This window comes from Urtica dioica, chromosome 8 (assembly GCF_054948205.1).
Source record: "Urtica dioica subsp. dioica isolate 48M chromosome 8, U.dioica_male_clone48M_v1_H2, whole genome shotgun sequence".
In the NCBI taxonomy this organism is placed as follows: domain Eukaryota; kingdom Viridiplantae; phylum Streptophyta; class Magnoliopsida; order Rosales; family Urticaceae; genus Urtica; species Urtica dioica.
In genome coordinates this window covers 35,921,534-36,065,712 of record NC_142763.1, presented here as the reverse complement: position 1 = coordinate 36,065,712, position 144,179 = coordinate 35,921,534, and the positions used below count along the sequence as shown (strand labels likewise).

The 144,179-nt window shown below is 37.3% G+C and overlaps 9 protein-coding genes and 2 non-coding genes across 15 annotated transcripts; 5 read left to right on the top strand and 6 right to left on the bottom strand.

Moving 5' to 3' along the window:
• Positions 1-7,576: 7,576 nt before the first annotated feature.
• On the top strand, positions 7,577-10,566 carry LOC149389553 (uncharacterized). 2 transcript variants are annotated; one of them, XM_089624325.1, is made up of 5 exons: positions 7,577-7,787; positions 8,241-8,393; positions 8,561-8,668; positions 8,758-9,005; positions 9,748-10,566. In XM_089624325.1, the coding sequence occupies exons 2-5, from the start codon at positions 8,270-8,272 to the stop codon at positions 10,384-10,386; spliced, it is 1,119 nt and encodes a 372-aa protein (XP_089480451.1). In that variant the 5' UTR covers positions 7,577-7,787; positions 8,241-8,269; the 3' UTR covers positions 10,387-10,566. The 2 variants fall into 2 exon arrangements, with proteins under 2 accessions (XP_089480451.1, XP_089480452.1); XM_089624326.1 differs by having other exon boundaries at positions 7,600-7,787; positions 8,246-8,393.
• A 957-nt stretch (positions 10,567-11,523) lies between these two features.
• Positions 11,524-11,830, top strand: LOC149389552 (signal recognition particle RNA). The gene has a single exon (XR_016301099.1).
• Positions 11,831-26,921: 15,091 nt separating this feature from the next.
• LOC149389551 (uncharacterized) lies at positions 26,922-36,959 on the top strand. The gene is made up of 14 exons (XM_089623784.1): positions 26,922-27,160; positions 28,813-28,924; positions 31,215-31,327; positions 32,323-32,445; positions 33,786-33,994; positions 34,206-34,281; positions 34,639-34,725; positions 35,466-35,546; positions 35,729-35,761; positions 35,897-35,950; positions 36,033-36,074; positions 36,203-36,281; positions 36,377-36,447; positions 36,567-36,959. Exons 1-14 carry the CDS (start codon positions 26,993-26,995, stop codon positions 36,633-36,635), a joined length of 1,317 nt encoding a protein of 438 aa, XP_089479910.1. The 5' UTR covers positions 26,922-26,992; the 3' UTR covers positions 36,636-36,959.
• Positions 36,960-55,195: 18,236 nt separating this feature from the next.
• LOC149389550 (uncharacterized) lies at positions 55,196-56,699 on the bottom strand. The gene is made up of 2 exons (XM_089622660.1): positions 56,108-56,699; positions 55,196-56,016 (listed from the first exon to the last, which is right to left on the bottom strand). Exons 1-2 carry the CDS (start codon positions 56,697-56,699, stop codon positions 55,196-55,198), a joined length of 1,413 nt encoding a protein of 470 aa, XP_089478786.1.
• Positions 56,700-77,844: 21,145 nt separating this feature from the next.
• Positions 77,845-78,666, bottom strand: LOC149389549 (uncharacterized). Its single transcript, XM_089622659.1, has 2 exons — positions 78,595-78,666; positions 77,845-78,258 (listed from the first exon to the last, which is right to left on the bottom strand). The coding sequence occupies exons 1-2, from the start codon at positions 78,664-78,666 to the stop codon at positions 77,845-77,847; spliced, it is 486 nt and encodes a 161-aa protein (XP_089478785.1).
• A 3,974-nt stretch (positions 78,667-82,640) lies between these two features.
• LOC149389548 (uncharacterized) lies at positions 82,641-104,297 on the top strand. The gene is made up of 14 exons (XM_089623107.1): positions 82,641-82,928; positions 84,988-85,099; positions 97,913-98,025; positions 98,674-98,796; positions 102,038-102,246; positions 102,411-102,486; positions 102,633-102,719; positions 102,994-103,074; positions 103,173-103,205; positions 103,325-103,378; positions 103,459-103,500; positions 103,605-103,683; positions 103,779-103,849; positions 103,960-104,297. The coding sequence occupies exons 1-14, from the start codon at positions 82,761-82,763 to the stop codon at positions 104,026-104,028; spliced, it is 1,317 nt and encodes a 438-aa protein (XP_089479233.1). The 5' UTR covers positions 82,641-82,760; the 3' UTR covers positions 104,029-104,297.
• On the bottom strand, positions 104,094-105,950 carry LOC149389547 (Zim17-type zinc finger protein). Its single transcript, XM_089623108.1, has 4 exons — positions 105,741-105,950; positions 105,544-105,647; positions 104,929-105,174; positions 104,094-104,453 (listed from the first exon to the last, which is right to left on the bottom strand). The coding sequence occupies exons 1-4, from the start codon at positions 105,883-105,885 to the stop codon at positions 104,283-104,285; spliced, it is 666 nt and encodes a 221-aa protein (XP_089479234.1). The 5' UTR covers positions 105,886-105,950; the 3' UTR covers positions 104,094-104,282.
• A 9,133-nt stretch (positions 105,951-115,083) lies between these two features.
• On the bottom strand, positions 115,084-115,187 carry LOC149389546 (small nucleolar RNA R71). The gene has a single exon (XR_016301112.1). It is a non-coding gene; the product is annotated as a small nucleolar RNA R71 (small nucleolar RNA).
• A 1,128-nt stretch (positions 115,188-116,315) lies between these two features.
• Positions 116,316-118,925, bottom strand: MEF9 (mitochondrial editing factor 9). The gene has a single exon (XM_089621654.1). It carries the CDS (start codon positions 118,651-118,653, stop codon positions 116,383-116,385), a length of 2,271 nt encoding a protein of 756 aa, XP_089477780.1. The 5' UTR covers positions 118,654-118,925; the 3' UTR covers positions 116,316-116,382.
• An 18,764-nt stretch (positions 118,926-137,689) lies between these two features.
• LOC149389544 (uncharacterized) lies at positions 137,690-138,256 on the top strand. The gene has a single exon (XM_089622658.1). It carries the CDS (start codon positions 137,690-137,692, stop codon positions 138,254-138,256), a length of 567 nt encoding a protein of 188 aa, XP_089478784.1.
• Positions 138,257-139,243: 987 nt separating this feature from the next.
• Positions 139,244-143,305, bottom strand: LOC149389543 (Transducin/WD40 repeat-like superfamily protein). Of its 4 annotated transcripts, none has more exons than XM_089624059.1 (5): positions 142,976-143,288; positions 142,118-142,369; positions 141,530-141,673; positions 140,378-141,115; positions 139,244-139,679 (listed from the first exon to the last, which is right to left on the bottom strand). In XM_089624059.1, the coding sequence occupies exons 1-5, from the start codon at positions 143,081-143,083 to the stop codon at positions 139,449-139,451; spliced, it is 1,473 nt and encodes a 490-aa protein (XP_089480185.1). In that variant the 5' UTR covers positions 143,084-143,288; the 3' UTR covers positions 139,244-139,448. The 4 variants fall into 4 exon arrangements, with proteins under 4 accessions (XP_089480185.1, XP_089480186.1, XP_089480183.1 ...); XM_089624060.1 differs by having other exon boundaries at positions 140,384-141,115; XM_089624057.1 differs by having other exon boundaries at positions 139,491-139,991; positions 142,976-143,305.
• Between the last annotated feature and the right edge of the window lie 874 nt (positions 143,306-144,179).

Below are 144,179 nucleotides of genomic sequence, written 5' to 3'. Positions count from 1 at the left end.
ATGTAAAACTAGCGTTTCCAAAAAGAATCAACGCAAAATATAATTTTTTAATCAACAGTAAACGTTTTAAAGTCTGAAAATCGGAAATAGGTCAGACCAGCGAATCAGGTCTGCGCACTGATTTGAAAATAATTGGAAAATATTTTGTATTTCATAAAAATATTTTTCGATTAATGATTTAGATAGAAGACATTTAAACCTAACTTTTCCAAAAAGAATCGATTCAAAATAATGATTTTTGAAACTACACTAAGCGTTTTAAGAAACGATTTTTATTGAATCCGAACCAGATAGAAGAAATACATACCTATTTTTTTTTTTCAAATATTGAGTTGCCTAACTAGAGCTACGAATTTCCAAAGAATAAGAAGAATATGAGAGAGAGAGAACAGAGAGGAAGCGTAAAAAGAAAAGGAGTGTATGTATGAATACGATTTGATTAAACCCTAAAAGCCCAAACGTAATCCTACTCCTACTCTTAATATATTAATTATTACTTTATATATATATATATATATATATATATATATATATATATATATATATATATATATATATATATATATAAACCAAGGAATAAAATGTCGGCGATTTTCCCGGAAATTCGGCCAGAAAATCCATTTCGGTGACTCACCGGCGAGCGAAAGGCTTTTGTGTCGTTTCCATCGTTTATGTTGTTCGGTTTTCCAGGAAATGACAAGCCGTTTCTGTCGTTTTTTGCCGTCGAATGTCGTTCAACACAGGGTATAAAACCCTTGTTTTTTCCCTGAGACTCGGCGACAATCGAAGGAAAAAAAATTGTTTCGGCTGTTGAAGAAGAAGACCCTGTTGCCGGTGAATTTCCACAGTTGTCGGAGACTTTCCATAGATTTCGTCAAGGTGACGTTATAAATCAAGTTATTCTCGGCGAATTTCCACGGATTTAAGGAAATTCGAAATCGTTTTGTAACCCTAGATTTCTGAAAATTGCATCTTTAATTTCTTGAGTAATTTGAAACTATAAACTATAAACTCATATTATGGGAAAAAAAAATGGCGGAAGCAAAATGAGGAAGAAGAAGATGAGAGAGGGGAGAGGAGAGAGACGAAGTGAGAAGCCTAGTGAGAAGAGGGAGAGAGAGAGAGAGAGAGAGAGAGAGAGAGAGAGAGAGAGAGAGAGAGAGAGAGAGAGAGAGAGAGAGACCTGACCTATAGACCCACGTGACATGATTTAATTGAATTCATCTACTTTGTCATGATCAACACTTTAAAATCTTTACTGACTGTGAGCTTTTTTTAATGTTCATTTTTTTTAATATATATGTATATTAAGAGCTGATATTTAACACTACATAATAGATAACATATTATATCAATATTGTTAACCAACATTATATGTTAAAACTCATTCAGTTAAATGAAATATTTGAATTCTTTAGTTTGGTTAAATTACTCGAGCGATTAATTTAATCGGTTAAAATTCGATTAACCTCGACTAATACATTGATACTAAAAAAAATATAAGAATTTGAAAGTGTATATATATACTAGAAAAAGAAACATAAATACCATTACGTATATGTCTATATATTAGATCTATAGATATTATTATAGCTTAAAATTTAAACGTCATTTAAATTATAAAGTTAAAAATTAAAAGATGTATATATGTATTTATATATTTTATTGTATTGTGCAACATTATTTCCGTTCGGTTTTCCGTCGGCAGTTCGAATTTCCATGGAAAACGACATTTGAAAACGGCATTTCACTTACCCTTTTCCACAATTTTTCCGTTGGATTTTCCATCGGGATGACGATTTTCCGTATATCAGGAGGCTCGAAACGGCAACGAAAACGGTATTTTTTTCCTTGATATAAACACATACATACACTAAAAACCTTATATAATATATAACCTATAACTTTTATATAATTTATACATAAATAACCTATATTATATACATATTCCCAATATACCAACTCTTCATTAATTATATATTCATATGTAACTATGTAACAATTATATATACATAGAGAAATTTCATTTTGTAGACCCAAAAGTTATGAAAATATCTCAATTAGACTCACTAGTTCAAAAATATCTAAAATTAGACTTTTGTACCAATTTCGGACAAAAATACCCCCAACCCATTAAAACCTCTCTCTTTCTTATTCTCACTCTAAAAAAAAAAAAAAAAACCGCCACCCCCTCTCCTCTCAAAATCCGACGATCTCCTCTCAAAATCCGACGAGACCCAACCATCACATCCACAAATCCGACCGTCTCCGACCATCATCTTCAACCACCATCATCTTCAAGAACTCAACCACCATCATAAATGTCAAAAAAAGGTTAGTTTTTTATGTTTTTTTCAAGGTTTTAGTTGTGTAGGATGATATAATACAAGATAAGTAGTTATTTAAGTTGATTTATATGTGATTCAGAGGTAAAACTAAGTTTTAGGGTTGTCAAATTTTCTGAAAATTTTTTGTTGAACATGAATACATTAAATAAAAAAAATACCGGATTTTTTCATTTTTCTGGCAACTTGTCGGATCCGGTCGGATCCCGCCAGATCTGGTCGGATTTCTGGCAGCCTGTCGGATCCTGCCAGATCCTGTCGGATTCTGGATCTTGCCAGATCCTGCCAGATCCTGCCAGATCTTGCCGGATCCTGCCAGATCTTGCCAGATCCGGTCGGATCCTGTCGGAATTTCAGCTTGAATTTCATCGGAAATAGTACTTAAATTTCATCCTAAACTATCGGATTTGATCGGAAATAACGTTAAATTCCGGGTTCTTTGACCTAAATCAACAAACTTTTTTTGTTTCCTACACAAACTATATCAACATAACTATAAAAGATGAATGAATGAGCATACTAACCCATTTCGACGGGATTGAACGAATTGGATACTCGAAAAAGATGAAAACAAGAGGAAATGAGAGAGAACGAGAGGAAATGAGAGAGAATGAGAGATGAAAAATGGTTATACTACCTTGAAAGGGTATTTTTGTCCGAAATTGGTACAAAAGTCTAATTTTAGATATTTCTGAACTAGTGAGTCTAATTGAGATATTTTCATAACTTTTGAGTCTACAAATTGAAATTTCTCTATACATATGTACTGGATATATGACGGTCCAGAAAGCCGGATCGTCACAGTTGGTATCACAAGCACATACTATATATATGTATATATACTTATCACAAGCACATTATCTTTATATATATATATTATATATATATATACACATATATATATATATATATATATATATATATATAAAAGACATATATATTAAATCTACTAAAATACTAAAAAGCAGATTTCAACAACATTTAAAAAAAATTCTGGGGTTTCACAAGAATTTTTAATAGTGAATTAAAAATTGAGTATTTTTTATACTGAAAGAATCGACGAGGCGGAAACTTTCGAGTTGTACGTTTTTTCAAATTCGGAACGGTAGTTTATCGAATAATTTAAAGGATTATTTATATTTATGCTTGTGAATGAAGTCTATTTTATTTTTATATTTTGTGAAATATTCAAGAATAGATAATATTGACCTTAGTTTCTTCTCACTTTTTTCTAAGATTATGAATGCGGAAATAAATCTTTCTTCTTAGAAGTTTTTATGATTAAGGGAGTCGTATCGCCTCGAGAGGTTTCAAGGAGAAGTTTCTCGGGCTGATGCTCAAATGGAGAAATTTCTTGGACCGAGACTCTAATATGTTTATTAGATAGAGCGAAGTGTGGGACCTTGCAACCCCATATCTTCGTCTCTAAAGTGAGCACTGAAATATGTACGACTACCATAGGGGCACCCTGAACTAAAATTTGATATAATCAAGAAAAGAAAGATCAAGTCACCATTTAGTTTTAAAATACTAATAGCCGGTCATGCATTACATTACTCTTTTATTTTGTGAGCTTTATATTATTCTCGTTAAGCGTAAGCTCATTTCTTCTTTAAATATATATATATATATATATATATATATATATATATATATATATATGTATGTGTTGTAGGTAAACAACCTATGAAGAACTGAGCAGGGTGGACTAGCATGGTCGATAGCGAGATGGTTGAGTCAAGGTTGCCATTCACGAAATAAGTCTTCCGCTACGAGTTTTTAAGAAATAAATTTTAAGATTTTTCTTTTCATTTATTTCAAAGTTACGAAGTTTCAAAGAGTTTTCTAATTTGGTTAAGATTTATATTATGGATTATGTTTTACTATTTTTGCCGTTGTGTTTGATTTTAAATTGATACTTTATATTTTCAGTTTTGGTTAAGTACTTCTCATGAAATGTTTGAAATGCAATCTTCGTATTTTTTTTAATGCTTTTGTTTCTTTTAAAATCTTTAAAATTTTGGTTCGCCTTTGTACGATGTGTTTTTAAAAAAATAAATCCTCCAATTTTTATGAAGTTTAAAAAAGTAAGATAAGTAACACGGTCCGAAAAGTCGGGTCGTCACAATAATGACCTAGGCATTATTAGAAGCGACTAGTAGTCACTTCTAATATCACTTCAAATAAAAATGGGGAAAGTACGAGTTGATTAACTTTTTTTTTTTAAATTTAGAAGCGACTAGTCACTTCTAAAGGTGAGTCAAGAATTTATAAGTGACTAGCCAGTTCTATATTCTAAAAAATTCATTTGAAATCACATTTTGTTTATCTATAAATATCGGCTATTAATTTAAAAACGACTATATTTGCGTCATTTCTTAAAGCAAAATGTCGCTTGTAAAAGTTGTCGGCTTTCAAAATTTTTAGTTGTGTTAACTTCATGGCACAAGCAATTGTTTGCATTGTTTCCAACATAGAAAAAAATTTCATTATCAATTCTAAAACATTTGAAACGATTAAGGCTTTTAAACGATAAAACAAATCCTTCATTATATATAAATATATTGCGTACGAAATTTTAATAATAATCTGATTTATAAGATTACAATCATTTTATATGAACTCTGTGGGAGATACTATCAAATCTATCTTAAAAAAAAATAATATTGGCTTAATTATATTTGAAAATATTCGTTTGACTTTATTGGCTGAGATTAGATGTAAATTTGGCAATTAAAAATATGAGTAATTTTATTTTAATATATAAACTGTTGATGTCGGAATCGAGCCTCAACAATCATGAAAAACAAAGGTGTATGTGTTTGTCACGTTTTAGATTTAAAGAGCGTATCTCAAAAAGTCGTCGTATAGAACCAAAAATAAAGATAACAAAAAACACGATTTTATTGATGCTGCGATCTCAATTACAAGTATCGAACTCAACAATTCAAACAGTGAATAGCGAGCCTAAAGATATAATTGAGAAGAAAATAATGAACAATATTAGGAAAAAGAAGATGCATTTTTTCTCGGAAGAAATGAATTTAAACAACTACGAGATGCGTAATCTTCGGAAAAATGCGTAGATGATTTCGTCCTTCGTCTAGTCTCTCCATGCCACGTCGCACCGCTTGATCGATCGTTCCAGAGGAAATCGTCACTGAATCTGAGTCTAAAGGAAGATCAGCGCATCTCTCGTAGTCTTCGACTCATGGAGGCTTGTTCTGGAAGACATGCCAAACTTGCATTGAGAAGGTGGGTTGGGCTCGAAAATGCTACAACTTACGTAAATGAATGACAATGGTAAAATATTGTCTAGTACTTCCTCATGTCGTTGGGTTGCGACTCTTATATGGGTTATTGGACTTTTCGGTCTAATACTATCCGTTAATAAAAAAATGGGTCGAACTCTACATTCACATAAACTTTTTCAAAAAAGGCAACACTTTTTTTTACATAGTGTATTATATATATATATATAAATATATATATATATATATGTGTGTGTGTGTATTTGATTTCATCTGAGTTATTAATTTATGTATTGAGAAAAATAATCCAAAGAAATTAAACCAAACCCATCGGATTATTTTTTATTTTGTTTAGTTTCAATTTTTTTTATAATTGGGTAAGTTCGGGTTTAAAGATAAAAATAGTTGTATTGGTTGATAGGACGTAAAAAAAAAAAACCATAAATCCAATCATGAATCATGATTGCACTCATAGATAAAATAAGTGTGGATATATGTAGAAAATTAGTATTTAAATGCTAATATACAACGGGTACACAATTTAAAAGCCCCCTGTTACAAATAAACTTATTTACATTACAAAGTGTATATTTTGATTAAATATAACTACAAACATTTGACTAACTTATTCATTATAAAAAAATTTAATTGTGAACTAGTATCATAGTGATACATTTTGAGGTTGTTGTAGGTAAATTGGATTTGATACATCTTAGCTGAATTTTCTTTCGTTTGCAACAAAGAAATCCCGGTGTGCGATTCATTAAGAGCATTGACTTAATCAAAAGTAAAGAATGCACAAAACATATAAATATGTGAGGTACAAGCATTTATATATCCTATTCCTGCAAAGAAAATAACGCTCAATAATGTACAAATGTAAGATTACAAGTTTTAGCTTACAACGGCTCAAGTCCAGTTACAACCATATATTTAGCCATTGAAAACAGAATGATTAGGTTGAAACAAAACTTAAATATACACGTAACCTTGTCTCCTTGATTTTTTTCATCATTCCATCAACCCTTATAACTTATTGAATAAATAAAGTATTGAATAATGCTAATTCTATGATCGCAAATCTCAATTATAAGTTTAGCCTACGATACTTGACCATACGAAAGGTCAAAACTTTAGTCCTTATTACAAATTCTATCATTTTGTATTATTTTATTCGCTCGCATGTGAATGGTTGACACTTGACATACACGGCCACAGCTAGAGTAGAAACGTGGACGTAAATGAAATTAGTGTGCCATTATCTGCGGTCCGAAATCTATGCATAAGGCTAAGTATACAGAACACATAAATGGAAAAGAAAAAAAAAAGAGATAGCTATATTTAAATAAATTAATTAATCATTTTGTTCGGTGATATATGTCGTCCAAAATTCTTGTTATAATAAATAATTATTATGATCGCCGTTGGGTATTCATTCTTGTAATTTTTTTTAGGAAAAATGATATGAAGTAGCCAATTCAAATTATGACTTTTGCAAAATAGCCATAGTTTCATTAGGTATAGCAAAATAGCCAATTGAGAGTACTACGACTTTTAATCCTGCCTCGATTAATTTTAATCTAGCCTTCATAAAACTTACATTCTGTCTTTATAGTCCGTTGGGATTAAATTTAATCCAGCCTAGATTAATCTTACTTATGCTAGTTTGTATATAATTGACAAACTATGGTTATTTTGCAAAAACTTAAGTTCTATTTGACTATATAGCCGTTTGACCCTTTTTTTTAACTTTTTAATTAATATAATAAATATATAAAAAAGAAATAATAACATCAATAAATCGTGTTTAAGTCGTGTCCCTTTTCAAAGTCAAACAAAGCTCCCCCTTTACTCTCTGACTCGTAATTCAATCAGTCATCAATGAGATACGGTTGGGAAGATTCGTTCCTTTCATCTATGTCCTCAACTGACTTTTTTATTTCAAAATTGATCCTCTAAGTTCAGATATATATCAATATCCTTTGTCTTTTATTAAAGCTTTTCGCTTTCGATATGGGTATTTAGTTATATATAAAAAAAACAATTCAACGAAAAAGCTTCCCAGAAAAGCCGTGGTTGGTCATATATACAAAACAATCAATATAGACGGGTGTAATAAAGAGTACACCATCATTTGACAGAGAAGAGAAAATAACTCTTCCTTTAATCAACCTCACCTTCATCTCCGAAGGTATTTCATTTTTATTTTATTTATCTATTAATAATAATAAGTTAGTCGATATGCGTTCATCGTGTCGGATTCTCGCCACTCGGAACGAGTATTTTCATTAGTTTTTTTTTCTTCAAAGAATTGTTAGAATTTGGATGTGAAGGTTTAGAAAAGATTTTTAATTTATAACTTATAATTTTGTTTTAAGACTTAATAATTCGTGAGTGAAGGAGGGGTTTTTTTTTTTTTTTTTTTTTTTTTTTTTTTTTCTGTTTTTCTTACAGATATTTTACCGGATAAAATAAACAGGCTCTCTCGTTGGTTTCAAAAATTTAGTCCAAAAGTTCACTTCTTTAAATTAATATTTTTCCCTCTCTCCTGCTACATTTTTTTTTTAAATTCCCTGTGTTTAGTACAATCTCAACGAGCGTCTGGATTGAAATTTTGCATGTTTGTATTTGGTTGAAAACGTAGCGTAGGCGAGTTGAAGAAACAGAGATAAGATGGCTCTGAATGGAAAAGTAAACCCATATTGCAATTACGCTTCCAATCCTTACCATGAATGCACTGAGCCTTGCTTGAAAAGGATCGCTGAAGGAAAAGGACGCAAGGACAAAAAGAAGCCAGGTCATTTTTTAACTTGAATAATAATGAAACACTTTAAAATTTTGTATGTTGGTTTGATTGTCCATGATCAAAATTTGTTCATGAAGAAATATGAACACAGAATTTTCATTGATTATATTATAATTATAATTATTTTATTGTTTTTTTTTGTTTGTTTGTTGTTATAGTTAACGGTGTTGTGCCAAACAAAAGGTACGAAGAAAAGAAAGGGAGTAATGGAGTCTGCCACAGAGCCGGAAATCCGTACCATGAATGCAACGAAAACTGCTTTGGAGGTTAAATACACCCTCTTATCAAATCAAAAAGTTGCTGGTATTGTTATCCTTGATGATTAATATTAGTATCCTTAAAATGTGTGTTTTAGGAGCTAAGAAGATGAACGAGACTCGATCGATGCCTCCAAGAGAGGTGGGGAATGGGCGGGCCTACAACTCGAGCGCATCGATGCCGGCGGCGCCTCCGCCGGCTCGTTATCGTTCGTCGGAGAACGGAGGTTTTTCTTCCGACGCGGCTTCCGGTGAAATTCAATCGGAGGACGACTCGACTTTCTACGACAAGCAACTTCTTTTCTCTCCTCCTCTCGTTGTTCCTGCCTCGGGGGTTCTTTCCACGGTCTCTCTCTCTCTCTCTCTCTCTCAGGCTGTTACTTACAGGGCTTAGTTTTGTTTTCCGATGAATTTCTGCCAAGAATCCAAAACTCCATTGTTTTTAAGATTAGAACTAGTTTTAATCCCAAGGGATTGATCCAGTGGTAAGGGAAATTCGTAGGAACTTATCAATCTCCGGTTCAATTTCTCCTGGATACAATAATTGAAGTAGTCTTCTAGTCGATAATGCCATAGCCTTGTGGATTTTAGTCGGATTTAGTCCGGAGACCACGCTTATAATTATATTTTAGGAGAAATTATTATAGGAGCATTTTAAATCCGAAATTCCATTGTTTTTTTTTTTTTTTTAATAATAAGAACTAGATTTAATTCCAAAGGGTTGGTCTATTGATAAGGGTACTTTTAGTACCTTGTCAGTTCCTAGTTCGATTCTCCCTGGACACAACAATTGGGGCCACGGCCTCTTGGATTTTAGTCAGATCAAACCCGGAAACCACGTTTATAAAAAAAAAAATAGAAGAAGTAAGAAAAAAAAACGAGATTTTAGGAAATTATTTTTAAATTGCATTTTAAATTTCTAGAAAATTTTCGCCGGCATTTTCACCAGCCAGTCATTTTGATTCCTGGTTAGCCACATAGAATTTCTTGAGCATTCTTGGGCGGTTTAAATCTTGCTAGCTATTTTCATGCCCCTAACACAAACTCATGTTCTCGATGATGTCGTGGTGGTCTCTATATTATGGCAGCCTCCTCCGAAAGAAGAGAACAAGAGAAGCAGAGACGAAAACAACATGAGCGACGGAGTCTCGAGCTTCAGCTTCTCGGGCGTGGCGCGGTCGGAGAGCGAGGACGAGGACGCGCGGTCTGACTCGAGCGTGTCGGTCGGCAAGTACAGAGTGAAAAGTCGACTATCTCCGATCCTTGAGTCGATCCTCGACCGGTACGGGGACATCGGGGGCGGGTGCCAGCTGGAGTCGGTGGCGATGCGGTCGTACTACCTCGAGTGCGTGTGCTTCGTCGTCCAAGAGCTCCAAGTCACGAAAGTGGCCCACCTCACGGGGCCGAAGCTGAAGGAGATGCAGGCCATACTCAAAGACGTGGAGTCGTCGGGCGTGGACGTGGCCTGGCTCCGCCGCGTGCTGTCCGACAACGCGGATGCCGTCGAGCTCGTGGGACGCCACAGGGCCGCCGAGGAGGCCTTCGAGAAGTGCGCCGCCGAGATCGAGGACACGAAGGCGAGCCTCGGGGAGAAGGAGAAGGAGGTCGCCGAGGCCAGGGCTCGCCTGAGGGACCTCGAGAAGAAGTCGGCCGCACTCGTCGAGTCTGTCGCCTCCATCAGGGCCAAAGTCGACGGCGGGAAGTCGTTGCTTGACGGACTTCTGTGAGACTTTTTTTGAAGAATGGTGGGTGGTGTATAAATCAAAATATGTTACTTTGTGGTGATTTGAAGCAACTATAATGATAACAATGATCAATTTATAATAAATATTTAATTGACCTTGTTGAGTTGAATAATTGCTGCCGTTGATTATTATTATTATTATTATTTTTTTAATCTTTGTTTTGGTTGAGGTTCTGGTGATATGTATACAAAGAAGAAATAGTAGCATTGCCGTAGAGGATTCTGATTCCACGTTGGTGTGAGAGTTCGCCAACGACACTCTCCTTAAATCAAAGGCTATAAGTTCATCATCAAGGACAGACCGAACAGAAGGTTTGGTGCCTGAAAAACCAATCAAGGGTATGAGGTCTTTGAGCTTGTCGGGGAAAATGTTGGTTTCCGTTATAGAGGTCGTAATCCTCGGTTAGTTTGATCTCTTGATTGATTGAATGAATAAAAGTACTTGCTTCTGGTGCTTTTGACCCCGAGGGAGTTCGAGAGGCCAAGGCGGAAAATCGGCAACTATAATGATAACAATCATCAATCTATAATATATATCAATTGACCATGTTGAGTTGAATAATTGCTAGCGCTGATCATTATTATTTCTTTTTAATCTCTGTTTTTATTTGAGGTTCTGTTGACATGTATTACAAGAAATGTTGGGGATTCAATTCCAGGTTTGATACAAAGAAGAAGCGCCGTCCCAAGTTTCGGTTCTTCATTCATGTTATTATGATGCAAATTGAATAGACGTCATTGAAAGTCAACACAAAATACCAATAGATTGAGCTCAATGTTCATGATCAATAATTAAAAAAACAAACTTCATTTGTTTTCTTCTTTCTTCAGCCCACTTTGTATACATTCCCAGAATCATGGTTGAGAACGAAGAAGCCAAGTTTATATATAATTCGAAACGTATGATAATTCAGTCCACAAACTGTTTATATAAAAGCATCCGATTTACAAAAGTAAAACCACCAAAAAGCATAACGCGTCAAAACAGTTTTCAGTAATGACCTCAAAAAACCGTTCAAACTTTGTAAAATTTAGATGTAGTATTCCAATACTTGTCCCACATCGCTAAGAAACAACACAATTGAACACTACATATATTCGGTTTGATGGCATATGTATCGCCGGGCTCAGTAACGAGAGCTTGTAACCCGAGTGGGGGCTTTGAGGTGGTGTGGACATTGGTTTGGCCCATTGTGTCGGACCTGACCTTGGCGACTGCCTGGGCCGCCCATTCCAAGCCGAGAGTTGGGCCGTGAGACCTGAGCGAAGGCCCAAGTTTCGCGGCCTTTAGAGTGGAGGGCACAGCGTGAGGCTGGCTTCACAGAGCAGCGAAAACTTCCCGCTCTCGGCAGTGGAAGGATAACGGCCCGGTGCCACTCAGGCCCACTATGGCACAATGGGCCTCTCTTAATTGAACCACCACCTTTTTATCATTAATAGAAAAATAAATTCAACTTAATGGGCCTCTCAGATTATGATTAGTTGTTAAAAAAACGAGCAATATGAAAATCCTCGCACATTTTTCTCTCTTTAATTTTTTTTGAAAAACTATACACTTTTCTCCTTCAGCGCAGGCTCGGTTTTACTTTTAGAGGTGTCAATTAATTGCTTTAGGCTCTCATTAAATAAAGGTCTAAATCATGTAACAACAAAATCTAAATTTAATATATTTTAGGTCTAAAAAATATATATATTAAGTTCATAGTCTAAATAAATGTTTAAAAATGATTATAAAAATAAATTTGCTTTATGCCTTAAAGATCATAGAGCTGAACCTGGGAAAGTTAAATATATATATATATATATATATATATATATATATATATATATATTTCTTTCTTTAGGGGCCCAAATATCAAATCTTACGGGGGTTGTGGTCAAGAAAGTCATTTTTTCCATTGTAAAAAGCTCTAAGAAGTAGTTTTTCTTTAATTTTTCATTGAAGTTATAAGCTATAATTATTTTAAAAAATAAATTATATGCAGGATTTTTTGTTTTTTTTTTTTTTTTTTTTTTTTTTGTTTTTTTTTTTGTTTTAAGTCAGGGGGAGCTAGGATCAAGCTAGCTTCATCCTTGCTTTCAACTATCATATTAATAACAATACTCACACGACCGTATACTATCTAATCTAAGTTAGCCATATATATTATGGTAGTAAATCAATTAAGGAATATATGATCGCCAAATCAATTAAGGAATATATGATCGCCAAATCAATTTCCACATCAGAATCTACAAGATAAGCACCAAATAATTTGTTACCTTAAATTCTACAAGAACTAGAAGATATTAATATTGGGTCATTAAGGTAATATAATATCCATATCTAATGGTTCTTTGGTGAACCAGCCAACAAGCTAGTTCTCCTTTTTCGGAGGGCGAGGGAGGAATCCCGTCAGATGTATCTCGACATCTTTGGTACTGTTTGTCTCTCAGGAGTTTTAGTTTTCCTTTCGATTACTTCGTGCTCTTTATCTAAACAATATCAACTATTTGTAGGAGTTTATCTCCGCTCGAAATTCTGTATTTCTGTCTTTATCAAAATCATCAATAATACAGTTTTCGTTTTCAAAAAAATATCCATATCTATTTCCACGTCAGAATCTACAGGATAAGCACCAAAACTGTTCCCGTCAAAATGTTCAAGATAGTAAACAAATCATATTTTTATTTTAAGGAATAACCAAATCATGTTAAGCATACACTAGAAGTAATAAGTTTTAACAATCTTGATTAGTACAATCCGGGTTTCAATCGATGCGTTAAAAAGTAGAAGCAAAGTTTATATAAAGTACCCTTAATTATATATATTTTCCATAATCTTCGTTGTGATAGATAAAAAAATCACATCAATCTGACTTTAAGATCCATAGTTTTCCTCTTTAACCTCTTTCATACCCCTAATTTTACTGTTTTTTTTCCTCATCCTACGTAGACGTGAATCTATAGCTTCATCTATTGATCTAACTTCTCATATATATATAAAGGAATCCAAAAAAATTGAGCCACCAAACTAAGCTAGACTGCGTAATAATTTAAACATTTCTGTAACTTCCAAGTTTAGCTTCAACAATTTATATCATTTTCTCGTCAACATTTCCATAGAAGACAAAAGATAAAAAAAAAAACATATATAGATATAGCGTATAGGACTTCTTTTTTCCATTAAATGATATAGGATTCGTAATAATAAAGGTATTTTATCTCATCATCCTATCATAGAACTAAGCAACGTTTGCTTAAGCTCTCCATGGCTGTATTTAAACCTGGCTTACCGGTAGCGGGACGGGACGGAATCCCCGCTACCGGTATGAACAGTAACGGGACGGGACTTCCCGTTAAGGCTGACGGACGGGACTCCCGTCCCGTTACTTTGGCTAACGGGATCCGGTGATCCCGTTAGTCCCGGTATTTTTTTTTTTTTTTTAATAAGAGCCGTTTTTTTTTTACCGTTTAAAATAGAGCCGTTAAAGACTTTCGGCCGAATTTTTTTTTTTTTTTTTTTTTTACCCACTTATTTCTAAAATCTATAAATGCCCATTTCATTCATTTTCTTCACACCTTTCCTTCAAACTCTCTCAAACTCTCTCAAACTCTCTCAAATTCTCTCAATCTCAAATTCTCTCACACTCTCTCGATTTTAATCTCAAATTCTCTCTAACGCTTTCATTTTTTCATGGCCTCATCATCCCGCAACCAAGGAGGTCGAAGGGGAAGAGCTTCCCGAGGTCAACAAATGCACCGTTTTGAAGAAAATTGGTTGCACTTATCTCAAAACGCCCCCGACCCAAACACCCAATACTCCTTCGATCCAAATTATGTTGCTCCTACTTTCAACCATTCGGAATTCACCGAAATTCCAAACACCCAAGTGCCATACTACCCTCAAATGGATCCCGAGCAAGCCTATCAAGCTCAAATTCCGCCATCCGAAGTGGCTTTTCAAGAATTTCAAGTATTCGAGCAACATTATCGTGAATCCCAAAATCCAAATGAAGAAGAAGATGACGATGAAACCCAAAATCCAAATGAAGAAGAGGAAGAGGAGGAGGAAGAAGAACAAGACCTACCACCACCACCACCACCACCTCAATCTCGAACTAAAGTTCCACGACCTCGACAACGTGAACAACAAGAGGAGACCCGACAACGACGACAATGACGAGAACAACAAGAACAACAACAACAATGTGAAGCACCTCAACAACAACAACAACCACCTCAACAACAACAACCACCACGACGTCGTGCTAGGTCCGTTGTGTGGACCTTCTTTGAAGAGGTGATTGCGAATGGCGAAAAAGCCGGAAAATGTCACAGTTGTGGCAAAATATTCAGCGCTCACAACACAAGAGTGGGGACTTCGCTATTGTGGAGTCATCACAGGCACTGCCAGGGGACACCATCTGGAGCCTCGTCAAGCCAGGTAAGTCATATCGATCCCGTAAGTTTTAGACGTGATTTAGTAGAATATTTTGTTTCCACCGATCAATCTTTTAGTCATATCGAATCTCAAGGCTTCGTTAGATTCATTAGTTCTATAATTCCAAATGTTCAAATTATGTCTAGAAAAGCCTTGAGATCCGATATCCTAAAATGGTTTTTAGGAGAAAAGGAACAAATGAAAGACACTATATTATCTGGTAGATATAGCGTTGCCTTAACCTCGTATATATGGACTGGTCAATCTAAGATGGATTTCATGAGCGTTGTAGTGCACAATATAGATGACGATTGGAACCTAAACAAACGTATCATTGCCTTTAGGAGGATAGAAGGTTCTCACACTGGTGAAAACATCTTGGACATCATAGTTAGTGTTATAGGTGAGTGGGGTTTGAACAATAAGATTATATCTGTAACCTTAGATAATGCCACAAGCAACAACGCCATGCTTAGGGAGTTCAAGGAGAAACTTAACGTTGACGATACCCTTTTGCATCAACGTTGTGCTACCCATATTATAAACCTCATAGTTCAAGCCGGAGCCGCTAGTTATGACCCTTCGATCAACAAGATTAGGAATTACATTAGTTGGATAAATAGTTTAACCTCTAGAGTAGATGAGCTTCAAAGACGCCTTAGACTAAACGGTCTCCAAGAACGCACCTTTCACCTAGATAACAAAATTAGGTGGAATTCTACCTTTCTCATGTTGACCAACTTCTTATCCGAGCATTACGTCAATGTTATTGTTTCTTACATTAACAGCGAACATGGGGAAAACGCTATATCCGAATATGATATTAGGATGGCTGAATCATTTGTTTCTTTTCTCGACATTTTTTACAAAGAAACTTGTTATCTCTCTGCTGTTTACACTCCTACTTCTTTTCTCGGTCTTCATACTATGACCGCAATTGCTGTGCATCTTGATAAATATAAAAACGAAACAATTTTTCAAGATTCTATTCAAGCAATGACAGCCAAGTTTTTAAAATATTGGGGGGCTGGAAAGGTTCCATCATTATACGGTTTTGGAGCCATTCTAGACGTCCGATGTAAAATTGGTGGTTTAAAAAAATTTCTGAAGTACATTAGAAACCATTTTGTGGACCAAGATTACATTGCACTTGATCTCTCAAGGATCGTGGAAGCTTTTTTTGATCTTTTCAAGGTATACGAGGCGAAACTCCTACCGCAATACCGAGCACAACCATCTCAATCACAGACGCAGTATCCGAGAAGACACCAATACACGAATGTCTTCGTCAACGCGCCCGCGTACAGCCCATAACCTCAACAACAAGAAGCTGTGACAAGTCAGACGAGGTCGAGCGCAACCGACGCACGGTCCCATCCGGAGATCCAAGAGTACGATCGGAACGATTGGGTCAGGACGGATGATGAAGCCATCGACCTCTTGGTTTGGTGGAGACAGAATGCGAGGAGGTTCCCGGTCTTGTCATCTATGGCACAAGACATCCTCACCATCCCTGTTTCAACCGTGTCATCTGAGGCGGCTTTTAGTAGTGCGGGCCGCATCATCGACGATAGAAGATGTAGCTTGAAACCGGAGATGGTCGAAGCATTGACGTGCGGTAAAGATTGGATTCAACATAGAAATCGAGCACAAGAAACATTCATGTGCTTCGATATTCTTGACGATTTTGAAGTTGATTTCGCAAATGTAAACATAAATGGTTAGACTAACTTGTATAACTAAGGGATATCCCGGCCCTTGTCCGGGATAAATTTTCAAATAATTAACGAGGAAAGGGGTGCTCTTTTTCCTCGCCGTCGCACCTTTTTAGGGGTCGGTGAGGTTTTTTAGGAGGCCCATTTTTAATTTCACATTTTTTTTATTATTTTTTCTACCCATTTACTTCAAAATCTTTTCAATTAAGTCCTTGTATATAATTATTGAACTTCATTTAAATCTTCATTTCTACCCACTTAATTTAAATTCCTTTCACTTACATCCCTCTATTTATTTATTTAAATTCATTTAAAACCGAATTTTTTATTTTTTATTTATTTTTTTTATGCCTAACGGGGTCCCGAATTCCCGTTAGGCAAACTCCCGTCCCGTCCCATTACTTAACGGGACGGGACTCCCGTTTGACCAATTAACGGGAGTCCGGGGTTGGGCGGTAGCGGGAGACGCGGGAGATCCCGCTAGGCCAGGTTTAGCTGTATTTATATATATATATATATATATATATAATTGATAAATTACATGAATCTCACTTGGACTATTACCGTACAACAAGTAAACCAAAAATAAGTCATTTAAATTTACACTCCTTCCGTCAAATTTTAACGGCTCATGAACAAACGACCGTCAAAATTAAGGACACAATTGTAAAATTGATGGGTGAATAATAAAGTAATAAGTTTAAAAATTAAATATGAATATACAAATATTGTTACTTTTTATTTCTTGTGAAATACAATTGTTTGTATAATCTATTAACCAAAAACAATTTACCTAAATTGGAACATGTAGAAAAATAAAAAAGATAATAAAAACCGTGTGAAAGAATAGTTTGTCACTAGATCATGTTTTTCTTGACAGGTTTGTCACAAAAATCAAGTTTTTGTGACAACCTTGTCAACAAATACATAATATTTTGACAAGCAAAACGATGGTTTTTGTGACTAACCATGTCAACAAATGTGGTCATTTGTGGCAAGTTGGCTACAAAATACTGATTTTGTTGACAAGTTAGTAGATCTCAGGAGTCGAACATCAGCTGTAATGTAGTAACTAGTAGTCCATCACAATTTAGTTGTAATGTTGCTTCTAGTAGGCCTACTTTTTCATATCTGGCATTATAGATTAGGACATGCATCTGAACATGTTGTACAAGCTGTTGTTCAAAATTGTACTGAAAAATTGTTGAATAAATAAAAGAATTGTGTGTGTTCTTCTTGTTGCTTAGGAAAGTTGCACAAATTTCCTTTTTCTCCGAATCTTACCACGCAATCTAAGCCTCTAGAATTGATCTATACTGATGTCTAGGGACCCGCACCTGCATTGTCCACAAATGGGTACAAATACTATGTCCACTTCATTGATAGTCACTCCAAATACACATGAGTCTACCTACTCAAACCAAAGATCAAACACTCACCTCCTTTAAACACTTCAAGTGCCAAATTGAATTACAGTTAGGGTGTCACATCATAGTTGTTGAGAGTGATGGTAGATGAGAGTATAGAGCTTTTACTTCCTTTATAAATGAGTATGGGATCAAACACCAAATCTTGTGCCCTCATGTAGATGAACAGAATGGCCTAGTAGAAAGAAAACATAGGCAAATCACTTAAACTTCTTTAGCTCTTATGGCTCATGCTTTTTTCCCTTTTAGACTTTGGGATGATGCTGTGAGAACAATTGTTTTAATAATCAACCGTCTCCCATCCAAAGCTATAGACAACAAACTGCCAATATCTGTGTTATTCAATAAGTCATCATCTTATAATAGTCTAAAAATCATTGGTTGTCTGAGCTATCCTGATCTAAGGCCTTATACCAAGAATAAGTTCAACTTCAAGTCCATTCTTTGTACTTTCATAGGTTATAGTGTCTTCCATAAAGGATATAAGTGCTTGTAAAAAACTGCTAGGGTCCACATTGCACAAAATGTCATTTGTGATGAGACAAAATTCCATTTTTCCAAGTTTGCTGTTACTCTCTTACATAGCCAGCAAACCACAAATCAACTTGTTAATACCATTCTTCATGTCATCCCTCAGTCACAAACCAATCACACACATCCCGCACAAGAGGCTGAACGTGTACATCACCATGTTGTTGATGCTAACCCTGCTCTTGAAACTGTCTCTCGAACTGAACAGGTAAATGATATCAGTCCACATACTGATGAAACATCATTTTCACCACAAGCTCAGAATCACCAGTCATCCACATCCACACACCTCAGTGAATACTCAATAGACTTAGCGATTGTCCTATATCAACTAGCCTCTTAAGTGCTACAACCACCACCTCCAACAAAAACCATGCTCACTCGTTCCAAAAATGGAGTCTTCAAGCCTAAAGCACTTCTTGTCACTCGTGAACCATCCACAACGGCCGAAGCTCTGCAGTTTAAAGATTGGAAACAAGCGATAAATGAGTACTTAGCTCTTATAAAAAATGGACCTTGGAGGCTGGTGGATTTACTTGCAAATAGAAGTGCTATTGGCTGTAAGCAAGGTTCGCATTATCGTTACTGTACTGAGACTTCAATTTTGAGGGTAAAAACGCTTACCGGAGGTGAAAACAAGGGGTATTCAAACAAAAAAAAAGGAAATCGGTACCGGCAGAAAATCGTTTACCGTAGAGGAAAACGGCAAAAAATGTAGGAAACCGATGGGTATTCAGACAATTTTTTTTTATTGTTGGATGAATATTCAACAGCTAAGTGTTAGGAATTCTTGCCCACGAGGGATAATAAATAAATGATTACTAAATAGAATAATGGTTTTCTTTACTAGCATGATATGATTGGTGGGTTGAGGTCAGAATATCATAATCAATAGCAACTATTATCCATAGCCTCCGTATTAAACTGAGTCACGTGTTGGGCACCTGAGTTCGAGCGGTGTTGCTAAAACATGGTCGATGACTGGTACATGCCTAGACAACTGTATCTAAAGTCATATATGCGGAACACTAGTGAAGGTTGATCACGACGTGCAAGCATTCTACACTTGTGGTAAGTGTACGACCCAGACAAACTTTGGTTGTAGATGTGTTGTTTAAGTACCGTTACGACACACTAACCGAGGTCGCTATGATGGTCACAGTGAGACTTGATCTAAATCCTTAAGTGTATGGACACTGGATCATGTTATCGCGCTCTTTGACTCATTTTCTAAAAGGCTACTATCATGCTAATCACAACTTATATCTTGGGAGTTTCATAGCATCATTCGAGTGGGAAGTGGTTGACAGATACGGAATCTAGCCTTCCTGAAAGAAGATCAATGTTCACTCACCTAAGGGTTGATTCCATAACCTATAGATTGCCGGCACTTCCGAAGTTTGTACGTTCGAAAGAATTTTTCGTTTCGGAAGCAACACTGCTTAGGGTATATATGTATCAAGAAAGGTATAACAGATTAATTGATCTTTCTCGATATGGGTTGAACCTGGAGGATCTTGATCATAAACTGACTAGATCAGTGGACACTCATCACGATGAGTAAATATAATTCTAGTATAAAAGAGAGTTCATTCTTGGCGTACCTAGGTGGAATCTGACCAAGATTAGAAAAATCGATGTGGAAAGAGTAAGGACTTTTTTTGTCTTTTCATCAGATTTGTTAAGCTTCTATTACTAAGTTCATAGTCCCTGATTCGGCTTCGATAAAACGAATAAAGAACCTCTAATAATAATGTGTTTCATTATTATAATCTCACTAGCTGTAGTCGTGATTGACAACATTAATTCTAAAATATGGGTATTTGCATATTTAAATAATTGTTTATGGTAGTATTAATTATTTATTGTTTGATCAAGTAAATAAATAATTAATTGGGTTTTAAGCAATTGGGCCTTGCACATAATGAAGTGGAATATTTTTTTAGGATCCCGGTACAAGGAAATAAAGGAGATAATCCTTGGCCGTGTGCTAAAATTCGTCCATGCTAATTATTAGTAGTTACCAATATTTTCTCTTCAGTTGTTTAAATAAAGGAGAAATAAAAATATTTAAAAAGAAATAAAATATTGTCCTTTATTCTCTCTCATGAATATTAGGAGAGAATAATATTTAAAAGGAAATAAGATATTGTCCTTTATTCTCTCTCATGAATATTATGAGAGAATAATATTTAAAAGGAAATAAGATATTGTCATTTATTTTCTCTCATGAATATTTATAGAGAATAATATTTAAAAGGAAATAAGATATTGTCATTTATTCTCTGTCATAAATATTAGTAGAGAATAATATTTAAAAGGAAATCAGATATTTTCTTTGTTCTCTCATTAATAAATATTCTATATTTAAGCAGAAAATAAAATCTCATAGATATTGATCTGATGGCTAAGAGAGAAAGTAAGATTCATGAGATGAGATCTTATGACCAAGCTTTGATTCAAGAGGAGTAAGAGGATCTGAAAGCTTGAAGAAAGATATCAAGTTGTTCAAAGACAAGGATCTGAAAACTTGAAGAAGGAGATTAAGGCATTTGAAGACGGATTGTGAAAGCTTGAAGTTTCTATTCGTGAGCCCAATCCGTAAGTTCTCTATGAGCCTCGCTCTTTGATCTTATTGGTTGCTTGACATGTTTGAATGCTTTCATTATTTAATTAATAAAGTAAATCTAGATCTGAAAGCTTGAAGAAGGATATCAAGTTGTTCAAAGACAAGGATCTGAAAACTTGAAGGAGGAGATCAAGGCGTTTGAAGACGGATTGTGAAAGCTTGAAGTTTCTGTTCGTGAGCCCAATCCATAAGTTCTCTATGAGCCTTGCTCTTTGATCTTATTGGTTGCTTGACATGTTTGAATGCTTTCATTATTTAATTAATAAAGTAAATCTAAATATTGTTAGATAACCATCCTTTTAATTAGCTCTTGTTGGTGTAATTAATTTATTCCGCAACTTATATGGTTATCAAGGTAAGCACATAATCCCAACTAGTTGCATCGGAGCAATCGTTTGTGTCTGATAACCCAATCGTTTCCTTACAAGTGGTATTGGAGCGATTGTTTGTGTCCGATACCACCTCTGTAATTACAACAAGTGGTATTAGAGCGATTGTTCGTGTATGATACCAGCCCTGTATTCTCCAACAAGTGATATTAGAGCGATTGTTCATGTCTGATATCCCAAGTGTTTCACCAACAAGTGGTATCAGAGCGATTGTTTGTGTCTGATACCACTCATTCGTCACCAACACTAAGACCACCCCAACGCTCCTTTTCGCCATGCATAAATTTGCAAAAATAAACATAAATTTCATATTTTACGAAACTAAACTACTTTTATTAAAACACGTACGACAAAATATAAAACACAAAGTTTAAACCAAGATAAAACTCAACATAAAGTACCATAAAGTTCAAAGTTTCTGGTCGGTTTCCGCGGAAAGTGAAACCTTGATTACAACACGTACGACAAAATATAAAACACAAAATTCAAACCAAGATAAAATTCAACATAAAGTAGCATAAAGTTCAAAGTTTCCGGTCAATTTCCGTGGAATGTCAAACCTTGATTACAACACGTACGACAAAATATAAAACACACTAATTAATAATTAATTATACGTGAAGTTTCTTGAGTGTCTCGTCACTCGTGAATGAAGAATCGTCGACGTCTTTGGCCAACCTCTTGACCCCGGGGTGCGATATTCTTGGATCAGAGGACCCTTAAGATCAACCTGGACCTTCATCTATTTCTTCGTCAGAGTCCCCTAGATTTTTTCGAAGGTCGGCTCGCATCGACTCACCCAAACCCTCACATTGCTTCTTCTTTTGAGAGTGTACGTAGAGCAACTCTCGCATTTTCTCTTGTACTTCATGAGGAACCTTGTCGCACATCTTCACACTATTTGTCTTGTCTATGTTCGCCAAGTGATTTTTCACACGAGCGATTCCACCAGGGCCTATATGATGTACCTGCAGAATTTGCATTTGCTTGCATTCGGTCGTCCTTCGATAGGCTCGCAATACTTCCGTGCCGGGTCGGACGCTATACTTCATCATCATATTAATTTAAAATCAATATATTCATCATCATAGTCATCAATTCATCAACATATTCATAATCATAATCATCAATTCATCATATTCTTCATCTCATATAAAGATATTCATAATCATAATCATCAATTTATCATCAAATTCATTTCAAATCAACATATTCATCATCATAATAATCTAAAATCAACATATTCATCATCATACTCGTCTAAAATCAACATATTAATCATTATAACCATCCATTCATCATCATATTCATGGATTAAAGCATAAACTTAAGAAAAAAATGAAAAATCCTCCAAATCCAAGATTTCCAAGGTGATTACCTCGGAAATATGACAAAAATGGCTTGCGACGAACGAAATCCGCCGGGAAGCACGACCATGGTGAAGGAAACCGGGAAAATGGACCGGAAATTAAGCAATTGTGGTCTCGGAGAAACGAAATCCGGGCGCCTAGGGTTTCGTCAAAATGAAGATGAGGAAGATGGGTTTTCTCGAAAAATAAAGCAAATGTTGCTTTTATAATATGGGAACCAGTTCAAAGGAATCCGGTCCAGTTCGACCGGGTTACGCTTGGGTTTAAGGAAGAAAAATGGTGTATCCCCTTACCCTTCCACTCCTCTCCGGTTCGCCGGTTCCCCAAAAAATTCAATCCATTTTTAAGCTCAAGAAAAATCCAAATCGCTTTATACTGAGGCACAAAGCCATATTTGTAGCCAAGGGTTTCATCAAGTAGCTGACTTTGATTACTGTGAGACGTTTAGCCATGTTGTTAAACCAACCACTATTCGAGTCATTCTCACCATAGCCATCAACAGAATATTGGAAAGCGCACCAAGTAGATGTGAAGAATGCATTTCTCAATGGGGATCTACAAGAGGAAGTTTTCATGTCTCAGCCATTTGGGTTTGAAGATCATTCAAGACCTAAGGCTGTGTGCAGACTTATCAAATCCATTTATGGACTCAAACAAACCCCGAGAGCTTGGTTTGAAAATTTGCACACAGTCTTGGTTAACCAAGGATTTCAGTTTGCTAGTTCTGATCATTCCTTGTTTACACTTCACTCAAGTTCACTCACCATCTTTATCATTGTGTATGTAGATGATATTCTCATCACGAGGAGTGATGACATTATTGTACAAGCTCTTATTCACAGACTTCACAACATTTTTTCTCTAAAAGATCTAGGAGAGCTGAGCTACTTCTTAAGAATAGAGGTTAAGAAGACTACTGATGATATTCTCTTGTCACAAACAAAGCACATCAAGGATCTCTTGATCAAGACAAAGATGAAACATGCCAAAGCTTTTACTGCACCATTTACCACTGGCCGCAAGTTTCTAAATTATGGTAGCTCACTAGTTGAGGATGTGCAACTCTACAGGAGCACAATTGCAACCTTGCAATATGTTACAATCACTAGTCTAGAACTGACCTTTAGCGTCAATAAGGTGTGCCAATTCATGCAGCAACCTCTAGCAGATCATTGGAAGGTCGTGAAGAAAATCTTGAGATATATGAGTGGCACTCTGACTCATAGGATTCATCCGACTCACTACTCTACTTCAGTCGTGTCATTGAACTTAACTGGAACTGTGATGCAGATTGGGCATCTGACGGAGTTGATAGGCGCTCCACGTTAGGGCTTTATCCCTTTTTTTGGTGGAAATCCTATCTCCTGGAAGTCCAAGAAGCAACACACCGTCTCGAGGTCTTCCACAGAGACAGAATATAGAAGTTTAGCCACTCTTGTTATTGAAGTTATGTAGACTGAGAACTTACTCACTGAAATTCACGAGCTCGTCAGTTCTTGTTGTGTGGTGTGACAACTTTAGTACTGTTCATCCCGCGAATCCAGTTCTACATGCTAGAACCAAACATATTGAATTTGGCTTGTACTTTGTGCTCGGAAAAGTACACCAAAAGAAGATTAAAGTTCAACATGTTCCCGCGCTTGATCAAGCAGCTGACGTTTTGACTAAACTCCTCTCTAGCTCTGTGTTTCCAAGATTGAGGTCTAAGCTCAAGGTTCTCGACTATTCCACTAGGAGCTTGCCGGTGGGTGTTGAGTAGCAACTCCACATAGCTCTAGTTAGTCTTGCTTATTAGTCAACTATAGACTCAACCCTAGTTATTTGTCAGTTATTAGTTTGTTAGCTAGAGTTAGAGTTAACGTTTGTAATATGAAGACTATATGTACTTTATTCTTGAATACTGAGAATCTAATGATGAAATCATTATCAAATATACTTCATTCATGAACTCATCATTTCTCTAAGAGTTCTCACATATTTTCAAAATATTTTTGTCGCAACACAGTTGTCAACCGTAATTTGTGTTTTTTTGGGATCATGGACACAAAATCGACCATCGACATTTCAACTAACTAATAAATGTATTCATAAACATTTACTTTTATTTTAGTAAAGCACATAAAAGATGTTGATAATTATGTCCGATTCTCAAATTTCTTCAAGGAAGTAATATCAAGTTTGAGGGGAGTTGCATATTAAGTTGATTTGTAAAAATTGCAAGCTTATGGCCGTCCTCAAAGAAAAAATGGCGATCGCCGGAGGCAACGGTTGTTGAAAGAGAGAATGGAGGTGGTCGGAGGCGAGACTGGCGGTCAAGTTTTGGGGTTCGGTGGATTCTTCATTTCATGAGAAAACGGGTTTATGTTTGGTTGTTATTTTTGGGTAGGTGCAGGGGGGATTATAGGAATATTGAAATGTTGTTTCTTTAAATTGGTTATTTTTTTAAATAAACTTCTAATTATTTATTTATTTTTTTAAGAAATTGGTCTGCTTCGGCTATATACGTACCCTGCTCTTTCTTAATATATCTCTATTTTGGGTATGGAAAAATTAAACATGTATTTTTTTTTACTAATATTCAAAATAATCTACGTCGTCATTTTCATCGACTACTGCAATTTTTATCGAAATACGCAATTTTCATTAACGTGTGTTTTCTTCATATTTTCACATTTTTTTTTTGTCGCAATCACTACTAGAATAAAGGGCATTAACAACGTCCTAAAAACTTCTTCAAATATGTTTTACGACGCTGAAAGGAGCGTCGTTTATGCTTAAAACTCCGTTGTATCACACCACGCTTAAGAACACATGGAAGCGCATATACATGGACACCGGCCACCATAACTTTTGATTTTTGGGATTATGGACACAAAATCGGCCACCGACATTTCAACTATTATTGCAGCTAATTAATAAAAATTTATCGATAAACATTTTACTTTTATTTTAGTAAAAAACATAAAAGATGTTAATAATGATGTCCGATAGGGCTATAGTGTGTCTAATACCAAATTTCCCGGATGAAATAAAATCAGAGTTGCATATTAAATTGATTAGTAGAAATTACATCTGATAGCGCTATAGTGTGTCTAATCTTTTTTATTTTTTATTTTTTTTTAATTTTTTTTTATCATCAAGATTATAGTATTTTTCAAGTTGTGGTAAAAAATCATTTTTCTTGATTTTTACAGTTTTATTTTTTAAATTTTGTATACTGTTTTGGACTATATTTAAGTTTGTTTAATGTTTACTAATTCATTTATATAGAAAATAATTATATACAGATTAAAAAAACAATATTTTTGAAATGATTTAAACATCCACTATTTTAAAAATATTTTACTTTATAACACTATTCTTATAATTTTACCGATTGTTTTTGGGGGAATTGAGCATATAGCTCATATAGACCCATCCCCTACATTTAAAATTATAGTTTAATTTTAATAATTAAAAAATAGTTCAAATGAAGATAAGACGTACGTATACGCCGCACTACGAGAGACTTAGGCATGGATTGGACTATAATTTTAATATTTTAATTATTGAGTTATAAATTTAATTAAGAGTATCCTCTTAATTATGTCATATATTTTCTTCTTGATTTTGGGTATTGATGTTTGGGCTTTAGGAGTTTTTAAGTCCAAACATTGATGTAGTATCTAAATAATGGTTCTGTTTCTAGAAACTAAATCCATTGAGTTCTCTAGGTGATAAGGGTTAAAGTAGAGTTGTGGAAAAAAAAAATCCAAAGAATCATCTGTAGTCATTAATTAGATTAGAGTTGTAATGAAAAAAATCCTAACCATTCATTTTTAAATGTCATTAGTGTAAATAAATCCAGCCAATAATTAAAAGAAATCAATAATATAATAACATAATTGGCTTCCACTTTCTAAAATTTCATCACCCAAAATATAAGCCCTTCTTGATCACCTAAAGTTTCATTCATACAGTTTCGAGTTCTCTCTTCTCTTATAAGAATAGGACGTTGTACTAACAACTAAAAGAAAAAGCACAATATACTTTCCTTGAAGCCTTAATTTTCTCACTTCAGTTTGTTTTGTTGAAAACGTTGGAAAATAGAGAGAGACAGAGGAAAATGGAAGAGAACATTAAGGGTTTGATTCATCTGTATGTGACAATGTTTCTCTATTTTTTTGGAAGCTCCTTAGTCGTTTCGAGTTTAACAGATGTGACTATGTTGGCTCTTTGTCCCGGTAGAGACGAGTGTTCTTATGCCATTTATCTCTCCGGATTTCAACAAGCGGTATGTAAAACCCACCCTTTTATTTCATCCCATTTTATGTGTTTTGTATACATCTTCTTCTTCTTCTTCTTCTTCTTCTTCTTCTTCTTCGTCCACTTCTTTATTTTATAGTATTCTCATCATCGTAATGCAAAGGAGTTCTCTCTCTCTCTCTCTCTCTCTCTCTCTCTCTCTCCTCAATTAGTGAGACTAGGAGTAGAAGGGGAAGTGTTCTTACATCTATTATTAGCTATATATGTTCTTGTGGTAGATCTCCGAATTTGAGTCAACATTAAGACTATCTAACTAGGTCATTCTCTTTCTCAAGATATTAGAGGGTAATTAAAATTATCTGGTGATAATTAAAACCCAGTTTCTATCCAGGAATTATTAGAGGAAGGCTTAAAGTATTTAATTAGTGCAAAGAGTTTGGCTTGATCTAGAGCTGCATAACTGATGGGAAATGAATAATCCTTGAAAACTAAGCGGGTTCTTGAAAGGGATTAGTTTTGGTATTTAATATTGCTGTTTTTTCTTTAGTCATGACAGTTACCACTTATTATTTCGTTTATCATTTCTACAAAAAGATTTATCTCGTGTTTTAAAATATACCATTTTTTAACACGTACTTGTACTTTTGAGTTTTGCGTTAATAACTTGTCACTCTAACTAGCCATGCATTTATAGTTAAACATGAAGTAGTCATCACCTAAATTTTCGAACCACCAGGTCAGATATTCATCACCCACCCATCTTAAAATATTAATTGATTTCTACATTAAAAAAATGGAAACGTAACGCACATCTCGTTTTCCGTTAATAATATATAGCGTACTTATTAATCTTTGTACGTAAGTAGTAAAAAAAAATATGGTCCCAATTTTTTATTTTTTATTTTTTATTTTTAAAGAGAAAGCCTTGTTAAATAGATAAATTTGGATACATATAATAATATATTTTGTAGCGTTAGATTATAAACTCCATATTTTTATCTTTTAAATTTAGTATATCCTTCATTTATCCCATCTATTACTTCAGATTTTTCTGGCCTTTTGATATACACTCGGCTAAGGAACAAAACTTGAATGTGATCCAAGGGAAAGAAAACAAATGTTATGCTATACGTTATGTTTTTTTTTTATAATTTTTTTTTGAAAGACAACTACGTTATGTTATCTTATTTTTTTTTTTTTAAATTGGTTTGAAAGAAGAGCTGAAAAATACAGTATATTCAAAGAGCTCACTCAGAGAAAATAAAGTTTTAAAATTAATTCAATAAAAATTAAACAGAAAAAGAAAATAGAAGAACAAGAAGAAAGAAAAGAAAAAAAAATTGATTTGGGTAATAAGAAGAAGGAAAAAAACCGAAAGAAACATATCCTTATTTTTTTTATTGTATTAAAATAACTTGTTTCTATTTCACCATCATAGCGTATATTTTTTTCTTCTAGATATATATGACTTAAATAATTAAGGACAACAATTAATTTGATAGTAATCTGAATATTATCTGAATAAATACAAGATTATAATTACATCATCATCAGTTCTAACAGCAACAGTCGAAGCTTTAAATGTATATTATTTTTTCTCTTTTTGTTAAATGTTAAATAGATATAATACATATATATTTACATATAATTTTTCCATAATTAGAAAATGAGTATTTGCAGATCATAGGAATTGGAATGGTGGTTGTGACACCCGTGATGGGCAATCTATCAGATAAATATGGCCGAAAATCTCTACTCTCAATCCCAGTGACGCTCAACATTATTCCGCTAGGTACTTTCTTTATTACTATTATCGATGATAATTATCATGTAACACGATGGTGAAGTTTTTTTTTATTCTTATTGACAAATTTATAAACATATATAAAAAAAAACTATTTAAAAAAATTGACTATTAGTAAAATAGTCAAAGTATTTAATTTTTTTAGTAAAATAGTCAAAGTCATGTTGTCTATTTTTTAACATCATCAATAAAAATATCGACATGTGTATAAGCAATTAACAGCTGTGATTTGTTTTTACTGAGATGTGGTAAAAAAATTAATTAACATCTGGTACTTGCAATTTTTGACAAATATTAATTTTTATTACTAATTTTAGAAAAGTCTTCGCTACTTTGAAAATCTATTACTTTTAGTTAACTATTTAGCTATAACAGTTTTACTTTTAATTTCTATGCAAACAGATATAGGTAAATATATCATTACGATTCATATATTGATTTAAACACACTAAAATTGTATAATTTTATAATGAAATTTAGACTACAAAAGTATATGCTTTTAATTTTTTCAGATATTCATATGATGAAAGGTTTATTAATTAGTGATTTTATATGTTTACTAAATATGTTTTTTTATAAGTAAATCCTTTAAATCGGAGTTCTTGTGTAGTGATAGTTCTTCTTCTGTAATAGTTGAAATAGCAGGAATAGTCTTTGAGTTTTCTGAGCTATAGATTATGCTTTAAAGTAGTTAGTGTATAGAAATACTTTAAGCTAGCTTTTTTTCTTTTACTAAACAGTTCACAACTTGAAACCTTGTTTAAAACGTACATATATATACGGTATGATTACGCAATATTAATTTTTAAATTACTCAATTATGTTATATATAAGAATATTAGTTAGACACACACACACACACACACACACACACATGTACACCAAGTGGTTTGCTGAGTCGTTGGTCTGATATCAAATCACCATTCGAAATACTTTATGTGCTTACTCTTAATCTCTATCATACCTTTCTATTTGGTTGGTGATCTCATCATCCATATCAACCTGAAAGTTTTCATTTATTATTTTATAGTACGCGTGGTTAAATATCCCTTTATTTTTTTATATTTTTTTTCTTAGTGAAAGTCTTAACTGAATCTCAATGCATATACATGTCAAAAAACCAAACATGATGTACGTGATACTTCAGCATGTGTGTGTATATATATATATATATATATATATATATATATATATTACCATTATATTTCAGTGTCTCCGTTTAGTGCTAGTTTTCAACAAGATTATTAATATCCATAAAATTCAAGGTATTGTAGTATTTTCATATATTTTAATTAAAAATAAATAAAAATATTTCATATGTGTGTGTGTGTGTTTGTTTTTTTTTTTTATTAAGGAAATGATTTCATATTTGTTTTTTAAAAAAAGTAAAAGATTATAGTTTTAATTATGTTCTTAAATTTTACTATAAACCTAAGAAATTGACTTGTGCCTTTACAACTTTTTAGCCATAATTATTCTCTTGCATTAAATAATAGAAATACACACATATATATATACATATATATATATATACATATATATATATATATATATATATATATATATATATATATATATATAAGCATAATTACTTGTGCCCTAAAAAAAAAGAGTCTATTTTACCGAAAAGTTTAAGAAACTTGTACTTGGTTGACCTACAAAGGTGGAATGGGGGGTGATTAAAATTAATGATTTCGGTATCAAAATTATTAGAAGAATAGTTGACATTAATTAATAGTAACGTAATTAAAGCTATGCGGCCCAATTATATATAAGTCTACTTTTAAATATGTAATATATGTTATATTTAATGGACGTTATTCATTAACATAATTCTTTATTAATAAACTAAAAAGTTAGCGATTAAGTATCTGCCTATTCATTTGTAACAGATTTATTATATACATGGTTCAAAATCAGGGTTAATGATAGTTCTTTGTATTATAAGTCTATGATTGTAACAAACGATCATAAAAAAATAATATCTTTTGAGTAATATATTGTATTCAATTTAAGGGCACTTCTACCCATCGAACTATTTTTTTTTACTATTTAAACGTAAGATTTGTCAAAATATTTGAGGTATCAATATTGTTACTTCTAATTAGTTAAGCTTAAACAAAAAATATTTATTTCATTAATACAATCAACATATTTAAGTGTCGTTAGCTCATTTTTATATTTAAAATTTGAGTATGTATTAAAAAATTGACGAACACAATTACAATATTATATTTTTCTATTATGTGATATTGATTTATTAATTTGGTTGGGACAGCAATTCTGGCGTATAGCCGATCAACAAATTTTTACTACGCCTTTTATGTGACAAAGACTATAACCGGCATGATCAGCGATGGAAGCACTTCTTGCCTTGCCCTTGCATATGTGGTAAAATCACATAACTCCTTATAAATAGAAATTTAAGAAAATGAAACAGAATTCTGATACACAATGTTATAAACATATTTTTATTTACACTAAATAGACTTAACCTTCAATGCTTTAAATGTACTGCTTTCTTGCCTTTTTTTTTCTTCTTCTTAATATCATTCATCTCTTTCATTTTTTGTTACTTGATAATCACATTCAAAATTCGTATTATTCGTATTTGAACGAAAAGCAGAAGTTCAGTACAGTCAATTTAAGCTTGAACCAGCATTTTTTGTATGGATTTTGAAGAATTTAGTTAGTATCTATTTGATTCCAATTTTAAATTATAAAACATAAATAGTAATTTTACTAATATTTTGTAATGTTTTTAAATGGACATAAATGGTTACTCGTTAAGCTCCCCTAGTATTAATAAATAATTGAGAAAAGGAAATAATTTTTTTTGTGTGCAATTCCATCATCAGAAAACGTCAGAAAAAGTGGTATATGATTTCTATAAGATTTCAAATTAATTTTAACTGTTTTCAATGTTTTCCGATATTTTTCCTACTTCTTATCCAAATATTCTCAATAGGCATCGAATTTCATTGGAAAACAAGAAACGTGTTTATGAGCGCACTTAAACTTTACTTTTTATTCAAAAACAGAATGTGATTTTGGACTTTTAGAATGGAAAGATATACAAACTAAGATATGTGAAGAAGATTAACAGAAAAACATAATGTGAGGAAAAGAAAAAAATATGAAGTATAGAAGGTTAGGTTAGGGATATATAATATATTCATTCGAAAATAGAAAAATTTACATATAGTTTTCCAATTTTAATTTTAAATATGTATATTTGTATATACATATATATATATATATATATATATATATATATACATTTTTCTATTATCAATATAAGGTATTAGTGTGTAGAATTTTTCAACATTTGTCATTCTAAATTTACTAGGATAATAATAGAGAAATTTCTCATTGAATGTGATTAGGCGGACAATGTTCCAGTGGGAGGAAGAGCCTCAGCATTTGGAATCCTGTCTGGAGTCTTATCAGCTTGTTTTGTTTGCGGAAACTTTACGTCTCGTTTTCTCTCTACAGATCACGCGTTTCAGGTGTCTATTTCTTACCAATCAAAATTATTAATAATACTAATTTTTATCATAAATATCATACTATTAACCATGGGCGGCGGAGCCATATATAAAACATAGGGCATGTTCAAAGTTCAAACGTGAAAAATAAAATAAATTATGAATACAACCATATTGAAAAAATACATTAACTGGAAAAATTAAAGCGAAGAAGAGTTAAGATTAAATTCTAGAAAAATCAATTGAAAATTTTAATTATAAATAAATTTAGAAGGGATCAAATATAAATTCATTAGATAAATACAAAAGTAAAGCATTTAAATATATATATATATATATATATATTATATATATATATATATATATATATATATATATATATATATATATATATATACACACACACACAGAAAAGAAAGTTAATAGTAGTGTTCTCACGTAGATAATATAGTTGAAAGAAAAAAAAAATTGGTATCATGCGATTTCATTGGATTTCTCCAAATTACAACGAGGTTTGACAGTGGTAGACCGATGATAAATTTTTAAAAGAAATTAGTGAAAAGTATTTTTTTTTCTCAAAGATGTCTATAAATTCTCAATTCAAAATTAAGTCATGTGGATTTTTTTTACCAGAAAAAGTTGGAACAACATCCGTACAAATTGATTCTTTCTTATACATGAACTCAAGAACAACTTTTCATGATACTTTTTATTTTTATATTTTTTAGAGCAAAAGAATTAGTAATTAAAAGTACTTGAAATAACTACATAAAATGATGATAAAAGTACTATTTGGGTTACCCTATCTAAAATATACCTTTAGTTATTTTAAGATGAAAAAAATCCGAAAGCCATTCAATACTTTGTCATTATATTTACTTATTGATTTATAAGTTTTTGTAAAGGAATTTTGTTTTAGGTGTGACTCGAATACACTAAGGCAACCCATTGTGGACCAGCCACATTTAAAGTTAACACTTGATTATTAATTTTTTATTTTTTTACTTTTTTTTTTAATGTTATTATGTTGTATCTTCCGGCTACAGCAAAAACTAATAATGTCATTTTCTAAACGACCAAGCAAGGTACTATAAGGATCTTTTATATATAATAGTTGAATATACGCGTTTGCGCGTTGGAGAGAGAGAGAGAAAATGAAAAGAAAAAAAAAACTAAAAGCCGTCACGTGTCGCCGCCTGACGAAGTCACGTGACGGATTCCGGATGAAAAGGAACAAAAGTTCTTTTTATTATATATATATATATATATATATATATATTATTTATATATTCGATTCGTTTAAATAATATTTTACATTTATAGATTGTTTTTTTTTTTACTTTGTGGTGTGATGAGAAAAGGCGGCTGCGTTGGTATCAATGGCTGCAGCTGTGTACATGAGAATTTTCCTCAAGGAAAGCATTCATGTTGACCTTCATCACCATGGTTTGACCAAAACCTTACTAAAACCCGAACACGACATCGAAAAAATTCCCACGCCACCGCAAAAGACGAGTGCATCGAAGAAGATTCCGGCCATCAAAGATCTTATTTGCTTGGTCAAGAGTAGGTAATAAATGAACCAAAAACTAAAATTACACATTTTGATTTTTTTTTATCGATACAATTTATTAAAAAAAATAAAATAATGCTTTAGACTGTTCCATGAAATAATTTATTTTAGGTGATTGACGACTATTTACAATGAATAGCTTGTTTCCGAAATTAAGACCCTTTCTATTTCTAAGAGCTATAGAATGACATGAATTTCTATTTTGCAGCAAGACATTTTCACAAGCAGCGGTAGTGTCCTTCTTTCATAGTGTCGGTGATGCCGGGTTACAAGCTACAATGATGGTAATGTGCAGCTCGGGCAAAAAAAATCATCATCAAAATTCAATATATCATGATATACGAATCGTGTTATTATAAACTAAAATGGGTTTTTTTTTATTTATAATAATATCGAAAATGTACCGGTATAGCCAGACAAGCATGTTAGGGGCTACATAAAATTTCTTTTCTTAGAAAGACTAGTCTGAAATTTTGCGACATAAACTGAAAAAAGAAAAAAATATATATTAGTAAAAATGTTATTTGGATAATTTAAGGGGTTAAGCATAGTTTTTTTTATTTTTTTTATTGATTTAATAGTGCTGAACGTGTTATTATTTGGATGAAGTGTCTATATTGAATTTTTTAATTCCGATGCAGTATTTCTTAAAGGCTCGTTTTCAATTCGACAAGGATCAGTTTTCATATATGATGCTAATTACCGGTGTTGCAAGCTCGATTTCTCAGGTATTATTTTACATGCCATTTTTTATGGATATGTTTTTCGGGCAGAAAAAATTATAACTCGTTTTAATCAATACAAGATTAAGACCGCATAAAATATACCTCCAGTTTTCACATAATGTCACAATCATCCTCTCAGTTTCATGACCATATTAATTAGTTTTATCGCCGTATCATAAACTTGGCTTCAGTTAAACATTTTTATATAAATGTTATGTATCAACACTTTTAAAATCACTCTTTAGTCAACAAGTTTCTATTTTCAATATATATATATATATATATATATATATATATATATATACTTTTTTGTTTAAATATTTCTTAAAACTCCAAAATAATTGAAACTAGACTTATAAATAGTCAAAACTTTGTCTAAAATTGGTGAAATAGCTAAAAAAAAAAAATTATGAAACATCTTCAAGTAGGAAGAGTCAATAAATTTTTGACCCTGCCAAGAAGTTATTTTTACAATGGTAAACTTCTTTTATATGTGTCAAAAGTTTGATTATCAAGCTTCAGTTTTTTTAAAAAACGTAACATTGACTATTTTGTTAAAAGCTTACAATACCAGAAGTTTTATTAATAAATCAGTTTCAACTTGCAAGTGGCCATTCTTAATTCCTTTTTCATGCTGTTGACCGATGGATAATTTTGTAAGAAAATATACAATTGATATTTCCCCTTACAAGATATTGTATTATTTGGTATAAATATATGCTGTTCTTTTATTTTTCCTACAGCTCTTCTTCATGCCTCTTGTGGCACCAATTTTTGGAGAGGAAACATTGCTCTCTTTCGGGCTTTTCGTCGGGACTATAAATGTATGTGCCTTTTACTGTCACTATTACGTTTAATTTAATTTTATTTTTCTTTCAATCTTACACTATTACATTTATGTAATAATTCGTCGATCGACTGCATTGAACTATTTGAATTTATTTTTATATAAATCAACATTAAAAATATAAAATACTGACTATATTCTTACCGAATTTTGGCTCAGATGGTTATCTTCAGCGTATCATGGTCGGCTTGGGTAATTTATCCTCTTTAAATATAGTAAAGAAGTGTCCAGATTTTATTAATAAGAAAATTTCAATTTTCACTTGTTAAGTTGTTAACAGCTATAAGCTTAACTATACAGTTTTATTTTCTTCCCAATATCTTTCAGGTACCTTATATAATTTCAGGGTTTTCTGTTTTCTCCATGTTTTCATATCCTACAGTAAGTTTTATTCCTTAATTTATTTTGTATGATATATTTTGTGTTACATTTTACGTGAAAAATCTTTGGCCGCGCGTCACAGGTCCGTAGTATTGCATCAAAACAAGTTGGCCCTGATGAACAGGTATATATTTCAGATTAAATCTGCATAAACCATGATTTTATCATCTTGGTTATTTTATTTAACTGACAGAAAACCAAAATATATATATATATATATATATATATATATATATATATATATATATACAGGGTAAAGTTCAGGGATGTCTTTCCGGGTTAAGCTCTTTGGCCACCATTATATCTCCATTTATTTATAGTCCTTTAACAGGTTTGCTCAATTCTAGATACCTAACAATAAACTCTCTTTCAATCATAAACTACAAAGATTATGCAAATGTTAACCTTTTCATCTTCACATTTCAGCGCTATTCCTATCTGATAAAGCTCCATTTTACTTCCCCGGTTTCAGTATTTTGTGCGCTGCACTCGCTATTGTAAGAGTCTATAAACCACAAAAATAAAAATAATAATAAAAATAAAAATCTCTTACTTTATTGATATATTTAGTGGACACTAACATTATTATCATTATCTTGTTTTTTTTTGGGTGTAGGCCATTTCCTTTATCCAAAGCACTATGATAAAACCGGGTCCTTCAATAAAATCAGACCAACTGAACTAAAGATCAGATGAGTGGGGTTGAGAATCTTTAGCTACCATGTAAAACACATGTGCTTCTACAGCCAAGCTTTATACAACATCGATATATAAATTACAAAATGGAATAATGTTCTTAAACAATGTGTACCTGCAAGCAAGAAATTTATTCTTAGAAATACAATTTACATGAGAGCTTGAGCTAAAAGTATTGGAGATGTACGTTGGTATTTTACTGATTAATATGTTTTAAGATATATATTAGATTAATTAACTGTGGGCTTAATGTATTAGTTGCCTGTAATCTAATTTAGAAGCCCGAATAGACTAATTGGAATATGGTCAAATATGTAGGCATCTTATATTAGACCTTATAGGGCTTTATCAACATCTTAATTTAAGCAATATATAATTTTTTTTTTTTTACAAAGACACGAAGCATTCCATTAGAATTAGAATAAGGGTAAATTACCCACAAATATAGAATTAGAACATTTTTTTAAACACAACACAACACAAAAAGTTGGATCATCGGATCCAACACTAAGTACTGATGTTCGCCCAATATGTGCTTACTTCCAACAAAATGAAAAACAAAAAATACACACCGCTTCGAGCACATTTTGGCTCTTTCGTAGTACACAATAATGATTAATGGAAAGATCCAAATAATTCTTTAATCTGCATAGATAAAAATCTAACCGAACTCCTAAAGGGACGGTGGCAAACACTACTACAAAATACCCATTAGAAGTCGCTATATTTGCGTCGGGTACATTTTTGAGTGACGCACAAAATAAATTTTTCGAACTCAGTTGACGTGGCGCGTTGTGAGAGGTCCAGGTGGTGTAGAGTGTGTGTCGCTTTATCATAGAGCGACGCTAGATTGGGAAATTCGGAGGTAAAAACGAATTGGACGTCGCTTACTGCACAGAAGATGCGTAAAAGAAAACGCGTGAAATGGGAACCTGACACGTGGCCCCTGGCGTCGCTTTTTTTTTTTTATAGCGATGCCACGTGTCAGGGGGCATCGCTTTCTTTTTGAGCGACGCCAGGTGTCAGAGAGGAGCGTCGCTCAAAAAGAAAGCAACGCCAGGTATTTTAAAATACCTAAACAATCTCCACTACTACAAATTAACATATTGGGTGCGGAAGGGTATTAGGTGCGACATGTCGCACTTAATAGTCGCACCTAAACCAATATTAGGTGCGACATGTCGCACCGGATATTCATCCAGATGACTAAAAATTTTGCTAATGTTTAGTGGTATTAGGTGCGACATTGTTGCACCTGATATAAAAATGTCGCACCGAATACTATTAGGTGCGGCATTTGTCGCACCTAATACCTTTAGGTGCGACAAATGTCGCACCCAATGGTTTTAAAAATTAAAGTTGTCAGCAAATTCCCTCCGAATATTTTTGGATCTGGGAAATCATATTGGGTGCGACAATGTCGCACCCAATATGAAAAGGGGTTATAACTCGACTGAGCCTTCTTCTTCTCTTTCACTCGGTCAAATCTCATTATCACTCTCAGTCTTCTCTCTCTCGCCGCCCGAGTCTCCTCCCTCTCCACTGCCCTCTCTCTCACCGCCGTTGCGAAGTCGCCGTCGCCGCTCTCCTTCAAATATGCTCTCCGCCGTCCCCCTCCACTCCCCGCTCTCCCTTAACCCGCGCCGCCCAGCCCAGCCGTCCGACCAAACGCTCTCAGGTACGTCCCCCCCCCCTCTCTCTCTCTATCTCACCGTCTCTCAATCTCACTCTGTCTCTCTCTCTCTCTCTTCCAGCCTCGCCCGCTTGGCCGCCCGCTCTCCCTTAACCCGCGCCGCCCCGACCAAACGCTCTCAGGTACGTCCCCCTCTCTCTCTCTCTCACCGTCTCTCAATCTCACTCTGTCTCTCTCTCTTCCAGCCCCGCTGGCCGTGACCTGCGTTGTCCGCCCCGCCGCCCGGACCAGGCTTGCCCGCCCCGTCGACCGGACCAGTTTCCCGCCCCGAGCCGCGCGCCTCAGCTGAGCCCTCGACGAGCCCACTCCATCCTTGACAACAAGCCCACCCCGCGACCGTAGAGGTATGATTTCCTCTCGTTGATTTTTTTTTTTTTGGAACGTGATTAGTTAGGTTATAAATTTTGGATTAGTGAGATTTTGGATTGGTTAGGTTCGTTACGTTTATGTGAAATTGAATTGAAATGTTTAATTTAGTTTAGTTTTAGATTATCGTAATTATTTGAATTGAAATGTTTATGTGATTGTTACTTAGTAATTTCGTTAGTAAAGTTGAATTGAAATGTTTAATTTAGTTTAGTTTTAGATTATCGTAATTATTTGAATTGAAATTGAAATTGAAATGTTTATGTGATTGTTACTTAGTAATTTCGTTGGTGAAGTTGAACTGTAATGTTTAATTTAGTTTAGTTTTATATTATCGTGAATATTTGAATTGAAATTGAAATGTTTATGTGATTGTTACTTAGTAATTTCGTTAGTAAAGTTGAATTGAACTGTTTAATGTAGTGTAGTTTTATATTATCGTAATTATTTGAATTAAAATTTAAATGTTTATGTGATTTAATTAGTTAAGTTAATTTACTATTTTTCGACGGCTAATTAGTTTACTGGATATATGTTGAGTTGAATTGGTTGTTTAATTTGATTGTAATTTGTTGAAAATCTGATTAATTAATTAATTAGTAATATATATGAATAGGATAGTCTTGGTTGGTTATATATGTGGTTTTTTTTAAATTGCAGATTTTGGTTAGTCAATATTATATGAGAAACTCTGCCGAATTTCTGGTAGAATAAAACGTATTTGTCAGAAATATTAACTATTTCGACAATATATTTTAACGAATTAACTAATTTATCGAAATTCATAACAATTCACTCTAAAACTATTAACGATTCACTCTCAAATTCATAACAATTCACTCTAAATTTCAAATATTAACGATTCACTCTCAATTTCACCTCTCAATTTCCTAATAATTCACTCTTAGAAAATGAATTCTAAAGCTGTCGATGAAGTTCAAGTGCGGGAACTTAATGGTTTCCGGTTTGAAAATTGTGTGCCTTTCGGGATGATGAAGCCGAAAGTTTTAGACAACGACCAAAAAGGAGGATGTCTACTTCAGGTCAGGACCCATCAGGAGGAGAGCGTGACCCCCCGCAGATGCCGAGGAAGAAGCGGGGACCAACGACTGGCGTCGTTTCTGCGAGAGCTCGTGTTGGAACCCCTGGAGCGAACACAGTTCGCTACGATCAGACTGCGCAGGCATTCTACCAAGACGTCAGGGAGCAAAATCCGTTGATCGGGACGTTCCAAAACCGATTAGGAAACCTGATCAAGAGTACCATTCCAGTCGACCTCCCAGACTGGAATCATGTGCCTGCGCAGAGTGTGGCGGCTCTTCTGAACTCGATTCATAACGAGCATAACTTCGTTTATGAACATCCCGAGAGTGGCGAGCTTGTGCCTGCAGATTCTATTCGCAACGAGATTGATATGGCTATCATTCGCGATGCGAAGAGGATGCGCCGTGGCCAGAAGTCGAGGTTGTCTCAGCTCTTCTTCAAGACATTTTGCGGGAGTAAGGATCTCGCTAAAAATGAAACTCCCGAAGGCTACAACAAGGAAGCCTGGTTGAAAGCAATAGAGACGTTCGACTCGCCGGAGCATAAGGTATGAGTTGAACTTCCGATGGTTATTCGAATTTCTTAAAATTAAACTTAACGAATTTATGTCTTGCAGGCGAAATCTCTACGCAACCGGGAAAATTCAAAGATGAAGAAGACGAAGGCGAGACAAGGCTCGCTTAGCTTTTTTGGTCATCGCTCGAGGAACGTAAGTCTCTTAAAATTAATATGCAATATATATGTGATTCATATTTTAATGTTGAAAAATTACAGCGAAGGGAAGATGGGAGTATAGGATCGGCTTTAGCGATATGGTCAGAAAAACACCATGACGCTAAGGGATCGTGGACGACGGACTTCGCGAAGTCGCAATACATAAGTTAATTATTTTATTTACTATATTTAATTACTTTATTTCTTCTTATCTGATAAGTTTTTGTGGTTTTTTTTAAGGATCAAATCACCGCCCAAACGATAGATATTTTGCGGCAAGCGGCAGAGCAAAACGCCGTGATCTCCCAAGAAGATGCGGAGATGTACGCGATGCGCGATGTTTTGGGAGTACCCAGAGACTGAGAAGTCGGTTTAGGGCCTTCGATCCCAAGGTCATCCCTGGGTGTTTCCCAAACGTTAGATAGAGGCTCGTCAAGTTCGTCATCTCAGACCGATCCACTGGTTGCCGAGATGCGAGCTTAGATGGATGCCCAATAAGCCGAGCTGCAAGAGATGCAGCAATAGATCGCCTTCCTCAGCCAGCTGCACAACCAGCCTCCCACGACTCCCCAACCTCCGCCGGCATCGCAACCAGGTGAGACTGATCAGCAGACGCCAGGTTCCACGCCGGGTTCTACGCCTGGTTCTATGGATTTCTTGCGAGACCGTCCTTATGGAAGCGGTGGAACGAGCGGCAGCGCGTCAGGGAGTGGTGGACGAGGACGCGGAAGCGGTTCCCGAAGTTCTGCCAACTTATTCGGTAGAGGGAATTCTACTATCGATAAGTTTTATAGGAAAAAAAATTAGGATTTTATTTTTTCGCTTTTTTAGAATGAATTTGTATTTTTAATTCAGAATTCTATTTTAGGAATATTATTTCTAATTAATTTAGAATTTTGTTAGTTAATTTTTATTTAATTCTAAATTAATTTTTATTTAATTCTAAATGAATTTTGTCAATTAATTTTTATTTAATTCTATAATTTTTTTAATTAAAAAACATATTTGGTGCGACATTGTCGCACCGAATATAGTTGCGGGAACGGAATTGGGTGAGACAATGTCGTGCCCGATATGAATTCACCCGCCAATTTTATTAAATTTGGCAGGAAAACGGCTTGTGTATTTGGTGCGACATATCGCACCTAAAAGTGTCGCACCTAAAGGTGTACTTATTAGGTGCGACATGTCGCACCTAATGCCTTTTGCGACGGGTTATCCGGTGCGACTGACATATTTTGTCCTAGTGCTCGCGACCCACTATTCTTCTTCTTCTTCGCTCATTCTCTGCAAAATCGCAAAATCTCCATTGACACCCAACTCGACCACTTCTTCCCAAAATCCACCTCCACACATCTCCACCGAGATTACTCCCGCCGGCGTCGTGTTCCTCCACGGTGAACATTTTCATTCGTGGCTCACGGATAAGAGGTTATTTCTAGGGTTTTTATTTGTGGATTTTTAATTTCAAAATTTTATGTTATGAAATCTTAGCTTTTTGAAATGGTTTTGTTTGTAGCCGGTGGGGACGACGTAGATTTGTTGTTATTTGCTCCAGTTGTCACTCGTTGCCGCCGCCCCTTCTCCGTCCGGTCGCCGTCAGTTTAAGGTGAAGTTTTTTTTTCTCTTATATGTTTTTTTAACAATTTTTAAATTTGTTGTTGAACTTTAGCCCCTCCTCAGCTTGTGGTCGCCTTTCTCTGGTTGTCACTCGTCAGCGCTGCCCTTTCTTCCACGTACGTTTTTTTTTAAATAATATTTCATATTTTTTTATACACATTATATTGAGCGTCGCTTGAAAATTGTGTCACTAGAGAATATAGAATGATTATTTTATGTGTTTTTGATATAGGTACTAATATGTTATGTTTACTAGTAGTTTAGATGTCGCTTTTTCTTTGTTGTACGTGAATTGGGTGTGAATTTTGTTGTTTTGTGATGATTAAATATGTTATGTTTACTAGTAGTTTAGATGTCGTTTTTCTTTGTTTTGTGAATTGGGTGTGTCACTAGAGAATATAAAGTGATTATCTTTTGTCTTTTTGATATAGGTATCAATATGCTAGATGTCGCTTTTTCTTTGTAGGATGAGTTAATTTTTTATATAGTAATTTATTTTTTTATAGCTTTATTATAGATAAGTTATGGATGTCGGCTCGTAGAGATTCAAAACAATATGTGGATGGTGTGAGAAAGTTCTTGGATCATTGTCTTAGTGTATGCTAAAACATAGAGCGAATTCCATGTCTGTGTGTCAAATGTGGGAATTTAAGGTTTGGTAACATTACTACCCTAAAAGAACATTTGATATGTAATTAGGGTATCGATCAAAGCTATAAGATATGGATACATCACGGGGAAAATCATCTGGGAGAACATAATGTTTTCATTCAAGATAATTCTGATGAAGAAGTTGTTGATGCCCCTTCATCGCTGAGATGGTTAGTGATTTGCAAGGTGAGCTTCAAGACAATCCCGGCGAGCTTGATTCTCTTTTAAGTGACGCCGAAACTCCTATATATTCTGGTTGTGTCAAGTTCACCAAACTTTCAACCTTAATAAGGTTATTCAACTTAAAAGCTAAATACGGATCGAGCGATGTTATGTTCTCAGAACTTCTTGGCTTGCTAAGAGATATGTTGCCAGAAAATAATCAGATATCCTCGTCTGTATATGTGGCAAAAAAATTCTAGCGGCTATTGGTTTGGGATAGAAAATTCATGCATGTCCAAATGATTGCATCCTTTACGGTAACGAGTATGAAACTTTTTAGTGTCCCATGTGTGAAGCTTCTAGGTGGAAGCAGAAAAAAGATACAGAAAAGCAATCTAATATCCATGTAAAACTATTGTGGCACGTACCAATCATTCCGAGTTTTTGTCGATTATTACGAAATCCTAAGTGCACTCAAAGTTTGACTTGGCATGCTAACCAAAGGATCGATGATGGAAAGCCTTCGACATCCCGCAGATTCGCCTGCCTGGAAACATGTTGACTCAAAGTGGATGGCGTTCGGCAAAGAGTCTAGAAATCTCCGTCTTGCTCTTTCATCCGATGGTAGTAATCCATATAGCCTACAAAGCAGCAGATACAATTATTGGCCCGTGGTTCTTGTGACGTATAATCTCCCACCTTGGTTTTGCATGAAACACAAATTCATGATGTTATATCTCTACTTATCTCCGGTCCCAAACAACTAGGTAACTATATTGATGTGTATTTGGCTGCATTGATAGACGAACTAAAGTTGTTGTGGGAAAATAACGTCCAAGCTTTGATGCACATCTTAAAGAGGAATTCACACTTCGGGCTGTTCTGTTATGGACCATAAATGATTTCCCGGCTTATGGAAATTTATCTGGTTATTCTGTGAAAGGCTTTAAGGTATGTCCGATTTGTGCAGACGATACTAAAGGTGAATACATGACATATGGAAAAAAAGTTGTGTATATGAATTATAGACTTTTTTTTACCATTAAATCATCGTTTTCGCAGATGTCAAGCGGCGTTTAATGATAAAAAAAAGTTTCGTACAGTTAAAAAGCCACTGTCAGGAGTTGGAACGTTTAATATGTTGTCAAAGATGAAACTTAGGCCTTTGGGAAAAATCGTGAAAAAACCAAAGAGTGATACGTCCGTAAAGAGGAAAAGAGAGTAGAAAATAGTCTACAACGAAGGAAGAAGAAATCGATATTCTTCGAGTTAGAGTATTGGAAGCATCTACTTGTGCATCATAATCTTGATGTCATGCATATTGAAAAGAATGTGTTCGATACTATCATTTCTACACTTCTTAATATTCTGGGAAAAACAAAAGATGATGTATCGTCGCGGTGAGACTTGGTCGTATTGGAATTAGAACTGAATTAGCTCCGAAGGAGAGTGGAAATGATACATATCTACCACCATGTTCTTTTACTCTAACGAGAGAGGAGAAAAGAAGTTCTGCCAAACACTGTTTGATATTAAGGTGTCTGAGGGATATGCAGCAAACATCCGAAGTTATGTTTCTTTGGAAGAGTTGAAAGTATTTGGGCTTAAGTCTCATGATTATCATGTTTTGATGCAACATCTTTTTCCCGTGGCCATTGAGTCGATGCTCCCAGTCGGATTCAGAGATGTCGTTATACGACTCTGTGCATTTTCTAACATTCTTTGTTCCAAGATTGTTGATACATCGATACTTGAAGTGCTTCAATTTATCATTGTGACCACGGTGTGTAAATTGGAGCAATATTTTTCGCCATCATTCTTCGACATAATGATTCATCTTACAGTGCATTTGGTGAGAGAATTGCAATTGTGCGGACCTGTGTATCTTCGATGGATGTATCCTTTTGAGAGATTCATGCAAGTCTTAAAAGGATATGTTAGAAATCGAAATCAACCTGAAGGATGTATCGTTGAAGGGTACTTGGCCGAAGAATATGTGGAATGTTGTTTTGAATACTTGCACGATTTGGAAGCTGTTGGACTTCGCATTGTTGCTGTTCGAGATAGTGTTACAATTAAAGGTATAAACAATGGGGTTTCCTAGCTTTTGCAAGCGCATCATACGATCTTAGAGAACTCTGATTTAGTTCAGCCATTTATCGAGCAAGTTATCAAACTTTATATTTTCCTATATTTTTAATCTTCTATATATTAACTTCTAATCTTAAAAAATGTAGAGAACACATGAATTTCTTGCAATAGACGTCGACATATAAAACTCCAAAATGGATACAAAACGAGCACGTGCGCAGATTTTCAAAATGGTTAGAAGAAAGAGTTTTGACAAAGAACGATGCTATTGGTACACTTCGTTGTTTATCAAAAATACCGAATACAGAAGCTATCAAGCATTCAGGTTACATCATTAATGGTGTACGGTTCAATACAAAGGAACGTGATCGTAAGATAGTCACGCAAAGTAACGAGGTGAGTTTGGTTGCGAAGACTATGCAGATATCGAGTGCGAAAGACACAAATCCCATATATTCAGACATGATAAACTACTGAATTATCAAAGATATATGAGAAATCGATTACGTGTCTTTTCGTTAGCCGGTTTTTTTGTGTGATTGGGTTGAGAGTAATATGGAGTTAAAGTGAACAAGAATGGATTTACAGTGGTAGATCTAAAGAGAATCGATCATCGTAAAGAACTGTTCTTGATGGCGATACACGTACAACAAGTGTTCTATGTTCGTAGTCAGAGCAGTTCAAGATGGTCATACGTATTCGCTACGCAGAGTAAAGATTACGCAAATGAACTTCAGGATGAAGTGCATGATATTGATATTTTAGCTAAAACGTTAACTCCTACCAAAGATCTATGTTCAGATGATGATATCATAGTTGAAAACGAGGAGTTATTGTACTTACGTGAGAATAGAGAGGGTATTTATGCAGATTAGAAATATGATGAAGTAAGTTTGTTCGTTTAAGAGCATGATGAACTGTATGATGTTATTATAGAATTATTACCGATTAATAATTATTGATTATTTGTGCAAGTTTAAAATGTCCGACAATAAAGCTTCCGATTTTGATTATGCTTTTCCTAGTGAGACTGGTTTAAAATACGTGTCGCTCAAAAAGCGACGCCCAAAACATAACCCGTCGCTTTTTGAGCGACTCTAAAGGGGTATTTTGTAGTAGTGAAACAGTTAATGTGTCTCCAATCCAAAGAAAAAGACCTAACATATAAACCCAAACTAAGACCTTTTAAACATACTCCAAATGAAAAAAAAACAGATGAAAAAATCAACAAATTACTAGATGCCAAAGCAATCATACAAATCAGCGTTACAAACAAATAGTTCCTCCATTGACGAAATCCTTTGGAAGCTGGGGCCAAAGGACTCTGAGACGACAACCCAAAATCTTGGCTCACCGGAGAGGAGCTAGTGCGGTGATGGTCGGCGCTTTATAACAGCCGACGTCGGAGACTGAATACGGAGATTGAAGCACCCCCGACTCATGACTCGGGGCGCTGGTCCGGATCGACGATGGTGAGGAACATGTAGCGTTGTAACAGATCTGTAGTATCTAACAAAGAGATAAAGCAAAAAAATTATAAAAACATTTCAATTCCCTTCCCCAAAAAGAGACCCAAAGGCCTTAAAGGAGGGAGCGGCAACAAGAATTTTTTGAAACCCTATTGTCTGCTAGAGTGAAAAATATTAATCTATAATAGTTCTAATTCTAGCTAATATGCAATATATAAACAAAAAATTAGGTAAATAGCCAACTAAAACGTTTGGAATTGCTATATAGTCAACGTTTCATAAATCTTAGGTAAATAACCATGAAGATGACGTGGCCTTACAAATGGAAGTGGATATTTACCTAAGATTTACGTCTGTAAATATATGAAAGTGACTATTTTCCTAAGATTTATGATACGTTGGCTACTTAGCAATGTCAAACTGTAAATGTGGCTATTTACCTAATGGACCCATATATAAAATAGTTACAGTCCCCAATATACGGTATACAAATTGGTCATTTTCCTCCTTATTGTAGAAAAAAATGGTGTATGAAATGGAGATACTATTGAGGAAGTTCATGAGCTTACACACCACTCACGCTCGACGCGATGAATCCAAGTTTGTTTAGAAATTTTGATAATCTAACGTGTGTATGATCTTACTTATGTGTTAAGTTTTAACACGTCCGAAGATATAAGTGAGATAGATTGATAAAACTCAAAGATGTGAGAGTTTCATAGAATGAATTTGGTTAGTACTAAGGTATATAAAATGCTTGAAAAATACATAAATACTTATAACAACCAATCAACAACATGGCAATAAGTCACACAAGCAATTAATCAATAAGTCACATATGCATTTGGACATGTTTAACACTCGATTCTTTTAATAATATTGTTAATGCAATTTTTCGCACAATATTTGCGAAGTACGTATCGTGGAGGAGCCCGGCTACGCACACAGAGTGGGGGTTAATTATCTCCCTTATGGAAGAGTCAACTGGATGATGATGGTGGTGGTTGCAGGAAGATCGTGGTTTATGGAGACGAACCGGATTGGGACCATGGTCTCCATAGAGCATTAGAAAGACCGATCTAGTCATTGGAGAAGCTCCGAGTAGCCTTTCCTTGTTGTTTTGGATGAGATTATTTTCTTCAGTTGCGAGAAGATCGCGAATGTGGGGACTATCCCGATAATGGTCATGGTCTCCATGGACATTGGATAGAGCAATCCATGTGGCGATGGTCCTTTGGGTAGCTTCTTCACATGGTGGTGGATGGCTAGTCTTCTTGGGTTCTCATTTTCCTAAATGAAGAGAAATGTGAGAAATATTATATGTGCCTCTATAATAGGTGAAGAGCTTAAGAATGAGATTGCTACAAGCTCTTAAAGACCATAAGAGGTAGTTTGATATGACATCATGTTGAGCCTAGGCTTGTTTGTGAGTAAAAGTGTGAGAAAGCTGGGTAAAAGTTAATCTCCTCCAATTCTCTAGAGAAATGAAGAAGAACGCTTCTATTTATGTGTGTTTTGTATGGTGAGATATATGAGAAAATTTGAGAGTGGGATAAAAGATCCCTTCTTCAATTTTAGAGAGAAAGGAAAAAAAAGAGTTCTTCTTTGATGATGTTTCTGGTGAAAAATGGGTATGGAGAGATGAGGTCGTGATGGGATGGTGTTCTTGATGAGATGCGTGATGAGAGAGGAGAGATGGTCTTCTTGAGGTGATTGGTAATGGGAGATGAGAGATGTGAGCGGTCGTAATCTTGATGAGATGAGAGATGGCGTTCTTAAGGTGATGGGTAATGGCACATGAAAGATGTGAGAGGTGATATTATTGGTTTTTGTGCGACGTTGAGAAAAAAATGGGTGACATGATTTTTGTAGAGTTTTTGCTACGAATTTCATGCTCCCCCTTTGGTGTGGCACTACTAGAAATATGACATTTAGCTACGGAAGTATTAGCGACGACTTAATCGTCGCTAATCATCCTTTTAGCGATGAATTTATCGTCGCTAATTATTTGGTGTCAAAACTTCTAAAGTTTGGCGGCAAAGATAATTAGCGACGATATTTTTGTCGCTAATTATTTATATGCGTCGATAAGTTCGCGGGAAAACAATTAGCGACGATATTATCGTCGCTAATAGTTTGGTATTAATATCGAATTAATTTCGAATTTTAACGAAATTTAAAGAGGGAAAAATCCCCCCAAATTAATTTAAACGAAATGATTTAGCGACGATTTTCTCGTCGCTAAATGTGTAAAAAACTATTAGCGACGATAAAATCGTCGCTAAATGTCTGGTTATCATGAACTGAAGGTAAGTTCATTTAGCTACGATATTTAACCATTTAGCGACGATTTAATCGTCGGTAAATGTCTTTAAATACCAGGTCGCGTATCAGTTTCCTCCATTTCCTTCCCCGACCTAAAAATCTCATTTTCTCCCATTTCTCCCAAAAAACCGATTCTCCTCCGACGAACCTCCGTCCTCCGCCGTCGCGAAGCTCCGGTAAGTCGCTCTCTCCTCATGTCTCTCTCTCCTCACATCTCTCTCACTCCTCACGTCTCTCTCTCTCCTCAGATTTGTCTCTCTGAAGCTCGTCGCCGTCCACCGCCGCTCTCCGCTGTTCCGCCGCCGACGCCGAAGTCCATCTCGTCCTCCCCGGTCCGCCTCTTCCTCCGCCTGCACGGCTCTTCCTCCGCCACCGCTGATAAGTTATATATATATATATATATATATATATATATATATAAGTTATATTTTATATATTTACATAATTTAGTATAAATATTTTAGCTTTACATAATTAGTTATATATTAGGTATAAATATTAAAATTATTTTTGTTATAAATATTTACATAAGTATTTAGGATATAATTTAGTATATAAGTATTTACATAATTAGTTATGTATATAATTATATAGGATATAAGTATTTACATAATTAGTTATATATATAATTATTTAGGATATAAGTATTTAGGATATAATTTAGTATATAATTTAGTATTTATGATTTAATTACGATATAATTTAGGATGTTTGATAATTTAAAATTGTAAATTAGGATTAGAGATTAATTATGTATATAAGTATAGTAGATTAGAGATTAATAAATTAGGAAATGTAATTTTGTTAATTACGATTAGAAAATTTAAAATTGTTTAATTTTGTGTAGTTGGCCTCGACGCTAGGAGATCGATATAGTTTGTTGCTTAATTTGCATCCAATTTCGACCGATTCTCTAAAGGTAACAAACTTAAATTAATGAATTAGTTTAACGAATTGAAATTAATTAATTGGTTATGGATTGAAATTGAAATTGGATTTAATATTTGTTAGAAATGAATAAAAATGTGACATTAATTAATTGGTTATAGATTTAAAAATGAATAAAAATGTGAAATTAATTAGTTGTTTATAGATTTAAAAAAGAATAAAAATGTTAAATTAATTAGTTGATTATGGATTATGTATTTTAATAATCGAACCACTGAGGTTCGATTTATCGTTAGTTTTAGGATGTTTCTATTCAGGTTTTAAAGTTAAAAGCTTGATGCCGGGTTGTTAAGTTTATAGGGGAGGTTCTGCCGATATTTCGGTAGGATCGTGAAATTATAAAATAAAATCTGAAAATTACTAAATTTTTAAATGTTGAATCTTTAGGTAAAATGAGTTATCCAAATATGAATTGGATAATCGAGGATCAACGTCTAAGCGTTCAGTTTGCGACTGACATGACAGAGTTCATGGCAATGGCCCGACAAATTATTACGAATGCATAACTAAATAAAGTTTGTTTTGAATTTCAGATGGCTACGGCTACAGGAGCCGGAGGCGGGGATGACTACCTATCCCGTCTCCCGAATTATTGCGAGTCGGCGCCCATACGCGATGGCGTCGAAGAAGCCGACGAGGATATCGAACCCGCCGTGCGTGGGTCGACGCTCGGGATTCGATCTGAGCGTGCACGGCGCCCTGGGGTGAAGGAAGTCGTTATTTATAACGAGGAGTTTCAGTCGTTCTTGCAGCCAGAGCGAGATATGGATCCGGATCTCGCGACGTTCGCGAACACGCTCGGGTTGGTCGTCCGAGACAAGATCTTGCCTACGGTCCCAAGGTGGACGACTGCGAACGTGGGGCCGGCGAAGGAGGCCGAGATCCGATCAGCGATTTGAGACAAGTACGACATTCGAGTCGATGGCGACGCAACCGGGAAGAAGAAGGCGATTGTCGATGCGGCAATCATTCGAGACGCAAAGACTCGTCTTCGCGATTGGAGGCATACCTTGCGGTCATGGTTCGACATCGACTGCAAGAGCAGCGTACAGGTGGCACGGTCGCTGAAACCGAGGACCGTTAAGCTCGACACCGAATGGGAGACGCTGATACAACGATATACGAGCGACGAGTTTAAGGTAATCAAATCATTTACGTTAAATATGTGTTTCCTCTTTTATTATACGATTTATTATTTACGTGTCCGTTTATTTAAAGTACATGCCATACAAGCGAAGAACAAGGCGAATCGCGCGAAGAAGAAGACGAAGACTCGGCATGGGACGATTGGGTTCTCAACGCACCGCATGAAAAACGTAAGTTTTATGTTTATATGATACATCGAATCATTAAAACTATCTAACACTTGAAATTTATTTACATGCAGAAGAGCGCCGAGACAGGCGCTTTCGAGAGCTTGTTTACGAACTACAAGCGCCAACATCAGTCCGATGCGTCCGAATGGCTGACTGCTGAAGCCTCCGCTCGTTACGTAACTTTACATTTATTTTGTCTTAATTTTCGATTAATATATACTAACTAGTTAATTATATCATGATCGACTGGTCGATAGGTACAACACGTTGCGAGCGGAGGCTGAGCAACAAGGAGCGGACGTTGATATTTCTGTCCTAGAGCAGCAGGCGATCCGCGATATTATAGGTTCGTGGAGTGATCACTTGACCGGCGTCAGACGTTTGGTGCCACAGGGAGCACGGATGGCGGCTGACCTCGCCGAAGTCTACGGAAATTCGGAGGCTGGGACGTCGCATCTAGGATATATCTCCCAGGAGGTGTTCACGTCGACCATCGCCTCGTTCGCCGAGGCAATACAGAGTCAGGTGCCCGGCCTCAACCTGAGCTCGTTTATGCTTCAATTTCCGCATAGTTTGCAGCAGGCTCCGTCGACCCACAACCAGCAGACTCCGACGGCTGGTGTCCAGACTCCGACGCCTGGCGTCCACACTCCGACGGGCGGCTAGCAAAGGACTCCCGATGGTAGCCAGCAGACGACGCCCAGCGGTCCGAGTCAGTCGGCTGATGAGCAAATTTCAATCTCGCCGTACCATGCAGAGTTTCAGCGCCAGCAGAAGAGCGTTTCACGTCGAGGCGGGGGAAAACGAGCGGCGGGACGACAAAGCAAAGGTCGCGACTAGTGTTTAATTACATATTTTGTATATAGTAGATTTTTATTTACATATCTGTCGATAATCGAAATTGTAACCGTATTTTATATATAAGTTCATTTCGATAATATAATTTGATTTTTATTTGATTTTTCATTTTAGAATTTCATAAACGAAAAACAAAATAAAAAATAAATAATTAACGACGATAAAAATTAATAATTTCAAAAATCGAAAAAAATTAATAATTAGCGACGACAAAGTCGTCGCTAATTATTAAAAAAGTTAACTTATTAGCGACGACTTTATCGTCGCTAATTCACGCGTGAAATTAGCCCGCGCAAATTAGCGATGATAAAGTCGTCGCTAAATAATTAAAAAAAAACTCCTCGTTTAGACATTTAGGGACGAAAAAATCGTCGCTAATATCGTCGGTAAATATTTAGCGACGACTATTTCGTTGCTAAATATATTTAGGCACGGACATTTAGCAACGGTAAAAATCGTCGCTAAATAGATTTAGCGACGATTATGGGGGTTATTAGCGACGAAAAAAATCGTCGGTAATGGTAAGATTTGTTGTAGTGCATGGTGAAAATTGGGGTTTTATAGAGTTTTTGGAGTGTTATGGTGCTATAAATAGGGTGTGAGACCTATTTTGGTGAAAGAATTAATGGTAAAAAAAGGAATTTTTGGGGGGTTTTAGATGATAGGACAAGCCCAAAAGGGGTCTTCGCCGAGGGGAGAGGTCTAAGGCCAATAGGAGGTGGTCAAAGGCGAGTGGACAAGCCCAGAAAGGGTCTTTGCAGAGAGGAGAGGTCTAAATACTACCACAAAACTGTTAATCAGCCACATTATTTTTTAATACTACATTTTGATCAAACAATGTTCATATGTTAAAATAAACTGCGGTCATCTAATTTATGTGATTTATTAGACTTTCAAATATAAATTCTAGTGCTTAGTGTTATATACACTTTAAAAGAAATGATCAAAAAATTTCACAATATAGAGAGAAATTTCGCATTTTTATTTCACTTTGGCGATAGGTTCAAAATTATATATTTCATTTTGGCAGATACTGGTAGTCTAAAAATATTTAGATTGATAAAGACAATATTACATTCACATTTACTAATTATTATGTCATAAAACATAGACGGCCACACGATTCTTCTCTTTTTTTACTTTTCAAAAGAGAAATTTCATTAATTGGGCTTAATAAGCCGTTAAATATCAAGATTAGACCATAATGTTTAAAAATATCTAAATATGGACTTTTGGACACATTTTGGACCAAAATACCAAGGAAAAAAATGTCGATTTCGTTGCCGTTTCGAGCCTCCTGATTTACGGAAATTCGTCATGCCGATGGAATTTCGAACGGAAAAATTGTGGAAATGGGCAAGTAAAATGCCGTTTTCAAATGCCGATTTCCATGGAAATTCGACGTGCCGACGGAAAACCGAACGGAAATAATGTGGCGAAACAAACACATAAATATATATATTTTTAAATGTAGTTCAAATTTAAAACACTTCAAATCATACATATCTAGCATAAATGTTCTATTTGTTCATGAAATAAATATGTTTCACAACCATATAGTTACAATATTAAAAAAAATGTATCAATAGAATCCCGATGGACGTCCCGGTTGGATAAAACTCGGTTGGTTTTCTTGAAGCTCGCAATACTGAGACCAAGTGAAATTTCCTTGGTACGATTGTTGGAAGTTTTGAACATGTCTGTCGTAGTCGGCTTGATCGTACCCCACAGCTGTACTTATCAGTGGGCATCCCGGTGCACATGCTATGATGTGCTCGGCACCGAACCGATCTACGCGTACACCGTACATACGACGTCCACGTCCTTGCGAATTCACCTGTGGCTGTGGCACTCCTATCGGATTAGGATAACGGTAGGAAGGACAAGTATACGAACCGTCACTCTGTGTGTCTGACGTGGTGAATGACATTGTGTCGAACTGAGACATCAAGTGATCGACGCCGTATTCACTGCCAGATGACATGTACGCTCCATATCCTTACTGGAAGTCACCGCCGTATTCACTACCAGAAGACATGTAATGCGTGGGCGCTCTCTGTGTTCCTCCACCGTAATACGATCCGGTCTCAAAGTCAAAGTACTCTCCGGGTATGTTAAACATGTAATATATTACTTTCCATATTCATCATACGTACATTGTTTGTGAACTCCGACATGAATAAATGCGAATACACTAACCTGTCAGATCTTTGACGTCGTGACCCGTGATCAGAATCTTGCGTGGGTTGATAACCTTGCTCCATAGTCCACGGCTCGTAATGTTGGCTACCACCACCACCACCACTACCACCACCACCAACGTCTTGACTAGCTGGATAACGGCCACCGTCACCACCGTCTCCACTATCGTCACCGTCGTTAGGACCACGTCCATCGTCTGATGATCCATGCGAAGTATGACCGACATCTTCGCTCAAGACGGTGTCGACATTAACACCTTCCGCCCGGGCCTGTGAGGCGACGTTTTGGTCGGGGTTCCGGTGTTCATCATCGAGGTGAACTGGACGGATCCATTGTAGGAGTTCATCATCGTCGACATTGTCGCCCATTATCTCCATTGATCTTTGGATCATATCCAACGGATCCTTCCTCTCGACGGCGTCGTTTTGGATATCTCGTAATTGGAGCTTCATATTGTAGCTACAAAAGACGAGTTCCTCAAGTCGCTTATACGCCAGTCGGTTTCGCTGCTTAGTGTGGACAAGTGCAAACGTGCTCCAATTTCGCTCGCACGCCGATGATGATGCGGTCTGAGAAAGGATTCTCATCGCCAACTTTCTCAACATGGGGGTTTGAATTCCAAACATCGCCCACCATTCTCCTAACAAAATGAAGAAACTCCGTAAATATGACACTATGATATGAACATCGGGAATTAGAAATAGTTCTTACCGGAAGCCATCTTCGTCCTTCCCGCTATTGCGGATTTATTTCCGAACATGCCTTTCGCGTCGCGGAATTTTATAAGCTCATTCCCGATGTCGCCGCAGTCATCGTTGGGGAATAGCCGCTCAAACACTTCTGTAACCGCCGTAAGATGTTCGGGTGCCTTGGCGATCTCCGGATTGTATTGGAATTTTGGATTTAGGTAGTGAGCTGCAAGATAAATCACAGATAAAAATTAAAAATTATACAACGATGTTCACAAAGAGTAAGTGAAATGAGTAATACCTGCTTGGTGCAACGGATGGTCAAGTTGTCTATTCCATCTCTGAACCGCAATGTCAACCACCCATTGCTTGTTTGGGATGCTTTCCAACTTCTTTTTCATTCAATCGAAGACGTGGTACAGCAAGCCCATCGTGGGAACAACTTTTGTATCAACGAGACGCAGAGCAGAGTACATAGGTTCGAACACCTTGCACACGCTATCAATATGGAGCCAAAAGTTACTGTCCAATACTTTTGACTCCACAAACTGCCCAGGTGCAGTTTGACGTAAGGAACATTGGTCCCACCAATCCGACGTGAACATCTTTTTCAACCTCGGTCGACTGCTCTTGAGACTCGTTAGGGCCAAGTAGTTCGTGGAGAATCTCGTCGGACCGGGACGGATTAGCTCTCCTTGTCCTTCTTCTCGCATCTTCGAGAGGACAATCCCGTGATTGTAGATGAACTTCGTGATGTCTCTACAATTCTTAACAACATCGGCGACAGTCGCTCGTTTTCCAACGTCCTCTAGCATCAAGTCAATACAATGTGCGGCGCACGGAGTCCAGTACAGATTATATCGACGAGCGAGTTTCAATCCGGCTTTCTTGTAAGCCGAACCATTATCAGTGATAATCTTAACAACATTGTGTTCACTGACTTCTTTCACAATGGGCGACAGAATCTTATAGATGTACAAATAGTTCTTGATCTCATCTGACGCATCAACTGACTTCAAAAAAACAGTCTTACCCGCCGAGTACACCATAACATTTATGATGCTTAAACGCGTAGGTCCCGTCCATCCGTCCGACATTATGGTGCAACCATATTCCTTCCACACTTCCCGTTGCTGATCGATGTACTTCTTGACGTATGCAACCTCTGCTTTCAAGTACGTGTTATAAATCTCATACGGAGTCGGAAGCGGAATACCTGGACCTGTAAAGTTTGAAATGATAGTACAGTTAGACACCACAATACTTGTCAAATTAAAACCGGTAGTTCAAAAATTCAAATACACGAGACTTACCAACTGCCACAGCTTCATTGATCATGTGTCGAAAATGCGGCGACTTCACTTTGGCGGCTGGGATGTTCTCGTGGATGACGTAGCTGCTAACAGCTGTTCCTAGACGCTCTTTAAATTTAGGATTCGTGATTTCCGGGATCGTAGGTTGTCGTCCACTCTCTGGCCGAAAATGAGGTGGTGGTGAAATCCCTGAACCCCCACCTGGGCCGGATCTACAAGCATCCGGCTGTGTCTCTTGACGGCTTCTTTTAAGAGCTTGCATCATATCACGTTCGTATTGTTGGTCGGGGTCAAGCTCTACGTGAGTCGGACCGAAGCGTCCGGCCACGTGGTCGTCTACGGTTTCTTGAAGGACGCCCTTGTTTTTCTTCTTTTGGACCGTCGCCTCTTGTAACGCTAACATCTCCGTGCGTACTTGTGAAGGAACACTCGTACATGCCTTCACGTTTTTCTTCGGATCGTTTCCACTTAAGTGTAACTTCATCCGTGTGATTCCCCCTCCCCTGGTAACGTGCCCACAATAATTGCACGTGAAGTGGAACGGGTTTGTTGCACCTGGGGTGCAATGCTTACGAACTCCTTCCTCGCTCATCTTCGATATACCTGCATATTGAATTCAACATGTCAATCCAATTTCAACTTGTCAAAAATTCTAATCAAAGTATCAAACTACTTTCATTTCAATATGTCAACATATTTCTTTCACCATGTCAACAAATTTCTTTAAACATGTCAACAAATTTATTTCAACATATCAACAAATTATATTCAAACTCATTTCAATTCAATTCAAAACGTAACAGTTTCAATTCATAATCTAATTTAAACATGTCAACAAATTTATTTCAAGATATCAATAAATTCTATTCAAAGTTCAAACTAATTTAATTTCAATTCAAAACGTAACAATTTCAATTCATAATCTAATTTAAACATGCAACAAATTTATTTCAACATGTCAAAAATTTCTATTCAAATTCAAACTAATTTCATTTCAATTCAAAACGTAACAATTTCAATATATCAATAAATTCATACACTTAAGTCTGAAATAATTTCATTTCTAGCATATACAAGATAAAAATTAAACACAAAACCTTACTTAAAAACAGAAAAAAAAAAAAAAAAAAAACTTGAATTTCGGTTTTTTCAGTCGCCGGAAAAACTCAAGGTTCGCCGGAAAAAATGGTGTTTCGCCGGAAAATTTCAAGGTTCGCCGGAATTTCACCAAAAAATCTGGAAAAAATTTATATGATAGATCGTCACATTACAAACAACTTTCATGAAGAGGATTATATGAAAAAAAATCATATTACTCAAGAAATTGAAGGTGCAAGTTTCAGAATCTAGGGTTTTGGAAATTCCTTGGAAATTCTGGGAAATTCTTCGACATATTGTTGATTTATACCTTCGCCGTGACGGAAATGATGGAAATTCGCCGACAGACGTGGAATTTCTCCGACAGCCGAGTTGTCTCCTTCACAGCCCCGTCTCGTTTTTTTTTTCTTTTCCTTCGAGTTTCTTCGACTTTCGTGGAAATGGGGATGGTTTTATACAGACTTTTGAACGACAATGACCGGCATAAAACGACGGAAACGAAATGTCGTTTCGTGGAAATTCCAGCGACATCCAACGTGGAAACGACATCTTCTTCTTCCGCTCGCCGTTGACCCGTGGAAATGGAATTTCCAGCCGAATTTCCGGGAATTTCTCCGGCATTTAGTTCCTTGCAAAATACCACTGATTCAAAAAACCCATATATTTTTTTCTCATTTTCAAATCATTTTCATCACAATTCTTTTCATTTTCGACCACCGAAAATTCTAATCCTAGCGCAACCAATTCGAAAATGAAAAGAATTGTGATGAAAATGATTTGAAAATGAGAAAAAAATATATGGGTTTTTTGAATCAGGGGTATTTTGGTCCAAAATGTGTCCAAAAGTCCATATTTAGATATTTTTAAACATTATGGTCTAATCTTGATATTTAATGGCTTATTAAGCCCAATTAATGAAATTTCTCTTTCAAAAACCACTATCTTTACCTTTCTCCCTGGTTTCTTCGACCGGCCGCTGTCGCTCAAACTCAACCCCAACCCTTTGAACTACAATAACCTCACCTCTGACCCTTCCCTCTAAAATTCCTAACCTCTAAGTAAATCACGACAATACACACTAAATACAAATATATTCGCTTAAGACCTAAGGGTCTTGCCCTTTGCTTCACTTTTGCGAGAGAGAGAGAGAGAGAGAGAGAGAGAGAGAGAGAGAGAGAGAGAGAGTGGCCGGAGAAGCATCTTCACGTCGTCGGATCTCTAGTGAAATAGATTTCACATGCTCTTTTCCTTCTCTTCTTCTTCAAATTTCTCTAAGAAAATTAGGGTTTGAAACTGTTTTCTTGGTTCGGTTTGCTTCTTCTTGAATTGTTCGCCATGGGTCCTTGGAAGAGGAATGATTGAGGTCGCGGTGTTCTTTATCTTCAACACGAGGTAAGTAAACTCAAAAAATCTATCTCTCAGGTCCGATATTAGGTTTTGAAAATTAGGGGTTTTGGATTTGTTCAATAGCGCTTATATTCATTTGTGTTAATTCATGATAATTTTTTAGAACTTTTTGGATCGACTGTATATTTTACTCTCTGTCTATTTATGTTTATATCAATTTATTCGCATTAATTTAAAGGTTTATTTGTGTTAATATCATTATTTATATATAATTTCGATTAACTCACTGTTAATACTTGTTAATTAAGTGTTAGTTAATTGTGTGTTAACTCTTGTTATATAATCGTGTATTAACTCTTATTAATTCATTGTTAAATTTCACTGTTAATCCCTGTTAATTTAGGGGTAGCGAAAGCGTGGGAGACTCAACGTTTTAAGTCAGAAAATCGGTGGCTCAAGTAAAAAATGACGAGCCTCCTTATTCTACAGAGACACTGCTTCAGGTAGAGCGGGCCGAGGTGGAGGCGCTGAAATTGAGGGAGGCTCTGTGACTCCGGTCGAAGAATCGGCGGCTCGAAATGGATGGCAAGTTGAGTTGACAGTAACGATCGGCGGTGAAGATTGACAATGAAGATCTCATAATATATTTTAGAGAACTTTTTAATCGATCAATGGAAGAGTTATTTACTGTAATATTTTCTATTTATTTATTTAATTTTTTTATAATTAATTTATATTTGTTAAGTCTTCATTTTAATGAAGGGTATTTTTTGTCTGATCAAGTTGGTTAATGTGGTTTATTGGATATTTCTCAAAATAAACCAAACATAATATATTTCGATAAATTTATATTTCAAATTGGCTAGTCTACTCCAGCTCCTTTTTTTTTTTTTTTAAGTTTTCTCATAACTTAATATTTTTCCTGATACCCTACGTCAAAAGGTATTTTTGTCTTTTTGCTTCTAAGTCTCGCTTATGAGATTTTCATACACTTTATTTTGTCGAGAGGTGTTTTTAGAGCCTAATTTGTAATTCTTCGATTAGGTCTCGAGCCGAATAGTTTTTTCAATCGTTCCAAAGTCTAAGGTCGTACGTTCTCGATATAAAGTGAGAAAAATCTCACGAAAACAAGGATTCCTTCAAAATTAAATATGACGAGTGTGTTATCTGAATTTATTAATATGCGTTATGTGATTGTTTGTTTGATATTTTCATATGTGTGCTTATGTGTTATTGAGTGAATTATGGTGTTTATGATATGAGTTCTTATGATGAGCTAATGTATGAGTTTAGTTGAATTTTTTGCATAACATGTTCTTATTCTTAGCCATGTTATAATTTATGCTTATGTCATATGTCATCTTTGCATGCAACACAAATAATCAAGTGATAAGATAGGTAAGAGAGTCATACCGCCTCGAGCTAAGGAAGTATTAAGAGAAATCGTTCGAACCGACCTACAGGCTCAAAAAGAGAGTTTTCTCATACGATATATGTTTGTGAGATGGTGCTAATTATGGGAGGTCGCAGCCTCGTAGTTCGTCTCGAAAGTGTACACTGAAATTGGTATCACTACTTTAAGGGCACTCCGATCTAAAATACGTTAGAAATAAATTAGGAAAGTCTATGTCATTGTTTAGTTCTAAAACACAAATAATTGGTTCATGCATGGTATTACTAATGTTTTTGCGAGTTATAGTTATTCTCGTTAAGGGTTGACACATTTTATGTATATTCGTCCGTGTTGTAAGTAAACAACACTTGAACAAGGGATGAGAGTGGATCAGCGGCGTTCGATGATTGAGGGGTAGGGTTATGGTTCTGCTCATTTTTTTAGGGTCCAGCGGCTATATAGCCCAATAGAACATAAGCTTTTGCAAAATAGCCATAGTTTGCCAACTATAAGCAAACTATCCCAAGTTTCTTAAAAGCCCAATTATGCCATCGGCCCAATAAGGATTCTCTCTGGCGATTCGTTTCTCGATTCTTCTCATTCCGCGATTCGTTTCCCGATTCTCTCGTTCTCTCTGGCGATTTTGAACCATTTTCCCCGATTCTCTCTCGAAACCCTAGAAATCACCACCGTTGGCGATTCCCCGATTCTCTCTCGCTAATTCTCCCTGATTCTCTCTCGCTAATTCTCTCTCATTCTTCATTAAATTTCGTCGGCGAATTCTCTCGACGAAACCCTAGAAATCACCAGCTTCACCGCCGTCAGTCCTTCTCTCGCACGTCTGCCTTCGCTGCTCTCGAATTCTTCGCAAGTCATGACGTATGTGTGTGTGACGGCCGAGGAAGAAGAGACGTCGCCGTGAGCCGCCTATAATCTTCAATCCATCTACGGTCTTCAATATTCGCCAAACCAAATTAGCTGTAAGTAAATTTTGGTCGATTTTAGTTTTGTAACCCTAGATTAATATTAAAGTAGGCTGGATTAAAATTGGATAATTAATCATGGCCTTTAGCTTGTTTGAATTTTATAGGTGTTGATTGTAGTTTTATAACCCTAGATTAATATTAAAGTAGGCTGGATTAAAATTGGATAATTAATCATGGCCTTTAGCTTGTTTGAATTTTGTAGGTGTTGATTATAGTTTTATAATCCTAGATTAATATTAAAGTAGGCTGGATTAAAATGAATTTAATCGTGGCATTTAGCTTGTTTGAATTTTGTAGGTGATGATTGTAGTTTTATAACCCTAGATTAAATTTAATGAGGGCTGGATTAAATTAAAGTAACCTGGATTTATCAGCATCGTGGCCTTTAGCTTGTTTGAATTTTGTAGGTGTTGATTGTAGTTTTACAACCCTAGATTAAATTTAATGAAGGGTATATTAAATTAAACAAACCTGAATTTATCAGCATCGTGGCCTTTAGCTTGTTTGAATTTTGTAGGTGTTGATTGTAGTTTTATAACCTGGGATTAAATTTAATGAAGGGTAGATTAAATTAAACAAACCTGGATTTATCAGCTTATGGATTAAAGATAAACATGGATTAATTTTTTCTTTGGCAACGTTGAAGCAAATAATGAGGCAAAGAAGGCAATCTACGGCAACAAATGAAGAAACGGGACTTGCATCTACAAGCCGAGAAGAGGCTACACAAGTAAGTAATTGTTTGAATCTTTAATAAATAAAATTTTAATCCAGGCTAGTCTAATTTTAATCTGGCCTCTTTTGTGCAGACGCGCAACCCGAGCGATTTCATGATTGGGAGAGAGACATGGAACAGCAACGCCAAAATAAATACACACGCGACTTGATGGGATTAAAGGAATCCTGTCAAAGCTGAGTGACCAAGAGATCAAGTCGGTGAAAAATGGGGTCTTCGGTCACTTGCTAGAGATCGAAAACAACGCATTTCCAAGGAAGATGGTGCACCACATGCTCCTGCGGCAATGCCATGATGCACAAACGAATAAGCTGGCATTCAAACAACGGATAGATTGCAAGGTTTGGTATATGGGACTTCGCAATCTGCTCTGGGCTGCTCTGCAAAGACAATGGCGATACAGATGACGAAGAGGCTGAACCACAAGTAACAATAGTCGAGAAGTTCTTCAACAACAAGACTGCATCTGTAAACAGCCTTCTGACAGTGTTCAATTCTTCGTTGAGGGCAACAAGAGAAGAAAAGATCAAGCTCGCAAATCTGTGTATTCTGTACACACAAATTTTTCCTTGCCAACATTCGGTGAGTTGCGACCCAAAATACTTAGAGCTTGCCGACTATCCCAACAGATTTGCGAATTATCCTTGGGGGTTAGAGAGTTTCAGAAAACTCCTCGAGAAGATGAAGAAGCGTCGAACATTCAAGACGGGAAAGCTCCAAGCATACTGAAATTCTGATTAGTCACAAAGGCAAGATGTCGCACACAATGTGTTGATAATGTGTCCGACAACTTGCTTGAACACAGATAATTGATAATCAACAAACAGTGAGACAAATAAACGACACACAATATGGTTACCCAGTTCGGTGCAACATCACTTACGTCTGGGGGCACTCTGTCAGTGGAAAGGATTTCACTATATAGTAGTCAATAGTACACGCAAGGTCTTATATGATTACAACACAAAATCAATGCCCTAGAGACTATTACCACGAGTGAATACCTAGACCAGGGACTCCCCCTGAATTTGAGATCCTCCTCAATTCCATTCTTCGAGCAAACGCCTATGCTCGGATGACTGCAGTCTTCAAACGCACGTGAGTCTTCAATTACGTAAACACATAACCCAAATCTCACAAACACTCAATCTTCTGGAATAGTGTTTGAGGAATTACACCGCTCTTATCAATACACAAAGCCTCCCAAGCCGTCGGTCTTGCACGTCTAGGAGCTCTAAGTATTTTGATAAAGCGTCAAGGCTGCTAAGGGGGTAGCGCAGGGCTTTTATAGCAGCTGTACAATTACCTGGAAGTGTATCTAGGGTTCCCTTACCCATTCTCGCAAGAATATCACTCAGTAAAGTCACCAGCGAGGCAATCTGACAAAACCGGAAACTTGCCAGAAATACTGTCTGCGCACAGGAGGAAGGATGTCTTATTAGAAGCTGGAGCATGAAGACCGACATCTTTCCATACAACTTGCACTAAAAAATAAAGCCAACATATAATGTAACAATAATCTCCCCCTTTGGCTATTTTTTAGGCAAGCACTTCAGAGCAGTTCTCAAACAAGCGTCATGACCAGAAAAAGAGCGTCAAAATAAATGACCGCGTGCCAAAAAAAATGACCCTCATGACGCCTCTCCCACTGATTGCCTCAAAAACATACCAAAGGCAAGGATTGACCAAGACAGAGGGAGGAAAAAAACAGCCCGAATAAGGAGATGAGAATTAAAGCAAACAACAGATAATAACCACAATCAACATAGTCTGAATACACATACCGAAGAGGAGAACAGAGGCTAATCACCAAGAGAAGCCAAGAAGTGTATCAACCAGAGCATCAACAACTAGAGGGACCAAAAATTTAGATAGTACAGACCAAATAAAGAGAGACTCAAGAAAGTAGGAGTCCCACCAGAACCTTCATTATCGTCATCTTCATCTTCCTCTTCACCACTATCAACCACGTCTTCTTCCTCATCCTCATCTTCAACTTTAGTATCTTCATCTTTTGGAGCAGGCTGAGCAGTCTGTGCCGGCTGTGAGTTAGAAGCACCATTAGTACAAGAAAGAGAGGTAATCACCTTAATAGGACCCTCACAGCAGCTTTTCGACGAGTAGAAGTCTTAGTGATCTCTTTGAGAGCAGAGACTTCCTGAATAAAAGCCTTGAGGATGTCACTCTGCACAATCTCGGAAATAACAACAACCTTCAAAGAATCACCGGCGATGACAAAAGTAGCAACAGAAGGCCTGACAAGATCACGAGCATGTTTCCATTCAACTAGCTGATAAAAGAGACATGCCAAATCAGCCTCGATGCTAGAGCCATGAGAGAAAAGGGCATAAATTGCAACACCAATCTTATGTAGTACGGAGAATTTGGCAGAGCGATCTAGGAAACCTTTCTTTGGCCGAGACTTCTTCTCATCATTAGAGAGCTCTTTGGTCACAACATCCATGGAAGATAGACGATCAGCATTAATAATACTCCCACGACTCAAGAAGTCATTGATCACAGAGAGAGAGACACCAAAGCAGTGCCCACGCACATAAACCTTTACGAACACTGGATAATGCGGTTGATCAATAGAGGCATACAGATTCATAACAAACTTCTTCACCAACTTGGAATAGTAAGGACCAATATCTAAGACAGTCTTGTGCAACTGTGCACCATTCAGAAGCTCCATAATCACATCAAACTTCAGAGCTTCTTTAGAAAGCTCTTTCTCAGGAAACACAGTCCTAGAAACATATACCTCCACTTCATCAAAACCTTCTTCACATGCTTGCTTTTCTTGTTCTTCTCAGGAATCTTGGTCTTCACATACTCATTCTATGCCACAGGACCCTTGTCCTATACAAACTTCTTCTTTTTCTTCTTCTTCTTCTTCTTCTTCTTCTATCATAAAGGATGCCAAAACTTCATCATCACCAGCATCTTTCCTATTTCCAGAGGTCTTTTCAGAAGGTCTCTCAGTCCCAAAGACAACCTTATCAGCAGTACCAGCAACAACAACTTCTTCTGCTATCTCCATAGTTGAATCACTAGGAGGCACACTTACTACCTCAGTGTCACGAAAGATGCAAGGACATCTTGTGCGACATCCTTCTCACCGACCGGATTGTAAGCACCAACATAATGAGATAGACCAAGAAATCCAATGATAACATCAGCATGTGGGGATCAGAGGAAACATGTGGAGATCCCAAGTTATCACAATCACTCTCTACAATATCTTCATCCATAGCATTAGGTTTTGGGTTCTCATCAGTCACATCAACATCCCTAACTTCCTTTTCTTTCTCAAACACCACGGGGAGTAGGGACAGAACGAGAAATACCTTGAATCCACACAAGAGGGACTTCACTTGGAGAAACTGAACCCTCTTCTTTGGAGGGAACATCTTCATCATAGTGATCATCAGACGGTGCCTGGAAGAGACAGACCCAATGATATCTTGGATTCACAAAACAGCCTTCCTTAAAGCAATCATCACACCTTTCTTCTCGGCACTCTTCCTAGAGGACATTCCCTTAACACGAACACCACGTTGGGTGATCTGAAACTCTATGGCTTCTTTCACGATAACTTTCATTTTAGGCATGGCAGATGTTCTCTTCCCGCTTCTTGTTCCAACCACTCTGACAAAATATGCAAGATAACCTCCACAAAATAACGCGAAGCAAAGAGTGGTTACCCTAACCAGAAAAACGTCAATTGCATGAGCTGAGAACCAGAGAAGTACAAAGCGACGTCGTGAGATAAACTGGGCCAAGGGATTACTCAAGCTCAAGCAATAGGGTTATATATACAAAGTGACAGTAGGACAAGGAACGACAGAGTTTGCCCAACCAACAAAAGGAAGGAAACTGTACCAGAAAAAGTACGAAGTCCAAACTATGAACCAAAATGGCATAAGAGCCATGTATACGCGTCGAATGAGCCAACCAGATAAATGGGCCCACGAATAAAAGGAGAAGAAATTCCAATAATCAAAGGCCCTCAAAAGACAATACTGGCCTAGACCCAGTAATTGCTATTGAACAACAACACACAGCTCAAGTGAGGACCGAAGATCTTCAAAACAATCAGCATCCAAAACCTTAGTAAAAATGTCAGCTAGTTGATTTTTAGAAATAATCATACCACTGATGTTGTTGCAGAAAAATATCTTGACATCTTGGCCGACACCATACTCAGCAATCATTTGTTTCAACCACAAGAGTAGAGTGTTGCTGCTGCCAGCTGCAAAATATTCAGACTCTGCAGTAGACAAGGAAATACAATCCTGCTTTTTGATGAACCATGAAATTAAGTTGTTTCCAAGATAAAAACAACCACCTGGAGTGCTTTTTCTATCAACTGCACTTCCTGTCCAGTCAGTCTCACAGTATCCCACAAGAGTAGAAGTAGCATCAAAGGAATATAAGAGCCCAAAGTCAGCAGTTCCAAAGATGTACCTTACAGTGCGCTTAGCTTGATACAGAGCACACACACCAACAAAGTAAGCAATATCTGGACGGCTGGTAGTGAGATATGACAGGCTTCCAATAATACTCATGTACATGCTTTGATCAACAGATTCACCAAGATCATCTTTAGTACTTTTAACATGAGTTGCAGTGGAAGTGCTTTTGTGAGGAGATTTTTCAAGGCCAAACTTCTTCACAATGTTCTTGGCACGCTTGCTTTGAGATATAAAAATACATCCTCCAACTGTTTGATCATTACCCTGCAGTTGACTGGATTCTTCGTCCGAATACGTATCCCATCTTCAATATCACCAATGACCTCTTAAATAGGGTGATTTTTCTGAATCACTGCAGAAGGAGCACATCTTTGAGCCAAAGCTTTAGTCTCCTTGTCAAGGAACGACTTATCACGAGGAGAATCGTCCAGAACAATGTCGACCACTTTGTCACCAACATCTGTCCTGACATCTGTGCTACTAGATAAAACTTCATCCTCATCATCAGCACTTTCAGAATCATCATAAACGTCATTAACAACCACATTTATAGACTTCATCATAGACTCGGTGTGTTTGTTAAAGACACGATAAGCACGACTATTTCTGGAATACCCAAGAAAGATACCTTAATCACTTTTGGGATCAAGCTTACGACGAGGATCCCGATCAGCAAGGATGTAGCACACTGAGCCAAAGACATGGAAGTACTTGACGTATGTCTTTCTCCCCTTCCATATCTCATAATGAGTTACAGTAGTACTCGGACGAATGGTAACTCTGTTATGAATATGGCCGGCTGTGTTGAGCGCTTCAGCCCTTAAGAGAGGGGGAATGTCTTTGGCTAACATTATCACTCAAGCCATTTCCTGAAGAATCCGATTCTTCCTTTAAACAACCTCATTTTGTTGTGGGATGATGGGGGCAGAAAATTCAGGAGCTATTCCTTCCATGCTTTCTCCTTTTTTCTCTTTGCACTTGCTTGCATAAAGTTTCAAACACAACAAAAGTGTCATATTTCTCCAAATAAAATCAACCCTAGTGTACCTGGAGAAGTCATCGACACAGTTAAACGCATATCTCTTCCCACCGAGACTTTCAGTCTGCATAGGACCCATCAAATCCATGTGTAGGAGTTCCAAAACACGTGATGTGGTAAAATGTTGCACCATCTTGTGAGACTTCTTGACTTGTTTTCCAATCTGGCACTCACCACAGATTCTTCCTTCAACAATCTTTAGATCGGGGATACCGGCAATGGCCTTCTCTGAAACAATTTTCTGCATGCTCCTAAGATTCTAGTGACCAAGCTTTTGATGCCACAGCTTGGTTTCGTCAACCTTGGTCATAAGGCAGTTGTTGGCCTGAGCGTTTGGGGCGGGAGTCCACATGTAGCAGTTGTCACGAGACCTGGTTCCTTTCATAAGTTCATCCTGTTTCTCATTTATCACCACACACTTATCACGAGTAAAGTTGACATGCAAATTCCGATCACAGAGCTGACTAATACTGATAAGATTAGCAGTAAGACCTTCCACCAATAAAGTCTCAGTCAAGCAAGACATACCAGGATAATTTAGCTTACCTTTACCCAAAATCTTGGCTTTCACTCCATCACCGAAGGTAACATGGCAGTTAGAGTAAGGTTTCACGTTGGTCAGGAAGGTATGATCATCTGTCATGTGACGAGAGTAACCACTATCGAAGTACCAGTCGCTACCGGTAGACGCATTCAGAGATGTATACACGATATTGGCACGGTAGGATGTGTCTTTTACTCTCATTCCATCCGTGTAGAAGATTGTCGGCGAGGGAGGGCATTTTTGTGAATGAATTTATGCTGATGAACATTTCTCCCGTATAACCGATAACAGAAGGGTCGAATATGGCCCCTTCTACCACAATGATGGCAGACCCAACGAGGTCTGTTGACAAGAGACCTGGTTGGTCCAAAAGGATGTCGTTGATGTTGATGATAATCTTGAAACTTGTCATCACCAGATGTTTGATGCATGTTTCGCGATATTTGGCTAGTAGGCTTTTGGGGAACAAAGGTAGTGCGGGATGAGGAAGCACCATGAGTATATCCAAGCCCCTTCATGTTCTTTGCAGGTTTTCCGATGGTGAGGATTTTGTCGAGGCTGTCGATGCCGGAGTTCAGCATCTTAACTGATTTAGTCATCTGATCCAGCTCCCCATTTAGCCGGCTGACTTCCTTTTTCAGATCCACAATGGTTTCTAAGAGCCTTGCCTTATCTTCAATTAGTGTGAGTATAAGAGCACTCTGCTTGTCAAGAACGTGGGACTCTTCAACCTATTTGGTGTGTAAGATGTTGTAAGCATCATTCATGGCATCGTTAGACAGTTCTTCATCTAGAACAAATTTCTTAGAGGATTCACCAGATTCGTTAATAGATTCACGAGTATGAACAGATGCTGTGAAGGCCACAAAGTTACTTATCTGGTCGGAGTCGCTATCTTCATCTTCTTCATTCGATAGGGTGGCTTTGTATCCCTTTTTCTGCTTTTTGAGGAAGTTGGGACACTACTTCTGAATATGTCCGAAACCTTCACATTCATGGCACTGAATGCCTTTGCCTTTTCCAGAGCGTTCACCATTTTTACTGTTCCTGTGAGGGTTAGCATTCTTCTGGAATCTTTGTTGAAAATTGTCCTTAACATCTTGCGAGACATTCTTCCCATTCATCTTATTGAGTCTCTTCATAACTCTGCTATAATTTTTTGCCAGTATAGCTATAGTATCGTCAATATCATTGTCAGAATCCGAGTATACCTGTTCCTTTTGTTCATGAATAGAGCTCTTGAGGGTCATTCCTTTGTGTGTCTTCTCCATCTTGGGCAGGGAAAGCTCAAATTTCATGAGAGATCCCATGAGTTCATCAAACTTCAGAGTTTTAAGGTCATGGACTTCTTAAATAGCCGTGATCTTCATTTTGAATCTTGGACTTAAAGCCCTCAGAGTTTTCCTAACAAGATCTTCATCGGTCATGGGTTTCCCGAGAGAGTAGGATTCGTTAGCAAGGTCTCGGATGCGAACATTGAACTCAGCAACTGATTCATCTTCGAGCATAGTGAAAGCTTCAAAGTTTGTTGTGAGATACTGCAGCTTCTGCTCACGCACTTTCGTGGTTCCCTCATAGGCAACATCAAGAATTTCCCAAGCTTCTTTGGCACTTGTGCAGATGTTTATAAGCCTGAAAACATTTTTATCAACCCCGTTAAAAATGACATTGAATGCACGAGAGTTACCCAGAGCTGCCTCATCTTCAGTAGGGGTCCAGTCTTTCTCGGGCTTTGGACCTGTAGAGGCTCCCTTGTCATCAACAGTAACTGGGGCTTCGCACTCGTGTATCACAGCCTTCCAAGTTATGCTGTCAAGGGATTTCATGAAGGCGTTCATGCGGGCTTTCCAGTAACCATAGTTGGTTCCATCAAGTACCGGAGAGCGATTGACCGAACCTCCCTCTCTGGAACTATCCATATCTGGTAATCAGAAAAAAAAAATCCAGGAAACCACCAAAAGATCTAGGTGCCTGCTCTGATACCAATTGAAATTCTGATTAGTCACAAAGGTAAGATGTCGCACACAATGTGTTGACAATGCGTCCGACAACTTGCTTGAACACAGATAATGGATAATCAACAAACAGTGCGACAAATAAACGACACACAATATAGTTACCCAGTTCGGTGCAACATCACCTACGTCTGGGGGCACTCTGCCAGTGGAAAGGATTTCACTATATAGTAGTCAATAGTATAAGCAAGGTCTTATATGATTACAACACAAAATCAATGCCCTAGAGACTATTACCACGAGTGAATACCTAGACCAGGGACTCCCCCTGAATTTGAGATCCTCCTCAATTCCACTCTTCGAGCAAACGCCTATGCTCGGATGACTTCGGTCTTCAAACGCACGTGAGTCTTCAATCACGTAAACACAGAACCCAAATCTCATAAACACTCAATCTTCTGGAATAGTGTTTGAGGAATTACACGGCTCTTATCAATACACAAAGCCTCCCAATCCGCCGGTCTTGCACGTCTAGGAGCTCTAAGTATTTTGATAAAGCGTCAAGGCTGCTAAGGGGGTAGCGCAGGGCTTTTATAGCAGTTGTACAATTACCTGGAAGTGTATCTAGGGTTTCCTTATCCATTCTCGCAAGAATATCACGCAGTAAAGTCGCCAGCGAGGCAATCTGGCAAAACCGGAAACTTGCCAGAAATACTGTCTGCGCACAGGAGGAATGATGTCTTACCCGAAGCTGGAGCATGAAGACCGACATCTTTCCATACAACTTGCACTAAAAAATAAAGCCAACATATAACGTAACAACACATACGATGCTGGTGGTTTTGTTCATGCCCTAGTAGTATGGGCTTATGAAACAATTCCACTGCTGTTGGAGAGAGCATTCGCAACAAAGTTGCGAATAAAAAGGCTGCCCCAAATTTAACGGTGGAACTTCAACCTCACGCCCAGCTTCTTCAACCATTCAGATGAGGTTTTCGACAACCCATCGGTATGTTAACATTTAAGCTTCTTAATTCTCTGAATGTCAATGTTTCTGTTTGGTTAATATTTGTTTTAAGCTAGGATTATATATAATGAATGGTGGATTAATCAAACTGAATGTCAATGTTTTCATGTTTTGTTGTTAGAAAATATATATTTTAAAATGGGATTATATTTAATCTAGGGTGGATTACGTTGTTAAATGTAGCTATCACTGATCGAAATTGAGTGCACAAGTGCTGAATTGAATACGAACTACATGGAGCCGTTTCAAACCACGATGCAGCCATCACCCGAAAGACGACAACATGAGAGTCGCGATGAGGACTCGGTGCGTACACCACAAAAACAAGCACCGTCAACACCGATGCCTTCAATGCGTGAAGATGTCATACTCAATGCTATGAAAGCAATGGAGATGAGATTGGAGAAGAGATTGGACAGACTCGACACCAAACTCAATGCACTCCATCAAATGGTACTCAAGATAAAAGACAAAAGTATGGCGAATCATCAAACGTCGGCATCGCCTCACAATCGCCCCACATCTCTAACTTCGATGATATTAACTACATTGTAAACGAGATACAAACTACTGTAAGTAATACTTAAGTTTTTTTATTTGGTATAAATTTCAAATTATGTCAAATAAAGAATGTTAACTACAAGCTAATGTTTCAGTTCAACACCGAGAGGGATGAAGAGATTCCAACCAACCCACCAACAGTGAAGGAGACCGAAAGGGTTGCTGTTGAAGTTTAGAGAGAGAAGATAAAGAAAGAGAGAATCGGAGAAGAGAGAGAGTGTTCCGAGACTTTGAATATTTCTTGTATTTAATATTAATTTGTATCACCTATTTATACATAAGGTGGGTACAAGAGAGAGTGTAATAAATACATGTGTAAAAACTACTTCTAGGAAAGAGAGAATAATAAATATACACAGAGAGCAAGACATCGGAAATAACATGAGAAATAAATGCGACGATTTCCCATGAGGAATGAGTTCCAAGGAGAGGACTTCCGAGGCAAGCTCGACGCGGAAGGGCGAGTTGACGAGCTCAACGCGGAAGGGCGAGCTGATGAGTTCGACGCGGAAGGACGAGCTGACGAGCTCCATTTCAACACTCCCCCTCAAGCTTGACTGTATATGTTGAGGAGGTCAAGCTTGCTACATAGCTCGGAAAAGGTTGCTCGCGGAAGGGCTTTGGTGAGAATGTCGGCGAGCTGATGACCTGACGGAATGTATTCTATATCGATTATTTTTTCTTCAATCTTTTCACTGATGAAGTATCGGTCGATCTCGATATGTTTTGTTCTGTCATGATGGACTGGATTTTTGGCTATGCTGAGAGCAGCTTGATTATCGCAAAAGAGCTTGATTGGACCTTCGGTGATGATCTTGAGGTCGTCGAGAACTCTCTTCAGCCAGATGCCTTCACATACTCCACTTGCTAAGGACCTGAGCTCGACTTCAGCACTACTTCTTGAGACAACAGATTGCTTCTTGCTTCTCCAGGTAACAAGATTTCCCCAGACGTAAGTGCACATGCCTGATGTTGATCGTCTGTCTGGAACATATCCGGCCCAGTCTGCATCTGTGAATACTTCGACACCTCGACTTCATCTTTTCTTGAAGGAGAGACCAGTACCTGGGGCAGATTTGAGGTATCGTAGAATCCTCATGATTGCGTCCATGTGAGTTTCTGAGGGATTACTGATGAATCGACTTACCATACTCACTGCGAATCCAATATCTGGTCTCGTGTGAGTTAGGTCGATGAGTTTTCCTACGAGCTGCTGAAATCTTTCTTTGTCGGTGGCGGCCTCGTTGGTGCGAGCTAGAAGTTTCACATTGGCATCCATCGGAGTGTCAACTGGTTTGCAGCCAAGCATGCCAGTTTCTTTGAGGAGATCCAGCGTGTACTTGCGCTGGGAAACAGAGATGCCCTTTTCTGATCGAGCTACCTCCATGCCGAGAAAGTATCGTAGGCTGCCGAGGTCCTTGACTTCGAACTCAAATGACAAAGTTTGCTTCAGCCTCCTGATCTCTTCTAGGTCGTCTCCGGTGATGACTATATCGTCCACATACACACTAAGAATGGTGTGCTTGCCTTGTGTGGAGATTTTTGAGAAGAGTGTTGGATCAGCTTGACTCTGCTCGTAGTCACAACGTTTGAGCATGTTGGTGAATTTTCCGAACCATGCTCGAGGGGACTGTTTTAGTCCATATAGTGACTTCTTGAGTTTGCAGACTTTGTTGGCTCCTTGATCTTTGTCAAATCCTGGTGGGAGTTGCATGTAGACTTCCTCTTCCAGTTCGCCGTTTAGAAAAGCATTCTTCACATCGAGCTGGATGAGAGGCCAATCTAAGTTGGCTGCTAGTGAAAGGAGGATTCTGATGGTATTGAACTTTGCAACCTCTCCACTGTCCCATCTGGATTGTGTTTGATGGTGAAGAGCCATCTACATCCAACAGTTCGCTTGCCTGGTGGTAGCTCGACGATATCCCACGTATCATTCTTTTCGAGGGCTTGGATCTCAGCATGACTTGCGTCTCGCCACTCGGAACTTTGAAGGGCTTCCTCGATGGAGTTCGGCTAATTTCCTTCATCTAACTTCGCCACATAGGCTTGGTAGCTCGTAGATAAATTCCCATAGTACACGTAATCTGCCATCCTGTATTGAGCACACGACCGAGGAGGTTTTCTCAATGCAATGGCTAAGTCTGGAGATTCGATGTTACCTTGTTCAATAGTGTCGTGGTTCAGGTTCGGAGAGACATCTTGGTCGCGAGCTTGTACCGGACTCTGGGTGATATTCAGTTCGCATGGAGAGGGTTCAGAGGCTTGCGAGCTGGGAATTTCTTGAACAGGTGAGCTAGGAATTTCTGGAACATGTGAGGTCGGATTTTGAGGTGAGCTGGGAATTTATGAGACAGGTGAGGTCGGATTTTGAGGCGAGCTGAATTCTGGGTTTATGATGCGCCAATTTGGGAAGTCATTTTCGTCATTCTCCCCCTGACGAGCTGAATTGGCGAAGTAAAGACTGAACTCATGAAAAGATACATCCATTGAGACTATGAATTTTTGTGATCGGGGTTCATAGCATTTGTAGCCTTTCTGGGTTGCTGAATAGCAAGGAAGATGCATTTGAGCGATTTTGGTTCAAGTTTACATTGGCCATAAGAATGGGTGAAGACTGAACAGCCGAACACTTTCACAGGTAGGGTTGAGATGAGTCGACAGTGAGGGTATGTCTCTAGAAGGACTTGAGATGGGATTTTATAGCCAAGGACACGAGATGGCATTCTGTTTATGAGGTAGGTGGCTGTGAGGACAACTTCTCCCAAAAAATGAGATGGGACATTTGAGGAGAACATGATGGCTCGGGCGACCTCGAGAATGTGTCGATTTTTCCGCTCGGCTACCCCATTTTGTTGCGGGATATGAACGCATGAGCTGGAGTGAATTATGCCATGTGTTTTGAAGAAATTGCCGAGCTCAGAATTAAAGTAATCTCGAGCGTTGTCAGTGTGGATAATTTGAATGGATGTGTCGAACTGTGTTTGGATCATTTTGTGAAAGGTTTTGAATAGATTGGATGTTTCAGATTTTTGTTTCATCATGTATATCCAACTGAGTCTAGTGTGGTCGTCAACAAAGAGAAGGAACCATCGAACTCCAGTGATATTGGGAACTTTTGAGGGCCCCCATATATCACTGTGAATTGTGGCAAAAGGGCGAGATGGTTTGTACGAGGTGGGGTGATACGAGCTTCGAGAATGTTTGGCGAACTCACACATTTCACACTGAATGGAATTGATATTTTTATTGATAAATAAAGAAGGAAACATTCGTTTGAGATACATGAAATTTGGATGCCCTAGTCTAAGGTGATTGGGCATGATCTCTTTGTACTGGGATGAATGTTGGGCGAGCTGACACATGGCGGGCTGATCTGGCTTGATGACATAGAGTCCGGTGCTTAGCTCGGCATTACCAATCTGTCTCCCCGTGACCTGTTCCTGAAACACACATGAACTTCCATAAAAAATAGTTCGGCACTTAGAGTCTTGGTTGATCTTATGCACAGATAAGAGATTGCATTGTAATTGAGGCACAAAGAACATCGAGTCTAGCCTCATGGACTTCGTCAAGACAACGGTACCAATACCAGTGACTTGAGTTTTGGCTCCGTTGGCGATGGTGACTGATATGTTTTTATTGCAAGCGGAGTAAGTTGTGAATAGATTTCTATTACCAGTCATGTGATCAGTGGCACCGGAGTCGACAATCCATGCTGTGGGATTCTCTGAGCTTACATTGAGGGCTCTAGGAGAGTTACCTAGAGGGCCAATGCCCGAGTGTGCTCCACTGAGTTGGACTTGTTGAAGAAGCTTCTGGAGAATAGCGAGCTGGTCGTTGCTGAAGGGAGAGGAGTCTGAGGTCGAGGTCGAGGCAGCGGACGAGGTGGATACTAAGTTTCCGACTGAGTTAGGATCCTTAGTATCTTGGGTAGACTTCGAGCTCGGTGGTTTCCCATGCAATTTCCAGCAGGTTTCTCGGAGGTGTCCAGGTCGTCTGCAATGATCGCAGTAGGGGCGAAGTTTGCGAGGTTTCTCTGTTGAGATGCGGGCTGCAAGAACTTCGTCTCCATGTGTGGTGAGGGCGGACGAGTCTGAGGATGAGCCCGGAAGTGAGCTCGATTTGATAACTCCCAGCATGAGTTTCCTTCTGCTTTCCTTGTGTCCGACCGCGGAGAAGGCTTCACGGAGAGATGGTAGTGGTTTTGTACTAAGTATCCAACCTCTCACCTCATCAAGGTCTTGGTTGAGGCCGGATAGTAGTTTAAACACATGTTTGGTCTCCACTACCCTGCGGTAGATTTTTGAGTCTTCGGAGCTGGTCCACTGGTGCTGTTCGTAGAGGTCAATCTTCTGCCACAGATGTGTGAGCGAGCTGAAGAACTGAGTAACAGACATCTCTCCTTGACGTAGGTCGTGGAGAGTGTTCTCAGTTTCAAATAGCTCGGACATATCTTCTGAGTTGGAGAAGATTTCTCTAGCTGCTTGCCAGATTTCTGCTGCCGTTCGGTAAAGGAGGAAGGTTTCTCCGATTTCGGGGAGCATAGAGTTTACGAGCCAGGACATCACCATGCTGTTTTCGGCCTTCCAACTCTTGAACGTCGGATCTTCGATCACAGGAGATGTGGCCACGCCTGTGAGGTAGTCATCTTTACCTCGTCCCGATATGAACATGAGCACAGATTGGTACCACTGTAGGAAGTTGTGGCCATTGAGTTTGTGGCTCGTGATATGTTGGGAGAAGGATTCAGATTGTGACTGAGTGGGCATGGTCTGAGTGGTGTTCATGATGGTTGATTTTCCCTGCTCTGATACCATGTTGAAGTTTAGAGAGAGAAGATAAAGAAAGAGAGAATCGGAGAAGAGAGAGAGTGTTCCAAGACTTTGAATATTTCTTGTATTTAATATTAATTTGTATCACCTATTTATACATAAGGTGGGTACAAGAGAGAGTGTAATAAATACATGTGTAAAAACTACTTCTAGGAAAGAGAGAATAATAAATATACACAGAGAGCAAGATATCGGAAATAACATGAGAAATAAGTGCGATGATTTCCCATGAGGAATGAGTTCCAAGGAGAGGACTTCCGAGGCAAGCTCGACGCGGAAGCGCGAGCTGACGAGCTCGACGCGGAAGGGCGAGCTGATGAGTTCGACGCGGAAGGGCGAGCTGACGAGCTCGATTTCAACAGTTGCAATCGACCCAACAACAACAAAGCAGCAAGAAACAGTTGCAATTGACCGAGCGACGTCAACAATACAGGTTTGAAAACTCAACGAATATTTTATTAGTGTTTGGAACTTGGATTATTAATAGTGAACCCTGGATTAATTTGTTTCAACTCAACACCGAGATGCCTAAACAGATTCCAATCGACCTGGCAATGGTGAAGGAGCACGAAAGGGCTGACACTGCGGTGGCGGAACAAATTTCAACCCGGGGCGAGGATGGCGAAGGTCAAATGGTTCCAATCCAAAAAGGAAATTTCAAGATGAAGTTAATTGTCCATTAATCCTGGATTAATTTTTAGGAAGACAGGATTAAAAAATATTCGCTTACGGAAAACAAGATTATTTTGTTGTAATTGTTGCAGGGAACTAAAAAAGCCGCAAGGCGAGAAGCTCCAATTGTCCGCAGGTCACCGCGGAAACACGAGCAATAAAAGACTGCGGTTATGTGTCTGTCTTACAAAACGGAGTTTGGATCTGCGGACCCCGATGCACAAAAACAAAAAAAGGCAAAAGAAGGCTGCTTTGAAGAAGAATGCAGAAAAGCCCGAGAAGCCGGCCGTGGAGACGACAACAGAACAGCCCGAGAAGCCGGCCATGGAGATGACAATAGAGCAGCCCGTGGAGATGACAGCAGAACAGCCCGAGAAGCCGGCCGTGGAGACGACAATAGAGCAGCCCGTGGAGACGCCTACCCTCGAGGACATGCCAAGCTTAAACCTTAACCTTACTCAAGCTATGATTAAAAAAAACAAAGAAACATGTAATAGGAATGGTTAGAGTAATATTTGGGTTATTTTGTTATCATTATGGAACCTTTGATATGTTTTGATAGTATTATGGAACCTTTAGTATGTTTATGGAAATATTTAGACAATGAAAAAAAAAAATTGGTTTGTTTAAGTATGTGTTTTGGTATGTCTTAATATCAGTTCTCTATCAGTGTTTCTATCATTGTATTGAAGACTGGATTAGTCAGTTAATTTCATTGAAAGTTTAATCTAGACTGGATTAAAATAATCCTACCTTAAACTCATGAAAATATGAACAAAATTAATCCTGCTAATCTATTCCAAATATTCTGAATTAAACTACAATGTCAAACAGTTTCACAGCCTAAACATTCATAAACACTAAAATAAACAAGATGACACTTCATTGATAGCATGTTTATAAAGGTTTTTCAACAAAATTAGAATCAAAATAAAAATCAAGGATGCAAAATTCAATGAGAATCTGAATACAAACAAATTTGAAAATGAACAATACCAAAGTCCACATAATTGCAAAAAATTCAAAACAACAAAAACCAAAAGAATACATAAATGAAATGAAATGAACCCTAGATCTTCGCACACGTTCTAGTATTGTGTCCGGCTTCACCGCATGAACCACAATGCACATGTTTGAATTCATTTGAAGAACGCATCCTCTTCTTCCGAGGCCTTCCGGGAAGAGTCTTGAGCTTGGACGGTTTGATAAAGCTTGTATCACCCGCACGAACCAATGAGGCCTGATTCTCGTTTACAGGATAGACGCATCTGGAATAAGTCACCATCAACGTCTCCTTGGTGTAATATGAAGACACATAGTTCATCGGGTCGAGCTTTCTCATCCAAAGAGCGGCCACGGCATGTCCGCAAGGAATCTCTTCCGATTGCCAAAACAAGCACGAACAACTTATGTTCAGGATATCTACAATAACAGATCGTTGCCCATCGACCGCCTCGAATAGCATCAAATGAACTTCATTGACCTAATTCAAGATAAATATGGCACTGTCAGTAAGATTAATCCAGGTTGGATTAAAATTAATCCTACCTTAAACTCATGAAAATATGAACAAAAATAATCCTACCAATCTATTCCCAATATTATGAATTAAACTACAATGTCAATAGTTTTCAAAGCCTAAACATTCATAAACACTAAAATAAAGAAGATGGCATTGTTAGTAAGATTAATCCAGGTTGGATTAAAATTAATCATACCTCAAACTCATGAAAATATAAATTAAACTACAATGTCAAACAGTTTTAACAGCCTAAACATTCATAAGCACTAAAATAAACATACATAAAGAAACACGTACCTTCATAGACCGAGCTTCATCTTCCTTCTCCAATATGAGCTTATACGCCCAAGAAGTCAACCGAGACTTCATCGATTCAAAAGATGACATATGTCTATAAAACCATTGCTGTAGTTTTTTCCTAAAAGCCAAGACTAGGAAAGCTACCGGCCAGCTCCGATTTTCTCGTAGAACAGCGTTCATGCACTTCGAGATGTTAGGTGTCATGACTTGATATCTTTTCCCCGGGAATTTGGAACGAGCTCAAATTTCCGGATTATCTTCAATCAAATAATCCTTGATTCCCGACTGCTTGCCCCTAATTTTGTCGAAAAAATACTCGTACTCGTCGTGCGTGTATGCCTTGGCAGCCTTGAGAAAAAGTGGCCGAAGCTTATGACGGTGAAACTTCGTCAGCAAGTTACCCCATAAATGCTGAATGCAAACGCCGTAATTCGCAGACGGGAAGACTTCCAATGCTCCCTTGGGGATCGACGTCTTCCGATCCGATATAACAACCAAGTTCTCGCGATCGCCGAATGCGTTCTTGATATTTTCAAAGAACCAACGCCATGTAGCATTGCTCTCCGTATCAACAAGTCCAAACGCTAATGGAAGGATATGGTTATCACCGTCCATCGCAGCCGCTTCCAATAACGTCCCCGCAAATTTCCCTTTCAAAAATGTTCCATCGACAGAGATCACGGGGCGAGTATGCTTCCTAGCTTCAGTTAAAGCCCCGATCGCAATAAAGAAGTTCCTAAATTCTTCGGAAGGTTCGATCTCAAAAGTATAATAAGTTCATAATTCAAGAAAAATATGACATTGTCAGTAAGATTAATCTAGGCTGGATTAAAATTAATCCTACCTTAAACTCATGAAAATATGAACAAAATGAATCCTGCTAATCTATTCCAACTATTCTGAATTAAACTACAATGTCAAACAATTGAATAGCTTTAACTCTCATTGGATTAGTCTGTTGGTATGTTGTAGAGATTAACTTTAATCTATCCTGGATTATAATTAATGACAGAAAACAAAAGAGGAAAAGAACACTACCTTGATTCTTTTCCGCTATCATCCCAGCAACAACCGGAAGAAGTGAGTACGAGGTTGCATGCGAACCTAAAACTTCTTTCAACGCGAGATCCCGACCTTTCCACGCAGTAAAATAAGATATGTTGACTTTGTAATGCGTCCGCATATGATCCACGACATCGTTAGGAACCGTATGGTATGCACGACCATTGTAGAACTCTCTCTTCACACACTCGCTAATAAGCTTGCCGATGCTTTGCTATAACAACTTCGACAACGCACGTGTGTTCTTTTTGGTACTTTCTAATCACCCATACACCCGAGTCCCCACACACGGACGCACTCAACTTCCAATCGCAAGGTTGTTTGTTGCAAACTATGAAGTACCTGCTTTTGCTAGACCGGGAAACTTTGAACTCAAAATTGTTCTTGATAGATATCATCTTCAAAGCATTCACCAATATAGTCTTTTCAAGAAAAATACTACCCTCCTTCACATCAAAATTAGACGGCATGTTGTTCAATTCCAGGTCGTCAACAAGATCACCCTCATCCGAATCTGAAATAGCTGCGAATCATCATCAGGAAGGTCAACGTCGTCAACAAATGCGAGAGCTTCGAACAAATCGACTACACAATGAAAAGGTAGATTAACATTAAGAGAACCTTGATTAGTGTTAATAAAATCTAGGAATTCGGGATCATGAACAAAATGAACAGAATTAACGAACCACAAAGTCAGAATGTAAGCATTATGAACACAGGACTAAAATTAGTGAATGCATGATTAAATTTAATCCCAATGAACTATAAAGACATAATGTAAGCTTTATGAAGGCTTGATTAAAATTAATCGAGGAAGGATTACATTTAATGAAAACTGGAAATCCAATTCATAAACGCTGAATACAAAAGAAAAACAAAAACAACTTTGAAAAATTAAATCTAAGAACGAAACTAACCTGTTTTTGCAAAATCTAGTAGAGAAATAGAACCGGCACCAATGCCATTGAAAATCGCCTGAATAACAGATTCAATACCAAAAAATAAAATAAAAATCCTCAGCAATATAGGAGATCAGAAAAACCAGAGCAAAAAGAACAAACCTTGAATTCAGCTGGATTAATGAGGATCGCTGTCGGAATTCTTTGATGAATTCACCGACGACTGAGAATCAACGCAAACTCGGAGAAGGAACACGAGAATCGGAGAAATTCGCCGACGACGAGAAGGAACACCGAAACTGAAATTGACGATCGAGGAAAAAACAGAGGAATTCGAAACTGAAGGAACGCGAGAATAAATCCGAACAATTCACCAACGACGAGCAAGAACGCGATTTTGAACTTCTCCGAAGCAGAAAGGGAAACTGACAATCGATCGGGAAATGAAGATTTTGAAGGAAATCGGAAGAGAAGAGTGAGTTCGAGCGAAAATTTGAAGGAAAAAAAGGGACGGAAATTTGAAACTGAACCTTATATACCAAACAATAAGGGGTGTAATGCTATTTGTACTCTCAATTGGCTATTTTGCTATATCTAATGAAACTATGACTATTTTGCAAAAGTCATAGTTTGAATTGGCTACTTCATACTATTTTTCCTTTATTTTAAAAGACTTTCGCTACACGCAAATTCTAAACTCTTGATTTGAGATTTTTATGCTTAAGATATTTTTAAGTTTAATTAGTTTCTCAAGACTGAAATTGAATTTTCATGGTTTTATTTTCATTGAGTATATTTCAACCATCTTCTTTGGTTTTCAATTATGAATCAAGTATTTCTCTTATTTTTGTCAAATGATTTTGTAAGAGGGTGTGAAATGGCTGCCTTTTTGTGGTTTTTGTGATGAACTTTCGGAAAACTCGTTGCACGCCATCTGGGGGTGTGAACGGGCGCAGGCTATTGGCGGTGCTCTCTTCTTCAGCGATAGGTGGACAAATCGGGTCCTATGTCGTTTAAGGAGATCTGTTTCCGGGCTGCTTCTAACCTCTCAAGTGGGCTCATTTGGGCGACTTGGTCTGATCGCAACTTGGGGTTGTTCGAACGCGTCGAGAAAGCCCTGAAGCTTTGGGTCAGCAAGGTGGCGAGTTGGATGGAGAGTTTCAAGACTCATTCGAGAAAGTCGAGGGTGGCCCCAATCGTCCACTGGTCTGGGTAGCGGTTAAAAAAAACCGCTACGGAGCTGATCTCGGGGAGGCAATCTCTTGGGCGTCAAGGTGCAATCGTCGCGGATATTTTCCTAGCGATGAATTCTTTCGAGATCCCTGTTCGGTGTTCTTGGGCCCCTAGGAAATGCAATGAGGCAGCGAATTTGGTTGCGAAAATATTTGTTTAAAATCGTCTGTGAACGATTGTTGGTTGTTAGCTTGCCCTGCGTGGCTTTCTTCTTGTATCAATGAGGATAGTAAGGCTTCTGTTCTGGTTTAATGAGAAGGGATCCCTAATGAGAATTGATGTTTTCACCCTTAAAAAAAAGAGAAAAAGAAAAAAGGACGCAACCTAATGGTCAATGTAGTCAGACGCTATAAAAACGAAGACAAAAGAAAAAAAGAAACGCGGGGAAAAAAAATCCATTCATTACAATTATATATATATATATATATATATATATATATATATATTAATATGTATATAATATGTAGGGACCAGAATATAATTATCGGACAAAATATCGCATATTCTATAATTAGTGTAAACAGATATTTCCAAATTTCATTCAGTGCATTTCTTTTTCAAAATTTTACCTTTTTATAAATCTATTAATATTTTCATGAGGAAGATAAATAGATCTATAAAAAATAACTTATTCAAATTTTATATGTAAATAAATCTCGTTGTAAAATAATACTCTGGCCATCTTATATTTCTTATCATCTAAAAGACCCCCGTGACGCATAATTTTAACGTAAAAATTTTCTCCCAAAATAACAATTAAATTAAAAATGAGGGACTAGCATAGTAAATTACGTTGTTTTCAAGCCATATATTTGGAAGTGGTTTTCTGTTCTCACTTCTCTTATAAGAAGAGGACGGTGTAGTGGCATTTAAAGGAAAAGCACAACATATACTTTAAATTCCTTGAAGGTTTAATTCTCTTCCTATTTTGTTTTAAAAATAGAGGGGGAGAAAGAAGAGAGAGGGAAAATGGAAGAGAACATTAAGGATTTGATTCATCTGTATGTGACAATGTTTCTGTACTTTTTCGGGTTCTCCATAGTTGTTCCGAGCATAACAGACGTTACTATGTTGGCTCTTTGTCCCGGTAGAGACGAGTGTTCCTACGCCATTTACCTCACCGGATTTCAACAAGCGGTATGTAAAAAAAACGTTATTATTCCATGCCATTTTATTTTTTTTACATACTTCGTGTTTCTTCTCTTCTTAACTTTACTATTGTCATCAGAATGCAAAAGCTCTATATATATATATATATATATATATATATATATATATATATATTCTATTTTCTCAAGGTATTGAACGTTTAAATTATCTGGTGATGATCATAAAACCCTCTTTTTCAGGAATTATTAGAGGAAGTCATTAAAGTAATTAAATAGTCTAAAGAGTTTAGCTGGATCTAGAGCTGCATATAACTAATAGGAAATTAATCATCCTTGAACATTAAGCCGGTTATTAAATGGGATTAGTTTTGGTAAATTTTATTTTGCCTCTTTTCTTTAGTATCGTTACTGTTTCTACTTATTTTGCATTTGATATATATAATATCATCTACTGGCCGTAATAGATATGTTCTTGTTGTTTTGTGTGATTAACTTGTAACTTTAAGTAGCCATCTATTTATAGTTAAAACTTATATCACTTACTCATCACCCAAATTTTCAAAAATATCAGGCTAGATATTCATGAGTCAGCCATAAAAATCAATTGATTTATACATTAAAGAATATGGAAATATGCGTAACACCGATCTCCTTTTCCATTAATGATAGATTAATAGCGTATGTTTTTATTCTTGTACGTAAGTGGTAAAAAAAAAAAAAAAAAAAAAAAAAAAAAAAAAGCAAGGTGGTCCCTCTCACCAATTTAGTGCGCTGGGTAAAATTAGGAAAATTGACACTATTATGAATAATAATTGATTTTGTTTTTATCGCGTTAGATAATATGTCCTCTCTCTCTCTCTCTCTCTTCTTTTTTTTTTTTTTCCTTTTTCAATTAAATATCGTTCATATATGAATTTATCACTATAGATATTTCAGGATCTCCGATTTTTACGTAGTAGCTAAGGAACAAAATTTCAATGTGATCAAAAGGGAAAGAAAACAAATATTGAAATTATTGCGGATTGGGATTGGTAGTTTTGTCACGCTATACATTATGCTATACTATTTTTATTTTTTAAATTTGTTCTACCAAGATATTTAGTTACGAATCCAATTTACAACATTTATTAAAGTTAATAGTGACAGTGTTCATAAATTAAATAAATGCTTATTCTTTCTCCTCATTAGGTTTAAAAAATGCATTATTAATTATCTATAGTACTTTCATTTTTAATAGATTTTGTACCAGCGCTAAGCCCTCGACGATATGTTTAATGAAACTGATGAAGATCTGCTTCTCATGAGTGGTAGATTCTTTAATAACTTTGGTTAATAAATAAATTTAAAAGAAAAAAAATTTAGATAGCTCTTTACTTTTTAAAGCTTGTTTTTATTTTTCTTTTGTGAAAGACCTTCATGTGAACTTTTACCTCTTATCTCTTGCTCTACAGCAGAACTACGGAAATCGAGCATATTTAAAGCTCTCCTCAAAGAAAAAGTATGAAAGTTGAGTCAATAATTAATTTTAAAAAAAAACAAAAAGAAGAAATGTAGAATAAATAAAAGAGAGAGATATAAAAAAAAATAGAAAAAAAAAACATTGATAAGTTATGGGCTTAGAATACAGCGCCTAACACTTTTTGTTTTCTTTATATAGCATGGAAAAATCATGGATAAGGTATTAATTTATTTAGTCTGCAAAAATATACAAGATAAATATCATCACTGCTAAGCAGCATCCTCAGTCATACCTAAGATAGCCTAGTGATAATTACACACCATCTCCTGTGTGGGTTCAATCCCCACTTCAATAATTACACACCATCTCCTGTGTGGGTTCAATCCCCACTTCAACAAAGCTGCCTTAAAAAAAAAAACAAAAAACAGTAGCCCTCAAAATTTTGAGTACATCTTTTCTTCTTTTTGTTAATATACATATATATATATATATATATATATATATATATATATATATATATATATATAGTCACACACACTTTATGAACAGGTGTGGTGACAGTTGAGATTGCGATTACATTATTTCATTAAGGTAAAAGTTTCCATAATTGGAAAATGGATATTTGCAGATCATAGGAATTGGAATGGTAGTTGTGACACCCGTGATGGGCAATCTATCAGATAAATATGGCCGAAAATCTCTACTCTCAATCCCAGTGACGCTCAACATTATTCCACTAGGTACTTTCTTTATTGCTATAATTTCTAAGTCAAGCGTAACACTTATTTTTTGAAACAAATTAGAGAAATCATAACAATTATAATGAAGAAACTTGAAATGTGTTTAAAACGTTGAATTAATTGTTAGCAATATTAATAAAATATTGAGTGGGATTATAACGATAATTTGCAAGAAAAATAATTTAAAAATTATTCCATAAAACTAATGAAATAAAATAAAGGAAACTAGACAAAATAAATTAATCTAGTGGAAGAGAAGTTGCAGCTCAATACTTGACTCACCACGGTCTTTGAATCCACCAATTGAAACTTGAGAAAATGGCGCACGATATATTTCTTAGAGCCACGCGTCCTCGGTTTTATACTTACGATCCAATGAATCCTAAAGCTTTTTGAGGAGCGCTTGGAGTTATAGACATTGTATAACAAGTTATAGACTATTCATCACGTAATTCCGACACAAGTAGCCAGAATTTTTTCACGCGCTAAACGTCATTAGCATTTGTGGATCGGTTTTCTCCTCGCAAAGAGTTGGTGGATCTTCGGTCAAAAACTACGCAAGATCAGTTGTTGCAAGTAGAATAACATTTTTTCTTGCCAATGCTTGAAGTTCAGCCCCGTGAACTTCTCGAGCCCTCGTTCGGCATATAGGCGACAGGCACGCGTGCCACAGGACGGCTCGGAATGAGACTTGTGGGTCTGTTCATGGCCGTAGCCGTCATCGAGGTTTGTCCCACCACCATGGGACATGGGTCATTGTCACATTGGTCACAATCGGAGTGTTCACCACGTTGGGAGTCTCGATAACGTTCCCATCAATAGTCACGTTCATCGGGTCGTTATCGTTAGTCATGTCTACAAAACAAATTAAAACTATTAGTTTTCTTCAAGAAATCAAAACGAAAAATAATAAAAATCAATTCACTTTTTCCTTACTCGCAAATGTCTAAACAACGGTTAAAAAGCTTCAAGATTGTTAGCAATATTAATAAAATATTGAGTGGGATTAAAATGATTTAAAAATTATTCCAAAAACTAATGAAATAAAATAAAGGAAACAAGAAGAAAGAAATTAAAATTAAAACGGTATGAACCTGAACCGATAGAACAAGAAGATAATCGAAAGAAAGCGTCGAGGTCCGTTGGACGATTTTCTTGAAGTTTTTATCATCGTCTCACGGGTGTCAGATTACTTGAGCGAAAACCTCCCAAGATACAGTGTCGGAATAAGATGAGCTATGCACCACAAGACTCGACTTCGGTGAACTAGAATCACTGCACGAAAACTACCACCAGACTATTAAAAAAAAACAAACAATTTCTGAAAGGGAGAGAGGAAGCTTAGAAAGACTTGTTTTCGGTTGTTCAGAATGAGAGGCATAGACCTTTTATAACCAAAATTCTAAACGAATTTGTACACGAAAATGTTCCAGAATAAAGGCCCATGTATGCACCTAATGCACGTCGGTTATGAACGTTACCAGCTTTGCAAGCTCATGAGGAATTAACCATTCAGACAAGCTCAAATCGTCTTAGTAAATGCACGGTTATAAGCAATAAACCCATGCAAAATCGTACGACTGGATAGACATGCGTTGGATTTGGGCTCCCTTAAGTTCTTGCCCCTCTACAAAACTGGGTCACTCTTGGGAACTCAAACTCTTGACCACAAATTCCATGTATAAGCACTATAAAATCCACATATCTCTTCTATGTTGGACTCTTGTATATACACATTCAACCACAACACTTTCATTATTCATTCACAATAATTGACATTTTCCAACATATTTTGAGCATCAATTTCTCATTCAACTTAGCTCCGATTTTGGCAAATAAATATTCAATCTTATACCCCTCACTACGAAGATTACGAATATGCTAGAATTATTCAATTTCGTTTAGTGGACCCTACTCAAAGATTAACCATAAATCAGACAAGCCAATCACAAAGTATTAAATGCTCTTTAATACTTTTATTCCAACATTAATAACTTATCAGTAAACTATTAATTAACAATACATTAATTTTTAAAATACTAAATGTTAGATTATATTCACACACACACGCACGCACATATATATGAATATATAATATTGATAGAATATTTAAGTTTTTAATATCTATCAAGTTGGCGTTGTACTTTTTTTTATAATACATATTTTAAATTTAAAAAAAATTCAAAACAATTACAAGGTTAATGATTTGAAATAGATTTATTCACAAAATTAATTTAGAAATTGAAATGCAACTCTGTGAAGTTTAGCTATGCTACCAAAACAAAACAAAAGGTAAAATATGCCTATAACAATTGCGTGTGTGTAGCAATCGTGGTTATTCTCAATTATTATTTAAAAAAAAATTAAAAAAAGATCTCCGTTGTCACTATTATTTAGTCCGTTTTAATTAAATTATAGATATAATATTTTATATGTGACATATGTTTTACATAATAACAACAGAAAAAGTAGTTTTTAAATTCGCTATTCCTATAAATTATACTCTCTCACAGTCATCATTCCGAACGAGGTTTGAGTTGCCTACGATAATCTACTATTCATAATCATTTTATTACTAGAGAGGTTACCGGAATTTACTAAGTTATTTATCGATATGCTATATAATTGTTGATATGCGACATACTCTTGATCAAATATATTTTCTCATAAAATATTAGTGTTTAAATTATTTATACACAATAAATTATGTCATTTTTTCGCTGGAATTTTTATTATGGTAGTATTGAGTATTTATATTGTTTTTTCTATGTATCATGTGATCATTAGTCACCATAAGTTGTTAATTGTAACGAATTGAACTATACATACATTATATATAGATATATGAACTTGAAAATCTCTCCTAGTATTTTTTTTTCCTTCTAACTCATCAGTCGGTTTAATTGATCAGTCAATGTGTTTTACCTGTTGACAAATAATGTGCTCGTCACAGTTACTATTCTATTTTCTGAGTGGTTGTCGACGAATAATTTACTCGTCAATATATATATATATATATATATATATATATATATATATATATATATATATTAATTGGTTTGCTGTGTCTGTCGTTGGTCTGATATCAAATCCTATAGTGCATGCGCGACCGGTCGAAATATATTATGCACTTACTCTTAATATCTATCACGACATTTCTAGTTGGATGGTCTGATTAAATTTTTAAATAGTTGGATGGTGATCTCATTCTCCATATCAACCTAAAAAATTCTTCATATTTTACAAGGACTACACGCCATTGAATTCTTATTATTATTATTCTTTCTATAGTGAAGTCTTGTCTGCGCTGTCTGAATCCCAATGCATGTACATTTCAATATAACCAATATTTTTTTATTTCAATAGTTGTGTGGTGATTTTTTTATTATGCATCTCCGACCCACAATATTTCCAACCCATAATATTATAGAGCCAATAATAAAACTTTAAATATGAAATTTAATTATTCATTTCGCTCTATTTTGGAGTGAAATTTTATTAATTTAAACTAGTTTATGTAATTATAAATCAACTACATTAATACTTATTATAATTATATATTTTTTGTGAAATTGTGTTAATTTATCACAAAATTAAACATGAAATTACCTTAATTTATTATAATTTGATGTAAATAATTATTCTTGACATGTGATAACTTTAATAATTACACAAAAAAAATCATTAAAAATATTAATTTAAATTGCAAACAAACAAGAAACTAAATAACATTACATACGCATATAAATAAAAATTAATTGACTAACTAAACCATCAAAATTTGGAGATTTGCTAAATAGTCAATCTTTTTTAAATTTTAAGTAAATAATCATTATGATAATTTGACATTGTTTGAACGTTTATTGCATTCTTTTTTTATTTTTTTTGCTCAGAAACGTTTATAGCATTCTATTTATACCATTGGAGTCTGGTGATTATTTACAATTATTAACGAACATTTACAATTCTCATTGTCTTTTTTACTTTGTTAATAAAATCTCGTGGTTATTAACTTGAAATTTACCCAAAAAAATGGCTATATGGCAAAACATCAGTTTCCATATGAATATATATATATATATATATATATATATATATATATATAGAGAGAGAGAGAGAGAGAGAGAGAGCCCTATAAATATTTAAACAAAAAATTATTTTATATGATGTTACTTTTTAAATTTTGAACCAAATAAATACATGTTATATGTTATGAGTGTGGCTTTTTTTTTTAAAAATATAACATTCTTGGATTCAAAATATACAAGTTTAATATTAATATAGGTTGTAGTGTAGTAAATAGAAATTTTTAAAAATTATTATAATAATAGAGTTATGAAAAATATGTTTTTTCGTGTTAAAAATAGGCTAGTGGGTTTGAGAGGAAATACTTGTTGATGTGATAAGAGTGTAAAAAACTATATTTTAGAGTTTTAGATTGGAAATGATCTTAACAGTGTCTTCGTGCATTAATTTAATTTTCAACAAAATTATGATATAAACCAATTCCCTGAAATTTATGTTGTTGTACTTTAAAAATGTTTAACATGTTGAGTGATGTATTATTATTTTAAAAATTCAAAACACATCATATGAGTTTTTTTTTATAACTACTAAGAACATATAGTTTAGGAATTGTATCCAAATTATGATTATTTAACAGAATTTGATCAAAATTTATTAATTATTTTTAATTATAAAATTACGACTATCTATTGATAAAGTTATCGATAAATAATTGTATTTATTGACAAATATATCAATAAATCATTGATAGATTTGATCATAGATTTAGAATTAGAAACAATTAATAGATTTTTGTCGAAAAAAATAATTTAAATAATTATAGTTTTAAAATTATCTCAGCTTAAATTTTATTATTAGCCTTTGATAGTTAAGTGTTTCGGAACTTTTAGTTCATAATTATTTTCTCACATTAAATTCTAGAATATGTGGCGGCGAAAGCTACCTCTCGCCGCGACAGGTTGAACTTGCCGCGGCGAGAAATCAACTTCGCCGCGGCAAGATCATACAACGGATTTGATATCGTTGTAGGTGTCGTCGCGGCGAAGAAGGAATTTCGCCGTGGCGAGGTTCATTAAATGTCATAATTCCACAACGCTTAGGCTACCCGTTGTAGAAAGATTTCGTCGAGACGGAAAACACATGCCGCCACGGCAAAGATTTTACAACGGATAGTCTAAACATTATGGAAAATATGAAATATGTGAAATTTTACAACACTTATAGTAAGCGTGGTAGAAACACCAAGTTTGGTTAAGCGTTGTAGAAACATTCAATTTTTACAACACTTATTTTAAGTGTTAAAGAATTACCAATTTCTACAATACTTAGCCGTAAACATTGTAGAAAATGGATTACAAAATTCAATATTTTTAGTAGTGTCTATAAATATGTACACGCTATTTCACGTGTCTTTTATTATAATAATACTGAACTATCCTTGTTATTAGTCTATTTTGGTGTAAAATTTAAGAAACTTGGTTGACCTACTAAGTTACAATAGGGTAACGTTCTTTCAATCGTATGGGTCCGATTTTAAGGCGAATTATTTGACAAAATTTTGAAACTAATTCTATTAGTAACATATCTACAGCTGTCCGGAGTCCCAACTATTTAAAATATTGATACATGTTTATTCACTTATTACATATATAGTTTTCAATTAATAAATTAAAAACTTGGCAGAAAAAACTATGAAATTAATTTGTTACCGAATTACTATATATACATTCATGGCTCAATCAGGACTAATAATAGGTCTTTGCATTATAAGTCTATATGATATATATATATATATATATATATATATATATATATATATATATGTATATATCTATATATATGTATATATATATATATATCATTTTCTTTATAAAGCAAAAGAACTGGTATATAATTACTCACATAAATCAACTAACAACAGCCTACAAACTTCAATTTGTTTTTTCTTTTTCTTTCTAGAGAAAAAGAACTGATCTATCATCAATTATCAAACCGCTGGTGTGAAATAGGAGTAACTACAAACTTTGCTTTGCGATCCCCTTGATGAACACGATCAAAAGCGAGTCACTATCACGTGACATAATGTGTTGCCCGATACCCAAATTGTTGTAACATACACATTATTTCATTCATCAATTAACCCTCTGCACTCGGCAATCGATAAGCCAAACAAAACAATATTCAAACAATTTATTTCCTTGATCATAATTGATTTGAAACTCACTCCTAGCATGAAATGGATTCGCGCCATCGAACCTTTGGCATCTCTAGTCACCATCCTTGAAAATAAGCTTATATCCTCCTTAGAGATCGACGTGTTGATAGTTAATTTCACCGAGCTATTCCATGCGGCCTTCTCATGAAGAGTGAATGCACTTGGAGAGAATGTAGTCCCTACTGCCCAAGGACAATTATGTACACTTCCACATTCCATCCCCTCTCTGCTTCTAAGAATAAGTCGAACACACATGCTCCCATGAAAGTCGGATCTAGAAACTACACAAAAAAAATTCCTCATCGGAGAGCCACACATGATACGATCACGCAGAATAACGAAGCACAAGAGCAGGTCCAACCAGCGACTGCAGAATTGGAAAAGGTGTTGGGCCGAGGAAACATAAAGTCCAAGCAGCCAAGTTGGATGAAAGACTATGCAAGCTGACGTGAGAAAAGGTGCTGAGATAGGGAACAACTTCTAGAAGTATTCCATAGTGATGTGTTGTCTTGTTTCTATTGGTTATTTTCAGTAATTCTTAGGGAAAAATACGCTTGGCGTGATTGATATATAAGGAATGTGGGAGACTGAATGAGGTAAAAAAATCAATCATAAATTACCTTTTATACACATCGGGCCATCAATGTCCCAGCAACTGCTTGTTGTTGCTTGCGGACGACGAGGACGATAACAAACAACCTTCCCATGGAAGCCCACGATGAGACAGTACCGCACGACATCGCCGGCGACATCTCCAGCTTCTTGCGCTCTCTACACACATGGTCGGTCGTTCGCTCCGCGTCACGGGTCTGTCGGTGGCACATCTTTCGTAACTTCATCATACCCTCACTGGCCGAACAGCTCAATCTACCGCTGACAACTTGCCCTCGTTTTCGCTTCGAAATAAGGAGTGCGCATCGTTGGCCTGCGAGCACGCCTGCGCGGCCATAATAATCCATCTCTAGAACGTGCCATTCACCACCGACTTGTTCGTTCTCACAAGGCCCAGAACGTCAAACTTGGATTTTTGTGACTGCAACAACTTGGCAAAGTTACTCATGACTACCCAGCACTGACGATTGAGTTTTCTTTGAACGACATTCAAATGATATTGCGCGGCGAAACCAGTCTCAGCTCTCTGCCAGATTCAATCCATCAGCTCCAAGCCCTAGCCCACCAATCGACGGAGGCGCACACCTTCACCATATCGGTGTCCTTGCCCAATCTAGAGACAACCAGCCACAAACCAGTGACACATGACGTGAGCATCCCTTCCCAGGTCCGCGCGCTGTTAGAGCGGTTTGACTGCGTGTTCCAGACGCCAACGACTCTATCGCCGGTCTGTGCCATCGACCATCGTATACACTTGACGGAAGGATCTTGATCAGTTAATGTCTGCCCGTACCGTTACCCCTATTTTCACGATATCATCAAGCTAAGCCAGAGCCCGTTCTTGTCACCGGTATTGCTGGTCCGAAAGAAGGACGATATACGGAGGTTCTCCGTCGATTACTATGCCTTGAACATGGCAACGGTGAAAGACAAATTTCCCATCCCTACCATCAACGAGCTGCTCGATGAACTCAGTGGCGCGACGATTTTCAGGAAGCTCGATATCTGTGTGTGTTACCAACAGATCTGTGTACATCATAATGACACGCACAAAACAGATTTTCGAACCCATTCGGCCATTAGAATTTCTCATTATGCCATTCGGGCTCACCAACGCTCCCTCAACCTTCCTATACATGATGAACCAGCTCTTTGGCATGTATATCCTTAATTTATATTCATTGTCTTTTTTATGAGATTCTGATATATAATTCGTCCATGGTCGAACACGCCATTCACCTCGAGACCATGTTCGAGTCTCTGCATTCTAATCGCTTCTATGTGAAGCTCTCGAAGTGCTTGTTTTGTCATCCTGCGGTGGAATATTTAGGCCACATCATCTCAGCGTTTGGCATATTCGCATACCCGAATAAGATTTCTACCATGTTTGATTGGCCGACACCGAGGACGGTCAAGCACTTGCGCGGATTTCTGGGCCTCACATGGTATAACCGCCATTTTATAGCGGGATACGTTTTCCATTGCAGCCCCGTTCACAGACCTCATCCCCAACGATGCGTTCGAGTGGTCCACAATCGCGGCTTCGACGTTCTCAGCCCTGAAAGAGGCAATGGTCAATGCTATGGTCCTCCGCCTCTCGGATTTTTCCTAAGATTTTGTCATCAAGACGGGCGCCTCGAATGTCGGCATCGGCGCAGTTTTGATGCAAGACGGCCACCATTTTGCATTCTTCAGCAAGAAGTTAGGCCCGAAGCTCCTAGCATCATCGGCCTACATCAAAGAACTTCATGCCATCACTAAGGCTGTCTTGAAGTGGCGTCAATACCTATTCGGCCACACCTTTGTCATTCGCACCGATCACCGTAGTATCAACGAGCTACTACAACAAGTCATTTCGAGCCCAGATCCATAAGCCTACGTTCGCAAGCTACTCGGATTCCGATTCCGCATCACGCATCAGGTACAAGTCATGAAGCACCAATCGCATTGTGGACGCGTTGTCGAGAGTCCCTGTCGAGTGGCCGATCCAAGAGCCACTCTCCGAGTCCTCTCTTTTGGCATTAGTCTCGGGGCCATCCTTCGACATTGTTCAGCAGCTCCAACAAGAGAATGCGTCGGATCCATACTAGCTCGATATACACCACCAACATGAGCAAGACACTTTGTCCTCATCTTTTACCGTTCGGAATGGCTTGTTTCTATTCCGAAGTCATTACGCCATCAGCTTTCTTCCCCACTGGTCAAGCTACTTATCTGTGAGTTTCACGACACTCCGATTGGTGGTCACGCTAACATCAAGCATACGATGGCACGGTTAGCAACAAATTTTTTATGGCCCCACATCCGAGTCACGGTTACCGATTACATTATAGAGTGTTTGTTGTGCCAGCAAATCAAGTACTCGATGCAAGTCTCGACAGATTTTCTCAGACCTCTTCCAATTCTATAGTTGGTGTGGAAAGAGGAGACCATGGATTTCATTATCGGGTTTCCATCTTCCAAGGGATAAACGACCATCATGGTCATCGTGGACCGTATTTCCAAGTACGCTCACTTTGCTCCATTGTCGACCGGTTTCTTCGCGAGCTGTGTTGCCAATCTCTTTGTTGATTTGGTCGTGCAAAACCATGGTTTCCCTCGGACACTTGTCTCTAATTGCTATCCGGTGTTCATGAGTGGATTCTGGAAATAATTTTTCAAGCTCAGCAGCACAACGCTATCCATGAGCACCGCTTATCACCCACAAACAGACGGGCAATCAGAAGTGGTGAACCATGGTTTGGAACAGTATCTTCGGGCATTCGCACAAGATCGACCAGCGGCTTGGATCGGGTTTCTTGGGTGGACGGAGCACCACTACAACACCATCCATCACTCCGGCCTTCAAATGTATCTGGTCCAAGCCTTGTATGGTCGCCCTCCCCTGACGATTTCGTCATATATGCGAGGCTCTTCTTCAATCCAAGTTGTTGACGATAAGTTGGAAGACCGCGACACTCCGTTGCGTACCCTCAAGCAAAATCTTCTCGCTGCGTATGACTATGAATGCTAACGCTTATCGTTGTGAGTCCACCCTTAATGTCGGTTATCAATTTCTGGTCCGTTTGCAGTCGTATCGACAGCTCTCGGTCACTGGTGGACGACATCACAAACTCTCGAAAAGGTACTACAAGCCTTTTCCAATACTCGATCGTGTCGGAGTGGTGGTGCGCCGCCTCGCCTTACCACTGGAGAGTCGCATTCCCCCCGTCTTCCACGTCTCGATACTCAAACCATTCAAGGGGTCTGTCACTTTTCTCGGTTGTGACCTACCTCTTAACTCACATAACAACCAACTGGTGGAAGAACGCTATCCATGAGCACCGCCTATCGCCCACAAACAGACGGGCAATCAGAATTTCGTAATGTTTTGGTGAACGAAATTCCACAACAGCAGGTGTTGATTCAATGGAAGGGCTGCTCGCTGGAGGAGGCATCGTGGACACTGTTCGAGGTGTTCTGCGCTTCATACCCAGACCTCTACCTTGAGGACAAGGTGGTTTTCGATGGCGGCGGGACTGATACAGTCACGCAGAATGACGAAGCACAAGAGCAAGTCCAACCAGCGACTGCAAAATTGGAGGACGTGTTAGGCCGAGGACACACGAAGTCCAAGAAGCCAAGTTGGATAAAGGACTATATAAGCTGATGTGGGAGACTGAGTGAGGCAAGATATCAATCATAAATTTCTTTTTATTTCCTTATTTTCTCAAAATCGGTCTAATCGCCTCTCTGGATAAAGTTTGGGTTGTGATTCAACCTTGCCCATAAGTACAAGCTCATTAGTCGTAACCCCGACTGACAAGGGATTAATTCTGCGTCAACAACGGCGATCCATGTTTTCCAAATAAAGCCAAGTTAAAGTCCCATAGCTGATGAAATCAAAAACCACCTTTGTCCTTGTGAGTTGTGAGCACTCATTCTTTCCTATCGCATCGGCTAAATCCCTTTCCCTTTCATCGGGCCAAGGAAAGCCACAAAATTTTCTTATAATCCTCTTTTTGGTTATCTCTTCCAAAAGAAAAATTGCCAAAAGTAGGACTAAATTAAGGCCAATTACCAATTTCCTACTATTTTCAAAAATTTACCAAACTAGGACTAGTAAAAAAAAAAGTTAAATGAGAGATACACAAAATTCTACCTATTATACCCTCATACTAATTACCAACCTACCATCTTCCCCAATAAAATCTCTTTTTTTTTCTCTTTCTTTCTCTTTTCCCGCTCAGTACATCGAGTAAAAGAAATTTTTTTTACTAGTCCTAGTTTAGTAAATTTTTGGAAAAAGTAAGAATTTGGAAATGGACCTTAATTTAGTCCTAGTTAAAAGAAATGTCCCCTTCCAAAAACCCAATCAGCCGTATAGGAAAAAAAAAATATATAGAAAAATCATACATCACCCAAATCCATTTATTATAATGGGTAAGAGGGGTCCATGGTATACTAGTGGGTATCTTTACTCATCAATAAAATGTTTGTTCTTATATTGTTAAATAAATAAATAGAAAACTCTTGACCAAACACATAATTAAGAAATGAGTCAATCATAATTTGTTAAATATCAAACTTAAAATCTATAGTATTAAAAATAATACGAGGGGTATTTTGATTTTCACATGATTCTATATATATATATGATATAAATATAAACTAATTTTAAATGATTAGGGTACATGAGATAGGGTATACATAAAGGGACATTTCCTTAACTAGGACTAAATTAAGGGACATTTCAATTTTCCTATTTTTTTCAAAAATTTACCAAACTAGGACTAATAAAAAAAAAATTCGTTTTTTCGATGGGATGAGCGGGAAAATAGGAAGAAAGAGAAAAAATAAGAGATTTTATTGGGGAAGATTGTAGGTTGGTAATTAGTATGATGGTATAATAGGTAGATTTTTGTGTATCTCTCATTTGACTTTTGTTTGACCGGTCCTAGTTTGGTAAATTTTTGAAAAAAATAGGAAAATGGAATTTTGCCTTAATTTAGTCCTACTTTTGGCAATTTTCCATACATTAAATCATTCCCTAATTGACCTGTTTTTAACGGGTAATCACTATTACAAACGGGTAAAGTCTTGCTGTACGTGAGCCTGCAATAATATTATTAGCATTGGATTAAAAAAACAAAAACAAAAACAAAACAAAACAAAACAAAGAAAACAGTCAAGTGATACTTTAATTATTCTCTTTACCTTAATAATATTGTTGCAATCATATAATGAGACGGACTATGCCACTTAAAACGTTGAATTTATAATCTATCCAACATCTTAAATATATTTAAAATTTAGCCACATCTGATGACGTGACCACATTAATAATATATTATTTTACATGATTGTCCGTATCATTTTCATACATTAATTTTAGTAAATTGATGATTTAGTAAAATAAACGAACTGTTGACTAGTTTCTTAAAATCAAGTTTGACACAAAAAAGGCTCAAATATTTTTCTTAGCTATAAAAGTGAAATCAAATTTTAGAAAAAAAAAAAAAAAAAAAAAAAAAAAAAAAAAAAAAAGCCTCAGATTTTGGGACAGGAAACGATTATGTCCAAGGTCAAATTATTTTTTATAATATATTTTTAAAAATTTACTTTTTTTTCATTTTTGCATAAGATCACGTAATATCTTTAGCCGCAATAATTGACACAAATTATATAACTATTTTATTTCTATTTATGCTTGACAAAATATAACCTAAGATTTGACAAAATATTTGAGATTTCACAATTATAAGTTCTAAGTTAAACTTAAACTAAAATATCTATTTCATTTACCCAAGTATATTTATTTATTTCATGCAAACTCAATACACAATCAACATATTTAAGTGGTGTTAGTTCATTTTTAAATTTAAACTTTGTTTTTTTTTTGTTTAACAAATTGAGCAACGCAATTGTTTGATCATATTTCTTTTTTACGTGACACATGTTTATTTATATGTTTGGGGCAGTAATTCTGGCGTATAGCCGATCAACAAATTTTTACTACACATATTATGTGACAAGGACTATAACCGGCATGATCAGCGATGGAAGCACTAATTGCCTTGCGCTTGCATATGTGGTAAAATCGCATAACCCCCCTTATAATAATTCTATTATACATTTCAATGATATAAGCTTAAAAACTATTTTTTGTATGGATTTTTTTTTTTTGAATAATTCAGGAAACAGATTTTTCATTAAACTTTTTTGTATGGATTTTGATGAACTTGATTAGAACCTATTTAATAACATTTTTTAAATTAAAAAGCAGTAATAGTAATTTTAATTTCATGAATTTTTTTTTTAATGGATACTATTTAAATCAACTGAATATTCATAAAATAATTGTGAAAACTTGTTTTTTCATACAAAAGATTGTTATTGACATTAATCTGAAGACGGGAAATGTGAATGTGAACGTACTTAAGCTTAATTTTTTTTTTTTTTATTCAAAAACGTATTTTGAATCTGATTATTTGACCTTTTGAATTGAGAGATGTACAAAATGGTATGTGAAAAAGATTAAGAATTATAATTTATGTGAAAAAAAAATGAAGTATTTAAGGTATTTTGCTCAAAAATATAAAATTGTGTATAGTTTCCCTATTTTAATACGATAATTAAATTTGATCAATCATAAGGTGTTAGTGTGTATATTTTTTATGACATTTCTAATTTAAAATTGACCATCATGGTTATAAGAAAATTTATTGTTGAATGTGCTTAGGCGGACAATATTTCTGAGGAAGGAAGAGCATCGGCATTTGGAATCCTCTCTGGAGTCTTCTCAGCTTCTTTTGTTTGCGGAACCTTAACAGCTCGTTTCCTCTCCCCGAATAAAACGTTTCAGGTTTTCATTCTCAGGAAAACAAAGCCTCAAATTTTAGTATATATCATTCTATTAAATGTGGGACGCCAAACATGAAAACTTAAGGGACATAACTTATGAAGCTGTTAATTATAAAAGAAAAATTTAAAGGAGGCAAAAACTTAAATCCAAGAAAAGTTAATAATCAATTTTGAGAAAAATTGAGCATAATTTGTAATTGTAAATAAATTTAGAATTCATTCAATATCTAATTTTATTAGACGAATAGAAAAATTATATCCTATTAAAATAAATAAATAAATGAAGGAGGACGAAATAGTAGTGTTCTCACGTAGATAATATAGTTGAAGGGTAAGAAAATAGTGCAACGATATATGACGAGGTTCGAAGGTGAGTGTTAACCGCGTTCTTTGATTTACACAGAACCGTCCGTTATTCGATCTAGAGTCTGACTCTATGATCGTACATAGGTTGGGTGTTGTGAAGTTCTTCTCTTCTCATCATTTCTAGCCGCCTCGTCAATGAAACTCCTTCGTACTTCTTGTTTTCGTCATGCTCGCCATTCTTGTCACGTTCTTTGTGTTCTTCGAATCCTTGGAATTCCGAGTCTTAGGATCTCCCGCAAAATTCGTGTTCTTCGCGTTCTTCGTCGAGTTCATGAGCCTTTACTTCTTTGAGTCTTCAACCCTTTGAATCTCTCTCCAAAGCCTTGCCTTCACCCGTGAAACCTCTTCCGAATCTTCATCTCCAACTCTTAATCTCTCTTGAATCCTCGCTTTCAACCCTTTGATCTCATCTCCGAGTCTTCACTTCATTGTGTTCTCCGCGTTCCTCGTCGAGTCTTCGAATCATCGCACCTATGTAAGCACAAGAAAACGTTTATCTAGAGGGACGCGTAGGATTTTTCCTCAGCGCGCGCTCCGACACTCAATATAAGTCATGTTGTGTCCTTGGTGAAAGATTTGTGCTCATCTCTATGTTTTATAGAGAGAGAGTCGTGGTGTAATTTTGGTAGAGTTTTGACAAGTTGATAGAACTTACCTTGAGTGTGAGTTGAGAGAGGTATTTATAGTGCACTTGAGGCTTATGATGAGGTTTACTTGTGTCTTGGAGACAAGTCGACCAATATATGATCGTGATATATGAATTGGCGGCATGCACATTGGCGGCAGCTTGGAGTTTGGTGGCTCAAAGGGATTGGCAGCATGCGGGTTGGCAACACTCTTGAGTTGGCGGCGTCATCAGGTTAGAGGCACTATCAGATTGGCAGCGCATCCTCGGGTTGTTGGCGCCATCAGGTTGGCGGCGTGGCAAGTTGGCGGAAAAGCTAATAGGAAAAACTTGTTTTGTGGCCAACATGGGTTGGTGAAAAGGCTTGTTTGATGACAATGACCAAAATGGGTTGAAGGCAGGGCTCATTTTGTGGCCAAAGTGAGTTGAAGGCGAAGCTGATTTAGTGGCCAAATTGGTTGATGGCATGGTTCATTTGGTGGCAAAAATGGGTTGGCGACAAGACTCATTTGGTGGCCAAAATGAGTTGAAGGCAAAGCTCATTTGGTGGCCAAAATGAATTGAAGACAAGGCTCATTTGATGGTAAAAATGGGTTGAAGGCAAGACTCATTTGGTGGTCAAAATGAGTCGAAGGCAAAGGTTGTTTGTGGCCAAAATGAGTTGAAGGAAAATCTCGAGTTAAAGGCAAGACCCGGGTTGAAGGCAAATGTCAGGTTAGAGGCAAGACCTAGGTTGAAGGCAAGCGTCGTGTTGAAGTCAAATATTAAGTTGAAAGCATGACTCGGGTTGAAGGCAAGCATTAAGTTAAAGGCAAGACCAGAGTTGAAGGCAAACGTCAGGTTGAGGCAAGACTCGGGTTGAAGGCAATCATCAGGTTCAAGGGCAGGACCTAAGTTGAAGGCAAACGTCAGGTTGAAGGCAAGACCCGGGTTGAAGGCAAGCATCATGTTGAAGGCAAATATCAAGTTGAAGGCATGATACGGGTTGACTCGAAGTGTGACCAAATGACTTCGCTTGTGGGCGTGGGCTTTATACATGGGCTTGCGTTGTTGTTTTCACTCTCGAGGTGTCTTTTTTACCTTGTGAAAATGACGGCATATTAGTGAGTTTGGTATAGATAGATGACATAATAGCATAATTTTGATGACAAAAAGGAAATAGAAGAAACTATTGTGAGATATATATATATATATATATATATATATATATATATATATATATATATATATATATATCAAAATAGATTGTCATTGGGTTAACTTGTCCGGTCCTTTAGAAGTTTCTGGCCAAACAAAGTTTATTGGGTGTTAGCTTTTGAGTCCGGCCCAAGCCCTCAAAACTCTGGCCAGGCCCGAACCCTAATCTGACTTGGTTCGAGCTCAACTCTTTTTCAATTGAAAAACATATTATTTTAGAATTTTTTATTATATGTATGAAAAGTATTTTTGACACAAATTCAATCTTAATAATAATAATAATAATAATAATAATAATAATAATAATAATAATAATAATAATAATAATAATAATAATAATAATAATAATAAAATTTACTAAATTTTTTGTTTTTTTATTAAAAGTATATGTTTTGAATTAAATATTATTTTAATGATTCTAGTTTGGTTTTTTGAAGTCTAGTTCAGACCCTTTGTAAGCCAAGGCGCGGCCCAACTTTCGGCCCCGCAAGGTCGAGGGTTTTGTCCTGGGTTGAGCTAAATGTCCTATTCTTAGAGCTGAACCTATAATAAAGAACACAACATAAGGATCTTAAATATCATTAAGAAAATATATATCAAACATACCGGGAAATGACTTCAACTAGTAGTAATTTTGATAGACTAAAATAGTAGCAATTATGTTTTTGGACACTTTTACAAGTAAATGTAGACACTTGTATATCTACAATTGTTGTAAATTATAGACTTGTAAGTCTACAGTTTATGACAGCCGTATACTTTCATGTCTACAATTACTAGTAAAAGTGTCCAAAAACATATTTGTTACTATTTTTGTCCAAAATATCAAAGTTATTACTAGTTGGGGCTATTTCCCGACATAACCTATATAAGATAATTGTGGACTCACCTCATACTCAAAAAGGCTAAAATAATTTTTGTTCGGTAGATAAACAATGCTGATCAACATATAATGGGTATTAATGTACTAATTTTTTTTTTCTCTTTGTTTTAATTGATGTTTTGAGTTTAAACAAATATATTGTTTGTGACTTTGTGATGTGATGAAAAATAGGCGGCTGCGTTGGTTTCAATGGCTGCAGTTGTGTACATGAGAATTTTCCTCAAGGAAAGCTTGCCCGTCGACCATACTCAACATGGTTTGACCAAAACCTTATTAAAATCCGAACAAGACGTTGAGAATTTTTCCGAGCCATTGCAAAAGACTAGTGTATCTAAGAAGATATCGACCATCAGAGATCTTATTTTCTTGATCAAGAGTAGGTAATAGATGAACGAAAATTAAAACTACACATTCAGATGTTATTTATTGAAAAAATGCTTAGATTGTCCGTGAACAAAAAACAATTAAAGGCAATTGACTATTCTTTATATTTCTACAATTTTTCGTAAGAGCTATGAGAATGAAATGATGTTCTGTTTTGCAGCAAGACATTTTTACAAGCAGCTGTAGTGTCCTTCTTTCATAGTCTCGGTGATGGCGGGTTTCAAGCTACATTGATGGTAATCCGCAAATCAGAAAAAAAAAAAAAAATAGTTTTTGTATGTCATATTATATTAAATAAATAAAATTAGTTTAAAAGTAGAACATGTTATAATTGGATCAAAAATCTTATTTAAGAGATTTGTATTTACTATGATGCATGCAGTATTTCTTAAAGGCTCGTTTTCAATTCAACAAGGACCAGTTTGCTGATATATTGCTAATTTCCGGTGTTGCAGCAGCAATTTCGCAGGTATTATTTTACATGCCATTTTATCTGGAAAAATAATTTCTTCTAGAGTAATAAAAAAAAAACCATTTTTAATCAATAAGTACAGTTGAGACAATAGAAATATCAGCTATATATCGCATGTTTTGACGTAATTATGGATGTTTATAATAAATGGTTTACTGAAGGGAGGTTTGTGATAGACTTAGTGATTATTCAGTATATAATTGATATTTTTTTCTTTGGAAAAACTATTGCATAATTTGGTATTAATCTGTTGTATTAATTTTTCGTACAGCTGATATGCATGCCTCTTTTGGTGCCAATTTTAAGAGAGGAAAAATTGCTCTCTCTGGGCCTTTTAATCGGGACTATAAATGTACGTGCCTTTTATCATCGCTCTGTTTGAATTTATTTTATATGGTTACCATGAAAAGGATCAACTACTGACTATATTATTAACTGATTTTTGTTCAGATGTTTTTGTACAGCGTATCATGGTCAGCTTGGGTAATTAAAACTTACAAAAATATGTCAATTTCCACTAATTAAATTGTTAACTGTGCCGTTAAAAAAATTATAAAGTAAAAAATTAACAATATAGTTTTTTTTCTTCCCAATATCTTCAGGTGCCTTATATGATTTCAGGATTTTGTGTTTTCGCCATGTTTTCATATCCTACAGTAAGTTTATTTCTTAGTTTTTTTGTGTGAAAATCTTTGGTGCTTTTACATTTTAAATGAAAAGTCTTTGGCCAACGCAGGTTCGTAGTATTGCATCAAAACAAGTTGGCCCTGATGAGCAGGTATTAATCTCACAAGACGTTTACATGAACCATGATTTTATCTTCTTGCTTATTTTCATGACCGACAGAAAATAACAAAAAGAAAAAACAAAAAATCAATACAGGGTAAAGCTCAGGGATGTCTTTCCGGGTTAAGTTCTTTCGCCACCATTATAGCTCCCTTGATTTTTAGTCCTTTAACAGGTTGGCTCAATAATAGAAATCTAACGATAAGCTCTCTTTTAATCATAAACTACAAAGATTATGCAAATGCTAACCTTTTCACATTCACATTTCAGCTCTATTCCTATCTGATGGAGCTCCATTTTACTTCCCGGGTTTCAGCATTTTGTGCATTGCACTTGCTAATGTAAGAGTTCAATAACCCCAAATAGAAAAATAAGAATAATCTCTTAATTCATTGATCTATGTCCTGGACACCAAAGTTATTCTAATATTTTCTTTTCTTTTTGGGTGCAGGTCATTGCTTTCATTCAAAGCACTAGGATAAAACCAGCTCCTTTGATATCACCAAGACAACTGAACTAAAGATCAGATGAGTGAGGTTGAGAATCTTCAGATTCCATGTCAAACATAAGTATATATACCCAAGCTTTGTACAATATCTATATATAAATCACAGGATGGGATAATGTGCTTGAAACAATGTGTACAGCTGTGAGAATTGTTTTCCTTAAAAATTTACAAGTTACATGAGAGCTTGAGCCGAAAGTTCCAATGTACCAAGGTCCAACCAATACATGCTATATTATATATACAGAACCTGGAGTAATCAATCTACTTCACTGCATCGGAAATATGTCATCGTTGTCTTCTTCGATATCCAGATTGTTGAAGTTCATATCTTCCCAATCATTTCCTCTGTAACTGAAACTCGGGTCCACGTAGCAACTCATCTCGTGAAATAGATTCAAGTTATCGACCAGCTTGTGGAAAGCACTGCAGCCACAACACTGAAAAAGCCCGACAAATCAATAACCTAGTTAGTGGCTAAAAACCATAAAAAGCTAATTGTATTTTATTCCCCTACGAATTTCCTATCGGAACATAAAGCTCATGCGGTCGCGAAAACCTTACTTAGGTCATAACTGAATAAGAAAACCGAAAACTAAATGTAACGTTTTGTGGGTTTCTATTTTCTCTCTATATATTACTCCTCCAATTCGCAAATTCAACTCTAACCCAATAAGAACCTTTGAATTCCATAAATAAATCGTTCAACATAAACGGGCATTCTAGAGACTCTGAACTCAACAGAAAAAAAAAATAATAATAATAATAACAAGGGACAGTTTCCAATAATTCATTCAAAACTAAAACTAATTCATTCCTGCGTAACCTCTATTCACGGACTAACTCATCATGAAACCATTTCTTAGTCAGCCACTATAGGAAAGAACACAATCCTTTTTTCGAACGGACCATTACCTGAACGAAGACCGTGCCGTCGGAGTAAGCGTGGGGGTTGATGGCTCGGGTGGTCCTCTGGCCACAGACGTTGCAAGTGAAAGCCACGAGCATTCTTCTCCGAGGCGACTTTGTGAAGAGAGACCAAGGAAAAGTCGAGACATTCTTGGAATCGCTTGTGTCCGGAGCCGGAGGTCCTTCCATGCCAGACCCCGTAGTCCAACCCCTCCCCGTGGCCGCCCCCATCACCAATCCCATCGCCGCATCCTGATCAACCACACATCACTTTATTATGTTACTCTCAAAGCAAACACATATTCATATACAAATAATCTGAACTAAAATTACATTCCCAGGACTAATTTCAGGCAAGAATCAATTGGATTGGACTTGAGATTAATCAGAAGATGGTTAACGAAGACAAAAGCTTGGCTGGTCATGTCACGGTTATGTTACATAACGTTACCCTAAATCCAGCAGTTTTCAATGCACAAATAACCTTGAACAAGGGAAACGCAAATTAAATCCACGAGACTAATTTCAGGCAGGAATCGATTGGATTTTAGTTTAATGGAAAGAAACCAAATTCTTGGCTGATCGCTAGACTAATTTAAGGAATTGGGAAGGAAATTATACCTTTGAGAGCGGAGAGAGGGAAAATTTACGATTATCACGAAGCGACGGAACGCCTTCGATGAAGCCCTTCGATTCCGAGCCTGGATCGGCTTCGTTCTCGTGACCTGATCGAATCGCAAGAGTAAATTCACAATCTTCGCAGCTAGGGAATTCCCAAAATGCTTCGAACCTAGATTTGTCGTTATGAAAGGACATACCTTTGGAGACGGAGAGAGGGAAATGAAGGGGTTTCGTTGCGTTAGTGCGCTTAGGGAAGAAGATAGGAAAAGCCGAAGAAGACGAAGAAGAAGAAGAAGAACAGGAAGAGGAAATTATCAACGAAGATTTGATCGCTGATTCCATTGCAGTTCAATTCACGGACTCTGTGCTGGACGTGGGAGAGAGAGAGAGAGACGAGACTGGCTGGCCTCAACGAAACAAATATCCTTAAAAAAAACGACCAATGCAATTCTCTATATATATAACACTGTCGCACCACAAAAATAAGAGAAATACGTGTCACGCTTAGGCGATAGTTAGAAACAATGTTCTTGTGAGAAAACAATGTTCGTACGTTGGACAAGTCTCAGAGGCCGGGAATTGGAATTACAGGTGTAATTAGATTGGGTTAATCGGTTTTTTTATGTGTTATAAATCCAAATCGTTACATTTAATTTTTTTAGTTTTAAAATCCAAATCAACTCAATTGAAATGTAAAATTAAACCAAACCAACTCGATTGAAATGTAAAACTAAACCAAACCAACTCGAAAATGATCGTGTTGGTTTGGATTGGTTTTTTAGGATTATAATTATCGACAAATGACTTTATAAATCGAATATAAATCATATACGTATATTATATCGAGGAAATGTCGGCATAAATACTTAATGTTTTCCGAAACATACACTTAATAACTCATTCTTTTTTTTCGCGGTAAAAAAACCTAATGATAGGTTTCAATTCCACAGTTAAATAAAGGACAATGTAGCAAAATAGCTAAAATGAAACTATGAAATTTGTTTTTAGCCTATGTTTGACAATTTTTAGGGATATAGCCAAATGAGTTATGTGGCAATAATTAAAGTCTGATTTGCTCTTATTTATTAACAAATTCGTCACTTTCTCTCTCTTCTTTTTTTTCAAATAATTTCTTTTGCATCAAAACTTCAAAAATTCGTATCTTTCTCATACGAACTCGAAATTGAGTGATTCTAAATCCTACAGATTCGTGATGCCAAGATCTTCAAAAATAGATCCATTGTATTTGATGAAAAATCCTGTTTAATACCATGGATGTAGAAAAATCATGTTACTACCTTAAATATGGAAATAACTAAAATTTATCAAAAAAATAAATGGAAATGTAAATATAATGCATTAAACATAATTTTTCATCAAACACAATAGGTCTATTTTTGAAGATCTCGAAGCCACGAATTTGTAGGATCTGAAATCACTCAATTTCAAGTTTGTATGAGAAATATATGAATTTATGAAGTTTTGATGCAAAAAAAATTATTTGAAAAAAATAGGAGAGAGAAAGTGACGAATTTGTTAATAAATAAGGGTAAATCATACCTTAATTATTACCACATAAGCCATTTGGTTATATCCCTAAAAATTGTCAAACATAGGCTAGATTCAAAATCACATGTTTAAAGTGACCTACTTACTTACAAATCTCTTAAATAAATCCGTTAAATCTAACAGAAATTCACATGAAAACCTCAAATTAAACATGACTTAACGTTTTTCTTATACAATTAATTTAAAATTAATAATATCATTTTTAATAATATCATTTTTATTAATATTTTTTGTTTAATTATAAACGAATTTTATGTTATAATTAGACATTAATAGTATTATTAAAAAAATTTCATATTCATTTATATTAATCTTGTTTGAAAAAAAAAATTATTAAAATTTTTTATAACAACACAAATAACTATTCGTAATCAATCAAATTTGTTAAATAAATGGTACTAACCATTCAAAAATTTGAATTAATGTGTATTATACATAATGTAGAATAATTTTTTTTTATCTTTTTTATGGAAAATTTTATAACAAAATAATTAACTAAAAATAAATTTGATATTATAATCAAGCAATAAATAATATTACTAAAATAAATTTATATTAAAAAATCAATTAAACATTTTTCAATAAAAAGAATATTTTCATACTTGATTAATATAAATAAATAAATATAAAATCATTTTAATAATACTATAAATGTCTAATTATAATATCGAAGTCGTTTATAATTAAAAAAAATTATTATTAAAATGATGTATTAATTTTTAGTTATTTTTATTAAAAAAAACATTAAACCATGTTTAATTTGAGCCTTTCATGTGGATTTCCTTTAGATTTAACGGATTTATTTAACGGTGTAACTGAAACCTAACATTAGGTATTTTTTTCGCGAAAAAAAAGAATTGGTATTTAAGTGTATATTTCCGAAAACATTGAGTATTTATGCCGATATTTCCTTTCCTCTATTATATCTAAAAAATTTTGTCAAATAAAATCAAAATTTTACTTATCTTTAGAAAATTTACATATTAAAATAAAATTTACGCATATTTTTAACTACTCAATTTTCATGTAGTCGCAAATAATAAAGTATAATAATGAGTATCTTTTATTTAATTATAATATTATTATAAAAATTGTATTTTTTTAACAATAGTACATATAAAATATTTGCAATGTTAAAAAAATTAAAGAATTAATACTATCGGGTTGGTTTGGTTCAACCCAATCTCATGACAATATAAACCAAACCAACCCGAAACAACTGCGGTTTGGGTTGACTATAATCCAAACTTGATCGGGTTTTAATGGGGCGGTTTGATAAAAGGTGCGATTTGGTTTGGATGATCGGATTGTTCGGTTTTGCGGTTTTCACCCTTATCGGGAATCGACTTTGAGGAAATAGATACTCTTATTAGATGAAATAGCGTTGAGATAAATGATCAATCTAGCAATTCATCTTATACACGGATTGCTTGATACTTGAATTTACATAAGAATCTTCGATTTTTTTCTTCTTAAATTTACAATTCAGACCTATACGGTACAATCGCTTAAACAACTATTTATTATAATATAAATATGCCAATAATCTCTTTTTCCTTTGTTAAGAAAATGATATTCAGATGTGTGATTGAAACATATGAAGAGATCCTACAATAGAGTACGCGTGCAACAATCAAATACACCAAAAAAGTGATAAAACAATTTCAAAATATATCAATAAAATCCATTTAGTACCTTAATGATTATTTGATATCTTGATGTAGAGAAAGACCTATTTCATCGTGTGACGAATCTGAAAAGAAGAAAAAAAAATAGTCCTAAAATATCGTATTAAGTGCGATTTAAGCTCTTATATACTTTACTAATTGCATTCAATCTAACATAGTTATTGTTAATTTATTGGCAAGATTTAACCCAACTTCTACATAAAGACATTAGATTGGAATCAAACATGCGAGTTCGAGTGATGTTACTCATATAATTAATAAATCATATCGTAGACCTATTTAATAAACTGTATTAGAATTCATAACAATAAAAATATCCCTTGAGTGATGTTACTCATATAATTAACAAAGTTCGAGCACTGGCTCAGATGCACCGAAAAAAATGGGAATCCAGCACTGAGTTCGAGTCAAATAAGCTCGAGAGACAATTGAAATTAGGAACGAACTCGTTCATAAAGCAAGAACGAACCATACGAAGGAGAACTTCGAAGAGAATAGAAGCTGATAGGTTAAAGAGTAGTCAAAACAATAAAACACGTGGTAAAATAAATAAATTTACTCAAAACCCACACATCGACGGTTATTATGAATACACGAGGAAATAACTACCCACTATACACGTTTGAGAGCAGTTATTCGAAAACTGTCGAGACGTGGGCCTGATCAGCCCACGTACTCGGCTCTAAGTACTATAAATAATAGAGAAAGCGATAGCAGCAATGACGTGCACAATTTGATAAGGAAACTCGACCAAAAAGATTTACCTATCATTCAGCACCCTCATTTACATTTTCTTTTTTACCAGGTTCGTCTGTACTTAGAGAAAATCTTACCTAGAAGCTTGAAATTATCGGTACTACATGCTTGGAAACAAGTGCTCTTTGCGAGATAATTGTGGTAACATTTTTTATGTCAAAAATTAGGCGCAAGAAGGAGGGGACATCGTTGAAGATTGATGGCTAGTTCGTCTACTCCCACGGGAGATGTCAACAACACCGCCGGTATCGATCCACAGATCGAGCACCATAACCGCACATTGCCATTCACTCCAAAGGAGCTTGCTAAGTATATGTCATGACCCAGTCTAGCAGAGCAGTTCAAAGAGATGCAAGAGCGTCTCTTGGCTTTGGAAGCGAGCAAAAAGGAACCAGAGGAGAAGCTCATAACCAAAAAGGTAACATTGCTTAGCACATTCGAGAAAGCAAGTACCCTAGCTGGGTAGTCGAACTTGTCCTGGTTAAAAAAAACCAAATGAAAAACGGCGTACTTGTGTAATTTCACTTATCTAATCAAAGCATGTCCAAAGGACAGTTTCTCGATTTCGAAAATCAATCAATTAGTCGATGCAATATCGGTACATGAACTTTTAAGTTTCATAGATGTTTACTTGTGATATAACCAAATTCTCATGTATGGTGCCGACCAAGATCATACAACATTTATAACAGACCAAGAACTATATTATTATACATTAATGCCCTATGGGTTAAAAAACACTGGAGTAACAACTGAAAGATTAGTTAATAAAAAGTCTGCGGACCTGCTTGGAGTCACAATGGAGACATACATTGATGACTTATTAGTAAAAAGTCAAAAATAGATGAACATGCCGAGAACCTAAAATGATCATTCAAAATTTTGCGTCAATATCGTATGAAACTTAACCCTTTGATTGATATTTTCAGTGTCTTTACAGGAAAATTCTTAGGTTTCATCGTCCACGTAATGGGCATAGTGTTACGAATTCTTGCTCACGAGAAGATTTTATTTGTAATTCTCGCTGAAATTATTAATAAAATAAAGTTCGAAATTTATTATCTATTTGAATTGAAAGCGGTCATTTCTTATAAAAGATTTATCAAACATTCATCAATCCGTAGTCTTCGTATTAAACTGAATCGCATGTTGGGCATCCGAGTTCGGGCGGTGAACTAAAACATGGTCGATGATTATTTCATGCCTGGATAGCTAAATCTAAAATCATATATGTGGAACGCGAGTTAAGGTTGATCACTTAGTGGGAGCATTTTGCACTTGAAGTAACTGTACGACCTGGACAGACTTTGATTGTACATGTGTCGTTTAAGTACCGGTAGGACATACTAGCCGGGGTCGCTTATGATGGTCACAGTGAGACTTGATCTAAATCCTGAAGTGATCATGAACTTCTAGGTTATACCACCGGGTTCTTTGACTCATTTCGTGAAAGGCTACTGAGACGCTGATTAAACTTATGTCTCGAGAATCCAGAATATGATCTGAGTGGAAAATGATTCACAGTTACAGAATCCAGCCTTCCTGAAAGAATGTAAATGTTCACTAACCTAAGGGTTGATTTCAGAACCGACAGATTGTGCGCACTTCCAAAGTAAGTAACGTTTGGGAGAATTTTTCGCTGGGGAAGTAACGGTGCTTCGGGAATATTTATCAAGAAAGGTATAATGGAATAATTGACCTTTCTCGATACGGGTTGAACCTAGAGGATTTTGATCACAAACTGACTATATATGTGGACACTCGTCACGATGATTAAATATAATTCTAGGTTAAAAGATTGTTCAGTCTTGGCTTGCATAGTGGAGTAGTTGACCAAGATTAAACGAATTGATGAAAAAGAGAAAAGACTATTTCGTCTTTTTAATCGCATTTGTTAAGCTCCTATTACTAGGTCCATAGTCCCTGATTCGGCTCTGATAAAGACGGATAAGAACTCTCTGGTAATAATGAATATTATTATTACAATCTCACATCTGTAAATTGTTTAGCAGCACTCATTAGGAAATTTGTCTATATGTAGAATTAAATATTTATTGTGGAATTAATTATTTATTGTTGGATCAAATAAATTATTAATTGAATTTTAAGTTGGGCTTATGGACACTGTAAAATTCGAAATTCCTTGGCTCAGTACCAGTCATGTTGGGTGCCTATTTTGGGTAGAAAATACTCAATATTCTCTCTTTAATTAGTTGCTAAATTTGTGGAAAAAAATCAGGATATCAATTAAATAAGAGAGAGAATAATAATGGTAGAAATATTCTCTCGCCATTAGATAAGGAAATAAGATATTGTTCTTTATTCTCTCTCATAATTAATATCCTAATTAATATCCTAATATCCAGGAGAATAATAATAGTAGAGATATTCTCTCCATTAAATAAGGAAATAAGATATTATCCTCATTATTATCAAATATCTAGATTCCTTAAATATAGGAGAAAATAAGGAAATATAATATCATAGATTGTGATCTGATAGATGAGAGAAAAAGTAGGATTTGTAATCAACATCCAACGGTTCATGATTAACTAGAAAATAGGAAATAATAAAGGAGAATAAAATATATCTAGGAGATTCTAGTCTCTACCACTATAAATAGGGGCCTAAGAGAAAGCAAAAAATCACTCAAGCTGATAGCTAAAAATTTCGATTAACTTCCCCTGTGTTGGACGCAATTCTCTCTCTCTATCTCTCTCCCTCTTCCTCGAAATTTCGTGATTTTATTCCCATAAATACGGTACGATTTGAAGTCATAAATCAAAGTGGTAGTGAAATTCGGAGTGTGCCCACACTTTCTTCTTATTCGTCTAAGAGATTACGTTTCAGAAGACTAAGGTGTCATCATCAAGTCCATCACCACGAGAGAATCTGGAGATCTGATCGTGGGAGTCAAAACTAGAAGATAGAGTTATTGCAGCTCAGAACGGGGATCTTGAAGAACTCGATTAAACTTTATGTAGCTAAGGAGAAACCCGTAAGTTTTTCTAATGACTCTTATGTTTAATTCGGTTGCTTTATATAGCTTTCATGCTTAATATTAATTAAAGTAAATCTAGATCTTGTTATATAACCTTAATTAATTAGCTAAGTAGCATAATTAATTATTTCCGCATAGTTATATGGGTGCATAATCACCAACAGATAGAAGTCAACCCGGAGAAGATAACAGCTCTTCTGGACATGAAGCCACCTCGGAACATAAAAGAAGTACAAAAGCTCACATGGTGCATTGCTATGCTCAGTCGATTCATATCTAGATCAATAGATTAGAGCATCCAATTCTTTGAAGTCCTTAGAGGATCAAAATAATTCGAATGGACAAAACAATGCAATAAAGACTTTGAAGCCCTAAAAGAGCATCCCAATTGGCTTCCGACTTTAGGAAAGGTGGTGAGCCCTTGGATATATACTTAGCCGTCTCAGAATGTTGTGAGCTCGGCACTCGTAAAAAATGAGGAAAAATCACCTTCAAGTATATTATACGTCAAGGCGACTCAATGATGACAAAACACATTAATCCGAACTAGAAAAGTATGCGTCCTTATCAGTGCATCAAAGAAGTTAGAAGCATTATTTTCTAGCGCATTCGGTCACCATGGTCACTAACTTCTCACTCCGACAAATACTTCAAAAGCCGGGCGCTTCAGGAAGACTCATGAAATGGTCAATTGAATTGACTCAATATGCTATTTAGTTCAAGACTCGACCGACCCACCAAAGATCAAGCGGTCGTGGACTTCATCACTGAATTTGCATACAGACCGTTGGAGTACCTGACTTGAGATTTGCACGTGGACGGAGATTTGCCTGATCACCCCACGTACTCGGTGATGAGTGCATTTTATACGTACAAATCGCTCGTTCCCGGACTTGAATCGAAGCGAATCCTTAGGTATTTTTGATATATTTTGTGTTTATATTTGATATTATAGGTTTTCATGATCTAAAAGTGTTTTGAGGGCAATGGAGCAACTTTGGGATGATTTGAAGATTTTTCGGACGAGTTAGACCTAATCAAGAAACATGGCGTCTTCTTCTGCATCATTTGAGATTATGAAGTGATGATTCTGGATATATTCTTTCATCATTGGATAAAGCTCTCTTTTAGCTTTCCAACGCATATTTATTTATGAACATCGGACATCGGAGCAAGAAGATACGGTCAATACAAAAACAGTGCGCGCGTCTAGAAGCATCCTCGTGCCTCGACGAAAAATGTGCGCGCCGCGCGCATTCCCAGACTACCAATACGCACCGCGAGCATTCGACAAGCGCGCCGCGCGTTCCTTCGGGTTTTGACGGACTTTATTTCTGTTTTTGATGTTTTTGGGTCATTTGAACCCTTCCAAAGGCCCAATATGCTCCGAAAATCACCCATTGACCTATATATTCGACTTTAAGCTCTCAAAAACACATCTTTTCTTTTGTTTAAGTGTCTCTTTTATTGTTTGGTTTTTCTTGAGAGCTTTTGAAAGAGGAAAAAATGCGTTCTTCAATGGAATGTACAACCCGACGAGTTCTCATTCTCCAAATTCATTCTTTCTTCTATTCTTTATTTATTTTATTGCTCTAAATTATTGTCGAACATCAATTTTATTTAATATGAATTCTCTTTTGTTTCAATATTTATTTTATTGCTTTTAATTATTCTGTTATTTTTAGCGTTGATTATGAACACCATTAGAGGCTAAGTTTCTTATGGGGTTGCGATGTAGCCGGGATTGATAATGGTTGTGGGGTTCGTTAGGGTTAGATAATTATTGTTTGCTTCATTATTATGGATTGTTTGATATGAATTGTTCCTTATGCTTTCTAATGCTTGATCACCATTAGAGTTGTTATCTAGGATTGTTTAGCTACTCAGAGAGAGTAAATAATCGTGCTTTTGTTCATGTCTTCATAGTTGATCCTAGGTTAGTAGACAATCTAGGCAATTTATGTAATTGTTTGAACTCTTGTCGTATTGCATGTAATTGTTTTAATAGGATTAGATGCCGAGAGGATAATAATCCGTCAATTACATAAGTTTGCTAGAACGCTCGAGAGAGGCTACTGAATAATTTTGATAGATTGAGATTAGCTTCCATAGGAGTAGATTTTGTTGTTCAAACCCGAAACCCCCGACCTAGTTAGTTCCGATGAAATCGCGACCCTCTACTTTTTCTTCTTGCAAAACTCGTATTTAATTCTCTGCTTTAGTTTTATTATTACTCTTGCTACAAATATCTTCTTAATTTTATTTGGAGTTAATTAGTGTCAAGTTTTAGGATTATGATCGGCCGAAGACCCGCAAGACCATCTCACCAACTTTGTCGAGATCAGTAACACGTTCAAGCTCCACAACGTCTCTGACGAAGCAATTCACCTTCGCCTCTTCCTGTTCTCTCTGCGGGATCGAGCCAAAACTTGGCTCAACTCGCTCCCTCCTGGCTCCATCACCTCGTGGGCGGACTTGCGCGTGAAGTTCATCTTGAAGTTCTTCCCATTCGAGAAGATGCATAAGAGGCGTAATGAAATCCATTCATTCTCCCAGTTTGATGGTGAGTCTTTATTTGAAGCTTGGGGGTGCTTCAAGGAGCTGCAGCGGAAGTGTCCTAACCATGGCATCCAAGGGTGGATGATGGTTCAAATCTTCTACGGCGGCCTCTCTCCTTCATCGCGCACCCTCGTCAACACCGTCGCGGGAGGATCCTTCTTCCAAAAGACCAAGGAAGAAGCTCATGCCATCCTCGAGGAGCTAGCATACAACAACGACCAATGCCCTTCCGAGCGAAGGATTCAGAAGCGTGAGCCAGTCACGCCCGAGATGGAATTGATAAAAGCTCTCGGGGCACAGGTGGCCGACCTCACCAAAATGCTCCACGAGCAGAAAGCTACAGTTCAGGTTGTCCAAGCCGCCCTCATTCTAGCGATGAGTGCACATAAGGGGACAATGTCAAACAAGAAAATTTCGTCAACAATCGGCCGCCCAATTAGAATTATAACTACAATCAAGGCCCGAGGGCAACTATCAGAATGAGGGATGGCGCGGTCCCCAGAATAACATGCCGATGCAACCCGCACCGCAAGCTCAGCCTCGACCGCCTCAGAATCAGTCCCGACCACCGCCATATCAAGCCCCACCATTGCGAGCTTACAAGAACGAGATCAATCTGGAGGAGCTCATAACTAATTTGGCCACATCGACGACCGCCTTCATGAATTCCACCACCGATTTCATGAACGATACGAAGACGGCACTCTCGAACCAATCGGCTCAGATCTGAAATCTCGAGACGCAAGTGGGGCAACTCGCGTACTCGACTCCAAGTACTATAAATAGCAGAGAGAGCGATAAAAGCAAAGACATGCACAATTTGATACGAACACTCGACCAAAAATCTTCACCTGTAGTTCAACACCCTCATTTGTATTCTCTCTTTTACTACTTAGAGAAAGTTTTGCCTAAAAATTTAGAATTCTCGGGACTGCGTGCTCGAAATCAAGTGTTCTTCGCAAGACAATTGTCGTAATATTTTTGTCTGTCACCTAGTGATATAAAAAAAATGCCGAAGGGTTAGCGGATACTTTTCATATTCACTCATGTATGACTTGACCGTCGTAATTCTATAAAAATGAACACGTTATTTGATCAACAATGACAACATATCAAAATTTGAAATACCTAATAACTAAATATTCTGTAACAAACAACGTTTGTCAAAAATGCTACATTTCAAATATGTACAAGCCGCGCTAAAAAAAATAATATATATATATATATATATATATATACATATATATATATATATATATATTATAATCATGAAGAACCAAAAGAGAAATCAAAGCTGCTGAAACCCCTCTCTTTGACCAAATTCTTCTCCTCCATAATCAGCCTCACCTTGGCAGCGTCATCCCACAGGTCGAGATCCGCGTAGACGTTGTAGAGCAGCACGTATGGCGTGGTGCTCCTCGGCTCGGCCCTCATCAGCGCCTCGGCCGCCAGCCTGGCGATCCTGACGTCCCCGCGGGCCCGGCACGCCCCGAGCAGCGCCCCCCACACCGACCCGTCGGGCCTCACCGGCATCGAGTCCACGATCTGCGCCGCCTCCTCGAGGCTCCCGTGCCGGCCCACGAGCCCCACGAGGCACGCGTAGTGGTCCGCCCCCGGGACCACCCCGAACCCTCTCTCCATCAACCCGAAGATCCTCTTCCCTTCCTCGACCAGCCCCGCTCGGGAACACGCCGTCAGCGCCGCCACGAAGGTCACCCCCGTGGGCCTCACACGCGGCGGGCCCGTCGTCGTCAGCATCGCCCCGAAGAGCTCGAGCGCCTCGGCCGGCTGCCCGTGGGCCGCGTAGCCCCCGATCATGGCGTTCCACGAGATCACGTCCCTTCCCGCGGGGCCCACCTCGTCGAACGCGGCCCGGGCCCCGCCGATCGCGCCGCACCTCGCGTACATCGTGATGATCGAGTTTCGGGTCACCACGTCCGGCGCTTGGGTTTTGAGTAAGAGCTGGTGGAGCTGCGTGCCGAGGCGGAGGTCGAGGAGGCCGGTGCAGGCGCTGAGGACCGTCGAGAGCGTGTGGCAGTCGTGTCTCACTCCCTCGGAACGCATCCTCGCGAAGAGCCCGACCGAGCCCTCGTAGTCCTTGTTCTGCTCGTACCCGGCCAGCATCGAGTTCCACGACACCAGGTGCTTCTGGGGCATCGCGTCGAACAGCTGTCTCGCGAACCCCAGATCTCCGATCCGAGCAAACCCCGAAACCATCGAGTTCCACGTCAGCGTGTCCCGACACGGCATCCGGGAGAAAAGCTCGTACGCGGACCTCATGTCCGGTTCGGCGACGTAGCCGGTGATCATCGTGTTCCACGAGAAGGCGTCGCGGTCCCGGTCGGGGATCTGGTCGAAGAGCCTCCGGGCGGACCCCACGTCCCTCGCCCTCAGGTAACACATGATCATCGAGTTCCATGACACCGAGTTTCTCTCGAACCGCTCCGTTCCTTTTTCCCGGTAGAGCGGGATCGAGTCGAAGATGCGCCGGGCTTCTTCGACCCGACCCTCTCGGCCGTAGCCTGCGATGAGCGTGTTGTAAGCGTACACGAGATCTCCTGCTCGGTACGCTCTGTTGGCGAACAAAACCCCAGCGGCCTCGTTGAGCCGGCCGTTTCTGATGAGGCCTGAGACCAGAGCGCAGAGAGAGTCGCCTTGTTTCTCCGGCATCGCATGGAAGAGACGAAGAGCACTCTTGCAGTCTCCATTCTGGAGGAATCCCGTGATCACTGCGTTCCAGGAGATGGGATCACGGTCCGGGATCCGGTTGAACAGCCTCAGCGCATCGGACATTTTCCCGTTCTTAGCGTAGCCGCTGATCATGGTGTTCCATGAGTAAGAATCTCTTTCGGGCATCACCTCGAATAGCTTCCGAGCCACTGCAACATAGTCAGCCCCGTGGCAAGACATGTAGCCCGAGATCATCAGGTTCCAAGACACCACGTCTCTCTCGGGAATTTCATCGAACACCTTCCGTGCATTTCCGATCTCTCTGAGCTTCACATATCCGCTAAGCATCGAATTCCAAGTCACCACGTTCCGACGCCTCATCCTATTGAACAGCCACAGAGCGTCGGACATTTTCCCGCGCTTGGCGTACCCGCTGATCATGCTGTTCCACGAGAAGGAGTCTCTCACGGGCATTTCGTCGAACAGCTTCCGTGCTTCCTCTATGGAGTAAGCGTTGTTGCTGGAGATATACCCACAGATCATCAAGTTCCAAGCCACCACGTCTCTGTCGGCCATTTCGTCGAACACCTTCCGTGCTTTCCTGATCTCCCCGTGCTTCACGTACCAACTCAGCGTCGAGTTCCAAGTTTCCGCGTCTCGGCGCGCAATCCGATCGAACTCGTACCTCGCTTCGTCGAACAGACCTGGTTGGACCAAACAGTTGACTTTACTGCTCGGCGGTTCCGATGGAAAGCGAGAGAGTGCGGTATATAAAGGTACATGATTTGTAGACGGAGCGTTGACCGTAAGCGACGGAGTAGAGCCCGTCAGAATCGTTGACCTGAGACGACTCACAAAGTGGGTCATTGGAGGTTTCGTCTTCTGATTAAAACTTTCATGGCATCCTGTTAATATTTGCTCATTAATTTCCTTGCTGACAAACACTCGAGCTTTTGTCTCATTGTAAAAACTAAAAAGATTTTGGAATTAATTTGTGTTGAAATCCAACTCGGACAGTTCGACCTTCTCTTCTCTTGACACTTCGCCACCTCGTCCGAGTTAAGCTTCACCTCGTCCTCGTCACTTCACCCACTCTTCCTGACTAGTGTGCATTTGGAAACTCACACCACTCGGCATTCATTTCACATGGGAAATTGTCGCATTTATTTCTCATGTTATTTTCTATGTATTGTTCTCTGTGTAATATTTATTATTATCTATTTACTAGGCATATTTATTACACGGCTTTATTACTTCACATGTATCTAGACTACTCTCATGTATCTACCATATGTATAAATATGTGATACAATTTCATATCAAATATAAGAAAATATTCAGAGCCTCGGATCACTCTCTCTCATTTCCGATTCTCTCTTTCTTCATCTTTTCTACATGGTATCAGAGCTCAGAAATTCAATCATCATGAACTCCTTCGAAAACTCATCTGCCTTCAACACCACTTCGACCATCTCGCAGACCTCGCCCACTCAGTCTCAATCTGAATCCTTCTCCCAACATATCACGAGCCACAAACTCAATGGTCACAACTTCTTACAATGGTCCCAATCTGTGCTCATGTTCATATTGGGACGAGGTAAAGATGACTACCTAACATGCGTGGCTACATCTCCAAAGATCGAAGATCCGGCATTTAAGAGTTGGAAGGCAGACAACAACATGGTGATGTCCTGGCTCATAAACTCCATGCATCCCGAAATCGGGGAAACCTTCCTCCTTTACCCAACAGCATCGGAAATCTGGCAAGCAGCTAGAGAAATCTTCTCCAACTCCGAAGATGTGTCCAAGCTGTTTGAGACTGAGAACACTCTCCACGACCTACGACAAGGAGAGATGTCTGTTACTCAGTTCTTCAGCTCGCTCACGCATCTATGGCAAAAGATCGACCTCTACGAACATCACTAGTGGACCTGCTCCGAAAACTCAAAGCTCTACCGCAGGATAGTGGAGACCAAACGTGTGTTTAAACTATTATCCGGGCTCAACCAAGACCTTGATGAGGTCAGAGGTCGGATACTCAGTACTAAACCACTATCATCTCTCCGTGAAGCCTTCTCCGCGGTCAGACACGAGGAAAGTATGAGGAAACTCATGCTTGGAGTTAACCAATCGAGCTCAATTCCGAGCTCATCCTCAGACTCGTCCGCTCTCACCACGCATGGAGACGAAGCACTTGCAGCTCGTATCTCAATAGAGAGACCTCGCAAACCTCGCCCCTACTGCGATCATTGCAGACAACCTAGACACCTCCGAGAAACCTGCTGGAAGCTGCATGGGAAACCACCGAGCTTGAAGTCAACCCGAGACACTAAGGATCCAAACTCAGCCGGAAACTTAGGATCCACCTCGTCCACTGCCTCGACCTCGACCTCGGACTCCTCTCCCTTCAACAACGACCAGCTCGCTATTCTCCAAAAGCTTATCCAACAAGTCCAACTCAGTGGAGATCGCTCGGGCATTGGTCCTCTAGGTAACTCTCCTAGAGCCCTCCATGTAAGCTCAGAGAATCCCACAGCATGGATTGTCGACTCCGGTGCCTCTGATCACATGACTGGTAATCGAAGTCTATTCACAACTTACTCCGCTTGCAATAGAAGCATATCAGTCATCATCGCCAATGGAGCCAAGAGTCAAGTCACTGGTATTGGCACCGTGGTCTTGACGAAGTCCATGAGGCTGGACTCGGTCTTCTTTGTTCCTCAGCTACAGTGCAATCTCTTATCTGTGCATAAGTTCAACCAAGACTCTAAGTGCCGAACTATTTTTTATGAAAGTTCATGTGTGTTTCAGGAACAGGTCACGGGGAGACAGATTGGTAATGCCGAGCTGAGTACCGGACTCTATGTCATCAAGCCAGATCAGCCCGTCATGTGTCAGCTCGCCCAACATTCATCCCAGTACAAAGAGATCATGCTCAATCACCTTAGACTAGGGCATCCAAATTTCATGTATCTCAAAAGACTGTTTCCTTCTTTGTTTATCAATAAAAATATCAATTCCATTCAGTGTGACATGTGTGAGTTCGCCAAACATTTTCGAAGCTCGTATCACCCCCCTCGTACAAACCATCTCGTCCATTTGCCACAATTCACAGTGATATATGGGGGCCCTCAAAAGTTCTCAATATCACTGGAGTTCGATGGTTCCTTCTCTTTGTTGACGACCACACTAGACTCAGTTGGATATACATGATGAAACAAAAATACGAAACATTCAATCTATTCAAAACCTTTCACAAAATGGTCCAAACACAGTTCGACACCTCCATTCAAATTGTCCACACCGACAACACTCGAGATTACTTTAATTCTGAGCTCGGCGATTTCTTCAAAACACATGGCACAATTCACTCCAGCTCGTGCGTTCATACCTCGCAACAAAATGGGGTAGCCGAGCGAAAAAATCGACACATTCTCGAGGTCGCCCGAGCCATCATGTTCTCCTCAAACGTTTCATCTCATTTTTGGGGAGAAGCAGTCATCACAGCCACATACCTCATAAACAGAATGCCATCTCGGGTCCTTGGTTACAAAATCCTGGCTCGAGTCCTTCTAGAGACATACCCTCATTCTCGTCTCATCTCAACTCTACCTGCGAAAGTATTCGGATATTCAGTCTTCACCCATTCTTATGACCAAGGTAAACTGGAACCAAAATCGCTCAAGTGCATCTTCCTTGGCTATTCAGCAACTCAGAAAGGCTACAAATGCTATGAACCCCGGTCACAAAAATTCATAGTCTCCATGGATGTATCTTTTCATGAGTTCAGCCCTTACTTCGCCAATCCAGTTCGTCAGGGGGAGAATAATGAAAATGACTTCCCAAATTGGCTCATCATAAACCCAGAACTCACCTCGCCACTTAGTCCACCTAGTTCGCTCCCAAGTCCGACCTCACCTATCCAAAATACGATCACCTCGCCCCACAGTCCGACCGCACCTGTTCAAGAGATTCCCAGCTCGCCCAGTCCGACTCTGACCCCCAGCTTGCAAGCCTCTGAACCCTCTCCATGCGAACTGAACATCACCCAGAGTCCGGTACAAGCTCGCGAACAAAATGTCTCTCCGAACCTGAACCACGACACTATTGAACAAGGTAACATCTCATCTCCAGACTTACCCATTGCATTGAGAAAACCTGCTCGGTCGTGTGGTCAATACAGGATGGAGGATTACGTGTACTATGGGAACCTATCTACGGGATACCAAGCCTATGTGGCGAAGTTAGATGAAGGTAAAGTGCCACAATCCATCGAGGAAACCCTTCAAAGTCCTGAGTGGCGAGATGCGAGTCATGCCGAAATCCAAGCCCTCGAACAGAATGATATGTGGGATATCGTCGAGCTACCACCAGGCAAGCGAACTGTTGGATGTAGATGGCTCTTTACCATCAAACACAATCCAGATGGGACAGTGGAGAGATACAAAGCCCGCCTTGTCGCGAAAGGGTACACTCAGGCATATGGCATTGACTATCAAGAGACGTTCACTCCAGTTGCGAAGTTCAATACCATCAGAATCCTCCTTTCACTAGCAGCCAACTTAGATTGGCCTCTTATTCAGCTCGATGTGAAGAATGCTTTTCTAAATGGCGAACTAGAAGAGGAAGTCTACATGCAACTCCCACCGGGATTTGACAATGATCAAGGAGCCAACAAAGTCTGCAAACTCAAGAAGTCTCTATACGGTCTAAAACAGTCCCCTCGAGCATGGTTCGGAAAATTCACCAATGTGCTCAAGCGTTGCTACTACGAACAGAGTCAAGCAAATCCAACACTCTTCTCAAAAAACTCCACACAAGGTAAGCACACCATCCTTAGTGTGTATGTGGATGACATAGTCATCACCGGAGACGACCTAGAAGAGATCAAGAGATTGAAGCAAACTTTGTCATCAGAGTTCGAAGTTAAGGACCTCGGCAACCTACGATACTTCCTTGGCATGGAGGTAGCTCGGTCTGAGAAGGGTATCTCTATTTCACAGCGCAAGTACACTTTGGATCTCCTCAAAGAAACTGGCATGCTTGGCTGCAAACCAGTAGATACTCCGATGGATACCAATGTGAAACTTCTAGCTCGCACCACCGAGGCTGCCACTGACAAAGAAAAATTTCAGCAGCTCGTGGGAAAACTCATATACCTCACCCACACGAGACCAGATATTGGATTCGCAGTGAGTATGGTAAGTCGATTCATGAGTAACCCTTCGAAAACTCACATGGATCCTCCAATATCTCAAAGCTGCCCCAGGGACTGGCCTCTCCTTCAAGAAAAGACGAAGTCGTGGTGTCGAAGTGTTCACAGATGCGGACTGGGCCGGATATGTTCCAGACAGACGATCAACATCAGGCATGTGCACATACGTCTGGGGAAATCTTATTACCTGGCGAAGCAAGAAGCAGTCTGTTGTCTCAAGAAGTAGTGCTGAAGCCGAGCTCAGGTCTTTAGCAAGCGGAGTATGTGAAGGCATCTGGCTGAAGAAAGTTCTCGACGACCTCAAGATCATCATCGAAGGTCCAATCAAGCTTTTCTGTGATAATCAAGCCGCTCTCAACATAGCTAAAAATCCAGTCCACCATGACAGAACGAAACATATCGAGATCGATCGATACTTTATCAGTGAAAAGATTGAAGCAAAAATTATTGATATGGAATACATTCCGTCAGGTCTTCAGCTCGCCGACATCCTCACCAGAGCCCTTCCGCGAATTACATTCTCCGAGCTATGTAGCAAGCTTGATCTCCTCAATATATACAGTCAAGCTTGAGGGGGAGTGTTGAAATCCAGCTCGGACAGTTCGACCTTCTCTTGACACTTCGCCACCTCGTCCGAGCTAAGCTTCACCTCGTCCTCGTCACTTCGCCCCTTCTTCCTAACTAGTGTGCATTTGGGAACTCACACCACTCGGCATTCATTTCACATGAGAAATTGTCGCATTTATTTCTCATGTTATTTTATATGTCTTGTTCTCTGTGTAATATTTATTATTATCTATTTACTAGGCATATTTATTACACGGCTTTATTACTTCACATGTATCTAGACTACTCTCATGTATCTACCATATGTATATATAGGTGATACAATTTCATATCAAATATAAGAAAATATTCAGAGTCTCGGATCACTCTCTCTCATTTCCGATTCTCTCTTTCTTCATCTTTTCTACAATTTGTTTATCTGTTGAAATGACCGCATCTCTTTTCTTAGGGTACCTCAAACTTTTTCCACGGTATTACATGGTATTTGACGGCGCGCAAACATAATTTTGAGTATAATTTACAAAAATATACTGCAATATATTCCGCGTGATAAATCGCACAAAATATACTGCAAAAACAAAAATATTTTGCAAGGTCTTCGAGGAACAAAGAAATTTTTTTTAAAGTATAATATTCATATATACTTAGACATGGTAATCAAACATAAATGTTAACATAAAATTTTTACACAGAGTTTTAATACATAAACATACACTAAAAAAATAAAATAAAAATAAGAATTTAGAAACAACGAAAGTCGCTTCTAAAAGTCGAAATAACGCATCTAAAATTTTTTAGAAGTAACAAAATGTAGCTTATAATACTCTGTTGGTCCTTAAACTTATAAGTAACATTTTAAGAAGCTACATGTCGCTTCTATCGTCACTTCTAAACCCTCAACAATGTGTCTTCTAAAAGTCTTCTCGCCATTTCGCGGGAAAAATTTTAGAAATGACATGTCACTGTTAAATTTTTAAAGTCTCCAACAATGCTCGTTTGGAGTATCCTTCGGAAAATTCCTCGGTAGGCTAACCCAGATCAGTTACATGCCGTACGTGAATTACCTTCCCCGAGAAATAGATAGGAGATCTAGAGGTTAACCAACACAATAGCCGTGTTTAACCAATTCATTTCTTGCTCGATCGACAAATGTCTTCCATTCTATCAACTTTTACAGGCAAATAAGAAGTTGAGTGGCATAAAAAGTGCGAAAAAATCTTCCGGTAACTAAAGACCTATATGGCAACACCATATATACTTACAAAATCGATCGGGGGAGAACCATTCTTTCTTTACGTAGCCGCATCTCATTCGGCAGTGAGTGAAGCGTTGAGTAGAGAAGAACGCGGTGATCAGTGACTTGTCTTTTACATAAGCAGATTGCTCGTCGACGTAGAAACTCACAGCCTGCCATGGTAAAACTAACATTGGTCGTGGTAGTGGCAGCTCGTAAGCTACGACCTTAATTTCAGTCACATACAATAATCGTGAAGACCATGCAACCATTGAGAACGTTCCTACATAGTCCTAGCCAATCGGGGATACTGACAATGTAGGTTATCAAACTTAGTGAGTATGATATCAAATATCGGACTAGGACGGGCGCAAAATCTCAGAATTTTGCTGACTTCGTAGTTGAACTTCCTAAGTCACGAACCGACGGGATCTGGGCCCTAAAAGTCATCGGAGTCGAGATACACCTGACATCCCCCCAGGGAAAAGTCATCGAACAATCCTTTATACTTGACTTCATTGCCTCAAACAACTCAATAAAACATTCCGTTGCACCTAATTCTTTTGCACTTTTGTCCTCAACCGAATTTTCGTCCAAAATTCCTTAAGCTTAAGAATACATTTCGGTAAAACGAGTACATCTCTCGGCTCGGAACTCGGATTTGAATGGTTCTTAAACCAAATTAAAGGCATGTGAGTTTACTTTCCAAATCATTCAGAATCAGCCCGATTGGACATCGGAGCCGCTGTCTATGGTGTTTTTACTTTAAGGTGCTTGCAGTTCGGGATTCCATAATTTTTGAAATTTTGGATTACGGATCCTGGATCCCATTCCGAGAGTTCTAGAACTCGAATGGAAAATTTTCCTTGAGAAAAAAATATTTTGTTTAACTATAACAAACATAATGTGTAAGATTGAAAAGTTTTGATATTTTGAATATTTACTTGAAATTGAGATTTTATAAAAACTAGTTTGAATTTTGAAAAGTTGTTTTCACTTTCAAACTTGAAAATGTTTTGTCATCCAAATCAAATATGTTTTTCAAAATGTTTTCAAAACTTATATATCTATATCACTTATGTTCAAAATTTATGCTCTTGAAAATTTAAGTGTGAGGTCTCCTCGAAGACTATTTGGCAAGAAGATGCACTACTACAAATCACGCTATTTGCGTCGCTCAAAAAGTGATGCAATAGGTCATTTGCGTCACTTTATGGGCGACGCAAAAGTCACTGCCGCAATAGGTCTAGGGCGTCACTTATACACAAGCGACGTTCCACGTGGCCCTACGTCGGATCTGGCGCCCAAATTGATAAGGGCGTCGCTTGGTAAAAAGTGACGCAATAGGCGTTGCGTCGCTCAATTTTAGCGTGACGCAATATCTATAAAAGCGACGCAATAGGTGTTGCGTCGCTCAATTTATAAGTGACGCAATAGGTATAAAAAGTGACGCAATAGGACTCCGCGTCACTCGTTTTTAAAGTGACGCAACAAGATTAAATTTTTTTTTTGCGACGTTTGGTTACCGAGCGACGCAAATAATTTTTTTTTTTTAATTACGAAAATATACAGATTATCCATTAATTCCTACAGGTTCAAACCAGCTTCTAAATCATATTTGAGACAGAATAAACAGTAGTATAAATTAACTTAGTATACCACATTCACCAAAAATCATAGTTCACAACTAAAATAGACATAGTCTATAATCTATATAGTATATGGTAAACATTTGTACCATCTAAAGTAGTTTGAAATTACCTCAACATAGTTTCACAATTATACTACTTCTAGAAATCAAATGTGACTAGTCATGCACTAGTAGTTTTAGGCATACCATCGATGACAATACTATAATATTCTTCTTGAAGCGGGTCTATATCCTTTGAAGTATATTCCGACATGGATAACTGAAATCACAATATAAACACGTTATTAGAAATATAAAATAGGTATAATAAAATTAAAATTCACAAATTAACAACCAATTAATATACTTACAACGTTAATCGCATGTGAAAATGATTTAGCTCGAAAAAATGCATTTAGCATTAGTAACACATAATATCCACATTCCCAATACGAAGGTTGAAATGGTACCTAAAATAAAATAATTAATACATATATAATTCATAAACATTATATATTGAGATTTTATAACACGGAGGGAACCGTTTTACATTAAATTTAAAAAATAAAAAAAAAAAAATAAAAAAAAAAATAAAAAAAAACTAACCTGAAGGAGGGCTCGGAGTCACGGTCGGAGCAGCGACGCGGTCGAGGAAACACAGTCGGAGTGGCGTCCAGGTCTATACCTTTTCGCGATCAAAACTGAACACTAACCTCGGAGACACGTCCAGGTCCTATACCTTTTCACCATGAGTTGAAAACAATGAGCGACGGAGTGAAAATATGAAAAAGGAAAACAATGAAAAAAAAAACACAAACCTTGAGTCGTTGTCGGAGTGAATATGAGTGACGGAAACGAAGAATATGAGCGGCGGTGATGGAAACTATGAATATGGAAATAAATCCCCAAAACAATCAGATTTCTCAATAAAAAAAAACCCTAAATTGGGGCCAGAAGACTCACACACGCAGGTTAGTTTCACTGACCCAACCATTGTCTTCATTCTTAGAATTTGAGGCCTTTTGTTGATAACCAAGCTCTGAATTTGTGTGTTCCTTTAATCAAGACGATTTAGGATTAAGAGACGAAATTACCTTTGAAAGTTGAAGCTTTGGACGAATGACGAAGACGATCGACTGGAAGCTTCAACGGCCGGTGAGGATGCGGTGGAAGCTTCAATCGCCGTCGTTGGCGCGAGAGCGGGTTTTATTTTGCTTCTCTGCAAAAAAAATCGCTGAAGAAGAAGACAGCTGCACCCACGATATATAATTGGTCGGTTTTATTTTTTAACTTTGGGCGTCGCTTCTTTATTGAGCGTCGCCGTGCCACATGGCAGATTCTCATTCGACAGAGGAGAGCTGTGGCATCACTTTTTTATTAAGCGTTGCCCAATGGGAACCCGTCCAATATTGCGTCGCCAAAGTTATTTTTTTAATTGGCCGATTTTAATTTTTTTTACTTTGGGCGACGCTTAGTTTAAAAGTGACGGCCCATATTTGTTGCGTCGCTTTTTAATTGAGCATCGCCGAGCCACGTGTAATATTTTCATTCGTCAGAGGGAGAGCTGGGGCATCACTTTTACATCAAGCGTCGCCCAATGGGAACCCGCCAATTAAGCGTCGTTTTTTCACAAACTGACGCCCGATTTATTACACGTGGCTCATTCTGATCACGCCACTTCATGTTTTGACGAGAAAAATGGTATTTGCGTCGCTTAAAAAAGTGTAGTGATGCAATAGGGGCGACGCAAATATCCATTTTTCTAGTAGTGATGTGTAATCTCAAACTTCAAGTGTTCAAATGAGTTCAAAATTAAATCTTTTCTCACACACTTTCCCTTGTAGAAAATAGGAAATGTCTGAGTATGTACCTTGTGCCTTTGTGCATTAACACTGCTCTCCCTTGAATGTCGATCTAAGAATCAATTTCTAGAATTCCACTCTATCTCTCTATACACTAGGAAACATGTTTCTGAACATATAAGAGACGATGTGCCAACTCTAAAAATAAAGTGGGAGGGTTATACTTGTTGTTTGCAACCCACGATATCCAACACTAATGAAAAGTGCAATTGTCGTCAGACTAAGAGTCACCCTCGTGGCCCTCTCTTAAATGAGAGTACTCAAAGGTACTTTCCTCTGATCATTGCTAGAACAACTATGTCCGAGAGTGAAACGATGAGACAAGACCTCCTCTCGGTGGATTTTTTTTCAAAGTATATCTCATAGACTAAGTGGTTGTTACACACTTAGACTCAATCCCTAGTAATCCTCTCTCGAGGCCCCGCGAAAGGATATGAGTGATCAAACTTTTTTTACAAGGTGGCTAGTCAAGCATTGATGTATAAAGTATCATTTCGTTCATAACATCTTTGGATTTCTTCTGTCTTGTTCATCCTAAAAACTTAAACAAACTTAAATCATAAACTTGTCTCAACTTAATTTCGAGCAAGATGTCTCTCAACCCTCTCTCAACCATCATTTCCTCAAATAAACTTGAAGGCGAAAACTACGTTGATTGGAAACGTAACTTCGACATCGTCCTTAGCGTTGACAAGCACAAGTGGGTACTCACCACCTCGTCTCCTCCTCAGACGAATGATGATTCAACTCAAGAGGACAAGGACGCCTTGGCAGCCTAGCTCCGCTCCGATGAGATTGTGAGGTGCTATATCTTAGCATCTATGAACAATGTGCTCCAGCAACATCATCTTAACATTGAGGCAACCGCTGACATGCTCTATATTCTCCATGAGATGTTTGGAGGGCAAGAGCGTCAGGTCAGACAGCAAGCAGTCCGACAGTTTATGAACTGTCGCAAGAAGGCTGGGACTCCTGTCAGAGACCATATGCTACTGAGCACAAATCCTCCACCTTTGGATCTAAGAAGAGACCTCACACGGCTGAGAAAAAGAACCAATGTAAGGTTCAGAAGAAGAAGAAGCCCTGGGCAATAAGGATGGACAAGTCTAACGACAAATGCCACCACTACAATGAACCCAGACACTGGCGTAGGAACTATCCTACCTACCTCAAAGCTAAGGAGAAAGGTATTGTACTTATTACCGAAGCATGCTTTGTGGCTGATAATGTATCAACGTGGATTCTTGACTCCGCCGCTACTAACCATATTTGTTGTTCCTTGATCTGTTTCAAAAAAAGCAAAAGCTTAGAGGAAGGTGACTTCTCCTTCAGTGGGGTGATAAGAGCTCGGTGTCAGCAAAGGCTGTGGGATCAGTGACGCTATCTTTTGAAGATCGAACTTTAAATTTGAATAATTTTTATTTTATTTCTTCCTTCGGGAAAAACTTGATATCTGTTGCTCGTCTTTGTGAGCAAGATTATTGTTTAAAGTTTATTAAGAATGGAATTCGAATTTCTCTTCCCAATAATTCTTTTGTCACTGATGCATGTATGAAGAATCTATCTTTTACATTTATCCCACGCAACCTTTGCTTTTAGACACTGAAATAGATAACGATCTAGTTAGGGAGCCAAAGAGGATCAAACTATCTGATTCCCCCGATCTAATAAAATCAACATATCTCCGGCACTTAAGACTTGGTCATATCAGTCCAGACATGATTAAGAGACTTGTGAGGGACGGTCCACTCCAAGCCTCTGCAATAGGTTCATTGCCTACTTCTGAATCTTGTATAGAAGGAAAAATGACTAGACGACTTTTCTCTGCTAAGGGTTGAAGAGCCACTGAGTTGTTGGAACTCGTACATTCTGATGTATGTGGTCCGCTCAGTACACAGACACGGGGAGGATATGAATACTTCGTTACCTTCATTGATGATTACTCAAGATACGGTTTTGTCTATCTGCTCAAATACAAATCTGAGACCTTTGACGTATTTAAGGTCTTCCGGGCTTTAGTGGATAAGAAAACTGGCAAACAGATCAAAACTCTTCGATCCAATCGAGGTGGTGAGTATTTGTCTGGAGAGTTCGATGACTTTCTTAAAGAAGAAGGTATCGCTTCTCAACTTACAACACCTGGCACACCTCAGCAAAACGGAGTGTCCTCATTACTCCCTCTTTCCTTTTGAAGATATGCCCTCGAAACAGCAGCTTACATTCTGAACCAAGTCCAATCTAAAACGGTTTCTGGTACTCCTTATGAACGATGGTTTGGGCGTAAAGTAAATCTTTGCCACATCAGAATTTGGGGCTGCCCTGCACATGTGCTAAGGCAAAAGACTAGCAAGTTAGCTTGTAGGTCATAATTATGTCTGTTTGTTGGATATCCGAAGGAAACCAAAGGTTTCACATTCTATAGTCCCGAGGACGCTCACTTCCTTGAGGAGGACTTTATAAAAGATGTAAAACCTAGAAGAAAAATTTTGCTTGAAGAAAAGTTGGGTGAGGATGCTTCTACCTCATCTTTAAGAACTGTTCTTACCTCAGCTGAAACACAACCTAACTCATCAGAATCTCTTCAGGTAGTACTTCGATGTAGTGGGAGGGCTTCTCAAAAGCCTGACAGGTACATGTCTTACGGAGATACTCTCGTAGCCGTCTCTGGCATTGATGAAACCTTTGGCTTGACGCCATGAAAGTTGAAATACATTCGATCTACGTTAATAAAGTCTGGAAACTTGTAGACCTTCCCAAAGGGATTAAACCCGTAGGGTGTAAGTGGATATATAAGAAGAAAAGCGGTCCGGATGGGAACGTTGAGACTTTAAAAGCACGACTAGTGGCTAAGAGTTATACCCAAAAGGAAGGTATTGAGTATGAGGATACCTTCTCGCCAGTCGCAATGCTTAAAGCCATCCGCATACTTCTATTCATTGCTAAAGCTCTCAACTATGAGATCTGGCAAATGGATGTTAAGACAGCCTTTTTGAATGGAAATCTTGACGAGCGCATTTATATGGCTCAACCAGACGGTTTCGTGGAAGAAGGACAAGAGACCAAGGTTTGCGAGTTGCTTAAGTCCATTTATGGATCAAAGCAAGTATCTAGGTCATGAAATATTAGATTCGATGAAACTGTGAAGAGCTTCGGTTTTGAGCAGTCGATAGATGAGCCTTGTGTTTACAAGTTAATACACGATGGCAAGATTTTGTTTCTAGTATTGTATGTCGATGATATATTACTCATAGGCAATGACGTGGGTAAGTTGTACGAGGTTAAAATCTGGCTACCAAAGCAATTCGATATAAAGGATCTAGGAGAAGCCGAGTACATTTTGAGGATTCAGATCTTTCGAGATCGGAAGAACAGGACTTTATCGCTCTCTCAAGCATCTTATATTGATAAGGTGATGGATCGCTTCTCGATGCAAGACTCTAAGAATGGCCAAACACCTTATAGGAATTGAGTCTCACTCTCTAAGGACCAATCTCCTAAGATTTCACAAGAGAGTGAGGACATGAGAAAGATTCCTTACGCCTCAGCCGTAGGAAGTCTCATGTATGCTATGTTTTGTACTAGACCAGATATCTGCTTTGTAGTTGGCGTAGTAAGCCATTTTCAGTCCAACCCTGGACCCGAGCGCTAGATTGCTGTTAAGCATGTTCTTAAGTATCTTCGGAGAACTAGGAACTTGATACTTACATATATTCAGGTACTGACCTGACTATGACGGGATATACCGACTCTGATTTTCAGGCGGATAAGGATTCCAAGAAATCCACTTCAGGATCTGTGTTCATCCTGAATGGTGGATCTGTTGTTTGGAGGAGTATCAAGCAATCTTGCATTGCTGACTCCATAATGGAAGCAGAATATGTGGCTGCTTGTGAAGCATCCAAAGAGGCTATATGGCTTAGAAAATTCCTTAAAGTATTTGGAAGTCGTTCCAAAAGTCGACGAGCCCATGACACTTTATTGTGATAACAGTGGGGCTGTCGCTAACTCAAAGGAACCTCGAAGCCATAAGCACTCTAAGCATATTGAGATCAAATACCATTTGATTCGAGAGGTAGTGCAGTGCGAAGACGTGGAGGTGAAGAAGATCTCGACGGTGGACAACCTGGCAGATCCATTCACCAAGGCTTTAACCAGCAAGGTCTTCGACCAGCATTGAGATGGATATGGCATGAAGGACTACTCACGTCTTCTTTGAGTCAAGTGGTATTTTGTTGGCTTTGATGCCCACAAAAAGAGTAGTAGTTGTTGTTTATATGCATTTGATGTAATAAAGTCTCACGAAGACTTTTGTTTGTAACTGCTGAATAATTAATAAAGAGTTGAAACTTTCATTCATTCTTCTTTGTTTGTTTGAAGATTTATGATAAATCTTAGTCTTTAGTCCTTAAACAAATCTAACAACAAATTAAGAGTTAAATACAGATTTGCATGAACAAACTCTTCATGGTTTGCTTGAAACAGTATGTTCACAATCTAAGGATCAAAGGGCTATCGATCTCAGTATGATTGTTAGGAGAAACTATGATGTCTGGTTATGAGACCTAGAGAGTTGGAGACTTTATAGTTCTTCTTAGGTATCTTCTGAAGATAATGAATTGACCAGTGCACTTCTAGAGACAATGTAAGAACAAACCATTTAACCTCGTTTGTCTCAAAGTCACTATGTATGAATTGCATCATGCTTACCTCAATCCTGAAATGAGACATGTCACTTCATAGCTTACATACTCTCATTTGAGAAAGTCAGAGTTCTAGATTCACTATGTGATATAGACAAGACCTATTGATGAAGTACTAAGTTATGAAGATGTCATGAACAACTTTGTGAAGATCTCATAGATATGAAATTCATATACAATATTGCTGAAATACAACGTATATCACATCATGCTTTGTTTCTTGGAATGTGAATAAATAAACTGGCCAGTGTCCAAATTGAGTCACGACTCTTTTGGATGAATCAATGTGACTTGTTAGCTCCTCGTCAATACATTGTTTCTAACTTATTCACAAGTGACAAAGGAGTTGAGGAAATAACAACTAGAAGGGTAAAATGGTAATTTTATAAATCCCATCTAGTTGATGATATTCATGAAGGGTAAACATAGATAATATTCAATGGATCCACTCATCACAATTAAGTAGAATTTTGAGTAGAAAATATATTCATGAACCGATAGATTTTCAGTGTCAACTCTGTAGTGGAGTCAGTTGGCATTAAGCTAGAACTTGGAAAAGGTTTGTGAACTTTTGTGTCCAAGTATGCTAGCTCAAGCTTTGTTCATTTGGATCCATGAGGTCACTACCACAAGTCATTAGAGTAGTATTTGTTAAACTAGTAGCTAAGTCAAAACAAGTTCAAGTGTTGAACTAGACGAATTTTACGAAGATTGTCTAAAGGGTAATTTTGTCCATTAGGACATAAGATGGTATAAATGTCAAAATAAGATTTTGGACATTATCATTTTGGACATTATCATATGATGATAATGTGAATTAATTCACATGGCCAAGATCTAAAGTAATTCAGTCTTACGGTTCTTCATTATCTGCATACGGTCTTTTTTTCCTAAGTGCTCATTTTGTATGGGCTTTTAGTCTAATGTTTCTATTGAGTGGGAGGGGTTATTGGCAAGAACTTATTGAATCCATCGTTTGGGCTCATAATAAATTAAAAGTTGCTCCTGCTACTCAGCCTTGAGCATTGTCCAAGGACGTGCTGTAGGAGTAACCCATTACCTTCTGGGTGGAATTGCCACAACATGGGCATTCTTCTTAGCTAGTTTTGGGCCTTAAGGATTGAATTTCATTTTATGGAATTTTATGTCAAAATTCTACATGGGCTTTTCTTGTATTGTTTTGAACAAATAAAGAAACATCTAGAAGCATGTTCTAGATGACAATTTCATGGCCTCCATCAAAAGAAAGAGGGAAATTATTTTGTGCATTGATGTATAAAAATACTTGCCAAAAAGGAAAAGAGGAAACAAATTTATAGCACATGCTAAATGATGTACACGACAAAGAGAAGAAAAAGGGGAAACAAATTTCCAGCCTTGGTACTATTATGATAGGAATGGGAAAAAAATATTGTGCTCATGAATATGTGATATTCAGCCATAATAGAAAATAGGAAATTGCATCTTTTGCATAGCAATTCCATCTCCTATAAATACCACACCTCATTCACAATGTTAAAACAAGTTTTTGGTGAGCCTTTCTCTCTCTGTTTGGTCGTGTACCCTCTTCTCCCTCTCTTCATCTACTCTTTTGTTTTGGCACCTAGGTCCTCATTAGACCTAGCGTTTTGTATTAGCTCTTTCGCTCTAAGACTAGTTCTTAGGTCATTGTGTTTAATAGTGCCCACACACTAAATCCTTTCCAAACTCGAAGACTCTAGTGGTAGAAACTATCGTGGTTACTCGGATTCAAGAAGACACAAAGGAGACAAGCTAAGTGGGGACACGAGCGATTCAACCAATCCAAAAGCTTCTCAACGCTCAAGCTTCAAGTGATATTGCTACCGAGTGAAAACTCATTATAGTTTTATTTTAGATTACATATGTTCATGCACTTTGTCTAGCTAGTAAAATCGTTTTACATGTTTTAAAGATTTTTTATATTCTGCCGCTTACAAGAAGCGATAAATTATTCTTAATCCTAGATCTATTCCAACATTTTAATCCTTATATACCCGAAAATCACGAAAAGACCGCGTTCATAACAAACAAGGGAATTTACTACCCTTGGACTCAAGAACGCCAATGCAACCTATCAACGATTATAAAACGAAATGTTTGCACAAAAAATTGAAAAAACTCTGAAGATTTACATTGACGACATGTTGGTACACAGACCGGATATAGTATCTGGAAGAATGTTTCAAGATACTTAATATGTATCGAATGAAATTAAATCCAGCAAAATACTCGTTTGGAATATCCTTCGGAAAATTCCTCGATAGGCTAACCCAGATAAGTCACATGTCGTACGTGAATTACCTTCCCTGAGAAATAGACGGGAGATCTAGAGGTTAACAAACACAATAGCCGTGTTTAACTGATTCATTTCCCACTCGATCGATAAATGTCTTCCATTCTATCCACTTTTATAGGCAAATAAGAAGTTGAGTGGAATAACAAGTGCGAAAATGTCTTCCAGTAACTAAAGACCTATCTGGCAACACCATATACACTTACAAAATCAATCGGGGGAGAACTACTCTTTCTTTACATAGCCGCATCCCATTCGAAAGTAAGTGAAGCGTTTATTAGAGAAGAACGCGGTGATCAGTGACTTGTCTTTTACATAAGCAGATTGCTCGTCGACGTAGAAACTCACTACCCTGCCATGGTAAAACTAATATTGGTCGTGGTAGTGGCAGCTCGTAAGCTACGACCTTAATTTCAGTCACACACAATAATCGTGAAGACCATGCAACCATAAAAAAATGTTCCGACATAGTCCTAACCGATCGGGTATACTGACAACGTAGGTTATCAAACTTAGCGAGTATGATATCGAATATCGGACTAGGACGTGCGCCAAATCTCAGAATTTGGCTGACTTCGTAGTTGAACTTCCTAAGTACGATCCCGAAGTCACGATAACCGACGAGATTTGGACCCTAAAAGTCATCGGAGTCGAGATACACCTGACCTCCCCCCAGGGAAAAGTCATCGAACAATCCTTCATACTTGACTTCATCGCCTAAAAAAAACAAAGCCTTTTGCGAAGGCTGTTGGGGCAAAACGAGTATATGCCTTTTGCGACTCGAAAGCCTAGTAAATCTTGAAAGCCCCGTTGACCCAAAACGACATAGGGAACAATGTTGTTTCTGTGAGGTTGTCATTTGTCATGTGTGGTTATGCAAATTAAACAAGTCAATTAGGCCCGGCCCATATTTTACTTTACGAGTCCGACTTATCTTCTCCAAGAAGTGTCCAGGAAGTTGAAGTCAGCAAGAGATGCGCGATCTCGCCGTGAGACCCGGGATGCTGATGATTCTACTGAACCGATTCAATGAAACGACATGACGTGTCGAGAAGAGAAGCAATGAAGGATGAAGTCACCAACACGTGTCCCCTCGTATCGCGCACTTCGCCAGTCTATAAATTTATTTCCTACGAGAAGAAATGGACCTACTTTTCTCTTATTATCGCAATTATTATTTTCTCTCTCTCATCATTCATCATTCAAATTGATTGAGCTCGACTTTGGTAATTGAGATTCGTTTTATTAATAAAATCTCATTTTCCTTATATGATTTCATTCTTTTTACTTTGTTCCGAGTTTATATTGTTTATGCATGGCGACTTTTTGAGATCCTCATCCTACATATAAAAACGACACAAACACTTTTCATCTTTGTTTTCTAGTGATTGTTGAAGCTCGTAAATGATAACAATAAATATAATATTATATTTAATGTTCAAATAACATAAAATCATTAAAAAAAAAAAGTCATTCGTAAACGAATATGACAATATATATATATATATATATATATATATATATATATATATATATATATAATGGTAAACATATATGCAGTTCAACTATACATATATACATACATAGACAATAAAAGAGACTACAAAATGACAAAGACAAAATCTATGATTAATAAAAATAACCTCCAACCCCTCGATCGGGACATCGTTTTCCATGGCTGCTACCGGGGCCGTTGTTGAGCTGGGACGATCCCTTTCATAGGAGACTGATGTCGATGAAGGAACCTCGGGTTGCGTCCGTGTCTCGGAGGTGCTCTTAAAGCTATGCGGGATGTTCAGTCACTGCAAATTTTTTACGAAGTCGTAATTTTGCTCAACCTCTTGACAAGTCCCAGGTCGACTAGTACACTAGCCCCAAACTGAGATGCGATAAATGCGCTAGTTCTAATTAATAAAATTATACTTGCAAATAAGCAGCTTTACCTTGCTATTATTACTGTTATTGCTATCCAAATCATTATTGAGCAATAGAAGAGAATAAAGGACTCTTAAAATCAATTGATACCAGAAAGACAAACTCTAAAGATGTTCTAATAGTAAGGATGATTCTTGAGATCTTGTGAGACCTTGTACGTCCTTGGTTGATTACCCCTAGATGCAATAATTAATGTCACTAGGGTAGTCTCCCGGTCAATAATGTCAGGGCCTCGTAGATTTTAGTCCGGTCTAACCCGGACACTATGGTTTAAAAAAAGGCGATGCAGTTATTTAGTCATTTTTAAGTTTGGGTTTGGCAGAATAGCCTAACTTTCTGAGGCAAAGTAGCCCATATTTTAAAAAATCTCAAAAATTCCCTCACCCCTATTGATCTCTCATCTCCTGTTTACCCAAACACAAAATTTCTCAGTTCACAAAATTTCGATGAATGCGGGTTCGAAATCGAGAGCGACAGTGAGCGTGGCGTTCTCGCACTTCGTGAGTCAGGTCCAAAGGTACGACTACCACCACTATCTCTGCCTCGTCGAGCTTCCTTCTCTGGCGACGAGAATAGCCACTTTCATGATCCGCGCCTTCAACGTCGAGGTCACCCGAGCCATGGACGTCGCTTTCGATCCCCAAATCGGCCTCATGCGACTCATCTGGTGGCGCAACGCGCTCGATGATATCTTTTTCTCCAAGCCGATCAACATCCTGCCGCGATCACACTCTCCGCCTCTGTGGCCTCCGGCGATGAAAAAAAAACACCATCTCCAAGGCAAGCTCATACGCGTCGTCGAGGCTCGGATCAGAGACGCGAACCGAGGGTCGGACAAGACTCCTTGGCAAATCGATGATTTGGAGAATTACGGCGAGCAAACCGCCTCCGGTCTCCTCTACGTGGATCTCTGTCGTTCTCGCCATCGAACTGCATCGCTGTGGAACCGTCGCACGGACCATACCGGAACAGACCATACGGAATCTTCAACTCCGATCTCGCGGTGGAGTTGACGTGGCGGCGATCCAAAAGCCGACGTCAGAGATCGAAGTCTAGAGATATCTCCGTCGATTTCCATCATCATAATCTTCGATTGCCATATCCATCTTCGTCGATCTCTGTGGTCAATATTATCATCGATCGTCATCACCACTGTCATCACCGTCTTCTTCTTCTTCTTCTTCTTCTTCCATCTCCGGTTTCAGTGTTTTTATTTTAGAAGAGTGGATTAGATATTTTGAAATCGAGATTAAATATTTTGACACTTTGTTGTCTTCTCGTTGCAGATTACTAGATTTCAAATATTTTGTTGTCTGTCTAGATGTGGATTCAAACGTGATTTTTAGCAAAGTTTGTTATGCTATAGAAGCGGATTAAATTTTTTGAAGGCACGATTAAATTTTTGAAAATCACGTACTTGACTGAAATCATGCAACCTGTTTGTGTGTTTTGAAAATGAATTAACAATTGAAGCCATGATTAAATTTTTGAAATTTTGTTGCCTAATTTTGATGATGGAATTAATTTTAAAACTATTTGGTATATATAAAAAATGCATTAAAAAAAATAGTGGATGAAAATTTTGTACATCTAAATTAATTACTTTGAAATCCCGAAAAAACAGGTTCACCTAAACATTAAAAGATATATTAGTATTTGGTATATATAAAAAATGCATTAAAAAAAATAGTGGATTAAAATTTTGTACATCTAAATTAATTACTTTGAAATCTCGGAAAAACGGGTTCACCCAAACATTATATGATATATTAGTATTTTTATATTATAAGTGGGTAAGTGGGTAGAATGCACTAACTTATGAAACTTTGACTATTTGCTAAACTAAGTTGCATTGACTATTTCGTAAAAAAAATCCTTATAAAAATTAATTCCAGAAAGACCAAAAACATATTAAACTCGTTCATCCCAACTTTTCAATTTACAAATGATTAGTCTAGAGGGAGAGAACATGCTCATCTATACAAGAACAGAACATTCCATCAACAACAAAAACATATCAACTTATATGCACATCTGTGATCACATAAGATGTGGTGTGAGTAAATAAAACTGAAACAAAAATGTGATACTTAAACAAGGAATATAAAGAAGCAAGATGGACAATAAAGTGCTAAAGTATATCAACCCCTCATCCCCATCACTATGTACAACTTGTTACTAATAGTTTTAATTTTGAAAATTCATTCAACTAAATGTGTCCTGGAGATTAGTATTATCATCGCCTCCATCATCATCATCATCATCATCGTCGTTTGAGGAATCATTGGTAGTGTTGAATGACAGTATTAACTCCAAGAGATCACGGCCTGAATCCAAAGCTTCTTCGTTCCCTCTTGTTCTTCGACTTCGCCTCAAGAATAGTTGTGACATCAGATCTTGAGGTAACGAGTACATCCACCCCCTGGCCTTTAGTTTCTGCCCGAACAAAAAAGAGTAAAATCATGATCACGATTAGCATTGTCACAATCCCTCAACCGAATCATTATGATCATCATCATCATTGGAATCGGTATCATCGTTGTCATCGTCGTTGTCATCGCCACTGTCATCTTTTTCATCTCCATCGTGATCAATGTCGTCATCATCAAGATCACACTCTTCTTCATCATCACTGCGCTCTTCGTCGTCGTCTTCATCAATAGAGCCGTCACTATCCTCGTAGTCGGTATCGTAAGGATTATGGACGAAGAAAATTAAACCAGTTCGACTCGGTAAAAACCTTCGCACCTTTTTTTTATTTAAAACAAGAGCAGAGAAATTAGTTCCTCCGCTATTCAGTATACTCCGTGCCAGGGGATCATATCCTGGCACGTCTATGTTGATTATTTTTTTGGGGGGGAAATTCTTGGACTTCTAAAACAACCAGACCCTAGCTGTCCAAAACATGAACATAAAAGCTTACCGCATCACACAGGACCCAGAGTTTTTTTAAGAAGAAAAATAAAACAGTTGGAACAGTTTTCATGTCTATTTAGAAAAGATCATTCTCCATATAGTGTAAGCAATTCGAAGTGACATAAAAATAATTGTTTCAAACCTATGCCAAAGATTATCATAAATGTCCCCAGAGCCTTTAGCGTTAAGATACTCAAGATTAAAAGGAAAAAACGTACCCCTACCCGTTCGATTTTGACAGGCAGTTGAGCTCTCTCCATGAGCTTCGGTGTCCATATCTTGACGTTATGTTCGATTCCACTGCTCGCAAGAGTCACTGTGTGAGGATGAGACTCGATGCAGTTCACTACAGTCTCATCGGCTTCCATAACACGGATCAGCTCGCCACCCTTTTTCCTCCAAATGAATATTCTGCCGCAGTCAGACCCACTCACCACATAATCGCACTTTGGCCCAAAGAAGTTCACCCCTTTCACCGTTTCCGAGTTTTTATGCCCTTTGTAAATCTGAGGGCAAACCCTTATCTCATCGTCCATCACAGAAGAAGATGCCCCAGATTTTGCTTTACTTTTCTGGCTAATTAAAGGGAATGGTGATACATCAGGTCCCAAACCCATTTCCCGGGTAAAAAGATATATAAACTCGTCACTGTAAGAGAGGAGGAGCTCGCTTTCCTCTGAATAGGCCAGGCCCGTGATACCAATATGCCGGTCTCCAATCAAGTTTGTTGGACAAAAGTAGTCTACAGGTTGATCGAAAGAAGAAGATCCGTCCCAGCTCTGTTTGCGCATATCGAAGACTCGTGCGTACTCGTCTGAGCCAGCAACCGCAAAGAGATTTGGGTTTCTCGGATCGATCGTGATTGCATTCAATTGGATAGAACTTGTGAAGTCCCTTCTATCAGGACTTGAAAGGCATGTAAAAAGTTCTGTGGCAGCCCGGCGTCTCAAATCAAACTGTCACAATAAGGAGGCAGCGGATGTAATCAACGGGCTTATGATATGAACTAATATGTACTTCTATTCTATGTATGAAAATATAAAAAGTAAAACTCAACGGTTAGATATCAGACATTCAAGAGGTCCGTGCTATCCCTAAGAAATTTCTTCCATCCTTGCTTCTCTCATACAATTTTTATTTCCTGATATCCTCTTCTCTCAAAATCTCTCAAATATGGTATTATAAATTTCTAGTATCCTATATATTCTCAATCTCCAGGATCCTAACAGCTCGCAAGTGAAGTGAAGAACAAAAATGTGTCATACCCTTAAGGCAAAAAAAAAAAAAAAAAAACCCTTCAGTGCTCTAATTATTAGAGAAGGCATTGCTTATCGATTTTTGTTTTAAGGAAGGAGAGAAGCATAACTCACATGATTAACCACTCCATCTTCGCCGCAAGAAAAGAATATGTGAGGGCTCCCGGGTTCAACGGCAATCTTATGAGCCCGTCCGTCATGTTCAGCCAGCAATGAAGTTTCCACCACACCACGCTCCAATATCTGAGCATGTCTCACCTGATAAGGAAAACAGAAAAAAAAAAAAAAAAAAAAAAAAAAAAAAAAAAAAAAAAAAAAAGATCATCATAATCAAAAGAGAGTTCAATTCATGGATCCCAAAAGCGGAAGCAATACACTTTTCTCCAGACGAATAACATCGTTGCAAATTAGTATATCACAGTAACTACTATGAGGAATTCATAACATAACATTTGTCCTAAAAGGTAGATGTGATAAAGCTAGGTAAACGTAAGGTATGGAAAGTCTAACTACAACTAGTGTTGTGTGACTCGAGATAATTAACACAACTACAATATTAACAAACAAACAAAAAAAAGTAAGCTATGGCAAGTCAAACTTAAAAGCCACGAACCCCAACACTATCAAGATCAGCGCCACAAGTTGGGGTTCAGATGGTAGTGTTGGGGTTAAAAAAAAAACGTTAAATAAAATAATGAATACCTGCCCATCAGCGCCACAGGTGACAATACTGCGATCATCAGAATAAGGCATCATCTTTGCTTGGAAGACATTATCTTCGTGGCCCGAGTGAAATGAAAGCTTTTCTAGCCCAGTTTCCCAGTTCCAGAGTATAACCTGCATATCATCTGAACCCGACACCAGAACGTCGCCATCTTCGTTGAAGCTCACTGTATTCACGCATCCCGTGTGTTTTTCGAGCTTCCTGTGCATATCTAGCCTAAGCACTAGATTCTGATGGACGAAAAAAAAAAAAAAAAGAAGATATCAACGCAAACATTAACCAAATGCTTTTCAAGCATAACTACTTAAAATATGTTTGTAACGATGTAACCTGGAAAATCTTAGGGAAAAAGAGAACATCTTGTATTTTCACAGTATTGTTTGGGTTGAGAAAAATTTCAGAGAATTTGTTTTGTGGAGAAGTGTATGATTAAAATTCAAATTTCATTTTTCTTGGCAAAGTGTGTGGAAAAATAAATCTTTAGGCAAAGTCGCACATGGGTAGGAAATGTAATACTAAGGATACTATTTTCTTTTTTCTGGGGATTTCTTTGACTTCCAGTAACAACAAAATTAGAGAATTCTATACATTCCTCATATTTTCTTTCAAATTCTCATTCTCCATCGTAAAATTCTCATTCTTTAAATTTAAGGTTTCTTTTCTTGAGAATATTCTCTGATCGACAATCAAGATTGAAGTAGAAAACAACGATTCTCAACGCCGAAAATCACAAACAAAAATATCTACTTCGTGAAATTCAATATATCATGTATTCAATTTCCAAATATTCGTCCACACTTGAAAACAAATCAAAATTAGAAAAGAGCGAGAAATACCTCGGAAGCACCGCGGCGGAGAGCGAAATTCCGGTTTGAGAGATGGCCAACTTCCCTCTGCCAAACGTCGAAGACTGACTTTCCGATTCCATCGCGACCTTTCTTCATCTCCGAATCAATCGCAATCGAAAGAAACAATACACAAAAAAGAATAGGTTTCTTTGCGGTACTCTCGAGTAGAGGTTATTTATCTATCTACAGAGAGAGAGAGAGAGAGAGAGAGAGAAATTGATATTCAGTTGTGTCCGAGAGGAGAGTATTCGAGTAAATTGTCAGTTCTTAGTATCACGAAGGAAGAAGTGAACGAGTATATTTCTATATTATATATGCAACTTTTGTAAGTGGTGAAAGGTTAGAGCTATCTCAACATAATCGTGTTCCCTTGCCTTGCTGCTGCACTCATATTGTGACACGGTGACGGGATGTTTGGTAGTTAACTTAAACTATTTTTGTTTACATATAGGGCGTGTTTGGTACAGTTTTTTTAAGCCTGTTTTTGCTGTGAGCAAAAACCAAACTGCAATCTTACTGTTTGGTAAAACACTTTTTAGAAAAAATTTCAAAAACGATTTTAAAAATTGTACATGAGTCACAAAAGCTACGAATCTTAGCTTTTAGAAAAAGCGTTTTTGTATTTGATATAAAATTACTTTAATATCCTCACGTGATTAACCATAACACCGTTAAATATTTATTTTATGTCTATTTTAGTCTTTTTACTGTAATATATTTATTTTACCAAACGCAAAATCAGTTTTTTTTACCAACGTCAACTGTTTTATAAACAGCTTATCAAACACCTGTCAGTTTTAAAAAAAAGCGTTTTTTTTTTTAAAACAAAGCTATGTCAAACGATGTCTTAGTTATATTCTCATTTTTTTTGTTCTTTTTTTTTTCTTTTTTGGTCTACGTTTTTTTTTCATTTAATCGTGTACAGCTACCGTTGGTGCGCTTTCCAGTGCTTAAGAGAAAACTTTCGTTAGGCATAATGGAGATAATGATTTCTATTATAGTAATTAAAATAAATAAAAAAAAATTATTTTTAAATGAAAAATTAAAAGGATTAAAATATTATATTTTTCAAAGAAGGGATTAAAATATAAACTGAATTGGATCTTTATTAATCACTTAAAAATAAAAAAGAAAAAAAACTAAAAATATTACAACAAGATTATGATAAAAATATTATAATAAAATTAGACTT

Excerpts from the sequence above, each read along its gene's own strand:
- LOC149389549 (XM_089622659.1), bottom strand. The coding sequence starts at position 78,666 with ATGAAGTCTCGGTTGACTTCTTGGGCGTATAAGCTCATATTGGAGAAG. Across the intron at positions 78,259-78,594 it reads ATGAAGCTCGGTCTATGAAG|GTCAATGAAGTTCATTTGAT; the intron begins GTACGTGTTTCT and ends ATCTTGAATTAG.
- LOC149389550 (XM_089622660.1), bottom strand. The coding sequence starts at position 56,699 with ATGAGCGAGGAAGGAGTTCGTAAGCATTGCACCCCAGGTGCAACAAAC. Across the intron at positions 56,017-56,107 it reads CAATGAAGCTGTGGCAGTTG|GTCCAGGTATTCCGCTTCCG; the intron begins GTAAGTCTCGTG and ends CAAACTTTACAG.
- LOC149389547 (XM_089623108.1), bottom strand. The coding sequence starts at position 105,885 with ATGGAATCAGCGATCAAATCTTCGTTGATAATTTCCTCTTCCTGTTCT. Across the intron at positions 105,648-105,740 it reads CCCTCTCTCCGTCTCCAAAG|GTCACGAGAACGAAGCCGAT; the intron begins GTATGTCCTTTC and ends CGATTCGATCAG. Across the intron at positions 105,175-105,543 it reads CCCTCTCTCCGCTCTCAAAG|GATGCGGCGATGGGATTGGT; the intron begins GTATAATTTCCT and ends GTGGTTGATCAG.
- LOC149389543 (XM_089624057.1), bottom strand. The coding sequence starts at position 143,083 with ATGAAGAAAGGTCGCGATGGAATCGGAAAGTCAGTCTTCGACGTTTGG. Across the intron at positions 142,370-142,975 it reads TCCGCCGCGGTGCTTCCGAG|AATCTAGTGCTTAGGCTAGA; the intron begins GTATTTCTCGCT and ends TTCGTCCATCAG. Across the intron at positions 141,674-142,117 it reads CCTGTGGCGCTGATGGGCAG|GTGAGACATGCTCAGATATT; the intron begins GTATTCATTATT and ends TTTCCTTATCAG.
- MEF9 (XM_089621654.1), bottom strand. The coding sequence starts at position 118,653 with ATGACCCACTTTGTGAGTCGTCTCAGGTCAACGATTCTGACGGGCTCT.
- LOC149389551 (XM_089623784.1), top strand. The coding sequence starts at position 26,993 with ATGGAAGAGAACATTAAGGGTTTGATTCATCTGTATGTGACAATGTTT. Across the intron at positions 28,925-31,214 it reads GCTCAACATTATTCCGCTAG|CAATTCTGGCGTATAGCCGA; the intron begins GTACTTTCTTTA and ends TGGTTGGGACAG. Across the intron at positions 36,075-36,202 it reads AAGTTGGCCCTGATGAACAG|GGTAAAGTTCAGGGATGTCT; the intron begins GTATATATTTCA and ends ATATATATACAG.
- LOC149389553 (XM_089624325.1), top strand. The coding sequence starts at position 8,270 with ATGGCTCTGAATGGAAAAGTAAACCCATATTGCAATTACGCTTCCAAT. Across the intron at positions 8,394-8,560 it reads CAAGGACAAAAAGAAGCCAG|TTAACGGTGTTGTGCCAAAC; the intron begins GTCATTTTTTAA and ends TTGTTGTTATAG. Across the intron at positions 8,669-8,757 it reads CAACGAAAACTGCTTTGGAG|GAGCTAAGAAGATGAACGAG; the intron begins GTTAAATACACC and ends TGTGTGTTTTAG.
- LOC149389544 (XM_089622658.1), top strand. The coding sequence starts at position 137,690 with ATGAATGCGGGTTCGAAATCGAGAGCGACAGTGAGCGTGGCGTTCTCG.
- LOC149389548 (XM_089623107.1), top strand. The coding sequence starts at position 82,761 with ATGGAAGAGAACATTAAGGATTTGATTCATCTGTATGTGACAATGTTT. Across the intron at positions 85,100-97,912 it reads GCTCAACATTATTCCACTAG|TAATTCTGGCGTATAGCCGA; the intron begins GTACTTTCTTTA and ends TGTTTGGGGCAG. Across the intron at positions 103,501-103,604 it reads AAGTTGGCCCTGATGAGCAG|GGTAAAGCTCAGGGATGTCT; the intron begins GTATTAATCTCA and ends AAATCAATACAG.